This window comes from Molossus molossus, unplaced genomic scaffold (assembly GCF_014108415.1).
Source record: "Molossus molossus isolate mMolMol1 unplaced genomic scaffold, mMolMol1.p scaffold_m16_p_17, whole genome shotgun sequence".
In the NCBI taxonomy this organism is placed as follows: Eukaryota; Metazoa; Chordata; class Mammalia; order Chiroptera; family Molossidae; genus Molossus; species Molossus molossus.
In genome coordinates this window covers 60487054-60616311 of record NW_023425352.1, presented here as the reverse complement: position 1 = coordinate 60616311, position 129258 = coordinate 60487054, and the positions used below count along the sequence as shown (strand labels likewise).

General features: G+C 48.2%; 2 protein-coding genes, 1 long non-coding RNA gene and 1 pseudogene across 6 annotated transcripts; 1 reads left to right on the top strand and 3 right to left on the bottom strand.

Moving 5' to 3' along the window:
* Positions 1-7626: 7626 nt before the first annotated feature.
* TSPAN14 (tetraspanin 14) lies at positions 7627-64045 on the bottom strand. Of its 2 annotated transcripts, XM_036264676.1 has the most exons (10): positions 63212-63366; positions 50901-50943; positions 37402-37499; positions 20127-20177; positions 17753-17899; positions 16260-16430; positions 14086-14211; positions 13083-13127; positions 11070-11189; positions 7627-10008 (listed from the first exon to the last, which is right to left on the bottom strand). In XM_036264676.1, exons 3-10 carry the CDS (start codon positions 37480-37482, stop codon positions 9937-9939), a joined length of 813 nt encoding a protein of 270 aa, XP_036120569.1. In that variant the 5' UTR covers positions 37483-37499; positions 50901-50943; positions 63212-63366; the 3' UTR covers positions 7627-9936. The 2 variants fall into 2 exon arrangements, with proteins under 2 accessions (XP_036120569.1, XP_036120568.1); XM_036264675.1 differs by lacking the exons at positions 50901-50943; positions 63212-63366 and adding an exon at positions 63967-64045.
* On the bottom strand, positions 42539-43890 carry LOC118632044 (annotated as a pseudogene).
* A 282-nt stretch (positions 64046-64327) lies between the features above and the next one.
* Positions 64328-85369, top strand: LOC118632501. The gene is made up of 3 exons (XR_004960035.1): positions 64328-64518; positions 66599-66707; positions 84832-85369. It is a non-coding gene; the product is annotated as an uncharacterized LOC118632501 (long non-coding RNA).
* An 11679-nt stretch (positions 85370-97048) lies between these two features.
* PRXL2A (peroxiredoxin like 2A) lies at positions 97049-117880 on the bottom strand. 3 transcript variants are annotated; one of them, XM_036265972.1, is made up of 6 exons: positions 117781-117880; positions 106014-106193; positions 104288-104379; positions 101077-101217; positions 100293-100457; positions 97049-97770 (listed from the first exon to the last, which is right to left on the bottom strand). In XM_036265972.1, exons 2-6 carry the CDS (start codon positions 106189-106191, stop codon positions 97657-97659), a joined length of 690 nt encoding a protein of 229 aa, XP_036121865.1. In that variant the 5' UTR covers positions 106192-106193; positions 117781-117880; the 3' UTR covers positions 97049-97656. The 3 variants fall into 3 exon arrangements, with proteins under 3 accessions (XP_036121865.1, XP_036121867.1, XP_036121866.1); XM_036265974.1 differs by lacking the exon at positions 117781-117880 and adding an exon at positions 109870-109894 and having other exon boundaries at positions 106014-106176; XM_036265973.1 differs by lacking the exon at positions 117781-117880 and adding an exon at positions 109870-109892.
* Positions 117881-129258: the final 11378 nt, after the last annotated feature.

The following is a 129258-nucleotide window of genomic DNA, read 5'->3' as shown; positions in this document are numbered from 1 at the left end:
AGTCCCTGGCTTCCACCTGCGCTGCGCTGCGTCAGTGTGCCTCGCCCCTGCCCAGCCCTGCTCCCGGTTCCTCTGAGGACGCTGTCAGAGGGACAGAGAATGTTCCGTGCAGTGAAAGTTGCAGACTGGGACCCAGCTCTGCCACTCAGCGGCTGTCCTGGCAAGTTCTGTTCTGACACTGGGCAAGCATGGTCTCCACTCACGTAAAATGGAGAAAATAGGGTTTGTTCTCTCCTCTTACCTCCATTCCACACATACCTCACCAGCCCAGCTGTGCTGGGCCCACAGGTTTCATGAGGATGTCGGACTGTTGCACTTCAAGAGCAGCTACTTGGATTGACGAAAAGAACTCTGGTCCTAGATGCCCCTGTTCCAGCCTCACACAACCACGGTGGACACTGACCCATACTGCTGCCTCCAAGACTGATATCTACCCTGGTGCAGCCTTGGGGAGGAAGGGCTGGGGAGGAAAAAAGAGAAGACCACAATTGCAAAATGTAAATACAAACCTTTGCGGGTGTAAGGATTGTGTTGCAGGAAGGAGGCACAAGTTCATCTGCCAGGGGCTGGGAGCACCCACAGCCCAGCCTCTTAGAACTTCCGTCACAGGTGTCACAGGTTCTCGTGCGTGGGAATGAGAGGGCAAGCCTTCTGCAGACAACCCCCTCAGGCAGTGCAGAGGCCCGCCCCTGGCTTTTGTAATCCCCACATCTGCCAGCCACCTAAAGGACAGCGGAACTAGAAGGCCCCCAAATGCCCGGAAGCTTATCATGTATAAAAGGTGGCTGGAACCTGGGCTTGGGGCTCAGCCTTTGGAGGTGACTCTGCTGGGCCAGCACCAGTGCACATTAAACAGTCATTTTCTAATCCTCCAAGTGCGTGCAGTCTCTCTTTCCGCCGATCAAATTTCTGCCACAACAGGAATCCTACCGAAATACCCCACTCCCTGCGGCTTCCAGGATCCCTGAGAGATCCACAGAAGGGGGGTAAACTCACTTCAAAATGCAGTAATGCTTGAAAAGAGATCTGAATGCACACACTACACACAAGAAGAGTCTCAGGAGTCGTTCAGAAGAAAAAAGGGGAGAGTGACCCCAACATCTGTCGTGACAGCTGTTCCAGGGAGTGAAATGTCAGGATATCTTGGTTAGACAAACATTTTAACTTTTGGAATAGGTGACTTGATGTTCTGTTGACTGCAGGTTGATTTTGTCCTCAGAGCCCAGGTGATACCCACACTCCTGGATTTGGCCACTGCGGGGATGGTGGTGCCCTCAGCTGAGATGGGCGACATTTGGGGTTGGGGAAGAGAAGACGGACTGGATTTTGAGCCTGAGGTATCGATAGGAGTGGACAGGGATACATTCTAAAGCCACTTGGGCTCTCTGGGAAGCAGACAGACTGAGTCCCCCACCCATTCATTACTGAGAGGGCAGACAGTGCCCCCAGGATGCCTCCCACAGTGGCCACCCGTGACCTATGGCACCTGGCAGATACCCTAGCCCCCAGGCTCCACTCAGCAGTGAGAGATTGGCTCCTCTGGATTCAGTGCCTGGGTCCTATTTTGAAAAGTGAGCTCTGCCAGCCTTGGCTGATGTGGCTCAGTGGTTGGAGCGTCGGCCCTCACACCAAAGGGTCTCGGGTTTGGTTCCCAGTCAAGGGCATATACCTCAGTTGTGGGATTGATTTCTGGCCACAGCTGGGCTGCGTGCCGGAGGCAACCAATTGATGTGTCTGTCTCACATCGTTTCTCTCTCTCTCTCTCTCTCACTCTCTTTCAAAACATTGACCCATGCACCAAGAGGTCGCCAGTTTGATTCCCAGTCAGGGCACATGACCAGGTTGGGGACCCGATCCCCAGTGGGTGGCATGCAGGAGGCGCCCAATTGATGTTCTCTCTCTCTCTCTCTCTCTCTCTCTCTCTCTCTCTCCCCCCCCTTCCTCTCTCTCTAAAATCAATAAAGAAAAAAAAAAAAAAGACTTAAAAAAAAAACCTCTATGGAGTCAGGCCAGTGTGGCTTAGTGGACTGAATGTCGTCCCATGGACCGAGAGGTCCCAGTTCAATTCCTGGTCAGGGCACATGCCTGGGTTGCAGGCTCAATCCCCAGTGGGGGGCGTGCAGGAGGCAGCTGATTGATGTTTCTCACATCAATGTTTCTATCTTTCCCTTCTTCTCTGTCTAAAAAATCAATAAAAACATATTTTTAAAAAACTCAATGGAGCCCTGGCCAGTTTGGCTCAGCAGTTAGAGCATCAGCCTGTGGTCCACAGAGACCCGAGTTCGGTTCCCGCTAAGGGCATGTACCTCAGCTGCAGTTGTCCCGTCCTGGTTGGGTCATGCGGGTGGCAGCCACTCGATGTGTCCCTTTCACGTCGATGTTTCTCTCTCTCTCTTCCTCTCTCTCCCTCCCACTCTATCTAATTAAAAATGGAAAAATGTCCTCGGCTGAGGATAAAAAAACAAAAACAAAAATCAATGGAAAAAAAAATCCTTGGGTAAGGATAAACAAAAAACAAACAAAAGTGAGCTGTGCTGGGTGGATGAGGAGAGAAGGAAACGTGGACGTGCAGGAAAGCTGTGGGTGTGTCCGGTGGAAACAGCGCCCCGTTTAGTGCATACTCTTCCTTCTGTCTGACTCTGACTCCACTGTCACTGCCTTGGGCTCTTCTGCGACGCTCTGTGGCCAAGTTCCTGCAAAACCCTTCTTGGCTATGGACATGCATACCGTACATCCAGTGAGTCTCAAAGGGCCCTTTCCCCTGAAGGAAAAAAAACAAAACAGTTTCAACATTCCTTTACTCCACAGAGGTTCACTGTGGTTGTTCATCTTACCAGCTCCCTCCTTTAATTATGAGTTAAATAAAATGTTTGAGGTGTCCATACATAATATTTATATGAGTGATGTCCTTTTTCTGGAAAACTATCTCTAACAGAGGGCACAGGAAGGATCACTGCCTGTCAGAGAAGGAAAGACATTTGGCCCATGCAGACCAAAGCCCACTCCCAGCCCCATCCGTAAACCCCCAACAGGAGGGGTTTGCACACCTCTAGGGACAGGGTGCTCAGTCCCTCCCAGGGGCCACTGCACTTCTTTCCATACTGGACCACAACAATGCAGATTTTACAAAACAGAACAGAAATAAAACTAAAAGAAAATACAACCCTCCCACCCACCACCACCACAGATAAAAGACTGCTTGTGCCCAAAGGATCTACAAACAGGGCCAGCAGCCCCGGCCTCCTTGCAAAGGCTCGAGGTGGAGAGGACTCGTGAGCAGGGAGTGGTTGCCACGGTGGAATCACTGGGTTCACACTGCCTTAGAACAGAAGCTGGACAGAGACAGCTCACTCGGCTGACTTCCAGCGTGGGCAAGTACCGTAGGGAGGCCATAGGCCATGTGCTTCTCTCTCTCCCTCCCTCTCACACACACACACACACACACACACCACCCCACCACCACCCAAACACCATGTCCTGCCATTTTCAGAGCATGTGCAATGCCAGCTTCCAGGCCCTTTTCTCTTTCCCATTTGAAGCTACTCAAACCTAACTCTCCTGCCCAGACTACCCCTCCTGGGCCCCTGGGAGGCAGGCTATGGCCCCTCCTTGGCTCCCTTGGGCCAGCCTCTGCAGACAGCCCCGGGTCCCTTGGCAGGTGAGGGCCGTCTGCTTCCTCTGAAGGCTCCAGGGGCAACTTCTCAGCGGTGTTGGCTTCCTGCAGCTTCCACGCCCTGCCCAGGCTCCCCCTTGGCACAGAATGCACACAGATCTTGAGCACCAAGTGCCTGAGAGGACTCCCCACAGACCTCAAAACCTTGTTCCTAAAGGGACAGGGAAGTGGGTTACTGACTTCTAGCATGGCTGGGAGCTTGGGCTGTGCCACATGTAACCCAGGTGGTTCAGCCCAGTGGGAAGTGATAGCTACTGATAAAACTCTTCAATAACTTATTAGCAATAATGTAGGGGATGTATACTAAATAATCTGGCCCTGTGTTAAAACACTTTTCCCACCTCATCCCATTTAATCCTTGAAACAACCCCATGTGGGGGTATTATTTTTGGGAAAAGGCTCAAAGGGGTTAAATAACTTGCCAGAGGCCACAGGGCTGGTGAGAAAGGTGACTGATGGTTCGATACCACCTTTCAACGTTACCAAGCCCTTTCATTTACCCTCATCTAACACTCCCGGAACCCTTGTGAAATAAAGATAATTATCTCCATTTTACAAAGAAAGAGACGGAAGCATTAAGGCGTTTGGGGTGTTTTGTCTTTGAGCCCAAACACAGGATCAGTCCTCCTCCCAGGCCAGCACAGGCCCTAACCCCAGGACCTGCCTGGCACTGGAGGAAATGGAAGGTCACCCACAGTCCCATCCCTGTCTCCAGTGGGCAGGCACTCTCAGACCTGAGACCACCTGCTCCCTCCCCCACTTACCCTGGGTCCACTGGACATGTGCCATGTGCCTGGCGCTCTGGGGCAGTGGCCACGCAGGCAGGCAGAGCCCACCAAACTGGGTGCTGCCTTTTCCAGGAGCAGGAGCAACCTGCCGTCAAGGGCAGGCAGTGAGCTGTCTGGACCCCAAAGCCCCACTGCAGGGCACTAGGGCACTCAGTGCCAGGAGGCTTCTCCTGATGCCACAGGTGCCACATCCTAGAGCTACAGCCGGGCTGGCAGGTGGCAGGTGTCTGCCCAGGCTCTGCAGCTCACTCGGGGGCAGCAGTGAATCTCGAGTATGTCCTCACCCTCATACGAGGGTGCACCCAAATCACTGTTCCCACGAGACCAAGCTTCCCCCAAGGCAGAGGCGGAGAGCCCGGGCTCCCCTGCCCATCTGGCTCAGTCTCCCTGTGGCACCTGTGCTGTTGTAGGCCACAGGCTATGGGGTGGGGGTGAGGAAGGGGCCCTTGGAGAGATCTCACTGCTGCCAACCACCCCTTCGGCCCAGAACTAGCCTGTACATGGCAGACACTCGGGGCCACCTCGCCACACAGCAGCTGTGGCCCGGCCCAGAGTACCTGCTCATTCTGTATCAGCCCACCTTCCAGGACAACTCCTTTAAAACATGTTTTCCTTATAAACCCTTCTGGAAAGTAATTCCAATAATGAAATACCACTGGGTTTGTGTAAGCCCTTGCAAGAGCGTTAACACCGCACCAACTCAAACATCCATCCCCAGAAGTGCGGGGTCTGGCTGCCTGCCCGGTGCCCGGCCTCCCCGGGAGCCTCCTGCCCTGCCACGTGGTTCCAGTGAGATGGACACCACCATGCTGACCCGCCAGTGAGCTGGAGGCTGTTGTGGGAGAAAGAAGACAGGAAACCAGACCCTGCTGGCCTCATGGAGCCACTCAGATCAACCCTGAAACTCACCCCACCTTTGGATTTTCCAGCTTCAGGAGCCAAAGCCTCCTCTCATTGTTTAGACCAGTTGGAACGGGTCTGCTACCTGGGCTGTGAGCACACTCGCCTGCAGAGCACGGCTCGCTCACTGCTGCAGTCCTGCCTGGATGCAGGCGCAGCAGGGACGCGGCTCTGCGGGAGGGGAGCAACACCTTGCAGAACGCTCTGCAGACAGCTGCTCATGTGAGGCCCTGGAACATGCAGACACCTGCCACAAGGGCACTGAATGGTGGTTGCCTCTGGGAACAAAGGCATTCTTTACATTCCTGTTTCAATTGCTTTTACTTATACGTTTAAAAGAGTAGTTTAAAAGTCGTGTGAGGTGATAAAAGTACAGTCCAAGGTGAAAATTTATTTTGGTGCTTATTCAAGCAGGTCTTTGAAGTCCTGCTGAAATGGAAGAGGCAGAGCACAGGAGGGAGCAGGGGAGAGAAGCGTCTCAGGCTGCCGTCAGGAATACCTGCTCCTCCTCCTCCAAAGCTGGCGTCTCTCAAACTGCCAACGTCACCAGGACAGTGTCCACTTTTTCTTCCTCCGAAGTTGTCCCGCAGTGCCCGACCTACAGTGCCCACTTCGGGGTTCCGGAGGCACCCTCTCCTTCGAGAAGCCCGGTCGTGCTGACGTCACGAGGCGCTAAAGCAGCTGTGGTACCTGGGATTTCGGAGCGTGCCCAGAGGAACAAGAACAGCGCTGCCAGAGGCGCAGTCTGCCCGGGGCTGCTGGGCACAGGGAAGCACCTCTGCTAAGCTCTGTCACTGGGGACAGGTTAGCACAGTTTAGGGGCAGATGACCCAAAACTCTGTGGTCTGTGGACTGACCCTAGACCTGAAGATCACACAGCCACCCCATTCACCGGGTAGAGCTGAGCACCTGACCCCTGGACAGGCCCTTCCAGGACAGTCCTCGGGTGCTGGGACTACTGCAACAGGCCCTCCCCCTCTCTGTACCCCGGCAGCCCCTGCTGAGGACGCTGCGCAGGAAGAGACAGGGTGGCCCTCGTCTGCTGGTCTCTGACCCAGCCTCTTCCGGGGGCCCAGGGTCGCAGCAGCCTACACTCAGGCATGCCCATTGCCGTCCCGGTGGCAGCCCTGGCACAGCCAGTATGTCCCGGAGAAAAGGCTGTGTCCGAGTTCTCACCGCCTGCACAGAAAGCCCTCACTTTGCAGAGCCAGGGCCTCCAGTGCAGGGTGGGGCTGAGCTCCTGGGGGTGACACCGTGCTCTGCCCCACAGGCCCCCAAAACAAAACCTGGCACCCAAATCTAGGTGCAGAGGCGAGGATCAGCACACTCTGCCTTTCTGTGAATGCCGCTGGCCTGCCACAGAGCCTAATCAACAGTCCAATCTTCAGAGAACTGCTTCTCAGGCTTGTCCCCCCATCCCCTCCCGCTGTGGTTTTGCTCAGCAGGAGCCAATCAGAGCTTCTGAATTCAGGGCTGGCAGGCACCAAACCGCCCATTTTACTTGCAGGTACAGGGTCTCAGATCCTTGGCAGAAAACTCACCTTCTCCAGGTCTCAGGTTTGGGGCAAATGGCTTCCTCAGAGCTGTTCTGGGGACTGAACGAGTTTATTCACCATTAAGTACTCTGAGCTCCTTCTGTTCCAGAAAGATTCTCCATCCATGAATCCGTCTTGTTATTCATGTGGGGAAACTGCTCCCAGGGTGCACCAGCCCTGCCCTGTGGGCAGTGGGAGCCCCTGGAGCCTGGCGAGTTGGGCACTGGCACGTGTGGCCAGAGACATGACGAGGATGGTGGGAGAGGGTCAAGCCTGGGTCACAGAAGTGGGAGACTCCGAGGAGGGGGTGGTCCAGAGGACAGGGTGCTGCAGAGGCTTGGTGACGGTGACTCGAATTTGGTCAAGTGGGCAAAGTGGTGGGTTGTGGTGGGGAGGGCTACAGACAACCCAGACGGGAGTGGCCTAGGAGAGAAGGGGGGAAGGCGAGAGGGTCCAGGCAAGCTTTCTGGAATGAGGATACGTGAGATGGTGTGAGAGGGAGAGGAGGTGGGGAAGAAAATAAGGAAGGACACTGACCATTAATGCGGGCACGGGGGCTAGGAGGGGAGTGCAGAGGTCCCATCGTGGCCTCCATCCCAGTCTGAGAGGACAAGGGTGGGTGGGGGTTCAGGGCAGGCTGAGTAGGGAGCGACCAGAGGGCGGCCCTGGCTCTGTGCAGACAGAGCCCATTTGTTGGAAACCTCTATGTGTGCGTCCCTTATCTTAGGCCTCTTTTCTAGTCTCACCCAACTACTCGAGAGTCAGATGAGATGGCTAAAAACGGCCCCAAAGTTGTATAAACTAACTGGAAAACAAACCCAGCTCTAGACTTCCCTGTGAATTGGGCTGTGGCCTGTGAAGAGAAAAGGGGGTCATCCTCCAGGTCTACTTGGATAAACATGACAGCAGGAGCCGAACAGGAGCTGCTGGTACCCACACCGGCAGGGGATCTGGGGCCATCAACTTCCCTGCGGCAGGCTGGGCAGGGACCTGGTGAGGTGGGCACAGCACTAACCCCCCCAGAGGCCAACAGGTCCGAGAACACAGCTTGTGCAGCAGGACTAGGTCCAACTCAGTGCCCCAAGCTATTTGACCTGGACCCTACTGCCTGGGGCTGGACAGAGATAACCTAAACTAGCATCTCCTCAGGCCTCCGAGGCCCAAGCTCTGACACCCTATGCTTGCAGCCGGGCAGAGCTAAGTCACAGGCTGGCCTGCGCCAGAGACAGCCTCCATACTACAGTAGCTGCGAGCGGTCACAGAGCCTAGACAACCAGAACACAACTCACTGCAGACTGTGCCAACAGTGATGGCCTTGACCACCTGCCCTCCTGGGTGTCTGCCACACTCTGTCCCGCTGGGTGTGGGTTCCCTTGGCAGCTGAGGTTACCACTGAGATGCTTAATGCCGTCTTGATGTGACCCAAAACAAGAACCACCAAAACAACAGCATTATTATAAAGATATATTCCATAAAAGAGTTTGGCAGTCAGAGAAAAGCATCACGCTTCCTAAAAACACAAGCATTCTTCTTCGCCTAGTCTAGAGAAAAAATTGTAAAAAAAGGAAAAATATTTAACAATACCATCAACAAACACCCACCAGCATACAGCACAGCAGCATGTACACGCCAGCCAGTCAGTGAAGGCAGCACTCAACCCCGAACAACGAGGACAGAGCTGGTATGCCGCCGAGAGCCGCATTAGGAAGGAGCCAGGCCAAGCTGCGGGGATGCCCAGCTGGCCCGGGGACTCACACACAGAGACTTCACTTCCAAGAGCAAGCCCAGAATAGCCCTGACAGAAGGGGTGGACGGGGTGACCACAGATATCCCGGTCGGGGATGGGGGAGTCACCTCAAAAGTTAGCAACAAAATGTCCCGAGTTTCTCAACAGCTGCAGGCCAGGGTCTGCGGCGGACACACAGGACTGGCCGCAGAGCTTCTCTCTAGGGACAGGCAGTGCTGGGCTGGCCAGCCGGCCCTTAGCATGTGGCCTCGAGAGGAGCTCTGGCTGAAGGTTTCAGGCTGGCTGACTGACTGGGGCTCCCTGGCCTCGCCGTGGGGGGAGTCAATATTCAAGTTCCGGGTGACAGTTTCAGTAGCACCAAGAGCAGAAGACAGTGAGGCCAAGCTGGGGAGGGCAGTGGGTGTGCGCACTAGGGCGCACCGAGGAAGGGGCCGCGTGTATTCGCACCTGGGTTGTCGGGGATGGAAAAGAGAAGCTGATGGGCTGGTTCTGGAGACACTGGAGGGAGCTAGGGAACGGCTCAGTCCCAGACGTGCAAGGCTGCTCAGAGGTGAGCCAGGGGAGATGAGGAGATGCTGTGAGAACATTCTTGCCCCTATAAATAAATTATTTACACACTACTTGAAAAGGAGAGTCCACTCTCAGAGAGCCATGCCCATGGCCCTGTGCCTTCAGGACGCAGTGCTGTTGAGACTGGAGGCCACTCTGGGCTGGGAGGCAGCAGATCAGGCACTCTGCGGACCCAGGCCCGGCTCACTTCACCCGGACATGGCCGAGCATCCCGAAATGCCCTGACTCGGGCAGACACTGCAGGGCTCCGACGTCCGCTTGGTCCCCTCCCCTCCCCAATTACAGGCGGCACCCCTATGCTGCTGGGAGAAGCCTTGTTACGCCTGCTGCTCCCCTACTCATGTCCCACTCACAGAAGACATGGCTGCCTCTGGGCCAGCAGCCGCCAGTAGTGAAGAGGCAGCCAGGGCATCTGCAGGCGCACTGGGCTCCAGGAGGGCGGAGCCAAACTTTCCTCGCAACCACAGGGGCTGGTAGTCCCTCAGCTGCCACCCCCACCTAGAGACACCCCAGCAGGTATCCTGGTCACAAGTCCCTTCAGTTAACAAGAGGCCTGTTGGTCTTCAGCACCAGCAAGCAGGATCCGAGGTCAGGTCACGCTGATGCTGAAGACGGGCTGGCTCTGGTGGGGGTCCGCCTCCCTCCCTCTGGGTGTACAGGTGACAGCAGCGAAGGGTCTGGCCTCCGCAGCGTGGCTCAGCTCCGCTCGCTCCCCTCCGTTCCTCAGAAGTGATGGCCGGCCTTCACTGCCTCAATGTCTGAGATCAGGGTCTTTGCCAGGAAGATGCCAAATATCTGAAACAAAGCCAGTGGGGCAGCAGCCGTCAGTGTGGGAACACAAGGGGAGGAGTGGGTTCAGAGGGCGGGCAACGCGGGGTGCTGCACACACTTCCACTCCGTCCCGACATGCCACGGGCATGTGGCAAAACAAGACCAGCCCACCAGTAAAAGTGAGCCCCAGGGTCCATGTTGCTATATCCCTAGAGCCGTAAAGGGGTAAACAGAGGGCACCACCCAGCCTCCAACACCAACAGGCACATCACCCATCACAGGCTGGGACACCTTATGCCTGAGGTTAAACAACAAGAAAAAACAGGGTCACCCTGACTGGTTCTGTCCCCAAATAATAAATCCTGAACATTGCCTGTAAACCTGGATTCCAGAATAAAAGCAAGGTTGTCCCTGATTCTGACCGTGCTGGTAACTGAGGTTACGCCCTGACCTTGGCAACCAGATAATTGTATGGTAACACAGATGTTTTCTACCAAGAACAGACTAATATGAACCTGGTCACCTCTACAGAACTTGGTAGTTATCATGTCAAAATTTCAAAATTTTGGGGTGTTTTCCCTCCTTTAAATTCTGTGGTTTATATTTGATGAGCTGGTCCTTCTGAACTGATTCTTTTGCTGGTAAATTGTTTCTTTCCTTTTCTGGATGCTTCTGTCTCTCAGCCTTCCTTTGAGATCACTAACACGTGCCTGCTGAGGGAAGGAGGAAGTAGAGCAGGTGGGTGGGACGGGAGGCCCAGGTCCACCTGTCCTCTTCGAGGCCAGGCCAAAGCCGAACAGCCCCTACACGGTGCGTCTCCCTCACGCAGCAGCTGTCCTGGACGTGCTCGGGCTGCCGGCTTCTCCCCCGAGCTCTGGGCATGCTGGGGAAACTCCTGGTTTGTAGGACTCACTGAATTCTTGACTTTCTCCTGCCAGTTCTTCTCTGTCAGACACTTGCCAGTCTGCTCACCCCAAGTCTCACTGCCCCCTGGGCCACCATCACGTTCCCACCCGTGAAATCGGGGTCACATGGACAGGTGCAGCCCGCAAGGGGAAGGGAGCCGCAGGGGCAGGGGAACAGACCTGCAGCAGTGAGATGGCGATGAAGATGCCGGCCACGATGTAAATGTTCCGCGGGAGCCAGCCCTCCAGCGCCTGGATGCAGCCTTTCGTGAAGATGTACTCGTCCCACTTGCTCTTCGGCTGCAGGAAGACACCACAGTAGCTGAGCCCACGACCTGAGGGACACCTACCCCCAACCCCCATGCAAAGGGCTCCTGAAGGGAGCAGGGAGGCAGGTGCCAAGGGCAGAGAGAACCCTCCAGGAGAAACCTGGACTTATCTCAGTCTCTGCCCCAACCCTGGGCAGTTTGCATGAATAACCTGACCCTCATCCTATTTCTGTTTGGACCCCCCAGATTTAAAGACCAGCCTGTGCAACAACACCTCCAGAGCCCACATCTGGAGAAAGAGGAGGGGCTTGAATGCTTAGAGAAGGAAGTTGTGTCTTCACAGAGAGAGAACCTGGGAGAAGGGGTTCAGTGTCTTCAAACCAGAAGAGTTGGCTGGAGAAGGAAGGAACAGTGGCTTCTCGGAGTGTGTCTCTCAGCCCAAGTAAGCCTGGCTTCAGAAGCCAGAGCCAGCAGGGACAGTCACAAGCCCTGGATTCCAAAATAAACCCAAGGTTGTCCCTGATTCTGACTGTGCTGGTCCCAACCCCTAGCGGAGGCTGGGTAGGCACTTGGGGATCTCATCAGAGTATGCACACCCCACCCTAACCACCCTCACCCTCACCCATCAGCCTCTACTGTGGCATCACGGATGAAACATCAGTTTACACTAGAGGTGCTAAGGGCTGAATTATGTCCTCCTGAAACTCATGTTAGCCCCAACTCATGAAAGCCCTAAGTCCCAATACTGACTGTATTTGAAGATAGGGTGTTTAAATAGGTGAATCAATTAAAACGAAATCTTTGGGGTGGGTCCTAATCCAATATGACTGGTGTCCTGATAAGAAGAGGAGATTAAGACAACAACACACTGAGGGAACACTGTATGAGGACACAGGGAAGAGGAGGCAGCCGTCCACAAGACAAGGAGATAGGCCTCGGAAGAAACCAACCCTGCAGACACCTTGACCTTGGACTTCTAACCTCCAAGGGACTGAGAAAATAAATCGTTGCTTAAGCCACATAGTCTGTGCTACTGTGTCATGGCAGCCGGAACACCTCACACAAGTGGCAATTAAATCCACAGCTGGAGGAGCTGCTGTTGACAAAGGCCCATCTGTGCAATGGAGGTCAGTTAGGACTTGGGTTTCCAGACCAGAGTGCACACCCCTAGTGCCCACGGCCAACAGGACGGCTGTGCGTTCACCAAAGGCCACCAGAGCAAAGGCTGGGACTGGCTTCTCTTCCCATCCCCGTGCACACGCCCGCAGCCTGCAGGAAGCCCAGAGGACTGTCCTGCTTCCTTGCTGTCACCACTGCCTCCACATGGCAGCTGGACCAAGTCTTAAGCTCCTGCAGCTTCACCCTGAACCCCTAAATAATAGACACCTCCAGGAGCTCCAAGAATGTTCTTTAAAAATGTAGTCTTTCGCCCTGGCCAGTTTGGCTCAGCGGTTAGAGCGTCGGCCTGCGGTCCGGAGAGACCCGGGTTCGGTTCCCGCTAAGGGCACGTACCTCAGTTGCAGTTTGTCCCCGGCCCTGGTTGGTCGTGCGGGTGGCAGTTTCTCTCTCTCTCTCCCTTCCTCTCTCTCCCTCCCACTCTATCTGTACAAAAAAATGGAGAAATATCCTTGGGTGAGGATTAAAAAAAAAGTAGTCTTTCTTCCCCAACACTCCTGTCTGCCTCTTCCCCTAACGCAGCAGCTGTGAGGTTCTCTGACTGCAGCTCAAAGGGCTGAAACCCACCCGTCACCACTCCGAGTCCTGCCACCAGCTCAGGTGGACAGTGCTGCTGGCCCTCGCTCCCAACCCCCGTGGCGCCTGAGCTTCACCTCCCCTGGTTCCCACTCCACTCTGCACTTGTGCTAAGTCAGGAAGTTGGACCACAGAGACCAAACCAGGACTCAGAGTTACATGGGGCTCTCACCTCAGTCCTGACATCATATCCACACTGTGTGTTCACAACTTTTTGCTGTAAGAAAGCAGAAAACATGAGTCATTTTTGTGCCCTTGAGAAGCTGGTGGTAGACTCTACTAAAGTCTCCACCAAACACCAGAAAACACCTGTACAAATTCTGTCATAGCTCACATCCTTCAGTCCTGCTGCCAGCTGCCCTTTCAGGCGCGGACGGTGTGCGAAGGGCTAGACAGCCAGCATTCCTGACCCGTCCGTGTAGCAACTGTGCAGCTCTGTCTGCCATGGTGGCATGAACACAGCCAGCCAACATAAAAACAACAGGCGCAGCTAGAGTTCAATAAAACTTGTTACGGACACTGAAATCTGAATTTCAGAGCATTTTTATGTGTCACAAAATATTATCCTTTTTTTAAAATTTTCAACCATTTTTAAGTGGCTAAAACCATTCTTGGCTCAAAGATCAAAAAAAAGTGGCAACAGGCCAGGTCTGCCAGCCTCCGTGCCGGGAGGTAACGGTCCTGCTGGCTCGCGGTTCAGGCACAGTGCAGACCTCAGGCACCAACGTGCTCTCAGCACACCCGAGCCGGCCCTCGGGCACCAATGTGTCCTCAGCACACCCGAGCCGGCCCTCGGGCACCAATGTGTCCTCAGCACACCCGAGCCGGCCCTCAGCGGGAATGCGCCTGCGCGGCTGAGATGATGGTCAGAGCCCTGGGCCCAGCACCAGGCCGACATGTAACTACCAAGTTCTGTAAAGGGCTCGGTTCTGCTCAGATTCAGTCCGGGCAAACATTCGGTAGTCCTTCACAGGTTTCTGAGACCCACGACCTGGCTGTGGACTGGGAATGAAAACAGGTGAGTGAGCAAGAACCGAGCAGAATTGCCTACCAGCCCCCACTGCCCTGAGCGCTTTCTCCAGCACTCATTCCGTTTGCAGAGAGCAGTAAGAGCACCCTCAGAACTGCTCCGCTCTGGGGCAGCACACGCTCCCGCCAGGCGCAGGCCCACTCACCGCGGGGTCCGGCACGCAGCAGGAGAAGGGCACGCCACACTTCTCACGGCTGTAGCTGGCACCACTGCAGTTGAAGTAGACGTTGAGATCCCAGTCTTCAGGGCCGTACGCCCCGCAGCACTGGTTCTGCAATCACAGACAAGAACCTGAGGGTTCCCCAGCCAGGGCTGCAGCTGCCAGCACAGGGCTCTCTCAGGGACTCGGGGTAAGGTGCACCTCCATCTATCACCCAGAGACACCGAGCTCCACCCTTCTGACATCCCCGCCTGCACAGGGATGCTGAGTGACCTGCCAGGTAGCCCTTCACAAAGGAAACTGCACACGATGCCTCCTGGGTCCAACACCCAGGGCTGGCTCCACAGTGCCCCAGCCCTGGCATGGGGCAGAGAGGCCCTGCTCCAGTCCCTCCTCAGGCTGAAAAGTTCCCTTCCTCCCACCCCCAGCCTAGAGCAGGTATCTCACTGTCCTCTGAGGCCCTCTGCCCCTCTGGCGTGGTCCTCTTCTATCCCTAAAAGAACACCTCGTGGGCAATACATCTTCCTCTCCAACAGATTCCCAAGCTGGTCCCACCTATCTTTATGATTCTTTAATTTTTTTTTCTTTATTAATTTTTAGAGAGAGAGAAACATCAATGGGAGAGAGAACACTGATTGGCCACCTCCTGCATGCTCCCACTGGGGATCGGGCCCACAACCTGGGCACGTGCCCTGACCGGGAATCGAACCAGTGACCTCCTGGTGCATGGGTTAACGCTCAACCACTGAGCCACACCAGCTGGGCTCTTTTTGATTCTTCACAATAAACAGTGGCTGAATGCCTACTCCCAAGGAAAGAGTCACCACTGAGGTGAACGGGACAAAACCGAAGCTCTGCCCTCACCAGGGTCTCTGTCCTCCCCTTCCCACCACCCCCGCTATCTGGCGTAGCTCCAAAGAGAACAAAGTGTGAAACCAGACGTGTGGAGCCCGGCGCAGGAGCAGGCTCGTTTTGCTGCAGCCCGCACAGCGGAAGTGCATACGGCGGCGAGCACAGCCGAGGATCCAGGGTTTCTACTGCGCTTACTTCTCAGGTAAAAGCCCATCTTCCCCACCCCCACCTCTCTGTGATTCCAGCTGCTCCAACACCGAATATTGCACCATTAGGAGGTTCCATAATTTACTGCAAAACTCTGGGAATTTCTGTTTTTCAAAGGCAAGGGAGGCAATGGAGAAACTACAATGTTTCAGGCCAATGGTGGAGGAGCCACCAGGACTACTTGTCACCAGCGAGCCCGAGACTCCGTGAAATGAGGGCGAGGACGGCAGCGACAGAAAGGGCGCAGTGAGGGACATGAGAAAACGGCTGGGATGGGGTGACTTTCACAGACTAGCACAGGTCACCGTTAACAAGCGGAAGGCTCTCTGTTCACGTGAGTGGGTTTCGCTGTATGCACCCCATGATACACGAAGTAAGGGCAAGCAAGTTTGGGTTGATGGCAAGAGCATCTCATTTATTTTCCCCTCCGACTAAAGTGTTCCATATAGAAGGAGGTTCTGACAGAGCCTGGCACTGGCCGCGAGGTGGGGAGTGGGTTCCTCCCGCGGGGGCCAGCGGGGGCCCAGCCTCCAGGTGCAGCTGCACACAGCGGGCACAGAGGCCAGCTGGAGAAACGGCCAGGCCTGGGGCTGCTTAGACAAGCTCCTGGGGACCTGTTCCGGGACGTCACATGCCTCTCCATCTGAGGCTGTTTCCTCCAGGCAACTCTGCCCTCAAACAGGAAGGGGAAAAGGTCCCGGGGAAGAAGGGGACAGGAATAGCTTCAGACAGTGAGTCACGTGCCCGGAGAGGAGGGGCCCTGCTCCTCAGTACCCACAGTGCCTACAGGACTGCGCTACCTAAGTGGCCGGGGCTGGAGAGTCTGGGCCCGGAGGAGGGAGGAGAGGCCTGGGCTCCTGGGGCTGGGGGGCCACAGGGACAGCTAGACTCGCCTGCCCAGTCCAAATGGGGGGAGGGCACATGAATAGCAAGCCTGGACCACCGGGCAGCCCTGAGGAAGCAAAGCTAAAGGGACCAGTGGCCGAGGTGGCCCCTCCAGGGACTCCACACCCCATGTCCCCACGAGCCTGGCTCCCGAGCAGCACCCAGACCGAACCAAGAAAGCAAGCCCTCTATCGGGGTGCGCCTCAGGTGCTCACGGCTTTCTGAAGGGAGTCGATGAGGTTCTGCAGGTCGATGTCGTCCCGGTAGGATCTGATGTTGCTCTCGAAGAACTCCCGGAACCGGTCCCTCACCCAGTCTTGGAATAAGAAGGCCAGCACGGCCACGGCCAGCTCCAGGAAGAAGATGAGCACGATGGTGCCACAAAACTGGGGGATGAGGCGAGAGTGGGGGTCACCACACCTCCAACCTACGGCCAGACCCACACCCTCTCTGACCAGAGACCCACATCATTAGCTGGGTGATTGTGGGCAAATCCATCTCATCGGTACATTGGACAGACTCCCCCCTACCACGTCATGGCACTGTTGGTCTGGGAGTTAAAGGAGTGAGAGGGTGAGAAAGCTCCCAGCCCATGCGCCAGCCATTTCCTGTGAAGCACTGAGGCTCACAGCTCACAGAACACAGCTCACAGCTCACACTGGACGTGGGGTTCCCTGGCGCTGCTCCGCTCTGGAGTGGGCAGTGTTGTCAGCCCCCACTTGGTGGAGCACATGACAGTCAGCCGCACAAGCCATCTCCAGAAGCACGGCTGCCCCTGGCCACGGTGGTGGTGGCGTGCTGCACCCAAAGGCCCATGGAGCCGAAGGCCCACACCTCCCCCCACCGCCATTTTCATTGGCCATACCGCAGTCTAAGACAGAGGGCAACACACATGTCGTGCGTGCACACACACAAGCACACACATGCCGCACACGCATACACACGCACATGCACACATGCGCGCGCGCGTGTGCACACACACACACACATCAGGCCTCCAAAATGGAATCTCCATGCACACAGAAGATACAAAACAACACTTTTAAGAAAAAAAAAAGGGAAAAAAAATATGTTTTGCTTTTTAAGTTAAGCCCAGGAAAGAGGAAGCTTGATCTAATAAACTCAACAAATATATGTTGCAAAACACAGTTTATGTGTTTTTCCTATCAGGTGCTATTTAATTTTAACTGAATGCATTTCAAAATGAATGTGTATCTAAATATAAAACTAAACTCTTGGTGACTCAAAGTTCTGCCAGCAAATTAAGGATTCTGCACAGCACATTCAATACACCCTGGAAGAGGGAAATGATTTCCTAATGTTACTGACAACATCTTTTGATCTTAGCCAGGAAGGGCAAAGGTGAGCAGCAAAACAATTCCTTTAGAAGTTGGGGGGGGGGGGGGGGATAAAATGCAAGAGAGGGGGAGGGGAACTGGCCTGTGGGAAGCCTAGTCCTTCCCTGGGAGCTGAAAACTAGAGGCCAACTTCTCTTTCTCTAGGGATCAGAAGCTGGCTCAGCAGATTGTTTCCTGAAATCCTACCACCTGGTGGGACAGCAGAGCACAAAGGGGCTGCCTCCTCCCCCACTGCTGGGGCCCAAAGAGGCCTACAGAGCTGCTACCAGTGCATCCAAATGAAGTATAAGTCTACCCAGCAGAGCCCGCCCACCCTGTCTCCCACCATCCCCATCCCTGGGGCCACTCACAAACTTGAGCAGGCAGATGTTCTCCCGCAGGGCCCCCACACAGCCAGCAAACCCCAGTGTGAACATCACCACGCCCACCATCAGCACCAGCACCACAGGGTCGATTCCATGCAGCCGGGTCACTTTGGTGAGGTCTGACAGCACCCCCTAAAGAAGCAGAGATAGCAGGCCAGGATCAGCCTCAGAGAGAGTCACAGGTGCCCTGGGGGGCTAGGCTGTGTATAGAACTAAACTGAGGACAGGGTCCTGCCTTGCATGGCTCAATCATCCCCTTAAAAAGCCAGGCGAGGCCGGCCGGTGTGGTTCAGTGGTTGAGCATTCATTCACCCGTGCACCAAGAGGTCGCCAGTTCAATTCCAGGTCAGGGCACATTCCCAGGTTGTGGGCCTGATCCCTAGTGGGGGACATGCAGGAGGCGGCCAATCAATGTTCTCTCTCATCGATGTTTCTATTTCTCTCTCCCTTTCCCTTCCTCTCTCTTTAAAATCAATAAAGAGCCCTGGCGGGTTTGGCTCAGCGGTTAGAGCGTTGGGCTGCAGTCCCAAGAGACTTGGGGTCAGTTCCCGCTAAGGGCGTGTACCTCAGTTGCAGTTTGTCCCCGGCCCTGGTTGGGTCGTGCGGGTGGCAGCCACTCGATGTGTCCCTTTCACATCGATGTTTCTCTCTCTCTTCCTCTTTCCCTCCCACTCTATCTGAACAAAAAAAAAATTTTTTTTAATGTCCTGGGGTGAAGATAAATAAATAAATAAATAAAGCCAGGCAGAGTGTGGCCCCTGCCCTCCCGCCCCCTTAGAGGCCTCTCTGCCCAACAGGTCCTTGCCCACCTCAGCCCTGCACATGCAGCATTCCTGTCTCCATCTAGGCTGCAGGTTCCTCCCAGGCAGACCCCATTCTTCTTTTGCAGCCTGCAGGGTGCCTCTGCCAGGCCTGGGGTGCAGGGGAGCCCTGAGGGCTCCGTGACCTGTGGTCAAGGCACCCTGTGCCAGAGCTTCACCATGGCCTCTGGACATCTGGCCGCTGACTTTGCACTCAGTCCATGGAGAACACCACTATCCTGAGATGAAAGTGTGAACCCCCTATGGAAAACATTCACCAAGGGCACACAAAGGCAGCACTGTGCATGAAACTTTCTGTGCTGATGGTGGTGCTCTATAACTGCACTGTCCAAAATAGTAGCCACTGGTCACGTGTGCTATCAAGCACTTGAAATGCAGTTAGTGAAATTAAAAAATTGAATTTTAATTTGTATTTCATTTTAATTAAATATAAGTAGTCACATGAGGCTAGTGGCAACCAAAATGGAGCAATTCTACAGGATTCAAAGGAGAGAGGAGAAAACTGCAACCAGACCAGGCAACCCAGCTGGGACTAGGCAGCTCGGTAACCAACCCAGGCCTAAACTCCCAGGCTCTGCAGGTTGAGCTGCTGCTGTTCTGGAGGTGGCCACACGGTGGCGCTATGAGTCATGACTTGCACCTGCTTCCAGGTCACTAGGACAAAGCGACACTGCAACTCAGCTCCTGACCTTTAGGAGTTCACAGGCCACCACCGTGAAGGTGTTCAAATCCAAAGGCGGGCCTATCCTGTTCCTAAGGCCATGGCAAGAAAGCCCAATGATCTAAGCACTCCTGCCTCCTCCTGGAGACAAAGGGAGGCTCCCCCGAAGAAAGAGCCCTAGGCCTGAAGCTCAAGGGGAAACTTTAGTTTACAGTTTCCTGCCCAGCCAGCTGGCCCGTGTTCCTTCTGTCCCTCCCTCCTCCCTCCCTGTAGTGAGGGTCCTGTCCAGCCCTCACCACTTCCCCAGCACCCACCTACCCAGAGAGCATGGGTGGCACCAAAGTCTGGTACCCACCCTCCCCAGAGTTCCAACTGCCCTTTGCCCTGGACAGTAAGAGCCGGGTCTCCCTCCTCACCTGTCCACAGGCTGGGCAATGAGGTGCACAGGAGCAAAGAGACCCACCCCGCCCTGCAGGGCATATACCAGAGCCCTGCTCCCTGATGCGGGGGTTTCCGTGGGCAAGGACAAGAGCTTCAGCAATAACACAGGGACCTATTTGCTCCCAGAGGCATAGACCAGGCCCAGAAGGTGGCCTCAGGCCTGCCCTGGACACAGCTGCAGACAAGCCCCAGGGCGACTTGGAGCTTCTGGGAACAAAGAAGAGGGCTATCTACTCACAGAGCTCAGACCAGCCCTGGCCTCTAGCAGCAGCCCCAGCACGGGGAAGCAGTTTTCACGATAAGCTCAGTAACTGTTTCCAAGAGCTGGCTCTGTCAAGATTAATGACTACAAATGATTACCTTGCACAAGAAATGCTTGTCAGGGACAATTAAAGCTCAACCAATCTGGTTCTGGCTGGCTGACGTTTGCACCTACCTTTTCACTCCATGCCCACAGTCCAGCTCCAAGGAAGGCAACTCCAGCCAACTGAAGGGAGGGGGGAGTGAAAGAGAGAGACAGCAGACAGTTAGGTCGGAAACCAGCACCATGAACGTGCTTCTCAGAGAAGGGCCCACACTGCTAGTAGGAGAATGTCAATGGCTCATGTCCATGCTCGTTGGATCAGGGGCAAGGCAGCCCCTCGGTCCCTACAGATGACAGGGTCTGCATCCCAGAGCAAAGGGACAGCAAGGCCCACATGTACCTTCCCTGAACATTTAAACAAACTCCTTCAACCCCCACAGCTCCATGCAGAAGCAAAGGATCTCAGAACACACTGTCCTGGAGAGACCATGGAGTAAGAGACATCAGGCTGTGCCCTGTTTCATCCCCATTGCACAAGCACCCCAACTCATTTCAATGCACTGTCTGTGTGTAAGACACCACCCCTTGTGACGGCTGCCCCAGGTGACTTCAGACTCCCTGGGTAGATGAGGCTCTGCGGAGGACCAGGCACCACTGCCAAAGGTACAGAGCCTAGCACCACCTTTGCTGCCCTCCTCAGGCCTCAGTCCTGGAGGCAGACTCAAGCGCAGACAAGCAGCTGTGAGGCTATTTGCTGGCCAGGGCCGAGCCTCCTCCCCAGGGCACACTTGTGCTCAGGATATGCTAGGTCATCAGTTACTAAATTGAAATAGGCCTGTGTTAAGGAGTGTGCCAACCCCACAAAAGCAGCAATCCCCAACCCTGACATCCCACCTGCAGGAACCCACTGGCTAGCCTCCTTCCATACACCACTCCTAACCCCACCCATAGACGCCATACACCACCTAGATTCGTGAACATGGAGGACTTTTCCATATAAAACAAAACACCTCATGGTCTGCATATTATGTAGCCTCCAGTTTTTCTATTAACTGTTGGCATTTAGCTGCCACTTGCCAACACCTCATGACAAATAACAGCTAGGTGTTTCTACGGCTCTCAACTTTCCGAAGTGTATTCTCTAGCTTCAGGACCTTCCGGCCTACTTTATTCACCGCTAACCCCAGGTAGCTGGAGTGGGAAGAAAGGGCCTTTAAAGAAAGTCCTGGAGTTCTTACCCTCTTTTCCAACAGAGACCGATTTCAGAAAATGTGTACATGCCCAACATTTTAGAGGGGATTTCCAAGGGTCCACGCACTTCTCATTGCCGGCTCCCTTACAACCTGTGAACCCCACATGAAGAAGTCTTGCGGGACCTGAACCCTCTAACTTACAAAGGGGAACACAGGCCAAAGGGCCAAGATCAAAATGCCGAACAGTGGCAGAGAAGGGCCAGATCCCAAGTCTCTGTTTAATCCATTCATTTGCTCACTCATTCGTCCAACAAATCCTGACCGACTACTACATTCTAAGTGCCAGGCGTCGTCTCGGGCGCTGGAGCCATGGCGCAACCAGCTGCACAGGCAAGATCCCCACGCTGCAGGAGCTCACACCCCAGGGAGTCCACACAGGTCCCTTCCATCACACTGCAATGACTGTCTCCTAGCCAGGCCTCAGTGATGAACAGCTGATGAAGATCTTTGTTTTCTTGACGGGGTGCATGACTACCTCCTTGCCCATGCCTCACACTGCACGGTAAATAAGCAAGTAAAGGTGACCAGTCACTGCCCACTGAACGCTGGGGCTTCCGGCTTCCTTCCCACCATTCCCCAGGTCCCTGATGCCTTACTCCCTCCTGTCAAAGCTGGAGGTCAAGTCTTTTCTCAGCTTATCTAATCTCCTCTGACACCGCGGGTCATTCCCTTCTCCACAGTCCACAGACGGCTGGGCTCTGGGACCACAAAGCACACTTTCACAGCTGTCTTCCACACTCCCTCACTCCTTCTCAGTCCGTTCTGTGGGTTCACCCTCCTCTTCAGAGTTATCTAAGTGCTGGCGAACCTCCCTGCTCAGGCCTGGACCCCGACCTTGCCCAGCTCTCTGGATGCTCTCCTACTTCACAAGGCTCCACAACCATCTGCACCGCATGCTGCTGACTCACTGCTTCCTCAATGTCTACTTGACATGTCCACCTGTGAGACCAAAGGACATTTCGATCTGCACATGGCCCAAAATGGAGCCCTGGTCTCCGACCCCCAACCAGCTCCTCTCCAATCCTTCCCTCATTAAAGAATGGGACCACTGTCCATCCACCCACTCGTTTAAGACAGAAACCTCGACCTCACGCCTGATGCCGCTCTCCCTCCAACTCCAACTTCCCCCCACCAACCCTCTGCTGGTTCTACCTCCAGAATTTGTAGTGTATTGGCCTGCTTTCTCCTGACTCGGCTCCCACCTGTCCATGGTCCACCCTCTCAGGGGCCTCCTTGCTGTCTCCTCACAGGTCCCCAAGCAACTAGAGTAATCCTTTAAAAACACAGAACACATAACTCCACTCCTCCAATGACTTCCTTTTACACTTACAATAAAATTCAAACTCAGCCCACAAAGGCCTACATGGCCCAGCTTTGGCCCACATATCCAACATCGTCTCCAATCCATCTGACCACCCAGCCCTACTCCCAGGCCACCCTGGCACTGTTACTAGTTCTTGAACTCACCTAACTCATCCTGTCTCGCAGACTGGACACCATTTCCTTGGCCTAGAAGGTTCTTCCTCCCTCCATTCCAGTCTCTTCAAATTCCACCTCCTCTGTCCTAGGTGGACAAGTCCCACCCATCAGTCCTGACCACCTTCGCTGCTTGATTTTCCTCATGGCACTTATCCAAGACCGCGTGAGCCACTGCCCATCAACTGTGTCTCTCCTGCGTAAACCCTCTGAGAGCGGAGACAGTTTCTGTTTGTTCAGGGTTGTATCCCGAGAACTGGGAGGAGGACTTGGCCTGGTAGGTATGAAGTAGACATGAGTGAGCCACCGGAGCTCTCAGACCAGAGCAGCCCTTGCCTGTGGTCCTTCCTGCTCTCCTCCCAGGCACAGTCCTGGGTCCAACTCAATCCAAATGCATTCAAAGCAAGAGAGGGCCAAGTAAAAGCCCAGGCTGCCCTACTCCAAGGCCAAGTTCTACACAGGAGCTTCAGGATCAGAGCAGAATAGGGCCTGGAGGCTGTCTACCCCTACCCCCAATCCAGTGCCCCCAACAAGTGTTCCAGCTCGCCTGACTGCACTCCATGGCAGCCCACCTACCGCCTGGCACCGCGTGGGATGGTGAGAAAAGCCTGCCCCTTGGAAATCCCTCCCTGAGCCGCGGTCCACTTGAGCTGCCAGCTCCCCACCACTGAGCACAGTTCTTCCACCACAAGGGCTGCGCTCACAGAAGAAAGGCTCATGCTTGCCCCGGCCGGTTTGGCTCAGCAGTTGGAGCGTCGGTCCATGGACCAATGAGTCCCGGGTTCGATTCCGGTCAAGGGCACGTACCTCGTTTACAATTTGTCCCTAACCTTGGTCGGGTTGTGCAGGAGGCAACCAGTCAATATGTCTCTCTCCCATCAATGTTTCTCTCTCCCCGCCCCCTCTCTCCCTTCCTCCCACTCTATCTGATGATAAATAGAAAAATATCCTCGGGTGAGGGGAAAAAGAAGAGAGAGAGAGAGAGAGAGAGAGAGAGAGAGAGAGAGAGAGAGAGAAAGAAAGAAAGAAAGAAAGAAAGAAAGGCTTTTTTCCATTCAGTTTTAAAGGAAGGACTAAAGTTAACTTGCACCAGATAAGACAGGAACTGGGGGTCACATGCCAGATCATGGGTTTAATGAATACTGGCCCAGGGCAGAAACTTTGGGGACCAACAGTTATTTTAGAGAGGAGCTGACTGAGAAAGAATCAGACAGGGGAAGTGACCTGTCTGGGAGCTCACGAGACAGCCCTGTGACAAGCCAGAGCCTCAGCGCTTCGCCCGCTCACAGAAATTCTCCTGCACAGACGGTCCGTGGGGCTGGGCTGTGCTCACTGGGAGCAACGGTTCAGCTGGGTGCCTCCCAGCTTCAGAGTAACCTTCCTTGTCTCTCTTCTACGATCTGATTAAATTCCCTCCCAGAGAATGAGGCCCAGCTCTCTCCAAGCTCAAAGGGACACCAGCCTTGGACCATCAGGCACGGACACCAAAGTGGTCGCTGTGGCAAGTCGCGCCACCCTTCCCTGTGTGCCAGGCACTGTGTTATCACTGAACACACCTAAAGAGGCCCTTCCATACCCATCACTGGCACTATCACCCCCATTTTTCAAACAGGAAAACTGAGATACAGAATGAATGGGTATCTGTCCAGAGTCACATAGCTAGCTGGTGGCCACAAGTTAAGACCAGAGCTGAGTCTCCCGACACCCATTATTTCACTGTCCACAGGGCAGTCGCCCAGGCTAGGAAGAAGGGCCAGTCCAGGGAGTTTTACAGAAGGGACTTCTGAGCTGTGCAACTCTAAAGCCAAGGGCCCCCACTATACAGCAAGTGTGTCCCAACCTGGGCAGGTGGCCACGAAAGTAGGGCCTCCTTAGGGGAGAGGGGGTTGCCACTGTAAAGATTCGATACTGGCCTCCCCACCTCGGGCAAAGGACCCTATGAAAGAAGGTGAGTGGTCCTTTGGGGGCATTTGGGGCCGGCCCAGCCCTGCCTATCACAGAAGCCACCCAGAATCCACTCACCCTGTGAGTAAGCCTGTGGTACTTTAGCCGAGGAGGGTCAAGTCACAGCAGAAGTGCAGACCCCTGGCCAGGCCCTGCTGGGCTGCAGGACGTTCGGAAACCACAAGTGGCAGAGCAGCCCCTCACCACCTCTATTTAGTGGCCTAGGCCCCTTCTGAAATTTCATTCTAGTGTGTGTGCAGTGCTTGGGCAATTCATGTGGGCCCTGTCTTTGCTCAACATGTTCCAGGTAAACCACCAGCAGCAACGCAACACTTTCAGGCTCTGCCCTACTGGCCTCTGGTTCTTGAAGTTCCCCTGGCCCATGGCAGCTAACGTTCACAAAGCCCCATCCCCTGGCCGCCTACGGCAGCCTCCCAGAAAACCAGAAGGAACCCAAGGAGGAATAAGCCACTCAAGGCAGCGCAGAGCAGCCCCGAAGGAGCAGGCAGCACAGGCCGCGGTCCTGGCTCCGACCTCTACCCACAACTTCCGACGGACAACACTGTGTGCAAGCCCAGGAACTTCTCCAAATAGGGTAACCCTCCCTGGGTCCCAGGAGGTTTGCAGGATTGAAAGAAGTATCACACCTGATGTACTTACACCTGGAGCACAGCCCCATTCTGAATGGGGCCCAGACTCCTGTGGGGGAGGCAGAGCACAGGCATGGAGGGGAAAGAAGCATCATAGGGCCCCGGCAACCAATCGATGGATCTCTCTCACATTGATGTTTCTCTCCCCCTCCTCTTCCTTCCTTAAGGCCCTTCCACACTCTCTAGTAATCAATGGAATAAATAACCTCAGGTAAGGATTAACCATAAAAGGACTATACGTGTTCTTCTTAGATCTGGGGCACAGCGCCATTCTGCACGGGCCTGGCCTCCTGGGGAAGAGGTGAGCAGGGGTATGGGGGGCCTTCCAGATACCGCCAGCATGTGCTGGACTAAAATCACGGCGCCCGCCCCCCATGCCAAGAACACTCTCAGCACCAATCTTTGCCCTAAGACATGGTCCTTCCTTCCAGAGGTATCTGTTTTGTTGGATCTCCAGAGACAACAGTAAATCAGAGTTTAGGGAAACAGAGCATTCTGAAGGCTTTCCAAGTGAGATAGGAAAGAAAGATGGAAAGAAAACGGGGCAGGGAGTGGGAGAGAGAAGCTGGCACAGTCTCGCCTCTGTCCCTAACTACTCTGTGACCTTGAGCAAGCCACCCCTCTCTTGGATCTGTTTGCTAATCTGCAAAATCAAGCAGCTGGAAACCAGTGATCTCCAAAGGCCTGTGCACCTCCTGCTCTAAACTTTGCCACCATAAATCACACCAGGTGGAACCCCATGGTTCTAGCAGCTCCAGAATGGGAAATCCTGACTCCAGGCCTGGGGAGTTCAGAGAACACCAGAGATGCTCCTGGCCTCCTGAAAAGCCAACAATTCAAATACTGGCCAGAAAGGACACCGGAGAGCACAGACCCTAATCCCAACCTGACCCTAAGACCCAGTGGGATGAGGAGAAGTACCAGGATATGAGTCAGGGTTAGGACTGTGGCACTCTAACCCTATACAGAACAGGGAAGGTTTGGAGTTCCGGTGCACCATCGGTTAGCACATGGTACTAATACAGGACAGGGTACCACATTAAAAATGGTACCACATTAAAATCATCTAAACCAAGCCACTTCTCAGTGGGGCTCTGAAAGGTCTGCAAGCCGGAAGGGATGCTGGAGCCCAGCTTCCTCATTAGAGGAAAGGAGGCCCAGGGCAGGATGGTGCCTTGCACAGGGTCACACAGCTATCACACAGCAGCTTTTCCTCCTGCCGGAAGGGTGGTTCTGAGAATAAGCAGCACATGTGCCCTTCCCAACACAGCCAGTGAACCCATGCTAGGGGCCCCAGCGAGGGGGGTGAGGACTCCCCAGAGTTCTTAGGCAGCCTCTACAGCGGTCTCCCTGATAACAGAGTCCACCACCTCCCAGCCCCGCCCAGGAATCGGACCATGTCAAAGCCTCTGAGAGGAAGGAAGGAGGGCAGACTTATCCCAGGGAGGTACCAGCAGCTCCCCAAGCAACCCCCACCCAACCTCACCCCCACCCCAGTCTCCGCCATCGCCAGCACAGTTCAGTGATCAACAGTGGGCAGAAAACCTAGATACTAAGCCAGGGGTTCACACTTCTGTAAGCCAGGGAGCACATACTTTCAGCTCCACGTCCTGTTTCAAGTGCTCAACTCTGCCGTTGGAGCAGGAAAGCAGCCACAGATGACACGTAAAGGAACGGGCAGGGCTGTGTTCCACTGAAGCTGCGTGTGCAAAAACAGACAGAGAGCTACATCTGTCCTGCAAGCCAAGTCCTGCACTCAACTATCACCCCAAAACCATCTGGACCCAGAGACGAAACAGGATTTCCTTCAGCACGGCCGCATGAGCCCCGGCAACATCCTTAATTCAAGCCTACAACCCTGGTATGTTTTTATATCACTTCAACTGGTCTCGATAGCTGAAAACTGTCAAGAACCCACAGCGAATGTTACATAGCAATAAGAACGAACGTCCTACAACGACATGCACTGGAGGATCCCACACACAATACGTAACACAAGACCTCAAACTCCAAGGACATAGTCCTGGTGAGGAAGTGTCATGGATCGAACAGAATGTTTGTGGCGCCCCCCTCACTTCAAATCCATATGTTGAAGCCCTAGCCCCACTGGGATGGCATCTAGAGGTGGGGCTTTTGGGAGGTCATCAGCACTAGAGGAGGTCATGAGGTGGGGCTCCGTGATTAGTGTCCTTATAAGAGGAGAGACACACAGCAAGAAGACAGCCACCTGCAAGCCAGGAAAGGGGTCCTCGCCAGGCCCTGGCCATGCCGGCACCCTGATCTCAGACTTCCAGCCTCCAGAACTGTGAGAAAATAAATTCCTGTGAAGTCAACCAGCCTCTGGTACTTTGTTCCGTCGGCCCGAGCTGAACAAGAACACTTAGGTGGAACAGCTGTATCCAGCATCTAGTCACAGTTACCATCTAGGCGAAAAGGGGGGGAAATGTGACCTATAACAAGGGGGGTGGTAATTAGAAAAAGACAGGAATGACACAGAAAATGGAATTAATGAAGGTTTTAAAACAAATATTGCAAATAGGCTCAAGGATTTAAAAGAAAAAATAAACATAATGAGGAGAGAAACAGAAAATATAAAAGATCCGAATGAAACTATCAGAAATACAATAAAGAGAAATTCTTGAAGTGAGCTGGAGGGTGGGGGTGGGAAGGCGGGTGAGAGAAAAGACACATTGTATACAGAGTATGTATATACAAGATATTTCAACCAAATAAAATGAAAACATATAAAAATGTATGGGATGTAGAAAACATATAGCATGAAATACACTAGGAAAAATGATTTAAAATCAATGATCAGCACAGCCTGTGTGGCTCAGTGGTTGAGCATCGACCCCTGCACCAAGAGGTCGCCAGTTCAATTCCCGGTCAGGGCACATGCCCAGGTTGTGGGCCTGATCCCCAGTGGGGGGCATGCAGGAGGTGGCCAATCGATGTTCTCTCCCACGGATGTTTCTACCTCTCTCTCCCTCTCCCTTCCTCTCTTTCTAAAATCAATAAAGAAAAAAAATTTTTTGTAATAAAATCAATGATTGAATCTCCTACCTAAGATGCTAGAAAAACAGCAAAACAATCCCAAAGTAAGTAGAAGGAACGAGATAATAAAAATAAGAGGAGATGCCCTGGCTGGTTTGGCTGAGTAGTTAAGAGTGTCGGCCCACAGACCAGAGAGACCTGGGTTCGGTTCCCGTGCTAAGAGCATGTGCCTCGTTTGCAGTTTTTCCCCAGGCCCCGGTTGGGGTTGTGTGGGTGACAACTAGTCGATGTGTCTCTCTCACATCGATGTTTCTTTCTCTTTCTTCATCCCTCTCTCCCTCCCGCTCTATCTGAAGATAAACGCAAAAATAAATAAAAATTAAAAAAATAAGAAGAGAAACCAATAAAAAATAATTTTAAAAAAGAAAAACCACAGAGAAAATATCACCTAAAGAAGTCAGATTCGGGGGTGTCAAATATAATTTATGGTGACCAGGGGTAGGTCAGTGCTGCCTGCGGAAGGGGTGGGGAGAAATGCAGAAGGGCACGGGGAGTTTCTGATGGCGTGGGAGTGTTTCCTGTCTTCACTGTGGTGATGGTGGTTAGACGAGTATACAGCTGTCAACTCATCCAGCTGTGCACTTGAAATGACTAAATGTTGTTCTTTCTCATTTATACCTCAATAATGATAATATTTTTCAATCTCTGGGGGGGTGGTACAAACCAGATGGGTATGAGACACCCCACACAGAAGACAAATCCCTCCGGCAGCCTGGGACATGCTGACCATGTACTGGCAAAGGGTAAGTCACACACACACCAGGTAGAGAGCCTTGACACTGCCCTGTGAGTAACAATGATGACACGTGCCAGGCAGTAACAGCAGTGCCCCATGCACAGTCCTCAGAAATCCCTGAGGGTCTTGGCCTCCTGCATGCACGAGCTGCTGAGGTCAGGAGCTGAGGCCCTGCAGGGATCAGCTCCGCAGGCAACAAGTACTCCTAGCAGAGCCCCTGATTGAGCGATCCTGGACCGCTGCCTTGGCGAGCCTTGGCAAAATACGCACACACCCCTATGTGATAAAGCCATCTATATCTTAGGAACTGGGACAGCCCTTCTGGAGAATCAATTTGGACAATATAAGTATGTCAGGCCGGTCAAAACAATGTACACACCTTCTGACCCATTTACTCTCCCTCCTGGGACTCCATCCCAGCAAATCACCTCCCTCTTTTCCCCACAGGGAAGAATCTGTGTTACACAAAACCAATCACTGCATCCTCATCTGGGATAGTAAAAAAAAAAAAATGGAAACAACCTAAATGTCCAATACAAGAATTTCCAAAAATACAATCAGGAAAACTAGAGCAACCTGGGCTGTTCTACACAAGGTGAGGCCGATATGAACACGCAGACCACAAGACTGCAAGGACACTGTCAGAGGTGTGAAACCGTGACTGCAGCCAGGAGAGTGGAGCACGGAGGAGGAAAATCGGTATAGCTGGGATGACTTGTGTAGAATTTCCATGCAATTGCAAACATTTATTAAATAAAACTTGAAGAATAAAACGAACCACTTCTCAGCAGTGAAAATGAAAAGACACGACAAGGAAAAACACTAGCCATTTGACTGCATCCGTCACCCAGAGATGGAAGAGGAGAAACCATCTGCACTCAGACCTGGGGTCAGGCCTTCGGTCTAATACGACATGGGCAGAGTCCAGCTCAAACATGGGCAATTCTCTATCAGCCCATCATAAGGGGGACTGACTCTCCTCCCCATCAACAAGGAGCACAATGAAGGCCAGAGGAAGAGAAGAAGACTCTCCACCCAGGGCCACAAAGATGCCATGACTGAGGCAGGGGAAGGGAGCGGACCTTTAACTCCTTCCCTATCAGGCTTGCTTTGCCTCTCTCGGATATGGTGACCACAGGTCCTGGTCTGTCTGGGAAAGCACTGGGGACACCTATTGTTCTGGCAAAATTCGTAATAACCTCTTTTAATAACCTTAAGTTTCCCAATTTGGACCATAAATTACAAGTATACCATACTCATGGGAGGCACCTGTCACTTTGAAGGAAGGAGCCTCAAGCCAGGCTCGCTTCTCACTCAGGAACAGGCTGTGCATTAGGCTCAGAAGTTAACCCCAGCTCAGGAACTAACCCCTGCCCAGGTCACGGAGAAAGGTGGCACAGGTCTCTGTTCCCTGTAACAGAGACATCTTTGTGGCCCTGGGTGGGCACTGTGCTCACGAGGGCCTCAGTTCCTCACTTTTAATCAACCCTCCTCCTAAACAGATTCGGGCAAGGGCTTTACCCAAACCTCTGCAGATTAAACTCAGTGTCTGTGGTGGGAAGCAACCCTGGAACTGCAGGCACCACCTGATGACCCCTCTAGAGGATTCACTCAGGAAACCCGGGAAAGCTCAGGTTCTCTGTGGAGCCAGGTGAGGGAGACCGCCCACCTCTGCAGCTTCCTTTCCTCTGCAAGTCCACGGAGAGTGTGGGCAACGCTGACTGTAAGTGTATAGCTTAGTGGGACGCGGCACCTTCACAGGGCTATGCCGCCATCACCACCATCCTCAGAGCTCTCTATCTTGCAACACTGACACTCTACCCATTAAACAGTAACTTCCCCATTCTCCCTCCCTCCACTCCCTGGCAACCACCCTTCTACTTTCTGTTTCTATGAATTTGACTGCTCTAGGTACATTACAGAAGTACAATCAGACAGTATTTGTCCTTTTGTGACTGGCTTATTTCCCTTACCAGTGTCCTCAAGGTTCATTGTGTTGTAGGCTGTCAGGATTGCCTCCCTTTTTAAAGCTGAATAACATCGCATTGCATCTATAGACCTCATTTCGTTTGTCCACTCATCTGTCAGTAGACACCTGGGTTGTTTCTGCCTTTTGGCTATTGTGAGTAATGCTGCTGTGGAGACTTCCGGTCAGGATGGCGGGGCAGATGAACGCGGTATCGCGTCCTCCCAAAACCACATCGAAATTACAACTGAACTACTGAACAATCATCATTCAAAACCACCCGAAACCAAGCTGAGAGGAAGTCCTACAACTACGGAATTAAAGCAGCAGCCACATCGAGACTGGTAGGATGGGCGGAGGGGACGGGCTGGTCCCACACCCAGTGTGGCGGATAAAATCAGGAGGACACCTCGGCTGGGAAGGGCCTCCCTGAGGACTGAGGGGTCCCCGTCCCACACCAGGCACCCAGCTCAGGGTACTAGTGCCAGGAAGAGAGTCCCCATAACTTCTGGCTGGAAAAAACCATCGGGAACTGAGGCTGACGGAGGCTGAGGAGGCTGGAGCCCCAGGCAGCTCCTCTTAAAGGGCCCGCGCACGGACTTATGGGACTCGCTCCCTCTAAGCTTGGAGGAGGGGCAGCTCAAGGGACGCCAGAGAGATACAGGGAAGAACTGAGCTGTCTGGCACTGGAGCAAAGGCTGAAGAGGGGGCTTTCTATGAGACAGACATGCTGTCAGAGGCCTTTGTTCCTTTGGTGAGCCCTTCCCTGGGGCGGCAGACAGCTGCCATATCTGGGACTCCAGCAACCTGGCTCACACAGGTTGCCTCGCCCTGATGACTCCCTGAGGCCCCGCCCCACCCAACTTTCAGGCCCACCCAAGCTGTTGCCAGATGTTTAACCATAGGATTGGCCTGTCTTGGATCCTGCTTCAGGTTTCCTAAATTCTTTCAAACAAGCAGCATCTGGTCTCAGATAGCCCCTGGTCTTGTTAAGTATACACTGAAACAAACACAAGGAGGCAGCCAAAATGAGGAGACAAAGAAACAGGTCCCAAATGAAAGAACAGAACAAAACCCCAAGAAAAGAACTAAGCAAAATGGATATAAGCAACCTAACAGATGCTGAGTTCAAAATACTGCTTATAAGGATGCTCAATGAACTCAGTGAGAACCTCAGTGAACTTAGTGAGGGCCTCAAGAGCATAAAAAAGGACCAGTCAGAAATGAAAGGGGCACTAACTAAAATAAAGAATAATTTACACAAATTCAATAGTAGAGTAGGAAAAGCCAAGAAGCAAATCATCGATTTGGAATATAAGGAAGCAGAAAACACCCAATCATAACAGCAAAAAGAAAAAAGAATCCAAAAAAATGAGGATAGTGTAAGGAGCCTCTGGGACAACTTCAAGCGTGCCAACATTCATATCTTGGGGGTGCCAGAAGGAGAACAGCAAGAACAAGAAATTGAAAACCTGATTGAAACAATAATGGCAGAAAACTTTCCTTAACTTGGTGAAAGAAACAAACATACAAGTCTAGGAAGCACGGAGAGTCCCAAACAAGATGAACCCCAAGAGGCCCACACCAAGACACATCATCATCAAAAAGCAAAAGGTTCAAGACAAAGAGAGAATCTTAAAAGCAGCAAGAGAAAGGCAGTTAGTTACCTACAAGGGAGTTCCCATAAGACTGTCAGCTGATTTCTCAAAAGAAACTTTGCAGGCCAGAAGGGAGTGGCAAGAAATATTCAGAGTGGTGAAAAGCAAGAACCTACAACCAAGATTACTCCAACCTGCAAAGCTGTCATTTAGAATCGATGGCCATATAAAGAGTTTCCCACACAAGGAAAAGGAGTTCATCACCACCAAACCACTATTATATGAAATGTTGAAGGGTCTTCTTGAAGAAAAAGATAAAAAATATAAACAAACAAAATGGCGATGAATACCTATCTATCAACAACTGAATCGACAAACAAAATGAACAAACAGAACAGAAACATTCTCATAGATATAGAGAACATTTTATTGGTTGCCAGAGGGGAGCGATGTTGGGGGAATGGGTGAAAAAGGTGAAGGGATTAAGAAATACAAATTGTTTGCTAGACTGACAAACTTCAAATGGAAGGGGGTTGGGGTGGTGGGAAGAAATAAACCAAAGAACTTATATGCATATATGCATAACCAATGGACACCAATAACAGTGTGGGAAAAGGCAGGAGTGGGACAGGAATGGGGAGGAGGGACTCAATGGGGGAAAAATGAGGAACATCTGTAATACATTCAACAATAAAGATAAAAAAATAAATAAAAAAATAATGCTGCTATGAACATGGGTGTGCAAATATCACTTCAAGATCTTGCCTGGCATTCTTTTGGGTATATGCCCAGAAGTGGGATTGCCGGATGATATGGTAATTTTATTTTTTAACTTTTTGAGAAAGTACCACACTGTTTTCCATAGGAGCTGCACCATTTTACAGTTTCATGGACAGTGCACAAGGGTTCCAACGTCTCCACATCCCTGCCAACATCTGCTTTGTTCTCTTATTTTCATAGCAGCCATCCTCATGGGTGTAAAGTCTCTCGGTGGTTTTTACTTGCATTCCCCTAAGTCGAAATGAGATTTTGCGCTAGAAACAGGTCTAACACAACCAAAGAATTATCATAATTTTTAAAAATTTTAAAGTGCCAGTGCCTCAAAATGCTATGTTGACTGGGAGCGCTGATTCCTGATAGCTCTGTGATAAGAATGCCACAAAGCCCAGCCCCATGCCCACTGGGTAAGACATACAGTTCAGAGCAGACCCAGACAGCAGCGACATCCACGCTGCTCACCCTAAGGAGCGAGTATTAACCATTACTGGCCTCGTGGAAAAAATCTCAGCCCCTAAGTTGGAAGGATGGAAGCTTAAGAAAACTGCTAGAATGTTTCAGGTGTTTCTTATAAAGAATGTTGCTGGGAAAATAATTCTGAATGTGACAAACTGCTGCTAAATAAAACCTGTGCTTGTTCCAGCACCTAGAACTGGTCGAAGCAATAACAGGCTGCCTTCTGCATAGTCGAGCCTGCCTGCTGAGTCCAGGCAATCCTTCTGCTCCACTGCTCACTGTTAATTCATCAAAACAAATGAATACTACAAAAACTCTCTATGCAAAACAGTCTATCTGCGCTTTGCCTCAAAATATCCAGGGTTGGGGAAGGGGTAGAAATTACACAAGATTGGATGAGTTAATAATTTTTGAAGCTAGGTGATGGGAACATGAGCATTCATTATATTATTCTCTTTTTGAAAAGAGAGAACTTCTCTACAAAGGTCTGGTTTGGCATATCATTTTAGACCCTTTCACCAACCTTGTGAGGCAGGTAGATGAGATCAGTATCTCACAATGAAAACATCAAAGGTTGTCAAAGTCACTAGTTCAGGAGAGAGTCCAGGCTGGCCCCCAGCAGTCCCCAGCTGCACTGTGTACATCCTGAGGGCTCTGCAGCCCAATTCTCAGGTCTCACTCCAGTTCCTTGCACATGAAGACAACAAGTCACCACCAAGAACTCAGCAGGGAAGGACTAGGTAGCTTTCCCCACCAGGCACCTGACCTCCCCCTCTGAATTTCCCTACCAAGCTCCCTCAGGCCTCATTTTCCTGACTGTTACTCTTTGTCCTTTCCTGTTCTGCCCCGGTGCACCCTAACTGAAAAATGATTAATTCTCGACTGTGCACATTGTCAATTCTGCAAAACTCCAATAAAGCTGCAACAGCCTCCAATCAGCAAACAGACAACACAACTCTGGATTCATGGACTCCGCTATTTGAATTTGGTGCTGCAAAGTACCATCAGGCATGTGAGTCAAGCTTCCCAAGAGCTAAAATCTGTTCTGACAAGCCTCCAAAGACGAGATAGCAAGACCCTCAGCCAAGGCAGCAGTGGGAGAGTTTCACTCTAGCTGCAAAAATCAAGATGAGAATCAGAGGTCAGGGAATAAGGCCAAGCAAGCACAGTCAGTGGGGATAACGACAGCTGGGTGTACAAGAGACCCAAGTATAAGACTGCCTGCCTGGGCCAGGTGGCTCTCCACTATACAGCTGGCTGGAGAGGTGGGGACTCCAAATGGGGCCAAAGGACTCTCTCCAGACAGGGAGCAATGCAGTCTGGGAAGCCACACATCTCAAGGATGGGACAGCCAGTCCTCCCTTAGGAAGGGCCCTAAAATGTGTCTAATAAGGAACCACATCAATGTCCAGCACCGCCCTACAGCAGGGGCAATGATGAGGTTGGTGAAAAGTGGTCTGAGCACAGGAAAGACCTGGGTGAATGGCCAATCCATTGAACCACACCCTATTTCTCCAGGACAGAAAACCCCCAAATCTTTGAGATAAATCATCAGGAAATAGTGCCTTATAATCAAGGATGGAGAAGTCTTGTAAGTCTGCCTTGTTCTCAAGAGTTTCAGTCCCAACAACTATGTATAGTGAGATGGTTACTAGACTTATTGTAGTGATGACTCTGTAAGTTACATAAATGTTGAGTCACTATGTTGTACACCTAAAAGTAATATGATATTGAATGTCTAGTACAATTAAAAATAAATTTAAAGAAAATAAAAGTTCCAATCCAAATAGGAAACGCCGAAGTCCAAAGTAGATGTGAAATGTGGCATCATGGCCACGCATTCTGTCCTTTCTTCTCCACCTGCCCCCACACAGACACTGGTAGGTGATACCTGCTCACAGCTTTAAAAGCCTCTGGACATGACCATGTATCCTCGCCCCTGCACAACAGAATCAGCACCTGCATCTCTCTGAGCCAATCCCACTGACAACACACACATGCTGTATCCCTTAATCCCTGGACCATCTCCAGCCAGTGCCCAATTGTTCTGCTCCCTTGTAGGCAAAAGTCCTTGAAAGAACTGTCATAAGTCATCAGTCTCCACTTCCTCATATCCCACTGGCTCCTCGGCCAACTCCAGATGGGTTTCGGTCCCCGCCAGAGCAAACAGCAGCTCTGGTCAAGGTCACCAACAACCCCCACCTTGTCAAAGCCAATGACGAGCTTCTGTCCCTTCCTACTTCACCTCCCTGTGGTAGTGCTCACTGCTCCTTCCTACATAAAAGGCTTCCTTCCCCAGGCTCCACAACACACAATCTCCACGTCTTCCTTTCACCTCAGGCCACTCACTCACAGCCAACTTTGGAGTAGACTTCCCTCCAAACCCCACCTCCAGCATCCCAGAGCTCAATAGCTAGACCTCTCTTCTTCTCAGTCAACACATGCTACTTCAGCGGTTTCATCCAGTCCACCCCTTCCGGTGATGGGGGCTAAGACTCCAGAATGGTCACTGACACATGAAAGTGACATTTCTATATACCTGGCAAAGAGACCATTCAAACCCCTCCAACCCCCAAATTCCATCTCAGAACATGGTGCCACCATCTATCTCCTCACTCTGCAGAATCATTCCAAAATCAGATCACACCATCCAACATATAACCTACCAAGAGTTACTACAAAAAAACAGGAAATAATTCCACTACTTACTGAGAACTGTATTGTCCTACATGACCTGGCTCCTGCGTGCCTCTGTCCTCACCTGTGTCTCCTCTCCTCTGTACTCACTCAGCTCCAGCCACATGGTCTTGTCTTCATACCTTGTACATGCCACGCTCATTCCTGCCTCTGGCCCTTTGCAAATGCTGTTCTCCCAGCCTGGAGCTTTCTATCCCAGATTCTGCGAGGCTGCCTCTTCACTCAAATTCAGGTCTCAGTCCACAAGTCACCTCCTTAGAATGTCCATTTCTGACCACCCTGGTCAAGGAGCTTTTCCCTCCCTGCTCCATTGCTAAGTAGGTTAATGCCACTCTTGGTTAAACCCAGCACCACAGGGCAGGGCTTTATTGCCCTTGCCCAGTCTTAACTCCCAGAGCCTAAAACAGGGCCTGGCCCACTGGCAGACACATACAAAATACCCTGCTCCACTGTCTTGTTGGAGCATTCCTGGGGCAGGGATGGGGCAGAGATGGGGGAGACAGGCACATTTCTGGGCCAAAGCCCCAAGCCTTCCTGAACTCTCAAGGCTGGGTAGTCTGGTATTCAATCACCAGACTATCTGGTCCACCTAACTAGCCTGGTTTTCCATCACCTTAGCCTTCCCCATCACAGCATTTAAGGGTCTATAGCATAATTTACTTGTTGCTAGAGCAGGGCTCATCAACCCTGCCCACCCTCCCATCCAGGACCTAAGAGGGGCTGGTGAATCAAAAGCACGTGAAGTATCATGAGTTACAGAATAAAGATTAAGTGGGAATGAGCCGCTCTCATGCACTCACCCAGAAGACGATGTTGTAACTGAAGAGCAGGTACTTGTACCAGCAGCTGACCTCCGCGTTGGAGTATCGATAATAGTGCATCTTCTGAGAAGCAGGATCTGTGGAGAGACGTGGGAGCCATGAAGTGGCAGGTTCAGCTTTGAAACACCTCCCCAAACCTGCTCCCTGAGGAAAGAGCAAAGGTAAGGCTCCTACACAGACTCCAGGAATCTCCAAACTGTACCCCTGTGTTCCTTCACTCATCCAGGGGGTTCACTATCTATGCCAGTTATTAGTCAAAAATCAAGATAAGTCAACTTTGTGAAAACAGCCCAAAAAATAAGTGGAGCACTTTTGAAAGAACAGAGAATGGCGATTTTTAAAGTCTCCTAAATACCAGGACTTCTGCTTGGTGCCTTCTCACACATGCATCTCATCACCTCTCCACTGGGTGCCTGTCTCCCCCATCTCTGCCCCATCCCTGCCCCAGGAATGCTCCATTGATTTTTCCACTTCATGGTGGAGGAAACAGGAGTTCAGAAAGGTTATGTGACTTGCTAAAGGACTAAACAAAAAATGACAGGCCCCAGGATCTGAACCAAGAACAGGATTCCATGGCCCATGTTCCTTGTACCTGTCACTACTGGGGGCAGAGCAGCCAGGAGAGTCAAAGGGAGAAATGGGGACTTGACCACTTTGGGGAGGTGAGACAAAGGCCAAGTCTAACAGTGGACAGTGAAGAAAAGCCAGAATTAAGGCTCCAGATTTGTTCATCTAAGATTTTCGGAGACAACCTCCCAAGCTCAGCCCTTAGAGGCGAGGAAGGCGAAGCACCCTGGCCAGGTGGAGAAATCCTATGAGGCCAGCATTCACCCTACCCCTTCTTCCTCTTTCTCCCCTGCTTAACCTCTTCTCCACCCGACCCCACTCCAACCCACTGAGACCACTGCTTTGGCCTTAAACTACAAAACACTCGGAAACTGCACAGTGAAGGGTGGGGCCGCTCTTTTTCATCTGTCCATCCCCCAAAGCCTCTAAGAGAACCCTACAAAAAGAAGGTATCCTCCAAGGGCATTCAGAGGGCCTGACCCACCTTCACTACTCTCCTTTTTGAACCCAGTGGCAATCCTCCCACTTTCCAGAGTGAGAAGAGGGGCATAACATAACAGGACGAAGGCAAAAACAGACAAGTGAGGACCCAAGACGCCCACACCCCAGTAAGAACGGAGCTGCTGCCGTGCTGCAGGAGAGGCTGCTGCACACCCCGTCCCTGAGGGGCAGCCCCGACACCTGGCTGCTGTTCTGAGAAAGTGGTGCCAAACGGAGACATGCAAACCACATCCCTCTAGAAATGTGTACTATGACTGCTCTTCCCACAGGGCCGAATCAGGCACAGTCTGGACACCACCACTCACCCATTCCCCTCCCTCCAAGAAGAATGGTCAACGGCCTGCTGAGAGAGACAAGACGGTCTCCAAAGCCAGGGAGAGGGCAGCACCCCCCAGTCCCACCTCCCCATCATACCATCAGAACAGCACTCCTGCAAAAGTACCCTCCAAGAACGAGTGTGAACACAGCCCTGAAGGACACTACCTGACACAAGGACACACTGCCTGGGCCACAAAGGTGGCTGCAGTGAGAGGACCAGGAGCTCCCAGGAGATTCCTTCCTTCAGCAACTTGGCCTGACCCAGGGCAAGTCCCTACCCTCTGAAGACCTCAGCATCCTCAACTAAAACAGGGCTCTTACCCTGGCCGGTTTGGCTCAGCGGTTAGAACGTCGACCCGTAGACCAGAGAGTCCCAGGTTCTGCTCCCGCTAAGGGCACGGACCTTGGTTTCAGTTTGTCCCCGGCCCCGGTTAGGGTCGTGTGGGTGGCAAGCACTCGATGTGTCTCTCTCACATCGATGTTTCTCTCTCTCTTCCTCCCTCTCTCCTTCCCGGTCTATCTGAAGATAAAAGCAAAAAAAGAAAAAGTCTTCGGGTAAGGATAAAAAAAAAAAAAAACAAACAGCGCTCTTGGTGACCGAGCCTGGTGTTGAGGAGACCAGCCGGCATCATCAGAATGACTGGTTCTAAATAAGGATTTCCAGGCCCTTCACTCTGGAGGTTCTTCACCCACTTGATGATTCCTCCTTATGAGAAGAGAAGGCACTCAACTCACTAGCAAGGTAGGGAGAGCTGCCCCACACCCACCCTCAGCCGTACCCACCACTTAACCTAGGAGCAGGGAGCAAAGGCTGCCCCTTACTCTTGCACTGCTCTCTGCTTTGCAGGCCAGGGCTGGAGAAGCAGGTCCTGAACATCAATGTCTCACACACAAGGAGGAGCCTACTGTCCACATAAGCACAGCACAGAACTTAAACTGAAGGAGGTAACAAGACGACTTGTTTGGACCCCAGCCTGTCACATCCTCCAACACAGGGCCCACTGGCCTCTGGTTTGTAGGGAATACAGCCAATGCTGAGCTCCTGGCTCGGTGCCTTCAGAACCTCAATGCAGGCAAAGAGATTGATGAGAACTGGGCTGCCTACCCAAGGTGTGAGCCTCATTTACAAAGAACCCCAAGAAGGCAATAAAGGCGGTGGTGCTGAAACTACAACACAGATCAGACCCCAAATTCAGCCAAAATGACTCCACAGTGACTGTGGTCCCTGACATCTCATCTTATTTGTTAAACTGAGTCACATCAAAGAAATCTAGTTCTCTACCAACTAATGAATTCAATGAGCACCAAGACCATTTTACCTTAAAACACAGAGACTGAGTCTTTGCTTCCAAAAAAGATGTATAAACTCTGCACAAATACTAATTACCACTGCCAACAGAGAAGGCTCATCAAATGCTACTTTGTGGGGTTTTTATGCATAGAAAACAATAATTAGAAAATATGTAATTCCGCCCTGGCCAGTTTGGCTCAGCGGTTAGAGTGTTGGCCTGCAGTCCAGAGAGACCTGGGTTTGGTTCCCGCTAAGTGCACGTACATCAGTTGCAGTTTGTCCCCGGCCCTGGTTGGGTCATGTGGGTGGCAACCACTCGATGTGTCCCTTTCACTTCGATGTTTCTCTCTCTCCCTCTCACTCTATCTGAACAAAAAATGGAAAAAATGTCCTCGGGTGAGGATAAAAAAAAGAAAATATTTAAGTCCAAGTCCTCAAACTGTCTCAACTCCACAACTGCCCAGCCGGTGTGGCTCAGTGGTTGAGCATCGACCCCTGCACCAAGAGGTCGCCGGTTCGATTCCTGGTCAGGGCACATGCCCAGGTTGTGGGCCCAATCACCAGTGGGGAGCATACAAGAGGAGGCCAATCAATGTTCTCTCTTATTGATGTTTCTGTCTCTCCCTCTCCCTTCATCTCTCTCTAAAATCAATAAAGGAAGAAAAAAATTCAGACTTAAAATACTCCAGTTTTAGAAAAATGGCAAAGAAAATGCATGACTAAGAATTTGCCTTAAGAAAATAAACCCAGAGAAGAAAATAATATGGGTGAAATATGAAATCATGGTTTGCAATTATGAAACAACTTGTAAGCATATGGCTAAAGGCCAAAATGAAACATGAAAGCATGAAAATGGTTGCATAGGGTGATGAATTTGTAAGTGATTTTCTCAAAAAATTTCCATTGTCACACTTATCGTTACCATCTTTGTATTATCAATGTAAACTGAGGCCACTGCTGCTGGGGGGCGGAGAGCATGCCAGCTTGGAGGATGCTGGTCCCCCAGTGTGGTGACCTCAGCAGTAACTGTAAATGGGGCTGGTCTACCTTAGGATTATATTAACCTATAAGATTCCTTCCTCCTCCTCTCCCTGTCACTTTTTAAAAATATTTTTATTGATTTTTTTAGAGAGAAAGGAAGGGAGAGGGAGAGAAAGAAACATCAATGCCAGAGCAAAATATCAATGGGCCGCCTCCTACATGCCCCCGACTGGGGATCAAACTCCCAACCTGGGCATGTGCCCTGACCTGGAATTGAACCAGCAACCTTTAGATGCACAGAACAAACTCAACCAACTGAGCCACATCAGCCAGGGCTCACCCTGTCATTTTAATTACAAAAGCAGCACATGTTCAATTGTAAAATATTTCAAGAACAGAAGTGTGAAAAGTGAACCGGTAATGAGAAAGCACTAAACAATGGCTTTCACCTTTTCTACCACGGCCCACAGTAAGAAACACTGTGCACACTTACATGCATACTCAACTAAAACGAGTTTCATGAAACAATACTTCCCCTTATTACATGGCATGCATTCTAGACTTGCTGCTGTTTTAATTTGTTATCAAAGAAAAAAATACCCCTACACATAATCTAAGAATCAACTATCATAAATGCTGTGCTGAGAGAAACAGCAGATGCTAGGACCTAGGCCAGGCCACCCTCTTTCCCAGGGACACTTTCAACTTCGCGCTGATCTTGATGTTGTTAAAGACAAAAAATTACAGACCCAGCATGCAATCACTTGTGCTAGAAGCCCCTGGTACCAAACCTAGTGTTAATACCTAATCTAAATGCAGTTTCTACCTCTACCAGAAACATAATCTTAATTAACCAGTCTTGAATTTTCTGGTCAAGCACCAATGCTGTAATCTTTCACACGGGCCCTCTCCACGTCCCCCTACAGAAAGCAGAGGCAATCTGCATGATAACCCCCCCCCTACCCCCAAAGAAGAGATTTCCAAGTCCCAAAATAGTGCTTCCTTTTGTTAATAGCTCCCTTGTCTCACCCTTCTTCCGATAAAAACCTTCTATTTTGTACAGTGCCCCTGAGCACCCTTCTATTTGCTGGATGAGATGCTGCCCAATTCACGAATTGCTTATAAAATTTTCAAATTTACTTGGCTGAGTTTTTTCTAATAGTGCTCACACCCCAATTATCTCTTAGAAATTTCTGTATATAATAGGTTTGTATTATTACCACAGCTTTTTCAGTTTTAGTTATTACTTATCTACTTCCTGAAAGATAAGAATGTAACTTGACACCCCTCACATTTCTTTCCCAACTATAGTTAACTCCAATTATAGTTAAACTATAGCTTTGGCTAGAGAAATGTTCAGTTTACATTATTATGACTATGTGAGCCACCAGAGTGAGCGAGTCACACAAATCATAATTACTTTTTCTGTACAACTTTCTGTACTCTATAATTGATCATTCTGATTTTCTATTTGCTTACTTGTATGTGAATTTATCAACATTCAACAGCAAATTTAATGCGGGCTGTCCAAATCTCCTCGCAATAAGTCCATTCACATTAGATGTTCTATTTCTACTTACTCCAGAAAAAAATCTCTCCTGAATCCTCTGAGCTGCTTCCATCCGACTGCTGCACAGAATCCCCCTTCACCTCATTTTGGAAACAGCCTATGAGAGACCCAACCTTTGCTCATCTTTGTGGAGAAATCCTTCCATGTAAAAGACAAATTTTTCGGACCCTATATGTCCAAAAATAGCTTTATCCTCTCTACCTGAATAACACCTTGGCTGTGTACAGAATTCCAGGCTGGAAACCATTCCACTGAGAACGATAAAGCCATCGCCTATGCGCACCATCTATATTCCAGTACACCGAGAAGCCCTGAACCACTCTGATTCCTAATCTCCATCTGCCCTGTTCTCTCTCGGTCACCTCATGAAGTGTACACTTGCAGGCTTATACCGTTCTCCCCAGCATACTGAAAATTCAGGGTCCTGGTCCGGGTCAATCTTCACTTACTTGGCTCAACATCTGATGAGCCCTTCTGATATGGAAACCAATATCCTGCTGCTCTTCCAGGAAACTTTTTTTTCTTGATTATTTTCCCACTTGCATTTTTTCTCTGTTCTCCTTCCTATTAATAGATATGGGAACCCTGGCTGATCTTTTAATTTTCTTACCTCTTCTGCTCTATTACCCATTTTTTCATCTTCTAGAAGACTCACCTTTTTATTGACAGATCTTTTTTTATTCAAACACCACTTTGATCACTCATGGTCCAAGAACACTCAAATAATAAACCAAAAAGAAACAAATGTGAAAGACTGGTCTTCAAACACTATAGCCAATGATGTGCCTGCCTGTGATCTCGCTGACATAAAACCACAGCCACACCTCCGTGGCCACCAAACCATTCAGCAGAGCTTCCTTAACTGTGAACTGTTTGATGCTACCAGTCTGAACCCCAGTGACTATTGTTTCCAAGCTCTGCATGGCTCAGATCTCAGCTGGGGTTGGAAGAACCAGTTCAACCTTGGCATGGTGACATGTGGATAATCCAGACTCGGCTTCCAGTAAGTGACAGCAGCGGTTACAAGTGCAGGGGCCTTCTCCATGAGGTTACAGACAAATTGGGCCATGGTTCTAAGATTGACTCTTTAACCTTTGTCTTCTAATAATTCTGTTAATAATTTTGCTCTGATTTAAAAAAAAACTTTTAATACTCTTTTTCTAAATTTTTGTAGTAACTTATTCTTATTTCATGGATACAATATTTCTCTTATCTCTCTGAGAAAATGTCTAATTTATTTCAAAATGTTCTTCTCTCTAAATTGACTATTTTAAGTTTTGTTTTTTCCTGTTTGCTTTGCTTCCTTTCATGTTAGGTACTTTCTTCAGAGGTCAGAAAGCCTCGGTAACCCTATGACGAAGAGTGGGTGCCTAAGAACTGACTGGAAGCGCTAAGTTGTTGCGCAGGAGAGTTTCTGTGTAGGCTGATCTCGCTGGGCCATTTTCTGCGAAATCCCTGTTTTCAGCATCTTTAGTTCTTTTCTCTGGGGCCAGTCAGATCCCCCAGTGAGATAGATCTCTTTATCTCCTGCCTAGAAGGTAAGGGGTTGGCTGTCAGTATTCTAGAAGCCAAGTGAAGGGAGAAGGCTGGGGAATAAAGATGGTCTTCATATAAACTTCCAAGAATACTTCAAGTCTGCAGGCCCTTGGTTCTTCCTTCTGCAGAATAAATATCCCATGTCCAGCTAAAGAGGAGAGGCAGTCACCAAGAAGGTGAAGAAAGATAGAGGAAGGAAAGGAATGTAGGTATCTAACCAATCAAATGCTTTCAAACAATTCTTGTATTTAGCCACCTCTGATGCTCCTTCCTTCCCCTTCCTCCATACAAAATAATAATATGGTGACACTAACACCTACATTTTAAATTGGGTCATTCGTCCATCTGTTCCTGGCTTGCAAATGTCTCCTTTCTCCCGCTCCCTGTCCTCATAGATTGATTCCTTTTTAAAAATCCCCTTTAGCTTAACTTTTTATGGGGTTTCAGGATAAGGTAAAATTAGGGGAATCCACTCAATCCATCATTTTTACCCATATCTCTAGGAAGTCTTCAAAATATTTTTAGTTGCCATATTCTTACTGAGCAAAGTAAAAAAATAAAAAAAGTATAATTGACAACCATATAAAACAAAGGGCAGAAAAGACTGCAGATATAATTAAAGTGACTAATCAATTGACCTCAAAATAGGAAAATTATCTGAGTTGGTCCAATGTAATTATGTGAGCCTTTAAAGGCAGAGTTGAGGGCAGGGGTCAGAGAGATTCCAAGCAGGAAAGGGATGCAATGCATTGTTGCAGGATCTGAGACAGAGGAGCCACACACAAGGACCAGACAGAGGCTTCAGGAGTGAAGGGCAGCCTGGCTGAAAGCAGGAAAACAGGACCTCAGTCCTATAACAGCAAGGACTGGATTCTGCCAACAACCTCAGTGAGCTTCGAAGTGGGATTCTTCCCCAAATTTTCCAGAAAGAAACACAGCCCTGCCAATACCTTGATTTGGGCCATGTGAGGCCCTAAGCAGAGAACTCAGTTGACACGTGCTGTACCTGTTCAACACCACCACCCATATCCCAAGCTATCCTCTGCTCTCGTTGTCCAGAGTCAGTCATTCACCAAGATTCAACCTTTCTACCAGGTCTTTGAGGCTTCAGTATTGACACCTGACCTGGTCACAGGCCCCTCCCAGGAACAGGCAGCCATATTCCCAAGGGAACTGGGCATCCTGCTGCACCTCCAAGTAGCACACCTTAGGCCCCAGACATTTCTACTACCCAAGAAGGGAGTCCTCAAAATCCATTCGGTATTAGGAAATGTTCACAGGCCAAAGGAATAGGTGGGCTCAAGGAGAGAAATCCAGGCAGGGACAGGTGCATATGCAAGGAAAATGGGTTCCGTTCCCCTTGGAAGGAGAGGTGGTCACAAAGGAGGCGAGAGCAGGCTGCCTCATTGCCCATAAGAATCGTACACAGAGGAAAGATGCTGTGCCTCAGCCCAAGGCACCAGCACCCGGACAGGGGCAGGAGGGCTCAGGTCCACGAGCTCCCCACCCAGCTCTCTGACTCACCCTCCTACTCTAACCCATACCCTTAGGACCTAACTCCCTATACCCAGGGTCTGACAGAAACATTGGAAACTGGACACAGTGGCAGCAACCATCCTCAGGGATCCAAAGTTTGACTCTTCACAAGAAGACACTCCAAAGCTACACGGGGGTTGAGGTGGGCCACATACACATGTGGGGAGAAAGATATTCCCAGAATTCTGAGATCCTCAGGCCCCTGACTGCCGGCCCCGGGATGACCTCCATGTGGAGGTCCAGGAAAGCCTAGGCCATCAGCTCTGAGCCCCACCAGGCTCTCTGACAGAGCTGGGTTCTAAGTGCTTGGCTTCTTGTAGGACATTCTAAATGTAACAAACACAGCATCATGAGTTCCACCACCAAAACCCACAACCCCAAACCTGCTGAGTTTAATTAAAGCAGCACTGAGGGACCTCCTCATGAATCCAGTATAGAGACATTTGTCTACCGCAGTACTGTGATCAGGAAAGAAGCAGAGGAAGGGATGGATGTGGGTCAGAGGAGGGAAGTAGGGAGGCGATGGCTCAGCGGGAAAAATGCTGAGCCTGGAATGGAGGTCACTTAATCCAGTGATTTTCAAACTTACTATTTTTATTACTTTTTAAGCTATAGGAGCCTTTGTTCAAAAACAACTCTGACCCAAAAACCCAGCATGGAGGCAGGAAGAATTGTCAATTCAGGTGGCTGGAGGGAAGGGGAGGCTCTGTGACATGACAACTGAAAAGGATGGGGCTGCTGGGCTGACCCTGAATTCCACAGCAAGTTGGAACCACGACAGCCTTTCCCAGCCACATATGAAGACCTCAGTGGAGCTTGACAGAACTGGAAACACATTTTTAAGGATATGTCAGCCCTGGCCAGTCTGGCTCAGGGGTTAGAGCGTCAGCCCAGGGACCAATGAGTGGCGGGTTCAATTCTGGTCATGGGCACATACCTCGGTTGCGATTCATCCCCGGCCCTGGTTGGGGTCATGCGGGAGGCAGCCACTCAATGTATCCCTTGTACGTTTCTGTTTCTCTCTCTCTCTCTCTCTCTCTCTCTCTCTCTCTCTCTCTCTCTCTTCCCCTCCCTCTCTCTCTCCCTCCCACTCTGTCTGAACAAAAATGGAAAAATGTCCTCCAGTGAGGACAAAAAGAAAAAAAAAAGGGCCTTCACAGTAGTCAGTTTGAAGGGACCCCCACTGGCCAAATCCATAACAATTTGAGCTTCAAAATAAACAATAATAGTAATGGATTTTAACTCAATAAAATAAGAACCCATGAGTCCATTCTAAGATGCAAATAAATGGATTAATAAACAAGTAGGGGGGTTCTTTACAGTAGAATGTCGAATAATAACTGTAGAAGGAATTAATCAAATTAAATCATCAATATTCAGCAACCATGAAGAAAAAATAATTTTGTTAGGAATCATCAGTGGATTCTTAGTTTATTCTGGCTGCTGTAACAAAATAACACTAACTGGGTGGCTTAAAAACAATAGAAATTTAGTTCTCATTGGGATGTCCAAGATCAAGGCACCAGCATGGTCAGGCAAGGGCCCTCTTCCTGGTTCAAAGCTGGCCCCTTTTCACTGTGACCTCACATGGTGGCAGGGGGAAGGGAGCTCTTTGGGGCACTAACCCCATTTGTAACATCTTGTCTCTCCTAACCTAAGTACCTCCCAAAGGCCCCAGCTCCCAATACTGTCAAATCTGGCATTAGGATTTCAATACTACATGAGAGGGGTGGGGTACAAACATTCAGACCGTAACAGATTCTAAAACTGGGTGATCAAAGTTTCATGAGAAAGAGCATGCTTGCAAAGTCTCCATCTCTCTCCATAAGACACATACTAAGTACAAGGAGTACAAGAGTAACTGAGCAATGGAGAAACCAGCAGACACCACCTTAACCAAGTGATCTGTTGTCATCACCCATCGCGAGCAAAGCCAACATCAGTCCCTCCCGAGGAGGTGCACCAAGAAGGGCCCTGCACTTCTGCGGCATAACTGACAAAAATGCAGAACCTGCATTATGAGGAAAGATCAACAAAACCCAAATTAAGGGAGATTCTACAAGATAACTGGTCTCAAGTCAAAAGGTAGTTTGTGGTCATTTTCCTTTAAAAAGGAGGTGGGGTGGGGGTGGGATAAAACATCTGGGCAACAATCAAGGCTAGAGCTCAGACTGAGATCTTGGGAATGATTCATCAAGCAGCTCCTTCAGCTGCACCAGCAGCATCAGGGCAGTACATGCTCACCAAGGTGAGGCAGGGCCACGTCACCCACAGCTACTGCCCCAACCTCTCATGAAGCTGGGTGAAGGGAGGCCTGGCACCTTCCTGGCTTCGTAGCTGCTTTCACTCTGCTGCTGAAGGTGCAGCTGCCAGCTCATGGGAGGATGGACAGCCCACGCTGCCATGGTGCATGGAGCCCTCTGCCCTGATAATCACAGCAGGCCTGTCTCTGAAAACCTAAGTGCACGTGGCATGTCTATACCCAGAAGCCAGTTGCACACAAAATGTGGAGAATCTGGGCCCAGTTTGCAGTGACATCTCCAACGTGGACAAGAATCCAGGAGGCTTTGAATGTGCCAGGACCTTCAAACCTCAGGAGGACCAGACCGGGCCTTTTGCCCACTCTGAAATTCTCTTCTAAAGACCTGAGGGCCAAGGGCTCCCTAGACTGGCAAGACTGAAGACACCTGCCCCACAGTCCATCAGCACATTCACTCTGCTCAGCCCTCAGGGTGAAAGGCTTGTGTTGTGGGAGACAAACACCTCAGGACTTGTTTGGGCTCATTCAAGCACCAACGTGCAAGGCACACAGCGTGAGGCTGTGGAGGCCACTAAGAAGTGGAGTAAGACCCATGCCTGACTCGGGACACAATTCTACCAAGTGGGAGGCTGGTGGTGCAGGCGGGCATGGGCGGGCACCGGAAGGAAGGAGGAGGTGGGAAGCTGGTCAGGAAATGCTGCGCAGAGCAGCCGGTGTCAATATGAACAGATGAGTGCCCCACATGCAGACACTCTCCATTTCAGGAGGAGCCACAGAGCCCTGAGATGGAGATGCCACCCTGCAACCCAACATCTGACAGCAGCCAAGATCATCGATTTGGGGTATGAACAGAGCCCCCAGTGTGTCCCCAGCCCTGTAAGTGGTACCAAGACACAACCAGTGTGGCCACCCTTACAGAGCTGACACAGTTGGGGCGGGAGCCACTCCTGAACACCACAGCCGTTCTGAGTGGAGTGGGCTGCTGCTGGGAGAAATAAGTCTCTGATAACTGAACCTTCCGCAGCCAGCAAGGCAGTGGAGCCAGCAGTGTGCAAGGTGGGACCTGCATGTCTAACGCAGGTGTGACAGGTTCTCTTTGTAGGAGCAGCCCTACCCCCACCCTCCTCTCCCCCAACACAAAGAAACTATGTAAGAATTTAGAATTACACACATTTACTCCTTTTCTTCCACTCTTCCATGCCTGAAAGGCATAAAAACTGTGGCTCTAATATGTTCAAGATCTCTGTATCCAAAATTGCAGTCGGCATCAATATACTGTTTTAAGATAAACAACCTATTTCACTCAAGGTCAGCACTGGGAGCACCCCCAAATCCAGCCCAGGGCAGGGCCTGCTTCCTGGCCTCCTCTGAGCAATGCAAACAGCCTGGGGAAAAAGGTTCACAGAGCTAACAAAACAAACTTCCCAAACAAGCTGTGAAAAGTGAAGCCTGCTGGAGAAAAATAAATAAATAAAACAAAGTGCATTGAAAATGTCAAGAGAAAAGAAATAAGGGTGGAGAGAGGAACAGATTTTTTTTTTTTAATGCAAATCAATGGTGGGAAACTGCTGAAAAAGTCTGAGCAGAATCTGGAAAGAGAGTCAGCTAAAGATTAGTAGTTCAGTCCCTGAAAATATCCCAGAAGGCCAGGGGGGCCCAGCAGCTGAGCAGGGGTGCCCAGGGCTCCTCTGGCTTGCCAGCACTTTCACCCCGAGGCCAGGAGGCTCAAGCTCTTCCCACCAGCCCTACCCACCTCCACAAGAATGCAATCCTAGCGAAATCAGGAGGCATCTCAAACTTTTCGCCACTACTAAAGTACTCAAAAAATAAACTGATAGCCCCCCTTCTGGACTATTTCTTTGAACTTCGGCATATACGAAAACACCTTTACAGAATGTCTGTGTTTCTACAAAAAGCAAGCAACACTGATAACCTGATTCTGCTGCTGTCATCCAGTTGGGCCAGACTGAGGGGAAGGGGTGGGCAGCAGGTGGCCATGGGAGGCTCTGCAGAGCCTTTCACAAAGGAGAGCTCCAATTACCCCTGGCTCTGTGCTCCAAAGACGACCTTGCCAGTAGGCTCAGGGAGATACCCAAAGCTGCCAGCCAAAGGATCTACCTCTGAGACACCCCCAGTGCCCAGGTATACCTGCTATAAACTACACATCCGAGAGGGTAGGGGCCCTGGGGCTGCCAGTCCCAGTTAAAGTCGACAGCTCTGAGGGCAAGAGGGTGAAGACTACAAAACCACAACACAAGCTGAAGAGCCACATGGCGGTGCTGGACAAAGGTGTGTGAGTCAGGGCTTCTCAGCCCTGAGAGTGCATGCAAATCACCTGGAAATCTTGCTCATCGTAGTCTGATTCAGCAGGTGTGGTGAGACACCACCGCCTCCAGATCCCAGATCCTATGTCTCAACAAGCCCCCACCCTGCGTCTCAACAAGCCCTCGGGTGATGCAATGCTGCCCATCCATGACAGGCCTGTGGGCAGAGCTTTGAACAGTGAGGATGTAAGATTCGTAAGAGAAAAGCAACCATTAAGAGAAAAGCAACCATGGGCGGAGAGCCAACCCATCCTTATCATGCATTGATTTACAGGGATGCATTCCACTTTCCTGAAGGAATGCTATAATTTTGGAGATTTTTTTCATTCCTTTAGTGCACCCCACTGGATTCTCACAGGTTATTTTAATCCCATTTCACAGCTGTGGAAACTACTCTAACTAAATGATAAAGGGACGCTGGATCCCCTGCCTCTTGGGAGTCTTCCAAGACCACAGGCCTCCTGTGAGCATGGCAGAAACACTCATCCGGGTGCAGTGACACAGAGGCTGATCCTGGCCCAGCAGACAATGGGAGGAAAACCAGACACAGGAGATAGAGGCTGGGTGGGGTAAGGCAGACAAAGAGCCACTCACCCTGAAGGGCGACCAGGGAAAGGATGGTTTTGCCTCCTGGAATCTGTAAAATACACAAAATGTAAACCAGGGCCCCCCAGGAGGAGGAATGGGGACAGTTAAGTACAAAGGGCACTATCTTATTATAATTGTTTTTACTTATAATGTCCTGCCCTCGAGCTCTGGCAAGAGGTACAATAAAGAGCTCCTACTTCCTCCCCCCCAGGTAATTTTACAAGAAGGGGAATGTGGCATTTCCAAGAAGAGTCAATGCTAAAGTCTGAGGCAAGATAATGTATCAGTGGGCTCCTGGTGCCACACCCAGCCCAAGAACTGCATGTGTTAGGGTCGGGGTGGGTGGGTTTCCATGTGAAAACCACACACATCTGCAGGGGAGATCACCACCACCACCAACCCCTCAGGAACCGGAGAAAGAAATGCCTGGAGGGGACATACCCTGTGATGACATTCCTTTCAAAAGATACCCTGAGTTGGCAAGTGGGGTTGTGGGTAGTGACCAGCCATTTTGGAGTTAGATTCATAGAACTGAAAGAGTCACACAGCTAAAAAGTCTCCAAAGTTCATCTAAGCAACCCTTCCATTTTCCAGAGACCTACGCCCATGGAAATGAATTGCCAAGGTTGCCCACAGTTCAGTGGCACAACCAGGACTCAACCCCAGCCGTCTAGTTCCATGTGCTTTTCCAGAACACTGTGCTGCCGCAATCATGACATTTCCCAACTCGTCTGGGACCAAGCACCCCAAAAACAGTATGTGTCTCAATGCATTTGACAGTGAACTTAGTTCTTTTTGCTGAGTCTTGTAAAAGCTTTGCAGAAATAAGGGCACTCCAAGGGGCCACCCTGTACAGGGCCAGGACTTGCTTCCTAATTTGTGAGACATGGCTGATAAGAGTCAGATAAGACAGCCTGGCTGATCTCAAGGTGAATAGGTTTTGAAAGGGTAAAATAAAATGCTAAACACACACAAAACAAGAAACAGTGAAAGCTCTGAGTTTGCAGACAAAACAACTCTATCCAAGGCAGGTGACTACTGCAGACTGGCTGCAGTGTAGAAAGTAGGACACGGGTTGGGGCGGGCACACCTCCAGAAAGGAATGCCAGTGAGTAGTCCTCAGCTACACCTTGGACCTCACACTTGGGCCCCCAAGAGGAAGCTCATTATGCCCACCAAAACCTAAGGGAGAACAGAGACGTTCAGTTGCAAAGGGACAGGGTATGGTTCCTCTCAGTTGGGGAAAAGTTCCCACAACCATACAGAGACCAAAGTCAAAGGAAATAGTTTTCTCATCCACCCCTGCCACTAAATGCTCGGAACTCTTCCTACACAGAGATCATGCAGAAGAACCAGGAGGTAAAAGAAGAGCAACCTCTGCATAGGAGTGGCTTTTTCTTCCAAAGACCAGGAGGTACCTGTGCAGCTCCCCCTAACCCCCATAACCCTCCTCCAATTCTCCGTCTCTCCTTCATACACCTTCAGTGGCCACAAACAGATGAGACCTCTCTCTGACCCACTTACATGTCACTATCATTCTAATCCAATAAGAGGACCAGACCGTCTCTAAACAAAGAGAAATCTCAGCACCACTGGGGAGATGGGGTGGGAGCTGGGAGAACTGAGGGTGCAGACAGGGGACTGCATGCCATTGGCTCAGTGGGAAGGAAGATTCATGTCTTAAGAGCTTCTGCCGGTGCTGTGAGACCGCTGCCCACTGCCCGCTGCCCGCCGCCCGCCGCCTGCTGCCTGCCTGTGATTCAAGAGGCCAGAGAGGGCAGAACAAAGGAATATGGCTGTGGCTCATGCAGTGGGGGAGGTGACAGGCCAGCCTCCAGCAAGCAGGCTTTTCTGCAGCTGAGTGCTCGAGTGAGGAACAGGGGACACTGAGCTGAACACTGAGGTACAAAGGAAAGTGGGGGCCTGCAATACTTACAACAACCCAGGCACGTGCCTGGCCCCCACCCAAGGATGCAGCTGGGCCGGGATTGCTCAAGCAGATCCCACTCCCAGAGGCAGTGGGCAGGTGGCTGACAAGACAGGCACAGGGCACTCCTGCTCCTCGCCCAGCTGCTCAGCACTCTTACCCAGGGGGCTTCCAGGCACAGTGTGGGGACTTGAGGGGGGATTTGACAGGGGTACCTGAAAAGAACAGGGCCCCTCCTAACATCCAAGGATGGAGAGGGCACTGGGAGAAGGCAGGGCCCAGGCTGGGCAGCTCATCCAGCATAAAAGAACACAAGAGGGACCCTGGAATGGCCAAGACCCCTCCACCAAAGGACTTTGATTAAGCATAATAGTACCCTGCTGCCAGCAACAATAGCAACACTGGCCACCCCCTCCCCGCCTCCTCTCCCCCAAAAAGCTCCACAATGAGAGGCAGCAGGAAACCAGGGCAGAGCCCATGAATAGCCCCACTGTCAGTCCCCAGGCCCCACCTCCACAGCTCCACAGGTCAGTCCTAGCTGCCACCCCACCACAATAGAAACCTCTGTGCTGCCAAGGCCCAAGCCCACACAACAGAACTGTGGGCATGGGAAGCTCCAGGTTTCTCACAGGGCAGCATGTAACAGCAATGGTGGGAGAGAATGACCAGGGCACAGCCCTCAAACCCAGGAGGGCTGGGTCACGTCAGGACCTTTCCATTTAGGGGGGTATCTTCCAGCCAGCCCTAAAATCTCCCTGGTTCTTGCCCTGCCCTAGCATGGGGCAGCCAGAGCCACACAGGAAAAGATGGTCATCGCAGAGGCACACTGGGGCTATAAGGATGGAAAACAGCCAGAGAGCTCCCAGGACTCCCAGGAGGACCCCAGCAGATGGCTCCAACATATGCCCTCCCTCCCTCACCCAACCCATCCCAGGAAGAAAACTCATCTGCCCCCACCCCATGCTTCTGCTCTGAAAGGAAGCTGCCTGCTCAAAACAGAAAACCCATCTACTATTTACACCAGGTGCCTTCTACACAGGCTTTTAAAATCACAGGTGTCAAACAGGCCCAAACCAGCCTAAAGCAGCACGAAGGAAGCCAGGGCGCAGAGCAGGCAGGAGATGGAGACTCCCAGAGCAGTGGAAGGTCCAGTGAGGCCAGGATGGGAGGCCCTGACCCTCACACCAAGCCCTGAAACAGGGAGAATCCGCTCTTCTGAGAGCTTATTCCCAGCTCCAGCTAGTTTCTCGGCCAAGACGTGCACTGCCCAAGTCCTGCAAACTCTTGCAGCTGCTCAAACCCACATGAGAAGCCTGCCTCCAGCCCCATATCCTCTCTAGCTCTGGCTACCTCCTCACACACCTCTATCACAATTCTGCAAACAACAGGTGCTACAGCGACTGGCTGACCTGAACTGAAACAAAGCCAGACTGTGGTGGGAACCAAAACCTCAGCACCCCACTGTAGTGCCTCCAGCTCTAGGCTCCAACTGCAGAAATATGAGATCCTGCCAAAAGAAAAAACTCAGGACCTATCTTTCTCCCTTTTGGACTCAAAACAGTGTTTCTTTTCCTGTTAAGCACCCAATGGCTGGAATTCTCAGCTAGCCATCTCTACTACAGAGCTATGAGCACGTGCTAAGCATCCCTGCAGCTTGGCCCGGAGAACAAAACCCTGGAAGCAACCTCGATGTCCATCAATGGGGGAGGGTGGGGGGTGATAAAGAGAATCATAGTTTACTATGCAGAGGAATAACATGCCGAACTTCCAAAGAATGGCCTAAACTGTGTGTGCTGAAATGGAGCAATCCCAAGATAAACTTTAGAGTAAAAATCAGTAAGTGCAGAACAGCAGAATTAACAGACCAGCAAGAGAATAGAGAGAAGTGCAGAGAGGCTTGACTGGGCACCCAACACCTGGTGACAGAGGCCTCAGGGGAGCAGAGCTGAAGGGGTCAGGGATGAAAACTCATTTTCACTGTATGTATTTATGTTTTGTATCATGTATACATTTTTTTACTTTAAAAGTTAAACCTAAATTGACATTTAAGATCCCTAAAGTTTACGGCTGGAGGCACCAAAACTTTTACCTGTAGCTCTCTACAGGCAGTGGGGAAGGAGGAGAGGGAGCACCAGCCTCCAGAGTCAAGACTTAACAACTCCAGAGAGCTAGCTCGCTGCCTGCTCACAACCCTCCCCAACTTCCAAAATAGAAAGTTTTCCTAGGAAGACCAAGAGCAGATTCTGACAGAGGCAGAAGGGAAGCCCGAAGTTATTCCACGTGGAGGATCATCTGTAGCCAGATCCGTGGGGAGACTGTAAGACTCCCAAGTGGAGGTAGAGGGTGGGGAAGGTTTGAACCACAACGTAGGCCTCAGCAGGAACCTCCTCAGGGCCCTCCCAGTCATCAGGGAGGCTCAAGGTCCTAATGTTATGAGCCCATCCCAATTTTAGCAACTAAAGAAAGCTATTTCGACAGATTTCTAGGCCTGGCCCAACTCCAAGGGCAGGCTAAAAACAGTTTCTCCAAAATCCCAGCTCAAAACCCCAGTCCCTTAACCACTAAACTCCATGTACCTTTCAGGAAATGGAAGCTGCAAATTACAGTTGTGAGATGGATTTGTGTATTTATTCCCTACTAAAGGGATGTATAGATGTTGTTGAAAGCTTCCTTGAACACATCAATAACTACTCTGCGCTAGAGGCACTGATGTACTTCCTCCAAGCGATTCTCCCTCTAAGGAACAATATAATAATCATCTCAGTCTCCCTCCTGCTTCTCTGAGGTATGACACATGCCTATTAGAACCAGGTCTGGCCTGACCACTTGGGTGAGACCATTTGGGGGGTAGGGAGTGAGAATGGAGCTCTTTCCATTTAGCGGAACTCCCCTGTCCCACCCCCAAGCCACCACAGCAGGCACTAAGACCTCCTAATATCCTCAGGCTCACAGACTGCCCAGACCACAGAGAAAGAAGACAGGAAAGAAGGAAGGTGTATGTTTGGCTCACCTATTTTATAAGATGCTTTCTGATGCTTACTGAACTTAATGTTCAGTAAGTAACCTGTACATTAAGAAGCACAAGTGAGATTTCACAACAAGTAGAATCACACTGGTACTTGGAGCTCTCATACCTCAGCTGCTGGGAACAAGTCCTCCCCCGATCACAAGCCAGGTCCACGCCAATGCAAAGCCCTCAGCAGCTCTTGCACAGAATTCTACCACCTTCTGTCAGACTGAGACCAGTCAGTCCCTCGCCACCGTCTTCCTGCACAAGTGGGCAGGGCTCCACACCCAGGTACACACTGATCCTCAACAAACCAAATCCTGCAACACGTCAGGGGGTACCTGCCCCACAACATCTGTCTTCTCACAAAGAGATGCAGGGCCTGGCCTCCCCAGCCCTGTACCTGGGTACATGCCACTCCCTCCTCTGTGCTCCCTTGGGAATAAATGCCCTACCACTACCAACAATTCTTTTATTGACATGTACCCTCAAAACTTATCCATGTTTACAGCATTACTTGTATTTAACAGGAAGCAACTTGGACAACAGCAGAAAATGACTATGGCAGGCAGGATGGCCGCACAGAGCCAGCTTGTGACCACCACTATTCCTCTGCGACAGTGGGAGCTAGTGGAGCCTCCAGGAAATGGGGAAGACCCCCACACCCAGCCAAAAGCTTTGCTTCACACTCCCTTTTCCCTCACAGCAGGGGATGGCCTCGTTCCTAAAAAGCTAGCTGTTAAGACAGAAGCAGGAGACACACCAAACAGGGTCAACTGTTCAGGTCTGGCCAAGTACAGAGCAGGGGCAGAGAGGGAACCAGGAGGAAAAACAAGGTTGGCTGGTGCAGGGATCAGAAGGCCACAGACAGGGGAAGGAAGGGGGGTGTCCGGACAGAAGGCCCCTGCAGAGCACAGTCCAGGCAGGGGGAGAAGATCCCCCCCAGCACCTCCCTCAGCCTAGCTCAGACAAATAAGACCGTGAGTCCCTAGAGGAGGGAGAGGAAGAGATCCATAAAGTTGTCAGACAGGTTTGCCCAGAATAGGGAGAGCAGGAAACACAAGGTACAGAGTCCAAGGACCGAGGAGGGCCAAGCCAGGAGGGTTGTCCAGTCAAAAGGTTGTGGTTTGGCACCCAACAGATCTGACAATGGAAGCCAGCACTGGTGGGCAACAGGGAATCGAGGCCCCAGGCCCACATTGATTCCTGAGTGCAGAGGAGCAGTCCAGCCCGTAGAGTGAGGGAGCCAAGGAACAAGGAGCCAGCAGATGCCCAAACGAAAAGGACTCGGGTTCCTAGAAACAGGGAGTAATGCCCACAAGGAGAAACACCCCTAAGAGGCAGTGTGAGCAGTGATGAGCTCAGTCTAGTGCACGAACCCTGGGTGACAATGGAGGCAGGCAGCAGCTAGCCTCCAGATACTAAGTCTCTCCTTGACCCAACTTTAGTCAGGTTCCTCTGAGCGCTCTGCTTGACCAGGCGCGACACCTCGGGTGCCTCTGTTCTTATAAAGTCCAGTGCTTAGCAAGAATCCTGCTAAATCAATTTAGCCAGGATCCCCCACCCTCTGTTCTGATCACCCTCCTTATCTGACCAAATTTCTCATCCTCCTAGTGGAATATCCCCTCCCTGGGTAATACCTGATCACCCCAGCCTGCCCATTAGGTTGAATAGACAAGAATCTTGTTGGGTCAGTTAGCAAAGAATTACCCTCGCAGACATTTCCATCCGTCAATACCCTGTCCCACTCTGCACCTTGGCTATAAATTCCCACTTTTCCTTGTTATATTTGGGGTTGAGCCCAATCTCTCTCTCTCCCCACTGCAAAACCCCATTATGGTAGTCCTTATACCTATGACAGTAGTCCTTAATAAAGTCTGCCTTACTGTTTTAACAAGTTTCATAACAATTTTTTTTTCTGTAATAATATGGAGCTCCAAGTCTTCCTGGACCCCTCACCCAGAGTATGAGAACTACTGGGGCTGGGGCTAAGACTGAAGCTGGCGTCCCCCACCAAGCCCCAGGGACAGACCCTGTCTGCCTGGCCAAGGGGTGAGGGGCTGAAACCAGACAGCCAATCCACCATATAGGCCACCTGGAGAGGAAAAGTGGGCAACCAGAGCCCCTCCTTGGAGCAGCTGATGGCAGCAGTGAGGAGACACAGAAGGAACAGGGTCCTGGGTAGAGCTGAGTGGGCATTCCAAGTTGGGGATCAAAACACTCCTGCTAAGGAAAGTCACACTATGGCCGGCATTGTGGCAGTGGGTATGTGGGGCCCAGCATCCCCTCCCTGGAGGCCCAAATCTGAAGCTACGGTGGATGCATTCCTTATTTCCACTTGCCACTTTCCAATAAGCCCACGTTTCCTGAGGTGACATGGTGGGCTTCTAATGCTGTAAGCTAAGACCCCACACCCCACCTGGGGTCTGTGTACTGGGATATATATGCTGCTGCCCTCCGCCCTCCCCAGCTCACCACTCAAACCCTGGGCTATAGGTGAAAAAGATTCAGGAGATACTCATTTAATTCCCACTGCTGTGAGGGCCCCTCTTTTGGGTGTTAGTATTAGGAACTCCTCAAAGCCTCTTTTTAGATGCTTCCTGGCCTCTGCAGAGTAGATTAGCACAGGTCGCAGCAGCTGGTACACATAGGGAAAATCCAGAGAGGAGGTTCACCAAATCTCTCCTCAGGTCCACTGCTGCCACGCCCCTTATCCTGGCCTGCCCCTCCCCAACCCTTCCCCAGACGGGAAAGCCCAGCTTCAGCTCTCCCAAATTCCAGGGACACACAGTCTGACATAGCACCAGGAACTCACCTCTTACCCAGGATCCCAGAGGCCACTTTAGAGCTAATGGCTTTCAGCCACTCTGCACAGGCTGACAGAGCCTAACCAAGGAGAAGTCAGTCCCTCAGGCTATCTAGCTGATGACACCAGGGTCGCCTGGCTGCTCTGAGAGGGAGGCAGAACAGACCTCGAGAAGTGAAAACTTTCAACTCCAGCCTGCCTAGACCCACTTAAACTCAGATTACCAGGCCTACTGCCTCTAAGAGAAAAACCATAGCACTGCCCAGCCCCACAAACCCACCAAGCTCAAGTAGAGGAAGTGGGGTTCCCAGATCAGCTGCTGGCGAGCACTTTGCTGAGAGCCATCAGTGGATGGCAGCAGTCCCAGAATGCCAGGCCCGACCTTCGGGCTGCAGGTTCTGCTTCACAGTAGCCCCAGAAGAGTCAGAAGGGACAGATTCTTCTCACTTTACAGATGAGAAAACCAAGTCCAGGAGAAAAAAATAAACAAAATCAAAGGATTATCTAGGTCACTCAGCTACAAAGTAGATACAGCTCAAAGGCTGCCTTACCACAATCCACTCTACGAGCTGAACATGGTATTCATCTTCACAGAGAACTGGCCGAGGCACTGAACACTTCCCACTGGCCCTGTGCTGTTCCAGCACAGCCACACTTGCCCTATCGAATCCAAAAATAAATATGCTGGATTTTTGTTTTGTTTTTAATTTTTTTCCTATTGATTTGGGAGTGAGAGGAAGGGAGAGGGAGAGAGAGATAGAAACATCAATGAGAGTGAACATCAATTGGCTGCCTCCTGCATGCCCCGCACTGGGAATTGGGCCCACAACCTGGGCATGTGTCCTGACCGGGAATTGAACTGGCGACCTCTTGGTGCCTGGGTCAGTGCTCAATCACTGAGCCACACCGGACAGACTAAATATGCCATTAAGGTAGAAAATGGATGTGGAGACAATGAATACCCCACATGGACTCAGTCAGAGAGGACACTGCTATCATGGAAGCTAGAACAAACCAGCAAAGCTGGTTTTTACCTAGACCAAAAATTCTCAAAGCACTCTTGGACTCTGACGACCAACCAAGAATGGGACCACTGTTTAGACCACCATCACCTCTCCCTCTATTACAGGTGACAAAACAGAGGCCCTGAGAAAGAAGGAAACATAACTAAAGATACTGAGTAACCCATAGTGTGGAAGTACCTAAGATCTCACCATCTCCACCAGTATTTCCTGGCCCTGCTGGATGGATGTCACCAGAGACCAAGAAGGTGACAAAGTACAAAAGGTCCATAGGGAGGCCAGCTCTTTAATACCCTGCAAGGGTGATCCAGGTGGAAAATGCAATTAACAAGTCAGAGACCCAGCTCAGCCCCACACTCAAGCCTGTTCTCCGGGTGATTCCATCCTTTACTAACTTTACCATCTCTCCTCTCCACACTTAAGCCTGCAAGCTCAGCCCTAGAGTCGTGGAAGGGAAGTGGAAGGGCAAAGCCTACAGGGGTGCCTCTACATGCTCCAGCTTCTGGGAAAGGTGACTACGGCTACTGGCCACATACAAGTAGAGCACGGGGAAGTCCAAGGTCTTATGTGCCAGGGCAATAAGGGGAGGAGGAGCCTGCTTCTGTTCCCATGGGTATTAATATCACTCTTTAAAGGCCATCAAGAAACAGGGATCATCATCCCAGTTCATAGCCCCAGGCTAAGAGCTGAACACAGGCTTCATAAGAATCCCTGACCTGGGACTCACCACTGGTCCCTGGGCCCATAACTTAATGAGCAAAAGAAGACCCAAGGATGCCCTGGCCAGTTTGGCTCAGCAGTTAGAGCTTCAGCCTGAAGATTAGAATCACCGGTTCGGTTCAATTCCTGATGCAGAGCACGTACCTCAGTTGCAAGTTTGATCCCTGGCCCCAGTCTGGGTCATGTGGGAGGCAACCAACTGATGTGTCTTTCTCACATGAATGTTTATCTCTCTTTCTCTTTCTCCCCCCTCCCTCCCACTCTATCTAAAAATCAATGAAAAATATCCTCAGATGAGGTTAAAAAAAAAAAAAGAAGGCCCAAGGAACTCAACTCAAGCAACTTGCCCAGGGTCCAGGAGCAAACTGCCTCTGCACACCACCTCTCACTACCCTAACATACATTCTTGTCCACCATACCTCTGCCATTCAAATATGGCACCTTAATTCATCTTTGACCTAAATAACATTTACTTAATTAATTCATGATCAATGTTCCTGGTGACACAGAAATGTTTAACACGCAGACCTTGGGAAGAAGTCACAGTGGTAGGCACGGTGGTAGGCAGATGGCAGGCATTAGTGCTGTTCACCAAATATTTTCAATCCTCTTCCCCTCCCCACTTTGTAGGTAAGTAAGTATGGCTATGTGACTGCTTTGGTCACTGAAATGCCACTTCTAGCTGGAAGCTTTAAGAGCTAGAATGACAGTCATCATTCTCTCTGTCCCTCTGTCCAAGTGATCAGGAATGTTTCAATTAATCCACATGGGTCCCATGTGAGCAAGAAATAATCCTCTGTTGCTTTAAGCCTCTGAAATTTGGGGACTGATACCACAGCAAACCCTTATCTATCTATTCTAGACAGACACAGACAATGACTCACTCCCCAGTACTCTGTGCAAGGCAGTGCAGGTCTTCCCTTCCCTTTCCCCAGCTATAAGGAGACAAAAGCTCCATCACCAATCAGCAGGGTGTCAGGGGCACCTGCTATGTGCCAAGACAGATGAGATGCTTTCAGAAGCAGGGTATCACCATAGGGCAGCAGTTCTCAACCTGTGGGTCGCAATCCCTTTGGGGTCGAGCGACCCTTTCACAAGGGTCTCCTAAGACCATCGGAAAACACATATTTCCAATGGTGATTCATAACAGTAGCAAAATTACAGTTATGAAGTAGCAACAAAAATAATTTTATGGCTGGGGGTCACTACAACATGAGGAACTGTATTAAAGGATCGTGGCATTAGGAAGGTTGAGAACCACTGATATAGAGCAACCTGCACCAGACTTACTACTTGCACTGTGGGCCAGGTTATTCCGTATATTAATCAACTGTAATCACTTCTGAAAAGAAAGCATTACCTATACCAGAAATAAGGAAACCCAGTTCACAGTGAGACCTTAAGCAAGTTACTCTGTGACCTCTCTGGGTCAGTTTCCTTATCTGTAAGATGGAACGTTCACATTATCTACTCTGTCTTGTCAAAGGTTAAGTTAACACAAGTGAATTTTCTGGGACAGTGCTTTGTATAGGTCTCAAGAAATATTAAGTCTCAATAAATTCACTATTACTACACACCTAACCTTCCACCTAATTGCTGTAAGCTTGTCCATAATGCCCAAGAGATTTTCCACGGAGCAAAGGTTTCCCTGGACTAGCACAATGGCATTTGTAGGCACTGCCCAACTGAATTCTACCTCAGCTAAAGTTAAACAAGCAACAAGTCAAACCTCTGAGGACCTGGTGGCCTGGAGTTAGGCCTCAGGAAGTGTTTCCAGAACCCAGGCCTTCCAGAACTCCCTGCTTCCTGGCCTCCATGGGAACTTCACTACCACCACAGACATGCACAGTAGGGCCACCTGCCCTCCCACTCTCAAACATGGGAAGGCAGGCACCCTCCCCTGTCCTGAGACAGCACAGCTGCCCAGCTGGTAAAGAGGGAACTTCCTTGGCCAGCCAACCCTTTTGAACTCAAGCTCAGATCAACACTATGAGCACGAACTCCATGTCCAGCCTGGGCTCTAAGACCACACACAGCTTACAGCTAGCCAGGCAGTTGTAAGCCTGGAACAGACTTGCAACCGCAGCTGGCACCCGGGCACCCCAGAGTTTCAATCATGCTTTGTTAAAGGAATGGAAGAAACCCAGAAATTCTCCAGCTGAAGGTGAGGTGCAACAAAGGAGGATGCAATAAGAGAGAAAACCACACTGGTAGTCTGGGCTTCCAAGGCCTGTCTCCAAAACACTGGATTCTCAGGATGGGACAAAGCTTGGTGACAGCCCACAGAGGAGCTGGAAGGGCATATGGGTCCATGATGGAGGAATATGAGCTTCACTGACAGGGTGACAGGGCCCAGGAGGATCCCTGGAAGGAAGGGCACCTCAGCCTTCTAAGGGGCTGACTGAATATAGAGGGGCTATGGGGGTGCTGTGGGGGTGCCGATGGCCCAGGCCCCAGGCTTCTCTTCACAAATAGGGAAGGGTGGCCCAAGCACTCGCAGGCACTAACTTCCCCTACTCTGAGGTCAAGGGACAGGAGGAAGGCTACTTTTGAGGATTTGGCAAGCAGCTCCACTCACTCCTATGAGCCCCGGGCTACCTGCATCTCTGAAGGGAGGAAGACACGCAGCAGAGAGCAGACAACGCGAGCGCGCACCTGCAAGGCTCCATGCCCTGCCCTGCACTCATGCACACAACGGCAGACACCAGCGCCCGGGCCGGCCAGCCACCGACCCAGGACCTGGGTGGCCGCTTCTTGCCAGAGGCAACTTCACTTCCCCAAGATACTGTCCCAGCGGTCCCAGGGCCGAAGTGCCCCCCCACACTCCCTGCCCACCGGCTCCGCCACCCTTCTCAGGAGCCGCGGCCAGGACGAGCAAGTCGGTAGCCAGAGACCCAACTCAACCGAAGCTCCAGTTAGGTCAGGAGTCGGGCTTTGCGCCCAAGCACAAGCCTAAACCACCGACGCGGAGAAGCTGGGTCACCGCCTCCTCAAACTCGGGCCGTCCAAAGCCGCGTAAAGCAGAGGGGACGCCCTGCCGGGGTGGGCGACCTGTGGCACACCGGGGGGAGGGGCGGGGCGGGGCGGGCGGCCCTCGCGGGTCCGCGCCGCCCTCCGGCCCCGGCCCTAGTTCCGCAGGGCCGAGGATCCGCGACGGAGCCGAAGGAGTGCCCGTCCCGGGCTCGCAGAGGGGGACGCGGCAGCGCCCCGGGCCGCGGCAGCCCCGCCCCTCCCTCCCCGGGAGCTCTCGCACCCGGCCGCGCGCGCCCGTCCGGAAACGCGCAAAGGGCGAAGGCAGCAGAACCCCGAGCGCCGGCCGGGCGGCCCCCTGGGGGCTCTCACTCCGCCCGGCGCCAGAGTTCGGCTCAGCGGGGTTCGGGCCAAGGCCTCCGGCCCCTCGCGGGCCATCTGGGCGAACAAAGACAGCGCCGCCCGCAGGGCCGCCCCTGGGCAGGAACGAGGGAGCCCGAGGGGCCGAGCCCGGACCTGGGAAGCCGTCCTCGTCCCCAGGGGGCGCTCGGGGGGGTCGGCATCAGACAGTGAGGCGGGCAGGGCCCGACGCTCCGGCGGGGGCTCGGCGTTCTACTCACCCGCCCGGCGACGACGGCGGCGGCGCGGCCCGGCTCAGCCGAGGAAGTTAGAGCAAGTTCGGCAGCGCCGGGCGGAGGGCGCGACTCCGGCCGTCCAAGCGGCGGGGGCGGGGCGCGAGGGGCGGGGCCGGGGGCGCGCCGCCGGGCGGCGGCCGAGGAACGGGCACCACTTCCCTGCGCCGCCCAGTGCACCCCGCGCTCCTGGGCCCGCCCCGGCCCCGCCCCTCGCGCCCCGCCGGCTCGCCCCTCCCCCAACCAGCGCGGCGGCAGAGGCGGTGGGGCCTGTCCCGGGCCCGCCTCTTTTGTGCTGCTCGGGGCGGTGCCGGAGGCGGGGGGCAGACCGGCCGCCCCCTCCCGTGGTTGCGTAGCGCCGACTGAACTCGGCCGCGGCTGAGCGTTTGTGGCCACCGCGAGCGGCCAGCCGACGTACGATGCGCGGTCGCCTTGCGGACCTCGCCTCTGATCCGGCCCGACCCGAACCTAGGAAGAGCGGGATTTGCGGGGATCAATGGGAGGCCACATCTCGAGGAATACGGGAGTGACCGGCTGGAGGTGGGCGCGGAGTTAGATACGTGTCTGTACTGAAAATCGATGGTGTTCCTGCCCGACCTGGGAGGCTAGGCCTGGGGCGGCAGGCTTCAAGAAAAGGGTAGTAAATTAACTTTTTTTTCTTTGCAAACTGGGCAGTAAAGACCCCCCTTTTGGCCTTGGTGCTAAACATACCTATCTTTTTTTGGATCGCCTGCCGAGATGTGTTTCTCACCTTCCTGAGGTGGTGGCTGGGAGGCAGGAAGGGGAGACTGGAGGACCCATCTAGGATGGAAAAGTATTCACACTGCTGGCTGGGTTCTGGTGTTTAAAAAGGCTGACCCTTGTGGTCTCAGCCCACCTGTCTGTAAAATGAGTAATAAGAGTAATAAGAACATTACTGATTCTTAAAACATTGGGGTTGTGGGGGAGGTTTGCTCTGTTGGGCAACAGATAACAGATCTATTAAAATTGGGCCAAGAGACTGGTTGCACCACATTCTAGTACAAGCAAGCGTAAGGTTAAGCCAATGTAAAGAGGAGATCTTGAAAAGGAGACTGTTCAGTCCATGCCCAGTTTCTTTTTGTTTTTTTTGTTTTTTGTTGCTGTTTCTTTTATGAAGGGGGCTGCAGCTGTCTGTGACACTAGGAAGCTCAGGGACCTCCTTGCGGAGCCTGTCCATTCACTCACTCCAGCAGATAGTGAGTGCTAGATTGAGTGCCCGATCTGTGCCAGGCCCGTTGTGATGCAGGGGGATACAACAATGAACAAGATAGCTGAGGCCTCTTGCTCCATAAAGTTTATAGTTAGTGGAGAAGACAAATAATTGCAAATTGAAGTAATTACTGGGACAAAAACAAGGGGCTGGGAGAGAGAATAAGAGCTACTTTAGATGGAGCTACCAGGGAAAGTTTCTTCGAGGAGGTGATGTTGAATTTGAACTCAAAAGAATGAGGAGATAGCCTTAGAAAAAGCCAGCAGAGACATTCCAGGTAGAAATCAGTATGTGCTGAGACCCTGAAGAAGATAAGTTCTGGCTATGTCAAGGAGCTGAAAACAAATCAATGTGATTAGAATAACCAGCTAGGAAAGAGAATCAGGATGACGTGAGGAGGTAGGCCAGGGCATACAAGGAATGGAGGCTTTTTATTAAACCACTGAAGGGTTTTACACAGAAGATTACCATTTACTGCTGTGCGAAGAATAGATTGGGTGAGTGGCAGGCAAGAATTAAAGGAAGGAGACAGATTGTTGTGGCCATCTAGACCAAAGATGATGGTGGTTTGGCCTGAAGTGGTGGCCACACTATGATGGTTAGTTGAGAAATGCTATTTGGGACATGGACTTTACAGGACACACTGATAGGATGAATGTGGGGGCAGGAAATGAGAAAACCAAAAATAACTTTCAAGTTTCTGGCTGGAGTAAATGAATGGACAGTGCTTCATTTATTGAATGGGGAAGCCTGGAGGAAAGAGACTACATCTCAGGGAGGAACATTAAGAATTCTATTTTAGCTCTGTTGAGTTTGAGGTAACTGTCAGAGATCCAATTCGATTGTCCAGTCACTGGGAGCTCAGAAGAGATGCTTGGGATGGAGGTGAGGCTTTGAGGGGCATCATCTTAAAGACAGTAAAAGCCATAGGATCTGAGGTCACCTAGGGTGAGGAGGTAGATATAGAAGAAGAGAGGGTTGCAGAAGGACTCAGAGCAGTCAGACAAAGGAGCCAGAGCAGGAAAGAAGACTGAGAAAGGGATTCTGGGGAGGAAAGAGGAGAACTAGGAGAGTGCTGTATCCCAGAGACTGAGAAAGGAAAGTGTTTCCAGAAAGGAGGGGTCAGCCGTGTTAGATGCTACTTAGAGATCAGGTAAGATGAGGACAGGGAAGGATCCGTTGACTTGCAACGTGAAAGTAATTAGTGAACATGATAAGGGCAGTGTCCCTAGAGTAGAGAGATGGGAACCAGACCTTAGTAGAACTACCATGTTTGGACAACTTGTCTAATGGAGAACAGGGAGGGGTCTAGAAAAGAAAGTGGAATCAGAAGGCTTTAGCAGAAATTGCCAAATGACCCTACTAACAATTCTCCCCCTTTTCCTTCAGCATCGAATTTCAAACTCTAGCTGGCCACATGGCTTCCCAGAATACAAGCAAGTTTCTCAGACTCTTTTGCATCTAGGTATGGTCATGATTCATTTCCAGCCCACAGGAGGTAAGTGGAGGTGTCCATGTGCAACTTCTAAAAACTAGCTTGAAAGGGCAGTGGTGTGCTTTCCTCAGCCATTGCTCTTTCCTGCTCACTGGAATACGTATGTAGCTGGAGCTCAGGTGGCCATATTAGACTTTGAATGGAAGCCATAATTGAGAATGTTAGACTATATCTGGATTCTAATGTGTAGGGAGCCAGCATACCTGCTCTGGGTTACCTTCCTCTTGACTTTGTATATAAAAGAAAGAAATTTCTGTCTTGTTTAATCCTTTGTTTTCTGATACTTAATAGCCATATCTAATTTTATTTTTGGTAGAATTCAGAGGGTTTTATTAAAAGATGGACGCTACTAGAGCAGATTTGTAGAGGGAAAGGATAGAACCAGTAGAGAAGGCAGGAGTGATGATTCTGAAGAAAGGGTAAAAGGAGACGAGATATGAGCACTAATGGAGAGGGCACCTGTGATAGAGAGGTATCTCTGCCATTATTAAGGAGAGGAGTATGGAGGCAGAGATGGTTCCAGTGATGGTTGGGATTGGAAAGATAATCATTCACACCTGATGATTTCTACTTACTCATGGATGTGAAGAAAGAACAAAGAGGAGTTAGAGGGGGAAGCCATTTGTGAATCACAGACTAGGTGATGTTGGAGTTCTTGCCAGCCTGAGCAGCTTCTGGGAGATAGCTCTGTTCTGGACCAGTTGGCCATACTGCTGGAGGCATGAACAGGGTGAGGGAAATGCCCAGAAAGCCACCAAGTCTCCACCCCACTTCTAATTAGGCCTCACTTCACAGTCAGTTATGACACTTGCCTACCATTCCCAGCTGCCATATGAGGCCCACTAAGCTTTACCTGACCCATTTTTATAGCACTATGTGGGAGGGGAAACTACAAAGACCATCAAGGATATTCAAAGCAGAACAGGTCTATTTTATTTTCCTTTATTAAAAAATGGAAATGAAGTGAACATGGACAGCCCCAGTTCAAAAGGGCTATATTGAGCCCTAGCCAGTCTGGCTCAGTGGTTGCAGCATTTGCCCGTGGACCAATGAGTTGCAGGTTCATTTCCAGTCAAGGGCACATACCTCGGTTGCGGTTTGGTTGCAGTTTGGTCCCTGCCTTGGTCAGAGTTGTGCAGGAGGCAACCAATCAATGTGTCTCTCTCACATCGATGTCTCATCCCACCCAACACATACACACTTTATTTGAACATGCATGGAAAAATATCCTTGGGTGAGGATTTTAAAAAGGCTATATTGTAACCAGTGACTTAGTTTCCAAGCTAGCCCCTAGAACTGTAATTGACAAGAATATAGCTGAATTACAATGCAGACTGCAAGCCTGAGGTGAGCATTATGGGAACAAAAAACAGGACAAGGAGGAGGAAAACCAAGAAGCTGAGAGTTTCTTCTCTTTTTCCTGGACCTGGAGTTAGCTATAAATAAAATTTTAAATGGAAGAAGTTGGCCTTTATCTTTCTCTGACTTCCTCCTTACCGTCTGTCCCAGTCCAGTCTCAGTCTGGTCCCAGACCCAATACTGTTCTTGCTCATCCTGGGCTCCACTCTGCAGCATCTCTGGGTTTATTCAGGCCAAGAGTGGGGGGTGAGGGGCAGGAGCTTGATTAGAAGAGAGGCTTGGTTCTCACCCTCTCCTAATTATCAGCCCCTTGATATTGAGCAAAACACTTTACATCACAAAACACTTCGAGCCTTAGTTATCTTACCTATAAAGTCAAGATAATAGTAAAATCCACCTTACAAACTTCTAGTAAGAATCAAATGAAATAATGTTTATAAAACATCATGTGAGCTGTAAAGAACTCTTTATTTGTTATCTAGGAATGCTGCCTTAGTAGAGCCAGACTACCTAGGATCTTCACATTAGAGCATTTGGGTTAGAAGTGGGAAAATCCCACTCAAAATAATTTAGGCTAAAGGAGGGGAGATTACTGGGAGAATACTCATGTCACTCACGGAATCATAAGAACTTAAAACTAGAGTGACTGGGGGCTGATCATGCAGGTTACCCAGACCAAGAGCCTCTCCCTCTGTCTCCTGATGTTCCCAGTCTGCCCCGCGTAGGAGATGTGACTGAATAACTCTACCCTCTAGGTTGGTATGAGCAGATCCCAAGGAAAGACTGATTGGTCCAACTCTGGTCATATGCCCACTCCTGGACCAGTCACTGTGGTGAAGGAGAGAGGATTCTGTAACTGGACCAGGTCTGATGCACATGCCCATCCCTGTGGTTAGTAGGGCAACACCTACGCCAAAGAAAAGAGTTGGATGTGTAGAACCAACATAATTCCTGGTGTAGCCTTATATATGTACGCCTATGTACGCCTGGTATTCCTTAGGCCCTAAGCAGTCACTGAAAGGTTTTAAGCAGACTAGTAAATTGTTACATTTGTGCTTTAGGATCTCTAAGGCTGTAGTAGGAGGAATAGACTGAAGGGAACAAGACTGAAGTAAAGAATAGTTAGGAAGGAAGTTGTTGCAGTGGTTCATGAAGTTGACAATGAGGAAATGGAAAGAGGTGAACAGATTCATAAAACGTTTAGACGGTAGAATTGAATGGTGACTAATTGGATAGAAAGAAGAGAAATAAAAAGATACAATCTGGCTGCATTGATAGTGATGCTGTTCACTGGGACAAGGAATCCAAGTGAGTGTGTGTGTGTGTGTGTGTGTGTGTGTATTTGATGAGGGGTGATGACTTAAATCTCTGAAGAGAGGCAGGGGTGGGGGGCAGTTTGCTGTTTGGAGTTCAGAAGAGACATCTAAGCAGAAGCTATAAATTTGGGATTTGTGTTCAACTCCTATAACAGCAACTCAACTACATTGCCTTTAGCCAGTGGGTTTAGTTGCTGTTTTCTGCAGTTGTTGAAAATCTCTGACATAACAGAAAGTCTAAAGGTAAGCAGAGCAAGGCTGGTCAGCAGCTCCACAGTGTCACTCAGGCCCCCAGTCCATTGTGTAGGTCTGCTCTGGCTGGCCTTTCTGGGAAGCTTTCATCCTCAGAGTCAGCCTGTGGGAATTCAGTGGTGCTCCAGCTCCAGCTCCAGCTCCCCACCTGCATTTCAGACAGGCAGAACAAACAAAAAGGACAAAGGAGCAGCACCTGTGTTGGAAAGCAAAACTTTCCCTGATATCCCCACAAACTGCTGCTCATGCTGGTCAAGACTAGTCACATGGCAAGTCTTAATCCAAGGGAGGCTGGGAAATGCAATTTAAAAAATCTAGGTCCTTGAGCCTGTTTGGAAGAAAGAAGAAGATAATGGATATTGAGAAAGCAGCACATGGATGATAATTAAAATCATGGGAGTAGAGGAAATTATCCTGGGACTGGGAGATGAGAAGGGAACAGGACTGAAGCAGAATCCTGATGAACACAAAATTGGGGATGATCAGGAAGAGAAAGAGGAGCAGGACCAAGGAGACTGAAAAAGAGTGGTCATGAGGTAGGAGGAGAGCCAGAAGGGTGGTGTTTATGGAAGTCAAGAAAAACTAATGTCTCAAGAAGAAAGGAGTGGTCCTAAGTCTTCAGTGCTGCAGGGAGGGCCCACGAGATGATGCTGAGGAATGACCGTTGGGAGCTCCCACGAACTGTTTCAGTGGAATTGTTTGGTCAAAAGCCATTTAACAGTGCACTGGAGAATAAATGAAGAGAAGGCAGGTTGCTAGCTTGAAGATGATGAGGGTAACAGGCTGAGGGAGATATTTATTTATATTAATTTATTTTTGTAACAGATGTTTCTCCTTTTTCCCCCAATGACACCCTCCTCCTGACCCCCCCACCCCCACCCCAGCATTGTAGTCTGTGTCCATTGGTTATGCATACATGCATATAAGTTCTTTGGTTTATCTCATCCATTTCTCCTTTCCATCCCGCCCCCCTTCTCTGAGGTTTGTCAGTCTGAACCATACTCCTTTCTATGTTTCTGGGTCTATTTTGTTCATCAACTTATTTTGTTCATTATATTCCACAAATAAGTGAGATCATGTGGTATTTATCTTTCTCTGGTTGGCTTTTTTCGCTTAGCATAATACTCTCAAAGTTCCTCCATGTCGTCTCAAATGATGAGATTTCTCTTTCTTACAGCTACATAGTATTCCATTGTGTATATGTACCACGGCTTTTTTATCCACTCATCTATTGAGACTTGGGCTGTTTCCAGATCTTAGCAATTGTAAATAGTGCTGCTGTGAATATAGGAGTTCATACATTCTTTCTGATTGGTGTTTCAGGCTTCTTAGGATATATTCCTAGGAATGAGATCACTGGTAATGGCAGTTCAATTTTTAATTTTTTAAGGAAACACCGTATTGTTTTCCGTAGTGGCTGCACCAGTCTGCATTCTAACCAGCAATGTACTAGAGACCCCTTTTCTCCACACCCTCACAAGCACTTGTTGTTTGATGATTTGTTGATGGCGGCCATTCTGGCAGGTGTGAGGTGATGCTCCATAGTGGTTTTAATTTGCATTTCTCTGATGATTAGTGGCATTAAGCATTTTTTCTCTCTAGGCTATTTCTAAGCATATATCTCTAGGCTATTTATATGTCCTGTTTGGAGAGGTGTCTATTTAGGTCCCCTGCCCACTTTTTAATTGGGTTCTTTGTCTTCCTTTTGTTGAGTTGTATGAGTACTCTATATATTTTGGAAATTAACCCCTTATCTGATCTATCATTGGCAATTATGCTCTCCAATATAGTGAATTCCCTTTGCATTTTGATGGTTGTTTCTTTTGTTGTGCAGAAGCTTTTTAGTTTGATGTAGTCCCATGTGTTAATTTTTTTTCCTTTGTTTCTCTTCCACCAGTTCTCAGCCTGTGGGTCATGACCCCTTTGGGGGGTCGAACAGTCCTTTCACAAGGGTCGCCTAAGACATAACAGTAGCAAAATTACAGTTATGAAGTAGCAACGAAAATAATTCTATGGATGGGGGGGTCACCACAACATGAGGAACTGTATTAAAGGGTAGCAGCTTTAGGAAGGTTGAGAACCACTGCGACCAACATTGTATCAGTGAAAATTCTGCTGCGTGTGAAGTCTGAAATCATGTTGCCTGCATTTTCTTCTGGGATTTTTATGGATTCACAGGTCACATTTAAGTCTTTTATCCATTTTGAGTTTATTCTTGGGTATGATGTAAGTTGGTGGTCTAGTTTTATTTTTTTTTTGCATGTAGCTGTCCTGTTTTCCCAACATCATTTATTAAAAAGGCTGTCTTTACTCCACTGTATGCTCTTGCCACCTTTGTCAAATATTAATTGAGCATAATGTCTTGGGTTAATTTATGTGTTCTCTGTTCTGTTCCATTGATCTACATGCCTGTTTTTGTGCCAGTACCAGGCTGTTTTGATTACAGTGGCTTTGCAGTATAACCTGATATCCAGTATTGTGATTTCTCCTACTTTGTTCTTCTTTTCCAAGATTGCTGTGGCTATTCGGGGTCTTTTTTGGTTCCATATAAACTTTTGGAGTATTTTTTCTAATTCTGTGAAATATGTCATTGCTATTTTAATGGAGATTGCATTGAATCTATATATTGCTTTGGGTAGTATGAACATTTTAATGGTGTTAATTCTTTCATTCCATGAACAAGGTATATGCTTCCACTTTTTTATATCTTCCTCTATTTCTTTTTTCAATGTCCTGTCATACTCTACAAATAGGTCCTTTACTTCTTTGGTTAAATTTATTCCTAGGAATCTTAATTTTTTTGCCACAATGGTAAATGGGATTTTTTTTTTTAATTTCTCTTTCTATGAGTTCATTATTGGTGTATAAGAATGCCGTCAATTTCTTTTTTTTTTTTTATCCTCACCCGAGGACATTTTTCCATTTTTTGTTCAGGTAGAGTGGGAAGGAGAGAGAGGAACAGAGAGAGAGAGAGAAACATCGATGTGAAAGGAACACATCGAGTGGCTGCCACCCGCACAACCGACCAGGGTCGGGGACAAACTGCAACCGAGGTACGCGCCCTTAGCGGGAACCGAACCCGGGTCTCTCAGGACCGCAGGCCGACACTCCAACCGCTGAACCAAACCAGCCAGGGCATCGTCAATTTCTTGATGTCAATTTTGTATCCTGCTACTTTGCCAAATTTGTATATTAAACCTAGTAGAGTTTTGATGCGGTATATAGGGTTTTCTATGTACAGTATCATGTCGTCTGCAAATAATGACAGTTTCATTTCCTCCTTTCCACTTTGGATCCCATTTACTTTTTCTTCATGTCTCATTTCTATGGCTAAGACTTTCAGTACTATGTTAAATAAGAAGGTGAAAATGGGCATTCCTGTCTCATTCCTGTTCTTAACGGAAATGCTTTTAGTTTTTGCCCATTGAGTATGATGTTGGCTATAGGTTTTTCATATACGGCCTTTATTATGTCGAGATGTGATCCCTCTATCCCCAGATTGCTGAAGGTTTTTATCAGAAATGGGTGCTGGATTTTGTCAAATGCTTTTTCAGCATCTATTGATATGATCATATGGTGTTTATCTTTCATTTTGTTTGTGTGGTGTATCACATTTATTGATTCACGAATATTGTACCATCCTTGCATCCCTGGGACGAATCCCACTTGGTTGTGGTGAATACTTTTTTTAATATATTGCTGGATCCGATTTGCTAATGGTTTTTGTTTTGTTGTTGTTGTTGTTGTTTGGTTTTTTTAAATTTTCTTTTCATTTATTTCTGTTACAGATGTTTCTCCTTTTTCCCCCCATTGACACCTTTCTCCCCCTCCCTCCCTGCCCTGTCCCCAGCTTTGTTGTCCATGCCCATTGGTTATGCATATATGCATATAAGTTCTGTGGTTTATCTCCACTCCCTCTTCTGGGGATTGTCAGTCTGTACACTACTTCCATGTCTCTGAGACTACCCTGTTCTTCAGACTGTTATGTTCATTATATTCCACAAATAAGTGAGATCATATGATACTTGTCTTTCTCTGCTTGGCTTGTTTCGCTTAGGATAATACTTTCCAGGTCCCTCCATGTCGTCTCAAAAGATAAGAGATCTTTCTTTCTTACAACTGCATAGTACTCCATTGTGTATATGTACCACAACTTTTTTATCCATTCATCTACTGATGGACATTTGGGCTGTTTCCAGATCTTAGCTATTGTAAATAGTGCTGCTATGAACATTGGGGTACATATATTCTTTCTGACTGGTGTTTCAGGCTTCTTAGGGTATATTCCTAGCAGTGGGATCACTGGGTCAGATGGCAATTCAATTTTAAATTTTTTGAGGTAACAGCATATATTGTTTTCCACAGTAGCTGCACCAGTCTGCATTCCCACCAGCAGTGTACTAGAGTCCCCTTTTCTCCACACCCTCACCAACACTTGTTTGATAATTGATTTGCTAATGTTTTGTTGTGTTTATCAGGGATATTGGCCTGCTTTTTGGGGTTTTTTTTTTTGTAGTGTTGTTATCTGGTTTTGGAATTAGAATTATGCTGACCTCATAAAATAAGGTTGGAAGTCTTCCTTCATCTAGAATTTTTTGAAATAGTTTGAGGAAAATGGGTGTTAGTTCTTTGTTATTTTAGCTTCTTCTTCTTTTTTTAAATCCTCACTCAAGGATATTTTTTCATTTATTTTTAGACAGAGTGGAAGGGAGAGAGAGAGAGACATCGATGTGAGAGAGAGACATCGACTTGTTGCCTCCCACACGACCCGTAACTGGGCCAGGGACTTAACCACAACCGAGGTATGTGCCCTTGACCAGAATGGAACCCACAACAATTTGGTCTGAGGGCTGATGCTCTAACTGCTAAGCCAAACTGGCCAGGGCAGTTATTCTCTGAATGTTTGGTAAAACTACCCCGTGAAGCCATCCAGGCCCAGGCTTGTGTTTGCTGGAAGATTCTTGATTACATCTTCAATTTCCTTAGTTTCTGTCTCTTTCTGGTTCAGTTTTGGGAGACTATGTATTTCTAGAAACTTGTCCATTTCACTTAGATTGTCCAGTTTGTTGCCATATAATTGTTCATAGTATTTGTTAGTGATCCTAGTATTTGTTAATGATCCTTTGTATTTCTGTGGTGTTGTTACTTCTCGTCTTTTGTTTCTGATTTTGTTTATTTGGGTACACTCTCTTTGTTTCTTGGTAAGTCTAGCTGAGAGTCCATCAATCTTGTTTATCTTTTGGAAGAACCAGCTCTTTGTTTCATTAATCTTTTGAATTGTTTTTTCAGTCTCTATGTCGATTATTATTTGCTCTGATCTTTACTATTTCTTTCTTTCTGCTTGCTCTGGGTTTTTCTTTCTGTTTGTTTTCAAATTTTTTAAGTTGTGAGATTAGATAGTCAATTAGAAATTTTTGTTGTGTCTTGAGGTAGGCCTGTAGTGCTATGAACTTCCCTCTCAGGACAGCTTTTGCTGCATCCCATAGATTTTGTGTTGTTGTGTGTTCATTTTCATTGCTCCAGGAACATTTTAATTTTTCCTTGATCTCCATGGTAACCCATTCATTGTTTAATAACATGCTATTTAGCCTCCCTGTGTTTAAATGTCTTTGCATGTTTTTGTTGTAATTGATTTCTAGTTTCATGCCATTGTGATCTGAGAAGATGCTTGATATGATTTCAGTCTTCTTGAACTTGTAGAGATTTAGTTTGTGTCCTAACATGTGGTCTGTCTTTGAGAATGTGCCCTGTGCACTTGAGAAGAATGTGAAGTCTGCAGTTTTGGGGTGTAACTCTCTGTAGATATCTATTAAATCCATTTGATATACTGCATCATTTAGAGTCTCTGTTTTCTTCTTAATTTTTGTCTAGAGGATCTATCCAGTGATGTCAATGGGGTGTTGAAGTCCCCTGCTCTGATTGTATTGCTGTCGATTTCTCCTTCGAAGCCCTCCATAAGTTTTTAAATATATGTTGGTGCTCCTATATTGGGTGAATATATGTTTACCATATATTCCTGTTGGATAGATCCTTTCAATATTATGTAGTGACCTTCTTTGTCTCTAGTTATGGCCTTCAATTTGAAATCTATTTTATCAGATATGTGTATTGCTACCCCAGCTTTTTTTTGCTTTCCATTTGCTTGAAAGATTTTTTTCCCATCCCTTCACTTTCAACCTGTGTCTTTTGTTGTGAAGTGGGTCTCTTGTAAACAACATATAGATGAGTCATGCTTTCTTTTTGTTTGTTTTTTAATTTTTTTCCTTTATTGATTTTTAGGGGGAGAGAGAGAGAGAAACATCAATGAAAGAGAACATCAATTGGCCACCTCCTGCATGGCCCCTCCCACCAGGGATTGGGCCCACAATCTGGGCATGTGTCCTGACCAGGAATCAAACCAGTGACCTCTCAGTGCATGGGTTGACACTCAACACTGAGTCATGCTTTCTTATTGAATCAGCTACTCTATGTCTTTTGATCATAGAATTCAATCCATTTACATTTAAGATTATTATTGATATGTACTTATTTATTGCCATTTTTGTTTGTTGTGGTTATATTTTTCTTCCTATTTCTTCTACTAATTACAGCAGTCCTTTTAACATTTTTTGCAGTGCTGATATATTCCCTTAGCCTTTTTTTGTCTGGGAAGCTCTTTATTTCACCTTCTATTCTGAATGATAGCCTTGCTGGATAGAGTAATCTTAGATTCAGATCCTTATTTTTCATTACCTTGATTACTTCATGCCATTCCCTTCTGGCCTGTAGTGTTTCTGTTGAGAAGTCAGCTGATGGCCTTATGGGGGTTCCTTTCTAGGTGACCTGTTGTTTATTTCTTGCTACCTTTAGGATTCTCTCTTTGTTTTTTATTTGTTGTTGTTTGTTTTTGTTTTTAATTTTAATTTTTATTATTATTATTATTATTTTTTGTTACAGATGTTTCTCCTTTTTTACCCCATTGGCACCCTACTCCCCATCCCCCCGCCCCATCCCCAGCTTTGTTGTCCATGTCCATTGGTTATGCATACATGCATATAAGTTCTATGGTTTATCTCTTCTCACCCCCTCTCTCTTTGTTTTTAATTTTTGGCATTTTAATTATTATGTGTCTTGGTGTGGGCCTGTTTGAGTTCTTCTTACTTGGGGCTTTCTGTACCCCTTGAACTTGAGTGCCTTTTTCCTTCACCAAGTTAGGGAAGTTTTCTGTCACTATTTCTTCAAATATATTCTCTAACCCTTGCTCATTTCTTCTTCTTCTGGAACTCCTATGATGCAGATGTTGTTATGTTTCAAGTTGTCCCACAGTTCTCTTAAGCTGTCGTCCTGTTTTTTCATTGTTTTTTCTTTTTGGTTTTCTGATTGGGTGATTTCTTTTAATTGACTGATTGGTTCTCAGTTTTCTATACTTTGCTGGTTATTCCTTCCCATATGTTCTTTATTTCTGTTATGTCATTCTTCATTTACAATTGGTTGTTTTTCACATTTCTATATCTTTACTCATGCTGTTGAGCTCTCTTCTCATGCTGTTGAGCTCTTTTCTCATGCTGTTGAGCTCCCTCATTATCATTGCTCTGAACTCTACGTCTGATAACTTGCTTAGCTGCATTTTATTTATGCCTTCTTCAGTAGAGTTCTCATGTACTTTTATTTGGGATTTGTTTCTTTGTTTCACTATTTTGGCTGTCTCAGTGGGTTTTGGAGCCTGCCAAATTTTCCCTGTGGGAAGACCCACATTAAACACCACTGTCATGTCTTACTTTCCTGGGTGGTTCAGTTATCCTCTAGCTTTCTGCCTGGAGGTATTAATCTTAGTTACTTGATGAGCCTTGGTTTGTAGCCCTCAACTGAATTAAAAAATCCCTTCGGTTTTCAGGGTAAGAGGATTTCCAGAGGGTGGAGCATATGCTTGCTGGCTGTTAATGAGCCTCAATTTGCATTTTTCTGGCGTGGCAAGGTGGTGTTAAATTCCTGAGGGAGGGGCTCTTGCTTTTCCCTGGGACTCTGGGAAGGGGCTTTTTAGTAATATGGATACTGTCCTGTGAGGGAGTGATTCAGTAAAAAAGTCCCATTGCCCTACCAACTCTCTAAACTCCCAAGTCTCCACACAGTTCCAGTCCAGTCTGCCCTCCTTCTGCCAGAGCCCAAGGTGAGTGGCTGAAGCTAATTTAGTGCTCTGTCCCAGCCCTCTGCACTGTGGAGCTGGCTTGGGATTTTAACCCTGAAGGAGCTGTTCATCGCTAAAACAACTGCTGTCTTTGGGCTACCAGCTCATCCTCTCACACCTCCACAGTTCCTACCAGGCTCAATTTAGTGTCCTTTCTCTGTAACGGGTTATATGGGTCCTCTCCAGTTTCTTTTCTGTTGCTTTTTCCCAACGATTTGCCTTTTTTTCATTGTAATTCCAGTTTGGTCCTGGGAGATGGTCTGTGTAGCTTCCGTTCATTCCACCACCATTTTGGAATCGGGAGAAATATATTTTTAAAGAATGGAGAGACTTTAATATGTTTAAATGGTGAAAGGAAGTAGCCATAGAAGGTGAGAGATTGAAGAGTCTGGAGGAAAAGAGAGATGATACTTGCTGGAGAAAGGGGGAAGGATTGGGGTTCAGAACAAAAGGACAGCCAAAGACTGGAGGACAGATGGAGACAGAAGTAAGGAGGAAAAATTCAGTGAGGATGCAGATATTTGTGGGTTTGGTGTGAGTTTCTGAGCAAAAGCTTCCATTTTTTCTGGAAACAGATTTCCAGAAAAATGTAAGTGATTTTGGTAGAATCCAAGGATTTCAGAAAACCTTAAGAGAAAATGAAAGAAGATTCTGAGTAAAGCCTAGCAGGAGGGTTTGAGGAAGGATTGGGCACCCAGCTGAGACTGGAAACCCCTCATTAGTACTCAGCAGCTGGGATAAGTACAGGTGCAGACAACACAGTAAGATTGATCCAAATTTGGGGTTTTACCAGGAAGGCATGATAGAAAAACAGTGGTGCAGAGGATTCGAGAATATTGGAAAGAAAGCATTTGAGTTATTGTATCATGATTCTTGGCTGGTAGGAAAGAGAAATGACAGATGGAGGGACTAGTAGATGGGGAGAAGGGAAAAGGTGGGGGTAAGCTGGAGCGCCTTCAATGGCTGCAGAAGATAGATACGATTGTATGAAACTATGGTCTAACAGAGGTATGTATCCATGGGAGTGGGTGATTGCAATGGAATGATGGGATCAGTGCCCCTCGGAGTGAAGAAGTCAGGACTAAGAGGTCATTGTGAGGATGGGTCACCCCATGAATGTATGAAATGCAGGCAGTGACAATGAGCCAGGTGCAATGTCTTTGGTAGACCTTTCATTCCAAGCTCAGTTTTGCATTAATGTTTCCTTTCTTGAAAAAGAAATCGGAGAGCCTGGGGAAAGGTAAAGGGGGGCGGGGGGGTAGTTGATTTATAGTCTGTCACCTAATGCCTGCCCTATTTGTCCCAGGACAATCTGTTTTTAAAAATCTGCAAACTTGTAAGGGCCTCTTGCTCATACTTGCATCTGTAGCCATGACGCTCTGTCCTCAGACCATGTTCCCTACAAGACTAAAGATCTGTGACAGGAGCACAGATGATTGTGAGCCCAAAACCCAGTGGAGCACATTTTAATGCCTTAACAGATGGCAGTGACAAGGAGTCCCGTTTTCTGTCTCACCTCAGTCGTCCCATTCATAAACCAAGGCTGGGAGAAAGGAGAAGGTTGGACCTTCTAGCCCTGACTATCTGTGAGTTTTGCCAAAAAAGGAAGTCCCAAATGTGGCCAGACACGACCTCAGTAGGAGGGAGCCAGAGGAGTTAAGAGCAAGAATCCGTGAGTCAGACTGCTGAGCTCAACCCCAGCTCTGCCCCTGAAAGCTGTGTCCACTCAGGGAGCTAAGGGCTGTGCACAGACGTGAAAGTCACTTGTCAGTATAAAAACTGTTTCTTCTGGAATATTCTTATGTGAACTGACCCTTCACAAAGCTCTGAATTTGTAACATAAATGTGAAAAGGAGGCTCAGAAGGAGTCACTCAATCTGTAAGTGGTAGAATTGGAACTATCAGCTTCATGTCCTGACCTGAGTTCCTGTTTGTCTCAATCTGCCATATAAGACTATACTCTGGAGAGTCATGAACACAGGGATTGGGAGATCACCGAAGTCCCCAGGACCTCTATGCTCAGACCTTGCTAGGAGGGACCCTGATAGGACCCACCCCACCTCCACTCAGGAAGGAGGGAGAGAGGTAGCTGAAGCAGAACAGAGCCCAGGTATGCTACAGGCATCGCAGGTGCCTCTTCCTGGCCCTCTCACAGTTTTGGGAGCTTTTAGCTGGTTCCTTGGGAGAACCTGGCTGTCTCTGGGGAAGCTTTGAGGGCTGCTGCCACGGTATGCGCACACTGCCACCTAGGGGACAATTGGCTGAACTCTGAGTTGATCAAGCCACTGGGATGGGGTGCCATGAGGAGAGCTTTTCAGTCCTTGTCTGAGTCTTGGATTTCTTAAAAATAACCAATTTAAAATCAATACCCCAAAAAGGCATATTTTGAGGGTGGCAAAACTTTAGTCCCTTTCAGCCCTAAGACTCCTCTTACACAGACACACACATACACATGCACACACACCATCTCTACAAGCTCTCTGAGGTCTCAACCACTCCTGAGTCTTTAGATATCTTCTGTGTGCTGGCCACATTTCATGTTTCTCAGCAGACTGGATCTCTCTCCTGAGCTCCAGCCCCAGTCTGGATTGAAAATCTGATCCCATCATCCCCCTGCCCCAAACCATTAGAAGTTCATTTTACTGAATATTCTACAGGGGCTGACCAGGCCTGGTCACTGTAACCACATCTCCAACCACAAACCACCCCCCCACCCACCTCACATTTGGTGGCTCATCCTGTCACCTTTAGCATAGTGTTGGCTACACAGATCACCCTTCAAGACCTGGTGTTGGAATTTGATAGCTCAGGAGGGAATTGCCTGGCCCAAGGCATACCAAACTCCCTTTCCTCACTTCTGGACAACTGATGAGATCCCACCTCCCGGTGGGATCAGTGGACGCCTCCCTGGAAATGGCCTTATAGTTCAATTTCTCCTCTCACCCCATCCTGCGTCCCTCACTTCCTGCATGAACATCTCTGGATCCACTTCTGTTTCCTGTGACCTTGGCCTCCGCACATGCATCGCTTTATCTTACATCCTTCAAAAAAATAAAAATAATTTTAAATATATTTTTATTGATTTTTTTTTTTTTTTTTTTTTTTTAGAGAGAGAGAGGAAGGGAGAGATAGAGACATCTATATGAGAGAGAAACATCCATCAGTTGCCTCCTGTACACCCCTACTGGGGATCAAGCCTGTCACCTCGGGTATGTGTCCTGACCTACAATCAAATGGGGACCTCTCAGTCCATGGGACGATGCTCAATCCACTGAGCCACACCAGCCAGGCCATCTTACATCTTTTGCCTGTTCCCAGCCTAGCCCTTCAGCCAAGCTCTTGAGGTGAACAGGTCTGGAGGTGTCCCCATATCACCAGCTCCCCATGTTGTCAGTGGACGTGGAATTCTTGCAACATCGCAAAGAAAAGAATTTCCTGAGACTTACATGGGAGGATGAGTGCTATTTATTCAGCCGGAAATAAACCCCTAGGTTTCCAATGTCCCATTTCCTACATCTCACCATAGAGAAAGTTCAACCGTGTCTTCAGCAGGGCCAGAATAAGGCCACTGCCCATAGTTTCTGCTCCATATTAAAGTCCAGTCCAGTTCAGCATCCTACGTGTGAAGTCCGAATGGCCATGGGCCATGCAGCTGCTACCACCATAAGCCATGGAGAGAGAATGTACAAATGCACGGGGAGCATGGGTCTTGGAGCAGGAGAGAGCAAAGAGTCAGCACTCTCCGGGGATTTCAACCAGGAGTGTCTTCAAATAACTAGCTAACTTTCCAAGATTTTGTGTGTTTCTGATGGGGTCCACCCCTAGTCAACCCATTGTTCCCCAGATTAGACTGACCGGCAGGCACCTCCCCTATGCCACCCTGACTTCTGCGCGTGTGCCTATCTATCTCCCCCCAACAATTGGAGGAACAATGCTGTGATTCCCTGGGGTGTGAAGCTGTAGCTTCCTGGTGAAACAAACAGGCTTGTGCTTCTCAGCTGAATATGCTCAACAATGTCTGATTCTCCCTTCGCTCTCTTTTTTTTATTAATATTAATAACTAACTAGTTCCAACACTGGTGTCTCACTTTATTTCTATTGCTCCAGCTGCTTCTGGCCAACTAGTCCCCAGCTTCCCTTCAGGGCTCCTGCCTGACCTTTCCTGTGAGTCATTGGCTTTTGCCCCCTGCCTCTCTCTCAGAGGCACATTCAGATGCCCCAAGAGTGAGTTGCTGATTACTCTGGTCAGCTGTCACCATCTACAGCCCTTCTTGGCCAGGTGCCTGGCCAGCCCATGACCACCTGACCTAGAGTCCAGGACCCTTCCTGGTTCAGTGGCTGTTCCTAGGATGGAGGACTTGTGGTACAGAGCTCTGGGGACATGCCTCTGATGAGGCCTAGAATGGCCTGTGCTATGAGATCCCCAGGAGAGGGCAGTGACGGGTGGTATATGGGTACATAATATGTCTGTCCCTCCTGCTGCCAGGGCTGCTGACTACAAATTATAAAGAAACAAGCTGAGATCCACATATTTGCATTTGTAAACGGTTTTACTATAAGTGTGTAGATCTGGTTTTGTGATGATTATATTCCTATTTGTCCATTTTAAAGATGTTTGAAACATTTATGAGACTGAATCATTAGAATGAGAAAGAGGGTAATTGATTACATTTAATGTTTAAATGTTCAGGGAAATCTACTTTATTATAGTTATAAAATTTCAGTGTATTAATTGTAGAAATAGTATGTGAATATTTAGAGAAATGTTAACTCTTTCAATTTCCCCATATTGCACATTAGATGAGGTGTGGAATTGGATGTTTCTCTGTGGACAGAGGACTAAAGGACTGCTGTGGGAGCCCCCTGGGTGCTGGGAGTCCACGGAAGGAGCAGAACGTGCTGTCTGTGTACCAGGGGATGGGAGGGAGTCTTTCCTATGCTCTGCCCCATAGCCCTGCGCCCTAGGATGAGGGGTTCACCTCTGGTGGCCTCTTAACCCTCCACCCACGTGGGACTGAAGTTAGCCTCCGGTTCTCTTGAGTTACGGAGGCTGGGGAGGAGACGAGAGCCAGGTAAGGGCAGCAAAAGCCTCTGCCTGGCAGAAGCTGCAAAGGCTTTCTGCTTCAACGAGCAAGCAGCGCCGCCCACCTCAGGAGCTGGCTGCACCTCAAGGCCCAGCTCCCCAGCCCCTCCTGTCTAGGGGGGACTTTGTAAGGGCAGGGGTGTGGCAAGAGCCTGGCAGCAAAATTGGCCTTTTCTCCCCCTAAGCAAGCCTAGCACAGTCAGGACCCACACAGGAAAGGCCCAGAGCCAACTGGGTCCTCTGGCTCAGGAAGCGTAGCTCTACCAGGTACTTATCTGGGTTTGCATCCCTCCCCAGGCCTCTGCCTGTGCAGGCCCATGGAGCTTCCCCAGCTCCTCAAACCACATGATTTTCTACAGTCTGATGTGGCCTGTTTCACACCACATCCATAACCCTCTCTGAGGGCACGAGAGTGAAGGCACCAAAAGGTTCTGGTCAGTGAGCTAGCTGTGGCTATTTACCAAGCACATAGGTGGTGTTATTTTTATCATGTTACTTAAAATGTTTAATTAGTTGCCCAGCCAGTGTGGCTCAGTGGTTGAGCATCAACCCATGCACCAAGAGGTCGCCAATTCAATTCCCATCAAGGCACATGCCCAGGTTGTGGGCCCGATCCCCAGTAGGGGGCATGCAGGAGGCGGCCAATTGATATTCTCTCTCATCAATGTTTCTATCTCTCTTCCCTCTCCCTTCCTCTCTCTTTGAAAATCAATAAAGAAAAAAATTTTTTTTAATGTTTTATTAGTTAATACACTCACATGTAACATATTATACAATTCAAAAGGGCATAAAAGGGGACATTTTTCTTTTACCTATGTCCCCAGACACCAGTACCCTGTTCCTAGAGGCAAATACTATTACTAGTTTTTCATGTATTTTCCCATCAATATTTTACAGCCATCACTGCTGGTTGCACCCTCCAATTCATTCTGTTTTCTTTTTTTAGTCACAGAATCACCAAAGGTTATTTGGATACAAAACCATCCATGAGAAAGGCTACATATCCCAGTCACCCTTGCACTCAAGTTCAGCCCTGAATTCTGCCCAATGGGATGTAAGCAAAATTGATGTGTGCTTCTTTCAGGGTATACCTTAAGAGAAAAATACGCTTAGCATTTCACAAAATTTAATATCTTTTTTTTTTTTTTTTTTATCCTCACTCAAGGACATTTTTTTGTTGAGATAGAGTGGGAGGGGGGGAGAGAGAGAGAGAGAAAATCATCAACGTGCCACCCGCACGACCAACCAGGGCTGGGGACAAACTGCAACCAAGGTACGCACCCTGAGCGGGAACCGAACCCGGGTCTCTCTGGACCGCAGGCTGATGCTCTAACCGCTGAGCCAAACCGGCCAGGGCAAAATTCAATATCTTTTAATGATAAAAACTCTCAACAGATTAGGTGTAGAAGTGTTAGCATAGATAGCTAGATATTAATAAAGAAAGAGAGCAAAGAGAATCAGACATAATTAAGCATAATGAACCAGGGAGCTGAATCAGACAATAAGCCTGCTTGCTTCACTAGGAAGTTATACCTTCACACATTCCCCAGGGTATCTTCCATCCTTAGGACCTAATCCGCTGAAGCAAACAGGAAGGATCATTACCAGGGGAAGAATAAAAACTGCAGGAGAAACTCCTCTGCTGGGTGCATGCCCAGTAGAAGCCAAGGTGGCACAGGGAGATACTTCCACTATGAGGCATGTGCAGTGGGAACCAAGATAGTGACCATGCAGGTCTGTCAGTCTAGCCTGGGAAAAGGATCGGATTGAATAAGGGACACAGAACCCTGGAAGATCTGGGAAATGGATTTGTTAGGAGAGGATCCAAAACCATCCCAGGAAAGATAGGGAAGTTGATTGGTTAGTTTGAAGAGATGCCTAGTCCTTACCAAGCCTGAGATAACCAAGGAGCTCTCTCTCGCTCGCTCAGTAACGCTTGTTTTCTCTCCGTAGCAGCCATGTGGCCCTCGCAGCCGGTCGCAGAACATGTAGGCCTGAGCACAGTGCCAGCTGGAGTGCAGCTGGGAACACAGACTAAGCTGCCCGGATGAGGACAGAGACATGGACTAAACCAGTGGTGCCACGTGTCTAGATACAGGCTGTATTTCTGGGCCTGATGAAGACAAGATTGGACTATTTTCACAGCAGGACAGTTGGAGATGGGATATAGAGCTGAACCCAGACAGCGCTTATGTTTGCTCCAGCTTCTTCAACTGACTTTACCACTAAGTTTTATCCTCCCACATGTGGGTCCCTGGAATGCTTTTTCACAACCCTGTGAAAGGGCTTCATTTCCACCAGCAACATCAGTACTGTTTCTCAACTTAAGAAATGCCATAATGAGAAGCCCACAGCTGGTACCACACTCTATGGTATAAAGTTAAAAGTGTTTCCTCTGAGATTAGGAACAGACAAGTATGCCCATTCTCTCCATTTCTGCACAACATAGTACTGGAAGCCCTACTTGGAGCAATTAAACAAGAAAAAGAAGTAAAAGGAGTCCAAATCAGAAAGGAAGAAATAAAATTATTTCTGTTTGCAGATGACATGATATAGAAAACCCTAGAAACTCCACTAAAAACTGTTAGAACTAATAAATTCAGTAAAGTTGTAGGATACACAATCAAGATACAGAAATAGTGCATTTTTATACACTAGCAACAAACTATCTGAGAGAAAAAATAAAGAACGCAGCCCCATGAACCAATGAAGCTAACACACATCTCCATCCAACAACAGCAGAATACATGTTCTTCTCAAGTGCACATGAAATGTTCTTCAGTATAGATCATAATTAACCAATCAAATAAATCTTAAACATTTTAAAGTACTGAAGTCACACAATGTATTTTCTCTGACTACAATGGAGTAAAATTAAAAATTATTAACAGAAGGAGATTTGAGGAATTCACAATTATGTGGATGTTAAACAGCATACTCCTAAATAACCAAAAGTTCAAAGAAAAAAAATCACGGGAAATTATAAAATATTTTGAGATGAATGGAAATGAAAACATAGCATACCAAACTTATGCAACCAACAGTGCTTAGCTGGAAAGTTATAGCTGTAAACACCTATATTTAAAAAGACCTCAAATCAGTAGCCTAACCTTGCACCTTAAGATACTCAAGAAAGAAGAGCAAACTAAACCCAACACAGACAGAAGGAAGGAAATAAAGATTAATGCCAAAATAAATGAAATAGAAAGTAGAAAAATATATATAGGGGAAATCAACAAAGTCAAAAGTTAATTCTTTGAAAAGATCAACAAAATTGACAAATCTTTAGACTGATTAAAAAAGATACTCAACTTACTAAAATCATAAATAAAAGAGGGACCATTATTATCAAGGTTTCAGGGGGGCAAAAGGATTATAACAAAAAAGAAAGAAAGCAGTCCCATTTACAATATCATCAAAAAAAATAAAATATTCAGAAATAAATTGACCAAGGAAGTGAAATCTATAACACACTGATGGAGGGAATGAAGAAGATATAAATAAGTGAAAGATATCCCATGTTTTTGGATTCCAAGAATTAATATTGTGAAAATGTCCATACTATGCAAAGCAGTCTACAGATTCAATGCAATCCTTTTCAAAATTCCAATGGCATTTTTCACAGATATTGAAAAAACTATTGTAAAATTTGTATGGAACCACAAAAGACCTTGAATAGCCAAAACTGTTCTAAGAAAGAACAAACTTGAGGCCTCACATTTCCTGATTTCAAGCTATATTACAAAACTATAGGAATATAATTAGTATGCTGCTGGCATAAAAACAAGCACATAGAGTGGAATAGAATAGAGAGCAGATGACATGATTGTCTATATAGGTTTTTCATAGGTATTCTTTATCAAGTTGAGGAAGTTCCCCTCTATTACTGTTTACTGAGGGTTTTTACTATCAGTGAGTTTTGGGTTTTGTTAAATGCTTTTTCTGCATCTATTGATATGATCATGTGACCTTTCTTTAGCCTGTTGATGTGATAGATTATACCATTTTTTAAATTAATTTATTTAATTTATCTTTGCTGAAAGTATTACAGATGTCCCTCTTCTTTCCCCCCTTGACTCCCTCCACCCCATGACTATTCTGTAACAAACACCTTGTACTTCTTAACTCCTTCACCTTTTTTTGCCCATTCCCCCAATTCCCTTCCCATCTGGCAACCAACAAAAAGTTATCTGTATTTAAGAGTCTGTTTTTTTATTCTTGTTCATTTTGTTTGTAGATTTAATTGTTGATAGATATGTGTTTATGAAACCAAGAAGCAAACCATCGATTTAGAATATATGGAAGCAAAAAACACCCAATCAGAACAGCAAAAAGAATTTGAAAAAATGAGGTTAGTGTACCAAGATTTGCATCAAGGGAGTGCCGGAAGGAGAAGAGAAAGCAAGAAATCGAAAACCGATTGAAACAATAATGACAAAACTTTCCTAGCTCGGTGAAGGAAACAGACATACAAGTCCAGTAAGCACAGAGTCCCAAACAAGATAAACCCAAAGAGGCCCATACCAAGACACAACATAATTAAAATGCAAAAAGTTAAAGACAAACAGAGAATCTTAAAAGCAGCAAGAGAAAAGCAGTTAGTTACCTACAAGGGAGCTCCCATAAGACTGTCAGCTGATTTCTCAAAAAAAAAAAAAAAAAAACCACACACAAAAATCTTTGTAGGCCAGAAGGGAGTGACAAGAAATATTCAAAGTGATGAAAAGCAAGGACCTACAACCAAGATTACTCTATCCTGCAAAGCTATCATTTAGAATCGATGGACAAAAAATGAGCTTCCAGACAAGAAAAAGCTAAAGGAATTCATTACTTACCATACCAGTATTCTATGAAATGTTAAAGGGTCTACTTGAAGAAGATCAAAATCATCATTGATTTTTTAATTTTAAACCAGCCTTACATACACAGGATAAATTCCACTTAGTTGTGGTGTATAATTCTTCTTATACATTGTTGGATTTGACTTGCTAATATTTTGTTGAGGATTTTTGCATTGTTGTACCTATGTTCTTCAGAGATTTTGGTCTGTAGTTTTCTTCTCTAGTAATGTCTTTCTCTGGTGTTGGGGTAATGCTGGCCTTGCAGAATGAGTTATGTCTTTTGATTGGCACATTTAACCATTTGCATTTAAAGCAATTGTTTCCCTGGCCGGTATGGCTCAGTTGGTTGGAGTGTTGTTCCATACACTGAAATGTGATGGATTCAATTCCTGGTCAGGGCACATACCTAGGTTGCGGGTTCAATTCCTGGTCAGGGTGCATGTGGGAGGCAACTGATCGATGTTTCTCTCTCACATTGATCTTTCTTTCTCTGAAAATTAATCTTGAAAATAAAATAAAATAATTGTTGATAGTTATGCATTTATTGTCTTATTATTATTCATAATTTTTATCTCTTTTTCCTTTTAAGTAGGCCTTTTTAACATTTCTTGTAATACTGGTTTGGTGGTGGTGAAATTTTAGCTTTTTCATAGTAGGAAACTCTTTATCTGTTCTTCAGTTCTAAATAATAGCTTTGCTGGGTAGAATAATCTTGATTGTAAGTCTTTGCTTTTCATCATTTTGAAAATTTTGTGCCCGTGCCTTCTGACCTGCAAAGTTTGTTTAAAAATTAATTGATAGTCTTATGGGAGCTCCCTTGGAGGTAATTAATTGCTTTTCTCTTGCTGCTTTTAAGATTCTCCCTTTGTCTTTAACCTTTGGTGTTTTAATTATGATGTGTCTTAGTGTGGGCCTCTTTAGGTTCATCTTATTGGGGCTCTGCATTTTCTGGACTTGCATGTCTATTTTCTTCATTGGGTTAGTGAAATTTTCTGTCATTATTTTTTAAAATAGATTTTCAATTTTTTGCTGTCTCTCTTCTTCCAGCACCCCCATGATGTGAATGTTTGGTATGCTTGAATTTATCCCAGAGGCTCCTTAAACTATCCTCATTTTCTTTGGATTCTGTTTTTCTTTTGCTGTTCTGATTGGATGTTTTCTACTTCCTTATCTTCCAAATCACTGATTTGATCCTCGGCTTCATCTATACTACTATTGATTCTTTTTTTTTTTTTTTTTTTTTTTTTTGTACAGATAGAGTGGGAGGGAGAGAGAGGAAGGGAGAGAGAGAGAGAAACATCGACGTGAAGGGACACATCGAGTGGCTGCCACCCGCACGACCAACCAGGGCCGGGGACAAACTGCAACCGAGGTACGTGCCCTTAGCGGGAACCGAACCCGGGTCTCTCTGTACCGCAGGCTGACGCTCTAACCGCTGAGCCAAACCGGCCAGGGCTTGATTCTTTATTTCAGTTAGTGTATCCTTCATTTCTGACTGGTTCTTTTTTATGTTTTTCACCTTCATTTTTATATTTCCCTTTTCTTTGTTGAATTTCTCACTAAGTTCATGTACTTGTTCCCTAAGTTCTTTGAGTATACTTATAACCAGTGTTTTGAATTCCGCATGTGATAGATTTTTTACTTCTTTTTCTGAAGTTTTTGTTCTATTCTTTCATTTGGGACATGCTTTTTTTGTTGTTGGTGGTGGTTTTTGTCTCCTCATTTTGGCAGTCTCTCTGTGTTTATTTCTATGTATTAGGTAGAGCTTCTACATCTCCTAATCTTAAAAGAGTAGCCTTGTGTAGTAGATGCCCTTTAGGACTCAGTGGTACAGCCTCCCTGGTCACCTGAGCAGGAAACTTCAGGTGCACCCGCACGTGGGCTGTGTTCACCCTCCTATTGTCGTTGACCCTTGATTGCTATTGGTATGTCAGTGGGAGGGGTTTACCCCTTCCCTAGGCCATTCAGCTACAATGACTGACCATGATCACCATGGAGGAGCTGCTGTGCAGAGGCAGAGCCTGCAGAGCAGGACTTGCTTCAACAGGGTACTGGTGCCTGCTGAATCTTCCCCTTGAGTGTGTTACTTGTGGAGGCAATTAGGTTGTACTTCAGCATGGTCTGAAGCTGTTCACTGAGTGTTCTGGCTCTTGGGCCTTCCAGGAGGTGCAGGCCAAGGCCTTCCTGAGGCCACCCAGCATGAGATACAGAATGATCTTCAGATGGCAGTTTCTTGTGCTGGGCTTGGAGGTGCCCAGGAGAGGCCAAAGCTGGCCTACCTGAGTGACGAGCCTAGGGCCACTTAGCAAGAGGTACAGGGCACTCTTATGCCAGATAGTGCTTGTTTGAGAGATTTTTAGGAAAGTCTGCAGCATGATCCAAGACAGGCCATTTGTATGGAAAAGCCAGTGGAAATGGTTTGGGTGTGCCCAAAATTTGGGTGGAGCAGATTCTCAGGGAACCACCAGGGCAGCACTAACAATGTTAGCAACGATGATGGAGACTCAGATATGGTACCTGCATGCTGGCTCTGTTAGGAGAGGGCTCAGCAAGGAAGCATGGCCTTTCCCACCACTTGTCTGGGAGAAAGCTGCCCTTCCAGCTCTTGCCCTGATGTGAGATAATTCAGTTTCTCCTTGTATGTCCCTGGGGCTTTAGAACTACTGCCCCAGCACTGGAGCTCAGAGTAAGTGAGTCTAAGTGAGTCCTAGTAAGTCTGTGTGCAGGCCCCGTAAGAGAAATGCCTGGGCCTCCAGAAGCCCTTCGTCTCACTCCGCCACAATTCCTGCTGGTTTTCACAGCCAGAAGTTATGGGGACTTCTCTTCCTGACACTGGAACCCTGGGCTGGGGAGCCTGTTATGGGCTGGCACCCCTCACTCCTCACAGGGGAATTCAGCAGCCAAGATATCTCTCCCAATTTTAAATCGCCATCTGTGGGTGTGGGACCAGCCTGTTCAGAGTCTCTGCCCCTCCTACCAGTCTCAGTGTGACTTCTTTATATCCGTAGTTATAGGACTTCTGATCAGCTAGACTTCAGGTGGCTCTGAGTGATGGTTGTCCTATAGTTTGGTCCTATAATTTTGATGTTGGCCATGGGAGGAGGCAAGCACAGCATTTACCTATTCCGCCATCTGGACTGGAAGCTCGACTTTTTTTGCTTTTTAATATACCTTTTAATTTTTTCTTTTTCTTTTTTTTGATTCTCACCCGAGGATATTTTTACATTAATCTTCAGATAGAGCTGGAGGGAGAGAGAGAGAGAGAGAGATAAACATCGATGTGAGAGAGACACATCGATTGGCTGCCACCAGCACAACCCCAACCAGGGCCGGGGACATACTGCAACTGAGGTACATGCCCTTGGCTGGAATCAAACCCAGGACTCTTTGGTTCTCGGGTGATGCTCTTACCGCTGAGCCAATCCAGCCAAGGCTTAATTTTTTCTTGATTGCTGGACATGATATACTGAATAAAAGGAATTGCTGTTAGTAGTCCTTTAGTAATATGGTGATAGAATTAGTGATGTATGTGCACAAGTGATTCATAGTCACTTATTTCAGAATATTTGCTTTTCTTCTCCCCCAGCCAGAAGCATGAGGAGACTTTTCTCTAGTATTTTGAGGATCTGGTCAAGCTTCTGGAGGTAAAACTAACAAAAGTGTGGGGTCTGCCTATGACTTAGTTCCCCTGGAGTTTTTGACTCTCAGAATTGTCCACACTGAGCCTCCAGCTGTTCATCAGTTACAGTGTAGGTGTTCCCATCCTGGGACTGGCACCCACAGTTTCTGCATATGGATTTCTGCTTTGGTAAGTGGTAATTCTCTGTTTTTTTCCTGTTGGTCTCTCCAGATTTGAGGATAGCAGTTTGCCCTGTTTCCTCATTTCTCTTACAGATCTAAGAAGAGTTATTGATTTTCTGGTTTGTTCAGCTTTTTACTAGTCGTTAGGATAGGGGGTTAACGTCCTAGCCCCTTACATGCAGGCAGGAAGCTGGAATTCTCACTATTAACCTTCTATTGATTTGTAAGAGCTGGTATTTGGAAAAGCAGCCCTTTGTGGTATGAGTTGCCAGTGTGTTTCCCGTTATTTGTTGGTCTTTTAACTTTGCTTATGGTTGCTTTTGCCATCCAAGCTGTGCTATTTATTGAGGGCCAGGCTCAGTGCTGAGTGCTGAGGAGACCGGGATGAACAAGATACCTCTGCTTTCCCAGAATATACAGTCCATTGATGCAAAGGAGGGTTGGTGGATTCAGTAACAACAGCACCAGATATTAAGAGATCTGGACTCCAGGTTTGGTCCTGATGAAGAAACCATAGGGCCCGTGGCTACCAAAGCTAGGGCAGCACCTACAGATGAAAAGACAGGCTCAGTGAAGGAAGAGACCTGCCCAAGGTTCCATGGCAGCACCGTTCTGGAGTCTTAGTTCAGAGCTCTTTTCTCTTTATCAGAAAGCTGCCCCTGGCCAGCTTTGGTTCTTGTAAATTATCCCCCCAAGAACTCTGTCCCCCACCCTACCCATACAGTGAGGGGGTAGATCAAGCATCTAGCTGACTCTGTGCTGGAGGAACATTTGGAGTAAGTAGTGGGACCAACACAGCTCTTGCTGGATGAAGAGAATGCAGTTGGAGTTAGGAGCTCTGCAGGGAGCTGGCCAGTGGACAGACCCAGGTAGGCATTTCCAGGGACTTGGCCCCTCCCACTGGCCACCCCTTGACTTCTCTCATTCTAACTATGGCTAGATGGGCTCTGAGTACTTCTGTAAAGAAAATTTTCTCTCATCAACTCTTTGGTTACTTTGAAGTAACAAAGGCAAGATAAATGCTTATTTCTTTTTCTTTATTTTCTAGGTTTTATTTATTTTAAATATTTTTCTTTATTGATTTTAGAGAGAGAAAAAGGGAGGAGAGAGATAGAAACTTCGATGAGAGAGAACATCTTTCAGCTGCCTCCTGCACGCCCTCTACTGGGGATTGAGCCTGCAACCTGGGCATGTGCCCTGACCAGGAATCAAACCAGTGACCTCTTGCTGTATATGAGTTAGTTGATGCTCAACCACTGAACCACACCGGCCGGACTATTTTCCAGATTTTAAAATGAGTTGATTTTTTTTTTTTTTTAGCATCATCCACATATTTTCTTTCGTTTGTTCTTTCTTTCATTTTCTTTTTTTCTTGTGGATTTTAACCCAGTGCATTTATAGATGTTCGAATTGTCCCATCTTTAGCAAGAGAGAACTTCTTCTAGGTAGATCCTAGGTCCTTTCCTTCTATCAGACTTCAGTAGTCTTTAAGAGCTTACTTGTTATCTAGTTTGATAACATGTCCCAGGCTCATCTTGTACATTTTCTACCCCCAAGCCTGCAATCAACCATTTCTCCAAGGAGCTCCTAGGATATTAAAAGGCCACAGTCTGGGCTCAATGGTCTCTTGGGAGTTTCTTCATGTTTCCTGGCTGAAACATGAAAATTAGGGGATGTGTGTCTCTTGCCCAACTCCAAAACAGTCCGCCCAGGGCTTAAATATAAAAGGGGGAAATTCCTTGTGCTTCTCTAAGCCTTTACAGTTGTTTCTCAATCTAAAGCAATGGTTTTTCACCCTGCCTCCATACAAGAATGCCCTAGGGAGCTTTAAAAATATTGATACTACTTGGATTTATCCCCAGAGATTCTGGGGATCTGGCCTGAGAAATGGGGTTTTTAAAAGTGTGAAGCAACCAAATGGTGTTCAGCCTTGGCTGTACATTGTTTATTATTCCACATGTGTTTACACTTTACCACATGTGTGTGGAGCTCTAAACAGTACTGTTGTGCATGCCTTAAAATTTTATGCAAATGTATCCTGAGTGTACCATGCCTAAGTTTGTTCTTTTCCCAGCATTGTTTTGATGCACCGAATTGGTATTTATACCTCTGGTATATTCATTGTAACTGTTGTAGCACATTAAAACCTTCCTTTTACCCCATCATTTTCTGCTCCCCTTTAATGAAAAATTCACGTGAAGTTGGTTGTTCAGGCCAAAAATCTTGCAGCCATCCTTGAATCTTTCTCTGACATCCCACATCTAGTCATTCAGGAAATTGTCTTAGCTGTGCCCTCAACTATATATCCAGCATCCGACACTTTCTCATCACCTCCATTGCTACCACCTGGTTGTGCCTACCATTATCTCTTGCATGGATTATTGCAACAGCATTCTAAGTAGTCTCCCTGGTGGAGCCTATAATCTCTACAATCTATTGTCTCGAAGTAGTCAGAATAATATACATCAGACTATGTCGCTCCTCTTCTCCAAACTCTCCAGTGGATTCCCATCTCTGTCAGTAAAATCAGAAGTACGTGTCGTGGATTGCCAGAGCCTCATGGTGTGCATCTCTACCCTCTCACTACCTTCCGATCGTATTTCCTACCTCTGCTCCTCACTCTTGTTGCTCCAGCCACACTTCCTTTCATAATGCTCCTGGAACATAATGCCATCCCCACCTCTGGGCCTTTGTACTCTTGTTCCCTCTGCTTAGAATGTTATTCCTCCAAAATTCATAAGATCTACTTCTTTACTTTTTCCAAGTCTCTGCCCAAATGTCATTTTATGAAAGAGGCCCTCCCTGGCCAACCTGTCTATATCACTACCTGTGCTTGTATTGAATTATAGGAAAAACTGACTCCTACTCTCGTTTAGTTTGTTGGGTTGGCCCGAACCATCATTATGTAACAGAAAGGTAGGTGACCAGAGGTACCTGGGAAGAAGCATGTCCTTGAAAGGGTTATCCCCAAAATCCAGGGATCCCTTCCATTATTATCCTTTATGGTAATTGTTTAACAAACAAACAAAAGAACCAAAACAAACCCTTCCGCTTTAACCTAGAAAGGATTTAAGGGGTTAAAACAGAACTTTTCCTTCCCCTTCCCTCCCAAACATTAAGTCACAAATACATACCTGCCTCCCTGTCCCTCTGAGACATTAGCAACTGAGCATGGAGGGAAGGTGGCCAGGGCTGAGGAGAAGTGTTCAGTTTGGACCCTCTGATTCCATCTACCACAACCCCTACAGACGTCCCCACAGCTCACCTTCCTTTCCCAGTGCCCCCCAAAGGAATGCCTGCCTCTGGCAAAAGAGAGAAAGTAGCCACAGGCACTGCATTTTTCCCTCGGTAAAATAGTGTTTTGTTTTTCTTTAATTTTAAAATAGTCATGGATGTGAAAAGGGTACTGCTTTTGAGAACTCAGTGTAATGGGGAAGAGGCCATTCAATCGGGTAAACAAAACACAACAGACTCCTCCCAGTTTCCCCATACCCTCCATGTACTTTCCCTCTAGCCCTATCTTGGCTCTTTCAGGGCCTTGATCCTGCCTGAAATGACATCTTTACTCTCTCCACCTATCCAAATAGTCTCCATTTTGAAGGTTCAGTTCCAGACTGGGATCCCCCCACATCCATGTCCACATCATCCCTGACCCTTGCCACCTAAAGACTATTTTCCTAAACTCATCTGAGATTACTGGGAGCAGCCTGATTCGGGGTAGGTTGAGGCATGAGCTCTGGCATTCCACACTTGACTTGACACAGTTCTTTCAGGGTGGTTCTCAACCTTGGCTGCATGTTGATGTCACCCAGGGACTTTAAAAGGTATTGTTTTCTCGTTCTCATCCCAGAGATTCTGAATCAGTGGGCCTGTGGGTGTGGCCTGAGCATCAGAAATTTTTTAAACATCCATCCCCAGGTGGTTCCACTGTGTACCCAAATTGAGAACCTTCGGCTTTTCTTGCATTCTCCTGGAAGTTTGCATTATTATGGGTTCTCAATTTGTTTTTTCAAGTAAAGAAAAGGGAATCTGCTAATGTGTGTCAGACTTGCTGAAGCTTCAAGCCCAAAGCCCACAGATACTGATGTCATTGATTTGTAGCACCTTTGAGATTCCTTTTCTCAAAGTGTGAGCCTTAAACCAGTAGAGCGTCAACATCCCCTGAAGCTTGGTAGAAATGCAGTAACTCCAGTCTTGAGAACTGTGGAACTGGCAGCACAGATGGTTTTGTCCACGGCCTACACTAGAAGACAAAGCAGCTCAAGGCTGTTCCCCTAGGATAACCCAGCCCTCCCCTGAGCTCCTGGCCTGGGAAAGCTCAAGGCTGGCAAAAGAATTGTTTGTTGAAGCCAAACACCTCACTGTAGGTCTCTGACCTCCCTTTTCTTAGAGCATTCATTAAAAAACTTACCATTGTAAATCCTTTCTCTGTCTCTTTGAGAGATATAAGTTTGCATCTCCTGAAACCCAGGAGTGTTATTCTCAAGGACCTGGGAGCCATCCCTTTGAAATGCAATTATCAGGACAGATAGGGCTCCATTTCCCAATCTCTGTGGGAGGGTAGAAGCCAACTGGATAGCCAGTTAGCAGACAGATAGACTGGTCACGGGGACCAATACTCCTAGCCCGATTTTTGTGATTTTCCACCTCCCTGACTCTGTTCAAGCCCCTATTGTTCCCCCTCCCCACTCCTTCATTTGCTCTTAAAATTCCAGTCACCTCTGCACAGAACCCAGTTGAGCTGTTTTATCCTGAGGCCTCTCCTCTACGGCACCCATTACTGAATGAAATCTGTCTTTACTACCTTGAACAAGTGTCTGGCTTTTTCTTTAACAGTCTCCATTTTAACAAGACCCTTAGGTGATCTGCGTGTACATTAAAGCTTGAGAAGCACAGTTTATAATATTTATCATTCCCTTAACGACTTCTGATAAACAGCCCTGAATGGAAGACAGGAATTATGATGCTCATTTCACCAGTGGCAGAGCTGAGGGCCAGATCTTGCTCAAAGTCACACAATTAAACTAGAACTTAAACCCATCTTATGAGTCAATGTGCTGCTTTTTCCATAATGCCATACTAACCAGAGAAAGAGGACCCATTCACCTGAGGACCCAGGAGTAAAACAGTTGGTGAAGGAAATCATAAGGTTTCTGTGTATGCACCCATTGCTGCAATGTCCTTATAGGGCCTACTCTTCTTTCGTTGCAAGATGCCATTTCAGAATCAAAGGTCTTCCAGGCACCAAAGATTTCTCATCTGAGTCCAGGGATCATAGCTGCTAGGGGATAGGTCACTGACTGACCCACTTCAAGTACTGGACAGCATTCCCTCAAGTCTGCAGAAGCCCAGCCCCTCCCAGGCCTGTGCACACCACACAGCTGCCACCCCGTGAAGTCAGACCATCCGAGTCCTGAACTAGCCACCTCACCCCATATGCATGGAAAAGATTGATTTTTCTCCTTCAGAGTCTTTGGCATGGATGATTTAAATTCAGCCATCATTATAGTAATATTTTTATTGTTAGCTTTATCAGAAAAACTTATAGGCAATTTCTGCTACATAATTTTATTAGAGCCAGAGATGATAATTTCTTACAGAAAAACAAACCTCTGAGGTTATAATGGAAGACAAAAAATCAGATTTCATTTTATAATCTACCTTTATCAAGCCATCCAGAACACATCAATTCCTTTACGTGAGTATTACGTTAACATTATAATAACAAGTCATTAACAAAACACACAAGCCAAAACCTTATATCCTTAATCTTCTAGTCAATCATCAATTTTTCTTAGTTTTTTAAAGACATGAAAATAAAACTCATTTCAATTAACAGCACCTCAAACTCCACAGGCGTTCGTAATGAGGTGCACCAGTCAGCTTGAAGCCGCCTATTTTCCAGGTTTTAGCTGAAATATCCGTCATTCCTTTCTTCACCTTTTTTCAGTCTGATTTGGAAGTTATTTTGTCTTATTGAGCCTAAACAGAGTACAATGTTAAAATAATTAATGGTCTATATACTGAGAAGATTGTGTATGTGGGTTTCAAACCTTCAGAGACACCAGTGGAAACCCAGTACCCCGTGAACCCAGGTGAGTGCCCCTAGGTGACCCTGAGCTGGAGTGGCACCCAATCATTTTTTCTCTGAGGCTGAAGTCTGTGGTTTGATCTTCTTAGCAGCTTCCAGAACAGAAACTGGGTTTACTTTATCTCCAAATTCTTTTTCTCGGTGCTCAAGAAGAATACCCTAAAAGGAAAGGAGAGGGAACGTCAGTCCTCTGAGTCATTCATTCATGAGACAGACCCTGAGCAGCGGCTGTCTGTTAAGCCCCGTGCTCGCGCCGCAGAGAACAGAGACTAGAATCAGGCCTGGCTCTCCCCAGGGCTCAGTGTTTCAGGGAAGGCAGATCAGGGGACAGCTACATCACAATATTTGGACTGTACAAGCAGGGGTGATCAAATATCACCAGGCGATCAGGGAAGGCTTCACAGATGATAAAGCAAGAGAGAGAACCAGGATGTCTGCAGGTAGAGGTGAGGTAAAAGAACCTTCCAGGCAGAGAACTGAATGATCCGGAAGGTGTGGACATGGAACTCAGAGTCAGAGGTTGGCCCTTGGCAGGTGTTGAATGACCATCTGAAAAGAGAGATGCTCTCTTCAGCTCAGTTTTCCTAAGAAACTGGGGGCCCCTCACTTCTGATACTGTGAAGAAAAATACACTAAGACACAGGATACCCCAAAGTACCCTGAAGTAGTAAGAAAGATAAAACAGCCCTGGCCGGTTTGGCTCAGCAGTTAGAACATCGGCCCGTGGACCAGAGAGTCCTGGGTTCGGTTCCTGCTAAGGGCACATACCTCGATTACGGTTTGTCCCCGGCCCACTTGGGGCCATGTGGGTGGCAACCACTCGATGTGTCAATGTTTCTCTCTCTCTCTTCTTCCCTCTCTTCCTCCCACTCTATCTGAAGATAAATGTAAAAAAAAAGTCCTCAGGTGAGGATAAAAAAAAAGAAAGATAAAATAATGTGTTTAAGATCAGAATCAAGGAATCCTTGTTAGATCTTTGACCCATGACATCTGGGAACTCAAACTTAAAACATAAACAGCTGTAAACATGTTCATTGTACCATTATTTCTAAAGCCTTTAAAGAAGATAAAAGGCCCAGCACACTGCGGTGGCTCCAGGGAAGCTGATCGGAAGCGATCTCCACTGGCCAGTAAAGCAGTATGCAGACAGTAAAACACTGAGGACGAGTACAAATGGCATGGGGGAACGTTTGTGATATCCTGTTACATGAAAAAGAACATCTAGTTTAGTAAGATACTGTTTTCTGAAAACAAAAGGCCTCTCAGCTAAACTCTGCTGAACAGATTGTCTGTGGCTGAGCTCAGAACTGCTCTCCCGACCTTCTACTGTTTCATTTTCAATTTTTTTAATGTGGGAAACACATTACTTCTTTAAGTAATTAGGCTTTAAAGATGATTAGAAAGGAAGTCCCCACTGAGTGGCACCTGGCACAGTGGGGCTGCAAAAAGTCTGCGCCAAAGAAACCCGGGGGCCGGTCCTGAGGCTCTGCAGACCAGTCAGCCTTCCGGCAGGAAGGAAGAAGGCAGGAGCTCAGGGAACACCAACACACCAAACACCGCACCTAGCAACTCCAGCGGCATGCCAGCCAGGAACGGGGGCCGAGAGCACCAGATGAGTCACTGCCAGGCAAGAGAAGACTGGCAGGTGAGCCAAGCCCTGCCCTGGAGGCTGAGGGGAGGCAGACAGGGAGGGAAGGGTCCAGAGTGCCAGAGTGGGAAGAGGCTGAGAGCCTCTAAGGAAGTGGCCTCCCAAGTACAAGCTTAAAATGGAAGGATTTCCATTCCCATTAGCTTTTATTGCTCCCAAATTAGGGAAAGTACTATGTGATCATCAATGTTAGCAGTGAGATTCACCAATGCAGACAACCTGTTTTTTACAGATTAGGCCTAGTGTTGATGTCATATATTAAGGATGTCAGAGACCAGACTAGAAGTCAAGCACCCGTCTCTAGGTTCTCCTGCGGACCCTGGAGCCTGTATCCCTGTGCCCCATCCGGGCTCTGTGTCCTCCCGCCCTCTGCTGGCACTGCCCTCCAGTGCAGGGGAACCCCCAGGCTCAAAGCTGCCCAAGGTGACATGGAGCACTCACCCACCTGCATCTGGGGCCCACCGAGACCTTTTCTCCCCACACCTTCCCTTGGGGTCCCCCAGTTACTGATCCTCATAGCCAGGGCCCAAGACAGCCTGTGCGATGAAAAGTCCGTTACCCCTCCGGGAGCGGCTGATACCAGGACCCTAAAGTGAAAAGCATGTCTCTCCCCACATCGCTCCTTGCTACTTTCCCTAACTAGGCCTGTTTTGAATCCTTCTGTCCCCTTCACTTTTCTCTAATGTCCATCCTTGATGACCTGGGAACACTGCAAAGAAGTACACTCTTGACAGAAAAAAACTATGCCTTTGTTCAAGTACAGAAAACAGAACTCGACAGACATCGGAAGCCTGGCTCAGGCCCCCGCAGTGCCCCCGGCCAGCTACTCCCCGTGCCTGCGCTCTCGCCCACCCCGACACTGCTGAGAAGTGAGGGGTGTGATCACGGCCATTTCTTCCCCTCTCCCTTCCTCGTGCTCCCTGGCTTTCTAGAAGGAAGACTGGGAGACTGAGTAGCAAAAGTCACCCCCATGGGGGTCTCACACGCACAGACACAGACACCCACAGACCACAAGTGAACACTAAGAATTTACCTGCTTTCCTGATCCCACCACAAAAACTCCCCCGAGGATGAAGCCTTCGCCTTCCAGGTTTCCAGAGAAGCCTCCATTCCGGGCCCGGAAGAAGTTGGTCCAGACACCCAGCCTGACAAACCCCATGAACATCATCTTCCGCCTTTGGGGGCCGTAGAACTTTTTCTGTAGCAGCAAGGAGGACAGACCCCATCTGAGTAGCCTGTAGCCCTGCCTTCCCCAGGGAGGAGAGTTCCCAGCGAGGCACTGGTTTTCAGACAGACTCACAGCCTGCTGGTGCACGTCCTCCCTCCAACACACACCCCAGCACCCTGGAGCACTCTCAGCTGCCAGAGGAAACAGCTCCCACCTCACGGCAGGCCTGACCTCGGTAGCTGTCAGCCCTGACCGGGACCTACTGCTCAGAGGCATACAGGGTTCTCGTGCCTGATGGGGTGATTACACGCCTACATTCTGCAGAGGGGACAGTAGAGGGAAAAGAAACATGACTGCAATGAATTAAGGGACATGGGCTTACACTGGGCCCACAGCAGACTTTTAGCTATTTCCTAGGTTCCTTTCCCCAAGTGACAGTTCAGGAAGGGCTCAACTAATACGTGGGAAGACGGCTTTTCAGTGTCCAATCAGGCTCAGCTCCGAGGGCTGGGAAGGCCCCTGCAAGTTCAGGGCAGCTGAAAGGGAGCCCAGCCCAGCTTCCAGCTCTAGGCCAGACACACCCTGGGGGACCAACCTCTCTACACCCAAGCACATCCCCACCTGTCTGTCACAGACTCACAGCACATACCTTTTCATCCAGGAAGATCTCTCCTTTAAAATAAGGCTGGAAGTCCTTCACTTCAGTCCTGATCTGCTCCTTCACCACTGCATAGAGGGGGACACCCAGCTCATCTAACTTGGGCTTCAGGGAGGACAGATCTGCAGCTTCCTGCAGAAAACAGAAAAGGTTAGGGGCACAAACTCCTGTGGCTCTATGGCCAACTAATGCCCACTTCCCTACAGGCCAGAGCATGGCCGGCACTGCACGCAGAAGAGCGAAGGCAACACAATGCCAGAAACAATTAAGGCCTGTGCAGCCCAGATAACACTGTCCCCTCTAGGCACTGGGGCAGTACAGGGTTCAGGGCCCATCCTTAGCACAGCCTTCTTGTCTTCTCAGTGGTGGGACGAAGAGGCTAGGCTCCTGTTATGGGTATCCTAACCGCTGCCCAGGGGGTATCCAAAAACGAAGAGATTGTACCCAAACATGGTCCTCTACCCCTACCTACAATGCTTCTCTTCGAACTCATTCTCTCCTTCTAGGCCCTTCCCTGCACTAGACCAACTAGCACAAGGGCCTATTGGACAAAAAGCAGGCCATGGGGACATCTGCCTCCACACCTTTGCTCAGTTGGCTTCCCTCACTGCAATAACTTTCTTTCTTTGTCCAGCTCAAATCCCACCTCTAGGAAGGGGTCCCTGTTCTAAAAGGTTCTCCCTGGCTAGTCCAGCCTGGATGAAAACCCTGATTCTCTGTGTATATCCACTCTTTCCTGCTGGGTGACTTTCTGTACTGGGTCTGTGTGTTACCACTAAGTTGATCACTGTCTCTTAAGTTCCCAAGTGTGTCTCCTAGTTAGAAACGACGTCTTCCATTTCTTGTACCCCTCAGTGCCCAGCACACGGCTGGACAGACAGAAGGTACTAGATACCAGGTGGGAGGACTAGAGGTTAGGTGGACAGTAAGGAGAACGCAGCAGAGCTGAGGAGTACAGCTAGACGTGCATGGGCTGCAGCTGGGTGACTGAATGAAACCACCTGTGTCATGGTAAGCTTCGAAGTTAAGACAAATTCCTTTTCCACATTTGGTGTCAGAATTAAAGAAATAGCAGGAAATCCTTTCAATTGCAGCTCACTTGCCTCCAATACAAACACACTGCTGTCTAGTGGCAACTACGTTTAAATTTTCATTTATCTTCCAGAACAACAGCAAAAGGAAAGCAGAATTCGTCGTAATGCTTTTATCAAGAGCTTCAGCGAGTGGCAGCTTTGCCCCAGAGCAGGCAGGACTACAGGCCTGATGTGGTCCCAGACCGCCTGTGTGTGAGATGAAAGGTTTTACTCACTTTTCCTGGGCTCTTTACTCTGGGTGTGTCACTGTACAAAGCCTTGAAGTGGAGAGTCACACTCCTCCAGAGGCCGCTCAAAATAGCTCAGACTCCATCCACCATTCTTTTAGAAACACCAGTCTCCACAAAATACTCTGCTAGGGCAGAGACCAGAGCACAGGAAACGGGTTGGAACCTTTTCGGTTTAACTGGCCTTGAGAAGTCAAGTCACAACAGGCCTCCATGTGGGTATTTGGAGGTATCACAGATTTGGAGTCAAAAGCTCTAAGTTGAAACTATGGTAGGCAGAGTAATACCCTCTGAGGAGGCCAGTCCATATCTTGATCCCAGGAACCTGCGAATATGTGTTGTTACAAGGCAAGGGGGAATCAAGGGGAATTTAGGTTGCCAATCGGCTATCATAAAGGAGACTCCTGTATTATCTAGGTGGTTCCCACATGGAATCACAGGGTCCTTAAATGTGGAGGACGAAAACAGAGAGTCCATGGCATAGTCATGCCTGTGAGGAAGAAGACCAACCACTGCTGGCTTTAGAAATGGAGGAGGGGCCAGGAGCCAAGGACTGCAGATGCCTCTAGAATCTGAACAGGCAAGAGAACTGTTTACCTCCTACACCTACCCTCAGAAGAAATCAGAATTCTGACCTCTAGAACTGTAAAAGAATAAATCTGGATTGTTTAAAGCCACTTAGTTGGTGAGAATCTGTCATAGCGGCACTAGGAAATTAATATGCCTCCCCACAGCAGTGTGACGGCCACAACCTCTCTACTTCAGTTTCCTCCTTTATTGAGAATGACAAGCAGCTGTATTTCCCGGGGATATGGGGAGGAGGGAATGAAACAGCAGCATGACAGTGCCCCGAGTGCAAAGTGCAGCAGAGCATCGTGTCACGTGAGCGGCTTCTCTGTCAGCCCGACCACACAAGCAGGAGAGAGGTCTGCAAGGCTGGAAGGAAACACCTCAGGGTCAGGGAGCACAGCCAGAGAAATGAGGATGACAACCTGGATGAAGCCAAGGCCACCACCTGAGAAGCAAAGCGGTCTCAAGGGCAGGAGTGCTGTCACTCCCAGTCCTCCCCCAGGCAGGGCAGTGATCTCAGAACCTGGGTCTTCTGCCACCGACTTGACTTGTGTGACCAAACCAATCTGGTCCTTGGTTTACCTATCTGTAAAGTGACAAGGCTGGATCCTGCCTTCCTCTGACAAGCTTCCTCACTTACTGAACAGATGACGAGGGCCTCCCTTTAAGGGGCCAACCTGGAGACCACCTCATCAGTGAGCCCCACCCAGCTCTCTCCAAATCTCATGCCAACCCTACCCACCCTAGCAGCATGACTGAAATCCCCCGAGCTCCAGATCCAATGCTGAGCAGTGAGGCAGGCAATGGAGCTATCACATGCGAATGTGTGGTGCTCAGCTGTCCACCAGGGACTCTCGGGGGGCCCTCCAAGAAGAGGGAGACAGGCAGGTCCGTTCTGTGCTCCCCATGTGCCGCAGCTGCACCACAGGTGAGTGCTGGCCATGCCTGTACCAGTAACAATCCAGACACCTCCTTTCAGTGAGCAACTCCCTGTGCTGAGCGTCAGGAACCCGGAATTGGCCCTGGTCCCTGTCCTTAATTCAATAGGAAGCTAGTCCAGGACACAGACAGTACAAGAGTAAAAGGGTTTGGGAGTAACAGAGGAAAGTCAAGTATGTTGCTAACCCCAGGATATGGGGAGTTGTTAAATGAACAGAAACAGAGAATGAGTCAAAAGAAACACCTAGAGCAAATAGCAAAAGTGTTAACAAAAGGCTGAAGCGGGCCTGCAGGTCCTTGGTCCCGGCTAGAAGTGCGCTGGCCCCACTTGCTAGGACCCCTTTCTCTGAACAGATCTCCAAATACACTCACCTCTCGACAGAGAAAGCAGCCTGGCCTGCGCACAGCCATAATCACAGCTCCATTCTTTGCCCAGAGCTCCTTTGCTTTGAAAGTCCTTGGTTCTGGGAAAAAGAAAAGAGTTCAGTATCATCTCTGCCTAGCCCTGCCCCATCCGCCCTGACGGCTCAGAAGTTCATATCTGGGCCTGGACACACATTTCACATGTGGGAAAAGCAAACAGGAAACACAGACAGGGACTAGTAATCCTCTGAGGAAACTTAATATAATGTAAGGATCCTACTGTATACTCCAAAGCCCCCCCCCCATAAAAAAAATCTATTTGTAAACTTGAACATCCCAAACTAAAACATTTCTGGAAAAATGGCAGCTAAGAAAACCCCAACTCTTAAAAAAGGATTCAAATGGATTAAGTCAACAGAAATTTTTTTTTTAAATCACCCTAAATGTGTTATCTGTTCAGTAAGTGAGGAGGACAGAAGACACGGAACCAGGAAGTGCCCGGGGCAGCACAGTGCCGCAGCCAGCACCCAGGTCAGAGGGAATCTCTAGCCGTGTGACTTTGGACATGCCGTGTCTCCCCTGGACTTCAGTTTTCTTGTTTGTGAATGCAGATGCCTAGCATCGGCTGCGGGGATTATTAACAGATGGCTGTGTAAGTGCTCAGCACAGTCTCTAATAATACAGAGTTAGTGAGGGGCCAATGAGTATGAACCCTATTATCTTAACATTTCTCAGAGGAATCCATGTCCCTATGGGATGTTATATGAAAAAAAGGGGGGCAGGGTATGAGACTGGGAATCCCTGGGTTGAACAACAGGTCTCTCTGCAGGGCTTCTTAATCCCTTAGAAAGATGACCATCATCATAAATCGCAGTCACATTCCTGCCTCTGTTCCTCACTTACTGAACAGATGACGAGGGCCTCCCTTTAAGGGGCCAACCTGGAGACCACCTCATCAGTGAGCCCCACCCAGCTCTCTCCAAATCTCATGCCAACCCTACCCACCCTAGCAGCATGACTGAAATCCCCCGAGCTCCAGATCCAGTGCTGAGCAGTGAGGCAGGCAATGGAGCTATCACATGCGAATGTGTGGTGCTCAGCTGTCCACCAGGGACTCTCGGGGGGCCCTCCAAGAAGAGGGAGACAGGCAGGTCCGTTCTGTGCTCCCCATGTGCCGCAGCTGCACCACAGGTGAGTGCTGGCCATGCCTGTACCAGTAACAATCCAGACACCTCCTTTCAGTGAGCAACTCCCTGTGCTGAGCATCAGGAACCCAGAACTGGATACACAGTATTTCTCAAACTTGTTTGACTCAGGAGCTCCTGTTTTGTGAAGATGCAGAAGCCCAGATTCCTCAGCGCATGCTCTAGAATGGCTGGTTTAGTAAACAGTGGTACAATATTACAAAATGTTATGGGGAAGTTATCATTATAGTTAGAGAGACAACAATAAAAAGTGAAAAATGATTTTGGTAAGAAAAAGGTAAAATGTAAAATATCATGTATACCCAGATCACAAATATATGGTAATATGTAAACATGCAAAAAAGGTACAAAAATAAAAACATTATTAGTGTAATAGAATTACCAGGAATGTAAAAGTTAAATTTTTCCTAATGTTGTTATATTACCTTTCCAATTAAAAAAAAAAAAAAGTTATTTTACAAAGAAAAAAAAAATAAGTCTGCATCCCAGGGACTTGGAAAAGTACTGAGACCAGAGGGGTCACTACTTACCCTTCTCCAGTGTTTTCAGATCTATTTCCTCCAGATACTCCAGGGTTGCTTGCTGGGGCTTGGACAGAAATATGTCTGTGTTGGCCAGGAGTAGTGCCACGGCAGCAGCCCCCAGGGCCCCTGCACCAATTGACCACATCCCCAAGGCGAAGAAACTTGGATCCTGGAGGAAAGACATTTCTGGAGATTGAGAGGAAGGAAGACGACGTTACTGCTCACAACAGAGCTGAAATGTGATCTCCGCAGTGCAAGGCTCCAGCTGGGCAGCCACCAGGTGGCCAGAGGCAAGGGGAGGAGAGCAGCAGGGCTGGGAAGGGGCTGGGCAAGGGCTGCGGCTACAGGAGCTGGATGCAACAGACACATGGAGGTCCTGCCCCACAGAGCTCACCAGTGAGTCAAGAGCGATGACAGTGAAATGACAGCCCCTCAGACGCTCCTCTTGCTGGTCCCTCTCCCATGCCCAAGGCTGCAGCCTCCCAGCTCTGTGGTGCTCATCTGCGCTGTGCCCTCTCTTCCCTCTGAGTCGATGCCTGCCTCTCCTTCACAGTCCAGGAGTCTCAGCTATCATCTCCCCAGGGAAGGCAACTCTCTCCTGTGATCAGAGGCTATAAACCCTATCCCACCAATCACTGTCCTGTTACCCTACCCTTTTTCCTCTTTGAGAATACCTCAGAGACAGAGACCGTACCCTACTCATCCAGTCCCAGCAGTTCCCAGAGGGCCCCTTCATGGTGGGCAGGCAATCTCAGTATATTTCTCCCAACTGATAACAGCTTTATTTTTTACTCAATATGCAAATAAAACAGACTTATGATAAAAACAAAACAAAAACAAAAAGAAGCAATTCATAAAATCGTAGTTGACAAGAAAGCAGGTATTTTTTGAACATCCACTACCTATTAAGTTATATAGTTTAATAGAGATGGCCACTATTAAAGTATCTAATCTGACATTTTTCCCTGTGAACAGAACTACACAGATGCCTGTCAAATGAATGGGAGTATACACTGAGAGAGCAGGCATATGCAAGAGCACAGTGCTGGGTGCTGGGTGTCTGCTCCAGAGGGGCCCTGTGCTGAGCTCCTGCATCAGTGTCTCACTAGGGCTTCCTGTATTTAAGAAGCCTTGTGCTAATGGGTGGGAGCTCCTGGAAGCAGCCCACCCCTGTACAGCAGCAGGTACCCTATTGAGCCTTCCTTCAAATGACAACCACTTACAAAATGTATCTTTCCATTGAGTCCTCTCACCATCCTAAGAATCTGACTTAGAACTGCAGCCTTTCTCCCTAAATACTGGCATAATTTTTGTGCTGAAATCACCAGGTATGGACCTGGTGTGTGTGTATGGCCCTCCTAACCAAAGACTTACCTCTCCCCTGCAGGATTTGGCCAGGGAGAGGACTTCTCCTAAGATTAAGCAAATGCTCAGAAATCTACGTATCACTGCCAAGGGAGGGAGGTGTAAGGGATCCACCAGGGCCAGGAGGTGGGACTGGGAGTAACTTGGTAGTGATGGTTTTGGAAAATGGTGGGCAGGCCAGACCCGTGCTTAGGCCAGCCTGGGAAGTTCAGATTTGAGTAAGAAATAAAAAGGATTGCCCTGGCCGGTTCGTCTCAGCGGTTAAAGCGTCGACCTGCGGTCCAGAGAGACCCGGGTTCGGTTCCCGCAAGGGCATGTACTTCGGTTGCAGTTTGTCCCCGGCCCTGGTTGGGTTGTGCGGGTGGCAGCCACTCGATGTGTCCCTTTCAGTCGATGTTTCTCTCTCTCTCTCCCTCCCTCTCTTCCTCCCCCTGCCTCTCTCCCTCCCACTCAATCTGAACAAAAAATGGAAAAATGTCCTCGGGTGGGGATAAAAAAGAAATAAAAAGGAACTTCTAGGTGGGGGTGGGAATGACCAAATGAAAACAGCATTAAAAAAAGAAGAAATTGGCATCTCTGTATATTAGGGGAGAGGAAAAAAAGGGGGAGGGCAGTGTGTGTTGGGGGAGGGGATACTGCTGTGGTATCTCTGATGTAAGGGACTCAGTTGGGAGAGAAGTTTCTTACAGCCTCACTACTCAAAATGTGGTCATGCGGGCACACAGAAACTCAAGCTTTACCTCCGGCCCCAGGAATAATCATACACTGTATTTATTTATTTATTTATTTTAATCTTTTCTTGAGGCTATTTTTCCATTGATTTTTAGACAGAGCGAAAGAGAGAGAGGGAAGGGGGAAGAGAGAGGGAGGGAGGGAGGGAGGGAGGGAGGGAGAGAGAGAGAGAGAGAGAGAGAGAGAGAGAGAGAGAGAGAGAGAACGAGAGCCCTGGCCAGTTTGGCTTAGCGGTTGGAGCGTCGACCTGTGGTCCAGAGAGACCCGGGTTCAGTTCCCACTAAGGGCACATACCTCAGTTGCAGTTTGTCCCTTGCCCTGGTTGGGCTGTGCGGGTGGCAGCCACTCGATGTGTCCCTTTCGCCTCGATTATTTCTCTCTCTCTCCCTCCCACTCTGTCTGAATAAAAAAATGGAAAAATGTCCTTGGGTGAGGATAAAAAAAAAGAGAAAGAGAGAAACATGCTTGAGAGAGACACACTGATTGGCTGCCTCCTGCATGACCCTGACTGGCCAGAGATTGAACCTGCAACCGAGGTATGTGCCCTTGACCAGGAATCGAACCCACGACCCTTTGGTCCTGCGGCCCACACTCTACCATGTGGCTGAGCCAAACCAGCCAGGACCATACACTGCACTGTAATCAGATCAGGTAAGCAATTCATATGCACATTTAGACTGAGAAGCATTGTCTTGGAACAAAGAATTCAGGATTTTGTGCTTGGCTGGCCAGGAGGGCAGGCTGGCTTTGGAGAGCTGGGTCCTCCTCCAGGCCCCGACTTCTGTCCCCTCAGCTCACTGTGGGAGGGCAGCGATGGTGACAGTGAGTCAAAGGCAGGAACACATCTTCACACCTCTGCCTGGAATGTCCCACCCTGTTCATTCTATTCCTCAAGATTCAGACACCTCTTCAAGAAGGCATCCTGGATACTCTGCCTACCCCCACTCCCAGCCCAAGAAGTGCATATTCACCCCCACCTTGGTATTGTGCCCATATTGCACCCATGATCCATCTAATGTGTTTGACACAAGATTCAGACCTATCTGCCAGTTTTCTCTTCTTTGACTCTGTTCCTCAGTTTATCTCTGAACCTCCTGTGCCTAACACAGTTCTTGTTTGGTATACAGTGGGCTCTCCATAAATGTGTCCTGAAATGAATTCAACAGAATTGAATCATGAAACTGATGACTTACGGAAGACCAAAGTTCTTGGGCCAAGCAGGAAAGAACCTTCTGTGGGCTGGCTTCCAATTCTTTTATGGAGCAAAGTTACACGCATTACTGGATTCCAGTTCACAAAACAATTAGGAGGAAAACCATAGTTCTTACCTGCCTATTGTAAACAAGAGATTCCACAACGTCTGGAACAACTGCTGTACCTTTACACACTTTCAAAACATCCCAGGATTTCTGTCATATGTGAATGACTCAGGAGCACATGGTGTTGTCTCCGATCACAGATCTAATAGCATCTCTACATCAGTACTCAAAGGCCAGCTTGCAACTACCCTACAAAAGGAGTGCTTCAGCTCCTGGAACACATTGGTGCATGGCAGGAAGTCCAGCGACCCTTCCAGTCTGTCAGCTCCACTTCCTTCCAGCACACCACAACTATTCTTAGAGGCAAAAAGGCTCCATCAACAATCATTTAGACTGGTTGCTCAAAAGTACAAAGGAATCAGCCCTGGCCGGTCTTGCTCAGTGGTTAGAGTGTCGACCTGCAGACTGAAGGGTCGCAGATTCAATTACAGGTCAAGGGCACATACCTGGGTTGCAGATTCGATGCCCAGCCCTGGTGGGGGTCATGCAGAAGACAGCCAATATCTGTCTGTCTGTCTCTGTCTCCCTTCCACTCTATCTAAAAATCAATGGAAAAATATCCTCAGGTGAGGATTAACAACAACCACAAAAAAAGAGTACAAGGGAATCAGACTATACTAGACTCAAAGTTTATTTCCAAATATTTATTCGACACAGATCTGTCTAATAAATGGCAATTTAGGTGAATGTAAAACTAAATGATACACAATCCTTAAGGAGACACAGGCCTAGTACACAGGTAACAAAAATTCAGGAGGAAAAGTAAGGCAGCTTGGGGAAAGTATGAATATGGAGCTATGGCAGTGCAGGGCTGAGAGCTGGTTCTGTCGGCTCTGGGCAGCCACAGAAGCACCCAGAAGGAAGTGTCTTTGGAGACTATTCAGGACCCTGAGGGCAGAATGGAAGAGCTAGGTCAGGCCTGAGCTGAATAAACTGGGCAAGCAGCAGGCTGGCCGGGGTAGATGTCAGCACTGAAGGTGTTCTGAGAATGCAAACTTCCATGTCCCAAAGGCCCCCAACTCTCTACCTCAAGTTCAAGAGGTGGAGCACAAGATGTGGGCTCCAAAACCACCAGGAGCAATATCTACCACCCCACCACCTCCTCCGGCTGTGATCCAGAAAGTCCAAGCAGGGAGCGAGGACCTCATCCCCAGGCCATGCAGCACTAGCGAGAGCCTTGTTAGCACTAGAGGAGAGTCAGGCCTCCCCACGAACACATGCTCCCAGGGGGCCTTTGGCAGCTGGCTCTTCTTCGGGTGGAAAGTGGTGAAAACTGACTTTGGAAACACCTAGAAAGTGTCTAGGACCAGCCCCTCAACCAAGGCTCCGCGAGGTACAAAGCAATTTCCATCCTGGCATGTCTTAGAGTATGCACCACTGCAACCTGCTGCACAGCGAGAGCGAACTCAATCTGAATCACAGAGACTCCCACCCACCAAAAAGAGGGTGGGTAGAAGGAGCTTTAAAATCTAACCATGCCCAGCCAGTGTTGCTCAGTGGATTGAGCATCACCCCATGGACTGGGAGGTCCCGGTTCAATTCCCAGACAGGGTAGATGCCCGGGTTGCGGGCTCGTTCCCCAGTAGGGGGCAAGTAGGAGGCAGGCGATCTAAGTTTCTCTCTCACATCGATGTTTCTCCCTTCCTTTCCCTCTAAAAAAAATCAATAAAAACATATCTTTAAAAAAAATCTAAATAGAACAACGCATTTTCACATAGATCACTTAGGCCACTAACTAGAAGACAGGGAGGCAGTAAACCAGCATTGATTTAGTGTCACTCACATGCATGAACTAATCTCACTCAACAGTCTCATGATGCAGAGACGGTGCCGTTTTACAGCCGACAGCACTGAAGTTCAGAGAAGTTCAGCACCTTCTCCAGTGTCACAGAGCCAGCAGGCACCGTGCTGCACCGTGGACCCAGATCACTAGGACTCCAAAGCTGGCCGTCTTTCCACTGTCATACTGCACCTCCCAACACCTTCATTTGTGGGTTTCTGGAGGTTAAGAGGTATCATCCCCTTTGTCTTAAAGAGAATTTTAAATATCAACGTATTTTTTCAGTTATCAAATACAGTCAAACCATGTTTACTCTAACGCAGGGGTGGGGAACCATTTTTCTGCCAAGGGCCTTTTGGATATTTATAACATCATTTGCAGGTCATACAAAATTATCAACTGAAATATTAGCCTGCTATGTTTAATCAGGCTAATTTGTTAAGGCATGTGATGTTAGCTGGTATTGATTTCGTGAGCCTTATACAGCCTGCAGGCTGGTGGTTCCCCATTCCTGCTCTAAAGGAAATTTACCATATGACAGATGTCCCTTCTCTCTCCTCCCTTTCCAGCCCCTTCCCTTAAGGAAGGGTCAGTCTCTCTGAAAGATAATCGCAAGGTTGTTTATAGAAGAGCCAGCCCCCACCTGACACAGCTACAGTATTCAGTTCTTCATTGTGGGACTTATCTGATCTGTCCTCCCCCACACAAGAAGGTGACCATGATAAGACCACAAACCAACAACAGATGTGGCAGCTCATAGTGGCAGCTCAGGGTGCCTTGGGGGAGGAGACCCAGTTAGGCTCCCTAGGTCAAGCTGGGTTGATTCCACCCGGCCTCATTCTCCTCAAATCCAAAATGGGGGGATTGGCCAAGGGGAATGCTAAGGCTCCTAAGGCACCCCAGTCACACCCTGTGACTATCAAAAACAGCTCGCTTTGGAGTCTTCCCATTCTTGGTTCTTCATTGTAACTCTACCCTCTCCTCCCCATTTCGATTTACAGAGTTTTTCTTCCCTGCAGCCCAGAGCTTCACAAGGTGTCTTCCCTCCCCAACACATGGTCCCTTATCCCCACCTTGGGCAGTTCACACCTGGGAACAGGGCACTCACCATTCACAGCATCCACACTCCTGCTTCTGCTGACAGAGGCTTACCCTGCACTGATTCGAAAGCAGGAGAGGGCTGGAGGCGGAGCCCCAGAGTGCTGCCTATGGCCCCAAGCTCATTCACTCCATGGGCAGGACCAGGCCACCCAGAACCCTGGAGCTCCTCTAGGTGCCAACAGTCAATTTCCAGAAAGTTGAGCAAAGTTTGAGTCATCTGCAGTCATGCAGATTATAACATTTATCAGGTGCCAACAGATTCCCTCTCTGCTATTTGGTACAATTTATAAAGCGAAGCCCTTAATACAGTCCATGTGTCACACTAACTGAAATCAGAGGAAGGTGTCCCTTTCTCCATGGCTGTGTGGGCAGCCTGCACCCTGCCCCATTCTTCCCCACACCCAGGAAGTCAGCTAGCACCACTGAGGCCCCTCACCTGATGTCTCTTCTTTTTTTATCCCCACCTGAGGACATTTTTCCATTTTGTTGTTCAGATAGAGTGGGGTGGGGGGTGAGGGAGAGAGAGAAACATCGACGTGAAAGAGACACATGGAGTGGCTGCCACCCGCACAACCCAACCAAGGCCGGGGACAAACTGCAACCGAGGTACATGCCCTTAGCCAGAACCAAACCTGGGTCTCTCGGGACCGCAGGCCGACACTCTAACCGCTGAGCCAAACCGGCCAGGGCTCTTCTTTAGCTTCTTCACCTTCCCTTCTTTGCCACTTAAGTGGCCCCTCTCAACCCATACTCCCTTCCTGGGCAACCTCACCAACTTGTAGCACTCCATCCACCCCCTTTGGTATTGACTTCCAGGTTCTATTGCTGTTCCTGACTCAGTTTCACTTGGGTGTTCTATAGGTTATCTCTGTTGCAATATGTCCATAAGTGACCTCCACTAAAGTCAGTTTCCCTTCCGGTTTCCTAGCTCAGTGAATGACACAAGCATTTAGCCAACTGCTCAAGCCAGAAACAGACAGTCACACTTTTCTTTCTCTTCGTTGTCCACACCACTCAGTCAGGAAAATGTGTTTACTACGCATGCTCTTCTTAACCTTACTGTTTCTGTCCAGGCCCAGGTCCCTACCACTTTGTACCTGGACCATTTCAGTAACCACACGACTGAGCTTGGCTTGGCTCTAGTCAGGTCCTCTAAAGCTTGTCCTCCACGCTGTAGCCAGAGCAAGTGTAACACACAGACCTGATCACCTTTTCCCCTTGCTTATGGACCTTCACAACTCAGCTTCAGCCCACCATTCAGCCTCAACCCTACCACTTCAGCGCCCTCACCAGACCACTCAATGTGCAAGAACTAAAACATGTTGTTAGGCTCTGCACTGCTGCTACTGTTGCTTCCTTTACCCAGAACACCCTCCCCATTCATGCCAACTAGGTAAAGGCCCAGAACAAGTCACATTTTCTTTCCAAAACCTCTCCGGAAAGCCCCAGCAACTGACTGATCCTTCACCTCTGATTATATAGCGTGCGTGCATATGCAAACACACACATATCTTTGCACATTGCACAAACAAATGGACTCAGTGTATTTGAATTCTTTACATGTCTGTCTACACAATATGCTGCAGCAATATGAGGGCAGGGGCCTTATTCATTCCTTCATCTCTAGCACTTAACACATATCCTGGTATTAGTAGGCATTAAATTGCTAACAAAATGATCCAAATTTTACCCTTTAAACCTCACAAGTGAGGCAGGGCTGGAACTAATTTGAAGCCACCCAATTTCAGCTCAGCACGGAAGGTAATTGTGGACAGTGCTGGTATGACCTTAAAAGAAAACACTCATGCCTGGGGTTTAGGTAACCTTAGGTTGAACCCCGACTCTACTGCTCACTGGCAGGGCAATCCGACAGGCTATGAAGGCACTCTGGGCCTGGGTCTCTCATCTGTGCACACAGAGGAAGGAACTAGAAAATCTATGAGGTTGTCTCAGTTCTGCATTCCAAAGACACTAAAGTACAGCATGACTGCAACTCCAGAGTTCCGCCATCCAGAAAGCTAAGGGAACAGCTGCCCCTACTCCTCTCCTGCTGGGCATGCATTCACACTCCCTGCTTCCCCAGGCCTACCTCCTACCTGTTCAAGGACCTGTCTCTGGGCAGGAACTGATCAAGTCTTAATAAAACAAAGTTGGGCAGGAACTGATCAAATCTTAATAAAACAAAGTACCATCACTGAGTGGGTTAATTCATGCCTGAAACAAGTAGAGACAGCATCATATTCTAAACACTCAGGGTACACCTGCCCAGTTCAGCCCCACCCAGGGAATCCTCCCTCCTGAGAATGAGCTGGCTTGAGGCAGAGCCAGGGCAGAAGGAAGAAAGGGGTGCTGAGGGAAACAAAGGAAGCTAAGGGTGCACGTGGGCCGCCTCACCTGAGGCCCTCAGTGAACAAGCCTGGAAAGGATGCTTCATCTCCCTTCTCTGCTCTCCTCTGTTCCCCTCTGCCCCTCAGTGCTCTAGTTGAGCACCTCCTTCACTGAGTAAATAAGGAAACTAAGTAAGGAACAGAGAAGGGGCTAGCTAGTCCAAAGTCACACAAGGGAGGGTTGGTCAGTGACTGTGCTGGGACTCTCAACTCTCAGTCCATGACTATTTACCCTGCATTGAACACTCTTACAAAGACTAGAACAGTATGGGGGTTCAGGGCTCGGGGGGGGGGGGATGACTGCAGGTCCTGAAGTCTACTCACTGGCCTGAAGAAGGCTGAAAGCAAAGCTGCTCCTGAACAGGGCCTGGGAATCTGGCAGCTAGAGCACCAGCCTTTCCCAGACCAGTGCTCCGCAAGAAGTTTATAATCCAAAGCCAAATGTTTCATAAGGGTCACACTGTCCATTCTCAGCTGAGAAGCCCTTATGCATCTCTCCAACCCACAGTAACAAGGTCTTATCAATTCTGAGTGATAACAACATAGGCTTGAAAATCCAGTTAAGTAGCCTAGTGACACAAGCACCCAAGGCCCACACTAGGGAATTTGCTCCCACCCACCCTTATCATCAAGTATCACAGAACTAGCCATTTGCAATGAGCTACCCAGCTCTGGCCCAGCCCGACTTTCAGATGCCAGATTCAGAAGTTTCTGAACAGATGCAAAAAGCAGAACAAGAGGACATAGTGAGCTACTGGAGAACTCTCAGACACTGCCCTGGGTGAGGGAGGAATGGAATGTGGAGGCTAGGAAGGTTCTTTCCTCTGATCGGTGATTCTGAAGCTACAAAGCATCCCACCCCACCCCCACCCCCGAAATATCTGGCCATTCTGCTCCTTATTTGCACAGGCTCCTGAGTAGGCTCAGAGCACCTCATCTACCAAGTTTTATGAGTGTGGATGGGAAGACAAGAGCGATACCACAAAACAATGGGCTTCAGGACAAAAACCCTGGGTTCTCACTATTGACTCTGAGAGGTCACCTTGTCCCTCTGAACCTGTGTCTCCTTAAAAACAAGAGCACTCTGAGAGGTTATCAGGGAGAATGTAGGTGAAGCAATAGAAACTTCAGAATTGTAAGGCCACATTATCTTCTTTGTAGGGCTCAGATTCACTCATTCTCCGATGACAGTAGGACGGCTGAAGAACACAAAACACTGAACTTCTCCAGCTGTGTCACTGCAGGCCTGCCTCCTGAGAGGAAGTTCTAGGTCTGGAGGGAACTCTGGCTCATCTCAGGCCCCTCTCACCCAACTGCTCACTCCACAACCCACACACCAACCTGCCAACACTGCCTTCTGCACTAGCAACACCAGAGAAGGCAAAGGGCACTGCTTAGTTGTAATCTCCCTGTGCCAGAGGCCACTGAGCTCAGAGGAGAGGCTGGCTCCCTCTCAGTGCCCCCAGACAGTTCTTGCCACACAAGTTCAGCAGAGGGACACTTGAAGTCTCTCTGCTCAACATGTCACAAAGAGAGAAGTAACCTGGCAGGCAGGCTGCTTTATTTCTGGGATACTGACAGAGCATGAGGTGACATAACCCAGGATTCATCCTCACTAGACTTTTCAAGCACCATTTCAGTGACACAAGCTGATGAGACAACCAATCATCAGAACCGTCTTCTGTACCCCTCAGGAACAATGCACAAGATCTCAACTAAATGACATGCTTTACAAAGGAGAGCAATATGGAAAGGGCTGGACCAATAATAAAATATAATTCAAATCCCTACAAGCTGTAAGAACTTGGACAAGGACTATTTTTTGCATCAGTAAACCAGGAACAACTCCAGAATTACCTTCTACAGAGTTGTAAGCAAAGGATTAAATGTACAGGTGGTGCTTTGCAAGCTACCTGACAAAGTGACAAAAACATGAGGTATAATTCTTACTCATTTCCAGATTAGTCATTAATTGTCCCTAAAATGTTGTTTGTACACGAAATGAAGAGTTTCTGATGACCAGGTAAGTTTTAAAAAGTCGGGGTTCACATTCTGCATCCCACTTCTCAGTGTCCAGTGTTGGGCCACAGCAGGAGCATTCCAGTCTATACAAGCTGGCTCCCAGACAATGCTTTTCAAAATGAATCCTAAGTAACTATTCTCTTTCTGTATTCATCTGCCAAGCTCAAAAGAAAACACATTAAAATACAATAAAAAACTAGACTGATGTCTAGGAAATTGGGCTGTGGAAGGAGCATGGTGTGGTAAGGAAAAGAGGCTTCGCGTTAGCCGGGCCTGACCCAGTCTGGCTTTGAACTCGCGGGTGTGCTGCCTCCCCACAGCCCTCGGCAGGCGGGGCCTTAACTATCTTTTCCATCTCCTTTATTTCCAGGTCCCTGCAACAACCTCGAGGACTGGTGCTTTGTTCATCTTTTCATTCCTAGACTTCGGCTCAGTGTTTTAGCCTCTATACTTGGGCTTTTTCCAGTTGTGTCAGGCGTTTGCAACCTTTTGGAAAGGGAGGCAAACAGGTGCCTATGAGATTCTGAAAAGACAAATCGTGGTCCCATTAAACACATGACCCTATGCCAGGACGGAGCCCGGAGGACGCCAGCCAGGTCCCTCGCCTATATCCGCTCACCTCCCAGCTGTTCCGCCCGCCAGCCCCCGGCCGCCCCCTGCTCTCCCCGGCTCGGCCTCGCGGGACCCACGCGCCACAGTGAAGTGCTTTCTCAGCAATTCAGGCCGGCCCGGGCATCGGGCATCGTCCTCCAACAGCCTGGCAGCGGGGCGGGCGGGGCTCTTCGCGAGTCAGAGGCGCCGGTCCAGCCCGGGTCCCTGACCCCCACGCGGGGTTTTTCCACTGACCGCGGAGTCCAGGGGCAGGCGGGCGGCGCCGCAGGGCCGAGAGGGGGCGTCGGCCACTGAGCGTGGTGGGGGCCACCTCGAGCCTCCGCAGGTGCAGCCGCGCGGGCGGGCTCCGAAGGAGCTTCTGCCCGGCTCTGGACCGCCAGACCGGGAAGACATCACAAACCCCGCAGCTAATCAATCCGTGCACCACCGACCCGGCTCTGCCTCAGTTTCCTCACCTGCGCGGAGGCGGAGCCCACCTTGGCGGAGGTCACATGACTCACAGAGCCCTCGGTGGAACACGTCCTGCTCGCACCTCCCTCCCGCCCGCTTGCTCCCTCGCCCGACTCGGGGGGTGGAAGACCGAACTCTTCCCCCGCCCATGGCGCCTGCGCAGATTCGCGCCTGCGCCGCTCGCTGCTCCCACGTGACCTTGCCCCGCCCCTGTGGGGGGAGATCTCCGGCTCCGCGCCCACAGCACGTCCTTAGCTACATCCCCGCAGCACGACGCCGGGAGAACCTGGCCTCCAGCGTGCAGTCCCTCGTCCTCATAACTCTAGCTTCGTTCGGTCCTTCGCGGGTGGGGACTCCGGACTCCGATACTTTCATTAGAGGCCCTTTCTGGAGCAAAAGGACTGTCTAATTGGATCTGGACACACCGGTCCTGTAGCTGAAGACGGTCACCTTTCAGTCCGCACAGCAATTTTTATGGCTTTTTTTTCTTTTTTTTTTTTTTTGGCATTGGTAGGGGGAATCTTTAGGACCAACGCATTCCTATGAATGTCCCGTCACACTCTTGGAATAGCTTCAGAATTGCCAGCCTCAGACCCAATCCCACCTTCTCTTTCATCCCAGAATGTTGGCTACTGGGCAGAGGGTGGTGAGGGGCAGCCTGGAGCAGTGGCTCCTGGGACGTTGCCCGACTCCTCTCAGATTTTGAGTAACATGGTCTAGTTTGGCCCCCACTCATTCAGCTATTCATTCACTCATTCTTTTACTCATGTATTAAGTGTCCTCACACTTTTATAAAAATAGGTGGTTGGGAGAACACCTTTTCAGAAATAATAAGAACTGATACACAATTCAACGGTTAAAATATCCCTGGACAACAGTTTGATCAGTCACAGGGCAGTGTGCGATGAAGTAGCCGACCAGGGCCCGCACCTCCACGGGGCAGAGGGGCCATCTATCCGCCTGCAGTGCCCTCCCCCGCGCTTCACCTGGGAACAGCCTACTGGTGTACAAGTCCAAAGGCTTCCCTGATTTACCTCCCTGACCTCCCACTCAGACTCCAAGTTCCTTTTAAACTTACCGGCCTGTGGAGTCTCTCCTTAACCAGACTGTGAGATCCTTTGCTTCACCTTTGGGACCCCAGAGGCTGGCCCAGGGCGAGCACTGAGATGTACTTGGGAATTGTGGTGAAAGAGAGGGTGTTTCTAGATTGAGGGTGAGAGGAAAAAGCTTGAGTGATCATGCAGGCTTCTTATAGGACCGGGTCTTTGATTTGAATGCCCAAAGGTGTTTGGTACAATTTAGTACAATCTGGGTATAGTCGTAAGGTGGCAGTTTACCCTCAGAGGGCCTTTCTCACTCCTGCCTTATTTCATTCCTCCTTATCCTGTGAAAGGGAAGGGAGAAGGCTTATTCTCTCTATCCTGAAGTAGGATATTTGGTAAACAGTGAGGAAGGTTGCCGGGGAAAATGGCCACTTAGAACAAAACAGGAAGTCGTTTCCTTTGGGTATCAGTCCCCAGAGACTGACACTAATGACAGAACCATTCAGAGGTCAGGGGTAGTAGAATCCTGAGGGTAGAAAGATTCCTGAGATTTCAGCTGCGATATAATTACAAACTGCAAAAAGCCATGATTATATTTATACTTCTGCAACATTCCAAAGCTCTGGACTTCAAAAGCCAAGCTAGGTCTGATACTAATTATCACACCTCTCACTAACCCCACTAACACACTCCTCACACTCCCAATTTGTCCCAGAAGGCACAGGCTGAACTCATTAAAAAGCAGTCATCAGACCAGAAGACTAAATTATGGGCAAGTAGGCACAGGAAAACTCACAAAGCTCAAGGATTAAAAAAAACAAACAAAGAACAGTTTGCCAAGTTTTAAAGGTAAAAGTAATTCTGTCATTGTAGAGACCATGGAATAACCTAGATTTAAAATTTAAGGGGTAGGAATTAAGGTTGACTGGAAACTTTGTAACAATTTAGGTAATTAGATGTTACCCTCTTGACAGGGGCTTGGAAACTTTTCTATCCTTCACAAACCTGATAGGACAGGCAAAAAAACATTGCTAGCAGGAGGCAGATGTGGGTAAAGACAGGATTCTTTCAGTATCACAGCCACTTCTAGATTCAGCTAGCTTCATCTGCTCATTCAACGGTGATCCATGCCAGTAGTAATAGGATTTTTTAAGATCCTCATCTGAGAACATGATTTTTTTGTGTGTTTTGTTTTTCTAATTTTAGTGAGAAGAAGGGGGTTGGGGGGAGAGAGAGAAACATCAGTTGGTTGCCTTTTGTACTCACCCCAACCGTGGACCGAAGCTACAACCTAGGTATATCTCCTGACCGGGAATTGAACCTCTGACCTTTCAGTGTACAAGAGGACACTACAACCAACCGAGTCACCCAACAGAGCACATAAAATGATTTTTTAAAGCTGATAATCCTGCAGTGTGTCTGGGCTCAGTGGGAACAGTTAGGGAAGCATGAAAGTGTAAATGAAAGTAAAAGTAGTGCCAGGCCAGTGTGGCTCATTGTTGAGTGTAGACCCATGCACCAAGAGGTTGCCAGTTCACTTCCGGGTCCGGGCACATGCCCAGGTTGTGGGCCCAGTCACCAGTTGGGGGCATGCAGAAGGCGGCCAATCAGTGTTCTCTCTCATCGATGTTTCTATTTCTCTCTCCCTCTCCCTTTCTCTCTCTCTCTCTAAAAATCAATAAAGAGCCCTGGCCAGTTTGGCTCAGCGGTTGGAGCATCAGCCTGCAGTCCAGAGAGACCCGGGTTCGGTTCCCACTAAGGGCGCATACCTCGGTTGCAGTTTGTCCCCAGCCCTGGTTGGGTTGGGTTGTGCGGGTGGCAGCCACTCGATGTGTCCCTTTCACGTTGATGTTTCTCTCTCTCTCTCTCTCTCTCTCTCTCTCTCTCCCTTCCTCCCTCTCTCTCCCTCCTACTCTATCTGAACAAAAATGGAAAACTGTCCTCAGGTGAGGATAAAAAATAAAGAAAGAAAAATAAAGAAAGAAAAAAAACTTTTTTAAGTAAAAGTAGTGCTTGACTTCATTGTCTCAGGCCTAGATTTCCATTCTGTGGATGAGTGAAAATCAAATCAAGATCTGAAAATATGTATGAAACACGAAAATAGATGTGCACAGGTCAGCCCCAAATATCCCTGAATGACACTCTTTCTTATTTGTAAAAAGTATATAAAGGTGCTCTGCTTCCACAGTGTGCCTTGCAACAAACCCTTTAGAGTCGTATTTCTGAAGCCCTCAATAAACAACCACCAATGGTTCACCAGGTGAATCACCGACTGACTGGGGCTGGATGGTGGGATCATTCTGGCCCCAGATTTGAGAAATAGGGCTTCCTTGAGTGTCCTCACTTATTATCATTTGCTTTATTGATTGACATTTACTGAGCCTTCATTCAGTGAAGAACCTTGGGTTTACAAGTAACAGACATTCTAACTCAAACTGCCTTGTTGGTGATCCTGCAGTTCAATAATGTCGTCAACATAGCTACTCTGCTCTGCAGTCTATGTGTTGGCTTCATGTTAAGGCTGATTCCTCTTGGTCATAGTATGGCTTCCAAGATCCAGCATGAGGATGGGAGCAGTTAAATCAATGAGTGAACAAAGCCCAGAGCCTCACTGTGATTGGCCAGTCACTGTGGTCAAGGTACTGCTGCATTCTGATTGGTCTAAGTGTTGGGTTCATTTTCATCTCATGCATGCTTGTGTACATACTTAAAAGGAAAAATAAGAGTGAAATAAATGTTAAGGTGTTTCTAAAACATCTTCACATCCAAAGTCCAACTCTTTTCTATCTTTTTGGACTCAGAGTCACTAATGTCTGGATTTGTCATACAATAATATTATTTGGCTATTAGGAAAACTGATAGTGCAGCATTTCTTGAAGAGTGCACCACTATTGTCTTCTGCTCACAGTCCACAGGAAGTTTTGATAAATAGATGTTTGACATCTTAATGATAGTCCTTCAAAACACATGAATTGGTGACACCAACCTCTCATTGCTTTGGAATTTCTTTTATCTATTTCAAGCAAATTGGTAAATTTTCCATTGCATTACAATACTTCTGCATGCATCTTAGTAGCAGAACATAACAGACTTCAGTTGTGGGGGGTAATGGGAGTGGGGATAGCTTTCTCTCTTGGTTCTATAAAGCTTGATTGTTGCTTTGCAAGAAAATAGGGAAACAAAATTATTCTTCTAATGACAAAATCTCCTTTACTAATATCAAATTTATGTCCCACTGCTGTTTCCATGAATTTATACATTCACAATAACTTATTCATTTCAGTGCCACAACATAATGTAATTTTTGAGAAGATTTTTATACAGCAAAACTAAGTCATAGAGTTTAAACAATGTGTACTTATAACTGAATGCAGTGGAATTAATACAGAATTCAAGTTTTATAAGAAGATTAGTTATGAAAGTTTTACATGAGAATAGTTATGAAAGTAACCTCAAAAAACAAGAAGGTGAAATTTGCCTCACCAAATATCAAAATATACAGTCAAGTCATTGTAATTCAAATTAGTATCAAATTGGTTTAGCCAGATAGTAACAAGTTCATTTAGAGTGAGGACTTAGAATCACACCAACAATGTGATGATTTAGGGTGGGGAGACTGAGGTCAGCCATAGGGACAGTCAATGAGGTTTGCCTGACTGAGTCCCAACAAAGTCTCTAGAGACCACAACCCAGGTGAGCTGCTCTGGTTGTCAGTACTCTGCATAGTGTCATACATGGCCGCTGGAAAGGTAACACGATTCTATGACTCCACAACTAGAGAACAACCAGAAGCTCTGAGCTTGGTACTTTTGAGGCAGGTTAGTAAGAAGCTAGGGAATTCTTTGGCAAGTGGAATGGGGAAACTGAGACAGATAGCTAAATAAACTGCCAAGCAACTAACAGCCAGCTAATAAATCACAAGATTTTATTTTCCCTAACCAAGGCCACTTAAAAGAAAATGGTTTACACCTCTTTCCCCCAACCAGAAAGTGAGTACCTCAAATCATCCTAGTCAGAGAGATAGATGACAGAGACCCAGTTTGTGCCATTAGTACCAGCCAAACCCCTGAACGAATAGTCAGGGGTATAAATAACAAAACACATAATTAGAGCCAGACAAATCCAATAAAAAAAGTGAAGCTGATCACAGAATGATTCCAAACCCCCTCTATACCATCATTCTGATGCACCAGCATGTCAAAGGACACCTGGAAAACTGGTGCATATTCTGTTGAGAGCTCCCCTAAAACTCCTACATTTAGAAAACAGATAAAAACCTTTAAGACAAAGAGTGCCCGTGCAATTTCCCTAAGCATGCCGAAACCCCACCTTCTCTCCTCGGGTGTGTATATTTGCTTTCTTTCTCCTAAGCTCTAAAGATTCCCGGGAGACTTGCAACCAGGGGAACAGTGGGAAGGGGCAGCTTGTCCCTGGCTAACTCCCTGAACTTGTCTCCAAGGGCCCTCCTTTGGCCTCTGTAATTTGTTTCCTGAGTCCACACAGCCCAGCATGGCTCCTTCTTCTGCCTCCGTGACTTTCTTTCTAAAATGTCAAGGCAGCGTCATCTAGGCTTGACTCTGCCTCACGTTTCCAAAGGACCAAGGCATCTCCACTAGGCTCACTCCTACTGCTGTGATTGCGCCTCTTCTATCTTAAGCCCTTCCTTTGTTTCACTATCCTCAGCCTTAATAAATGTACTTTCAAAATCACCTGGGCTTGCCCTGGCCGGGTTGGCTCAGGGGTTAGAGAGCATCGGCCTGTGACCTAGAGAGACCTGCATTCAGTTCCCGCTAAGGGCACGTACCTCAGTTGCAGTTTGTCCCCAGCCCCAGTTGGGTCGTGCAGGCGGCAACCACGCGATGTGTCCCTTTTGCATGGATGTTTCTCTCTGTCTCTCTCTTCCTGTCTCTCCCTCCCACTCTATCTGAATAAAAAATGGAAAAAATGTCCTCGGGTGAGGATAAATAAATAAATAGCACCATCTCTAACTTAACAAAAAATCACCTGGACTTGGAGGATAAATAAATAAATAGCACCATCTCTAACTTAACAAAAAATCACCTGGACTTGTGTTTTAAAATCTTCCCTGCACGAAGTCAAGAACCCACACTTTCCAGATTATGCCAAGGCAGACCCACTTCAGCCCAGTCCCTTTCTGGGGACACTTCCTAGGACTCTGCCCCATGCACTTCTTCCCTTGGCTAATTTTAATCTTTGTCCTTTAATTATAATAAATCATAACTATGGGTGTAAAGGCTTTCAGTGAGTTCTATTAATTCCTCCAGTGAATTACCAAACTTAAGTGTAGTCAGGGGACCCTGAACTTGCATTTGGTATCAGAAGTGAGATTGTCTCAGGAACACGTCACCGTCTTTGATAGGTTTGGGGGCATCCAGATTATGCTAGTATAGTAAAAACCAGTTAAGAACTTTTCTATTGATTTAGTTTATTAAATTATATTTTTATAAAACATCATTCATTTCAACTAAATTTTTTCCCATTTTTATTTTTTATTGTTAATCTTCACATGAGGATATTTTTTCATTGGTTTTTAGATAGAGTGGAAGGGAGGGAGAGAGAGAGAAACATTGATGTGAGAGAGACATATTGATTGGTTGCCTCCAGCACGACCCCAACTGGGCCAGGGATAGAACTCATGACCCTTTGATCTGCAGGCCAATGTTCTAACCACTGAGTCAAACTGGCCAGGGTTCAACTACATTTTAAGGTGTATTTATTTAAAGTTGTTTTCTAATGATTTTCTAAAATCTCAGGTTTATCTACAGTTATATTCCCTTTCTCAATTCTGATATCAATTTCCTTCTCACTGTTTTGTGTTTGAATTAAAAATAATTTGGTGGCCCCAGTAAAATATGCTTTTTAGTTACGATACAGTTAAGGCAAAATTCACCATTTTTAAGAGTGCAATTTGAAAATGATCACATAGAGCATTTCTATTACGTCTGATAGTCCTGTCATGCCCCTTTGAGGTCAATTCCCTGTCTCTAGCCCCAGGAAACTACTGATCTGCTTTCTATTACTATAGTTTTGCTTTTTGTAATGTACCTCATATAAATGAAATCATGTGTCTAGCTTCTTTCACTTAGAACAGTGATTTTCATCTGGTGTGCCATAAGAACTTTTAAAACATTTAATACCTGACTATTTAGTCAGGGCACTGACCTCTTTTCCCTTAGATTGTCAAAATAAAAGAAAAATGACAACAGCCAACACAATAGCTGTCTGGTGTGAATGAATCAAAATTATCCCTGTTTTTTTTTTTTTTTTTTTTTGTCCAATCAGTAAAAAATACTATTTTTTGATGTGCTGCAGTATTTTAGTAATTAGTTTATGTGTGTCCTGAGATGAAACAGGTTGAAAATCACTGACTTCAAACAATGATTTTGAAGTTCATTCGTGTTGCTGTGTACATCAATACTTTATTCCTTTTTATTGTTGAAAAATACTTTGTTGTATGACAAAAAATGTATGCTACAATTTATTTATCCATTCACCTATTGATGGATATATTGGGATGGTTTCTAGGTTTTCGGCGGTTATGAATAAAGCTGCTAGGAACATTTGTATATAGCTTTTGTTTGGACATATGTTGTCATTTCTGTTGGATCAATATCTAGGAATGGTCATATAGTAAGTGGATGTTAACTCTGTAAGGCACTGTCAGACTGTTTTCCAAAGCGACTATCATTTTCATTCCCACGAGCACCGAGCTCTGGCTGCTCCACTTCCTCACCAGTACTTGGTATTGTCAATCACCCCTGTGGTTTGCTCCACTGACACACACTTGTCCCTAGACCTTGAAGCCACTCTCAATGCTTTAGTGCATATGGTCCAGTCTCTACAAAGATCCTGCAGCAATCCAGGGATAGGGAGGGCTCAGACCCACCCCCACCATGTTGGGTATCCCTAATCTCATCTCTTCTGTTAGTCTTAGAAAGCTCGGCTTCTCCCCCGACGCATTGGCTTGTTTCTCCTTCCCAAGGGGAGGCTCCAATGTAATTCTGTTTAGTCAGCTGAAACCAGAAGACATTTACTCCTCACTCTCTGTTTCCAACTCTTCAGATTCCCTGTCCTGGTGAACAGAAAGAACAAGTGACAGCAGGTGTGTCTCTAGCCCTGTCTCTATCTCAGTTCTGGTTCTGTCTCTCTCTGTCATGCGCAGCTATGTGTATATCCATATGGACATGCTGACATTGGATGTGCATAGAACAAGGTGTAGAAGGAAACACTGCAAAATGATAATAATGGTTCCCTTTTGGTGGGGAGGAAGTGCAGGGGTAAAAGATGAGAGGGAGATTTACTTTTCAATGTGCCGACTCCTGTTGGTATTTTTAAAGCAATGTAATTTTTTAAAAATAGCTATCATGTTAAAAAATAAAAGTGTCCATATCTTGGGCACCTCCGCTCCCTCCTCCCCCCCAGGAGATCTTTATAGTTCTTCCCAGCTCTATCATTTAATTATTATTATTTAAATAATCACCTACACTTTCATTGAGGCTGGAGAGACTCTCTGAGCTCCCAAAGAGAAATCTGTCCAGTGAGACAGGCTGCTTCATTTATTAGAGGCTCTTCCAAGAGATTCTCAGTTTCATTCTAAGAATATTTAAAGGCAACAGCATCCCAGAGAAATTCTAGGTCTGCCTAACACTGTCTAAATTTGTATCTGTTTTCCTAGTGTCCCATTCAGTATAGCATGTGACTCAGAAAGAAGAGCCTTAGTTAGAACAATAATAATCATTGTCTCCCAAACCACAGATAAGTTGCTTTGGTCAATAACATGTTGCCACTCCTGAGAGAAGACAAAGGCTCCTCCCCATCTTCAGTCACCTTGCTATGTGTGCACTTGCTGATATCTCAAAGTATCAACAATTTCTCCTCATGGGCACACTGTCAGGTCACCCAGGAACTGGCTGGAGCCAGTGGATGCTGTTTCTGCATCCCAGGGATGTTGATGAACTTCCGGTCAGTGGCTGGGGTAGCCTGGCTACTGCAGGAAGGAGCTGAGAGGTAGGCATTCTTTACACCCACCTTGGCCTCACCCAAAGAAACATCAGCTCAAATCTGGTAAGGTATCCTCTTTGGAGACTGCGCATCCTCACCCCACCCCAAATTGCCATGAAAGTGATACCTGTGCCACCCATGAAGCAACACCAATTTTTCATCCTTGGTTCTGGGCACTCAGGCCCACCATGAAAGCTGTGACCCAGGATGGTCAGGAGTGGAGCTGGATCTACCCAGGACTCCTGGCAGAGGTCCCTGGGGTTCTGTGGCCCTGTTGCAGAGTATTCACACTTCACCAAGAGGCCTTCACAAGTGTTAGCCTCACACACCCTCTGTTACTCAGCCACACTGACATTCTTACACATTTCCAAACATCAAGGTATCTTTGTACACATGCTGTTCCCCTAGTCTAGACTGCCCTTCCTTGTGCTTTTCTGCCTGTAAAACTCCTTATCCTTCCAAGCAGGTCAAATGTCAGCTGTGTGAGGCTGTTTCTCACACTCTGAGTTAGTTCCCCTCTCTGGGTTCTCATGGTTCGTTCCTAATTCTAACAGGCACTACTTCTCTCTGCCTCCCACACCGGACTAGAATCCCAAGGGCAGAGACTGTACTGATGGTATCCACACTCCCAAACAAGGACTTGGCCACCGTGATTACAAAGAGTGGCTTGGCTCTCCCTGAGACAGGAATTCTGATTGTGGAAATGAACCCAGAGAGGTAAGTGTGGATGGATTCGTGAGGTTTCACTACAGTTTTCTCTAGAGGATTCTGAGATTAGTGATTTCAGTTACTTCTGTACCCCAACATAGGCACACCTATACTAAAAAATTAATCATCTAACAAACACCCACCACCCCACTGAGTCATTGTGCTGGAGGGCAGGTTCCAATATTTAGGAACATGTTTATGGGCCTGATCCTCAGCCAGACCTCTGAAACATGCTACTCAGCATGGAGAGTAAAGCAAACCTTTCTTTCAAAGAAAAATATGTGGATTCTAAGTGGTTTTCCCTGGGGGTGCAGTATATATAACTGAATTTGAAGGATGTTTTTCTGCACACCTGGCATGTAACATTTTTCAGCAAGTCAGTGCATGCTCATTCAGCAAATGATTTATATTTACAGATACCCATTATCTCTGCTGAAAGCATTCGTTTCCTAGATAATGTTGTGACTGAAGTTCAAAATTATGCTACAGAATGCCAAGACTCTCTCTGTGAGGCCCAAATTTAGGACTGTTCTAGCTCCTTCTGGGGTGCAGCTTTTGGAGTTTACTGAGTGCCAAAATCTTAGCTTAGCTGTACAAACTTCCCAAAATAAATGTCACCCTGTAGAATACAAAGTGTTCAATTTGTTCATTCTTCAGAGGCTCTGTGTTTGTTTGTTTGTTTTTTAAAAAAATAAAGCAGTAACTGGCCCTGTCCTGCACTTCAGTTGGCTAGACCATTGTCCCGATATGCCAAGGTTGCAGGTTTGATTCCTGGTCAGGGCACATACAAGAAGCAACCAATGAAAGCATAAATAAGTGAAACAACAAATGTCTGTCTGTTTTTCTCTCTCTCTCTCCCCTTGTAATGGGGAATGAATATGCTATATTTATATAAAGCTATTCATATTGCTCTGACCTGTTGGAGCATTGGCCTACAGACCAAAGAGTCTCAGGTTCAATTCCAGCTGGGGGCATGTACCTCGGTTAGAGTTCAGTCCCTGGCCTTGGTCAATGTGCCTCTCTCTCTCTCTCTCTCTCTCTCTCTCTCTCTCTCTCTCTCTCTCTCTCTCCACACACACACACTCTATCTGAACATGGGTGGAAAAGTATCCTCAGGTGAAGATTTAAAAATAAATAAATGAATAAAATAAAGCTACCCATATTAACCTTAGTAAATATTAAACCCAGCTTGTTACTCTAACCTGATTTTTCCTCTTGAAACTAGAACTTACATGTTAAAAGTTTCTTTTATAAGTGTGCTTTACTAGAATTAGCAGTTTCAGTTCTTGTGTGAACCTAAGGAGCAGCCTGGTCTCAAGGCCCCCAGAGACAGGAATTCAACCAAATGGCCACCTCAAGAAACTGACCGTGAAAATCCATATTGAGATCAGCAAGGCACTGCCTGCATGTCCACAGCCCATCCTCCCGTCTCTGTTCTGCTTTTTTCTTCCTCCTAATAAAAACTTCTGCCAGCACTAAGATGTTAAGATGGGTTTTTGAGGACTAGGAAAGGTCCCCTATCTTCTCTAGATACTGGCACTCAAATAAACCTCTTTCCTTTTTCACTGGCACCTATCTCACAAGTTTGGCTTTTGATGTGGCAGGCAGCTGAACCTGGGTTCAGTTACATCCCTCTCTCTCTAAAAATCAATAAATAAAAAATTAAAACAAAACAGTAATTAAACATTTAACTGCACTGATTGAATCTTA

What these genes read in the sequence shown, in the direction of transcription:
- PRXL2A (XM_036265972.1), bottom strand. Translation starts at nt 106,191, where the DNA reads ATGTCTTTCCTCCAGGATCCAAGTTTCTTCGCCTTGGGGATGTGGTCA. An exon ending in TCTGAAAACACTGGAGAAGG is followed by an intron (nt 104,380 to 106,013) that starts GTAAGTAGTGAC and finishes TCTTTTTCCCAG; the next exon opens with AACCAAGGACTTTCAAAGCA. An exon ending in AGATCTTCCTGGATGAAAAG is followed by an intron (nt 100,458 to 101,076) that starts GTATGTGCTGTG and finishes TTGCTGCTACAG; the next exon opens with AAAAAGTTCTACGGCCCCCA.
- TSPAN14 (XM_036264675.1), bottom strand. Translation starts at nt 37,482, where the DNA reads ATGCACTATTATCGATACTCCAACGCGGAGGTCAGCTGCTGGTACAAG. An exon ending in GTTACAACATCGTCTTCTGG is followed by an intron (nt 20,178 to 37,401) that starts GTGAGTGCATGA and finishes CCCTCCCTTCAG; the next exon opens with TTGGCTGGAGTTGCCTTCCT. An exon ending in ACATCTGCCTGCTCAAGTTT is followed by an intron (nt 16,431 to 17,752) that starts GTGAGTGGCCCC and finishes CTCATCCCCCAG; the next exon opens with TTTTGTGGCACCATCGTGCT.